The 144,179-nt window shown below is 33.9% G+C and overlaps 1 non-coding gene across 1 annotated transcript; it reads right to left on the bottom strand.

Moving 5' to 3' along the window:
- Positions 1 to 113,701: 113,701 nt before the first annotated feature.
- Positions 113,702 to 113,808, bottom strand: LOC139879243 (small nucleolar RNA R71). Its single transcript, XR_011770096.1, has one exon. It is a non-coding gene; the product is annotated as a small nucleolar RNA R71 (small nucleolar RNA).
- Positions 113,809 to 144,179: the final 30,371 nt, after the last annotated feature.

The raw sequence follows: 144,179 nt of genomic DNA, 5'->3' as shown, positions 1-144,179 counted from the left end.
ACAAGTTCAAGTAAGATCATCACTTGAAATAAGATTGTTATAGTTATAGAAATTGAACCAAAGTTTGAATATGATTATTACCTTGTATTAGAATGATAACCTACTGTAAGAAACAAAGATTTCTTGAGGTTGGATGATCACCTTACAAGATTGGAAGTGAGCTAGCAAACTTGAAAGTATTCTTGATTTTATGTAACTAGAACTTGTAGAATATATGAAGAACACTTAGAACTTGAAGATAGAACTTGAGAGAGATCAATTAGATGAAGAAAATTGAAGAATGAAATTGTTTGTAGGTGTTTTTGGTCGTTGGTGTATGGATTAGATATAAAGGATATGTAATTTTGTTTTCATGTAAATAAGTCATGAATGATTACTCATATTTTTGTAATTTTATGAGATATTTCATGCTAGTTGCCAAATGATGGTTCCCACATGTGTTAGGTGACTCAAATGGGCTGCTAAGAGCTGATCATTGGAGTGTATATACCAATAGTACATACATCTAAAAGCTGTGTATTGTACGAGTACGAATACGGGTGCATACGAGTAGAATTCTTGATGAAACTGAACGAGGATGTAATTGTAAGCATTTTTGTTAAGTAGAAGTATTTTGATAAGTGTATTGAAGTCTTTCAAAAGTGTATAAATACATATTAAAACACTACATGTATATACATTTTAACTGAGTCGTTAAGTCATCGTTAGTCGTTACATGTAAGTGTTGTTTTGAAACCTTTAGGTTAACGATCTTGTTAAATGTTGTTAACCCAATGTTTATAATATCAAATGAGATTTTTAATTATTATATTATCATGATATTATCATGTATGAATATCTCTTAATATGATATATATACATTAAATGTCTTTACAACGATAATCGTTACATATATGTCTCGTTTAAAAATCATTAAGTTAGTAGTCTTGTTTTTACATATGTAGTTCATTGTTAATATACTTAATGATATGTTTACTTATCATAGTATCATGTTAACTATATATATATCCATATATATGTCATCATATAGTTTTTACAAGTTTTAACGTTCGTGAATCACCGGTCAACTTGGGTGGTCAATTATCTATATGAAACATATTTCAATTAATCAAGTCTTAACAAGTTTGATTGCTTAACATGTTGGAAACATTTAATCATATAAATATTAATCTCAATTAATATATATAAACATGGAAAAGTTCGGGTCACTACAGTACCTACCCGTTAAATAAATTTCGTCCCGAAATTTTAAGCTGTTGAAGGTGTTGACGAATCTTCTGGAAATAGATGCGGGTATTTCTTCTTCATCTGATCTTCATGCTCCCAGGTGAACTCGGGTCCTCTACGAGCATTCCATTGAACCTTAACAATTGGTATCTTGTTTTGCTTAAGTCTTTTAACCTCACGATCCATTATTTCGAAGGGTTCTTCGATGAATTGAAGTTTTTCGTTGATTTGGATTTCATCTAACGGAATATTGAGATCTTCTTTAGCAAAACATTTCTTCAAATTCGAGACGTGGAAAGTGTTATGTACAGCCGCGAGTTGTTGAGGTAACTCAAGTCGGTAAGCTACTGGTCCGACACGATCAATAATCTTGAATGGTCCAATATACCTTGAATTTAATTTCCCTCGTTTACCAAATCGAACAACGCCTTTCCAAGGTGCAACTTTAAGCATGACCATCTCTCCAATTTCAAATTCTATATCTTTTCTTTTAATGTCAGCGTAGCTCTTTTGTCGACTTTGGGCGGTTTTCAACCGTTGTTGAATTTGGATGATCTTCTCGGTAGTTTCTTGTATAATCTCCGGACCCGTAATCTGTCTATCCCCCACTTCACTCCAATAAAACGGCGCCATTTCAATGCTTGAATGGTAGCTGTTGTTGTAGGAAAATTCTGCTAACGGTAGATGTAGATCCCAACTGTTTCTGAAATCAATAAAACATGCTCGTAGCATGTCTTCAAGTGTTTGTATCGTCCTTTCGCTCTGCCCATCAGTTTGTGGATGATAGGCAGTACTCATGTCTAGACGAGTTCCTAATGCTTGCTGTAATGTCTGCCAGAATCTTGAAATAAATCTGCCATCCCTATCAGAGATAATAGAGATTGGTATTCCATGTCTGGAGACGACTTCCTTCAAATACAGTCGTGCTAACTTCTCCATCTTGTCATCTTCTCTTATTGGCAGGAAGTGTGCTGATTTGGTGAGACGATCAACTATTACCCAAATAGTATCAAAACCACTTGCAGTCCTTCGCAATTTAGTGATGAAATCCATGGTAATGTTTTCCCATTTCCATTCCGGGATTTCGGGTTGTTGAAGTAGACCTGATGGTTTCTGATGCTCAGCTTTGACCTTAGAACACGTCAAACATTCTCCTACGTATTTAGCAACATCGGCTTTCATACCCGGCCACCAAAAATGTTTCTTGAGATCCTTGTACATCTTCCCCATTCCAGGATGTATTAAGTATCTGGTTTTATGAGCTTCTCTAAGTACCATTTCTCTCATATCTCCAAATTTTGGTACCCAAATCCTTTCTGCCCTATACCGGGTTCCGTCTTCCCGAATATTAAGATGCTTCTCCGATCCTTTGGGTATTTCATCCTTTAAATTTCCCTCTTTTAAAACTCCTTGTTGCGCCTCCTTTATTTGAGTAGTAAGGTTATTATGAATCATTATATTCATAGATTTTACTCGAATGGGTTCTCTGTCCTTCCTGCTCAAGGCATCGGCTACCACATTTGCCTTCCCCGGGTGGTAACGAATCTCAAAGTCGTAATCATTCAATAATTCAATCCACCTACGCTGCCTCATATTAAGTTGTTTCTGATTAAATATGTCTTGAAGACTTTTGTGGTCGGTATATATAATACTTTTGACCCCATATAAGTAGTGCCTCCAAGTCTTTAATGCAAAAACAACCGCACCTAATTCCAAATCATGCGTCGTATAATTTTGTTCGTGAATCTTCAATTGTCTAGACACATAAGCAATCACCTTCGTTCGTTTCATTAATACACAACCGAGACCTTGCTTTGATGCGTCACAATAAATCACAAAATCATCATTCCCTTCAGGCAATGACAATATAGGTGCCGTAGTTAGCTTTTTCTTCAATAACTGAAACGCTTTCTCTTGTTCATCATTCCATTCAAATTTCTTCCCTTTATGCGTTAATGCAGTCAAGGGTTTTGCTATTCTGGAAAAGTCTTGGATGAACCTTCTGTAGTAACCAGCTAGTCCTAAAAACTGGCGTATGTGTTTCGGAGTTTTCGGGGTTTCCCACTTTTCAACAGTTTCTATCTTTGCCGGATCCACCTTAATACCTTCTTTGTTCACTATGTGACCGAGGAATTGAACTTCTTCCAACCAAAATGCACACTTTGAAAACTTAGCGTACAATTCTTCCTTCCTCAATACTTCTAACACCATTCTCAAATGTTCACCGTGTTCTTGGTCATTCTTTGAGTAAATAAGTATGTCATCAATGAAAACAATGACAAACTTGTCAAGGTATGGTCCACACACTTGGTTCATAAGGTCCATGAACACAGCTGGTGCATTAGTTAAACCAAACGGCATGAACATAAACTCGTAATGACCGTAACGTGTTCTGAAAGCAGTCTTTGGAATATCATCTTCTTTCACCCGCATTTGATGATACCCGGAACGTAAGTCAATCTTTGAATAAACAGACGAGCCTTGTAGTTGATCAAATAAGTCGTCGATTCTCGGTAGTGGGTAGCGGTTCTTGATGGTAAGTTTGTTCAACTCTCGGTAGTCGATACACAACCTGAATGTACCATCTTTCTTCTTGACAAACAAAATAGGAGCTCCCCACGGTGATGTGCTTGGTCGAATGAAACCACGCTCTAAAAGTTCTTGTAATTGGCTTTGCAGTTCTTTCATCTCACTGGGTGCGAGTCTGTAAGGAGCACGAGCTATTGGTGCAGCTCCTGGTACAAGATCTATTTGAAATTCAACGGATCGATGTGGGGGTAACCCCGGTCATTCTTTCAGAAATACATCGGGAAATTCTTTTGCAATGGGAACATCATTGATGCTCTTTTCTTCAGTTTGTACTTTCTCGACGTGTGCTAGAACAGCATAGCAACCTTTTCTTATTAGTTTTTGTGCCTTCAAATTACTAATAAGATGTAGCTTCGTGTTGCCCTTTTCTCCGTACACCATTAAGGGTTTTCCTTTTTCTCGTATAATGCAAATTGCATTTTTGTAACAAACGATCTCTGCTTTCACTTCTTTCAACCAGTCCATACCGATTATCACATCAAAACTCCCTAACTCTACTGGTATCAAATCAATCTTAAATGTTTCGCTAACCAGTTTAATTTCTCGATTCCGACATATATTATCTGCTGAAATTAATTTACCATTTGCTAATTCGAGTAAAAATTTACTATCCAAAGGCGTCAATGGACAACTTAATTTATCACAAAAATCTCTACTCATATAGCTTCTATCCGCACCCGAATCAAATAAAACGTAAGCAGATTTATTGTCAATAAGAAACGTACCCGTAACAAGCTCCGGGTCTTCCTGTGCCTCTGCCGCATTAATATTGAAAACTCTTCCGCGGCCTTGTCCATTCGTGTTCTCCCGGTTCGGGCAATTTCTAATAATGTGGCCCGGTTTTCCACATTTATAACAAACTACATTGGCATAACTTGCTCCGACACTACTTGCTCCGCCATTACTCGTTCTGACACCATTTGTTCCTTTCGTTCTATTAACCCCTAGTCTGTAAACCTCACACTTCGCCGCGCTATGACCATTTCTTTTACACTTGTTGCAAAATTTGGTGCAGAACCCCGAGTGATACTTTTCACACCTTTGGCATAGCTGCTTCTGATTGTTGTTGTTGTTACGGTTATTATTGTTGTTTGGATGATTGTTGTAGTTGCTGTTGTTGTTGTTGTTGTTGTTGGGCCGTTTGTTGTAGTTGCGATTGATGTTGCGATTGTTGGGATAATTGTTGCGATTATTGTTGTAATTGCTGTTGTTGTTGTATTAGTGATTCTTGTCACCGTTTTCCTCCCACTTTCTTTTGACTTGCTTCACATTGGCCTCTTCAGCAGTCTGTTCTTTAATTCTTTCTTCAATCTGGTTCACTAGTTTGTGAGCCATTCTACATGCCTGTTGTATGGAGGCGGGCTCGTGTGAACTTATATCTTCTTGGATTCTTTCTGGTAATCCTTTCACAAACGCGTCGATCTTCTCTTCCTCATCTTCGAATGCTCCCGGACACAATAGGCACAATTCTGTGAATCGTCTTTCGTACGTGGTAATATCAAATCCTTGGGTTCGTAACCCTCTAAGTTCTGTCTTGAGCTTATTGACCTCGGCTCTGGGACGGTACTTCTCGTTCATCAAGTGCTTGAATGCTGACCACGGTAGTGCGTACGCATCGTCTTGTCCCACTTGCTCTAGATAGGTATTCCACCATGTTAACGCAGAACCTGTGAAGGTATGCGTAGCGTACTTCACTTTGTCCTCTTCAGTACACTTACTTATGGCAAACACCGATTCGACCTTCTAGGTCCACCATTTCAATCCGATCGGTCCTTCGGTTCCATCAATTTCCAAAGGTTTGCAAGCAGTGAATTCTTTGTAGGTGCATCCTACACGATTTCCTGTACTGCTAGATCCAAGGTTATTGTTGGTATGTAGCGCAGCCTGTACTGCAGCTATGTTTGAAGCTAGAAAAGTACGGAATTCCTCTTCATTCATATTCACGGTGTGTCGAGTAGTCGGTGCCATTTCCTTCAAAATAGTCAAATGGAACAAGTTAATCATACAGAATATTAAGAGTAGTTAATAGTATTTCGTAGCATAATATGAACTCATTTATAAAAGCTTTTTCTTCATATTAGCGTTTTATAAGTTTAAATTCGGGTAATACCTACCCGTTAAGTTCATACTTAGTAGCTAATATACAATTCAACGACTACAATTCTATATGAAAAACTGATTATAATAATATTTCGCGTTCAAACTTTTACACAATATTTTACAAACTTACAATACCGCTTATTTTACATATAGCATGAAATATAGCACACAATAAATTTGATACAAGATGGTTGTGAAGATAATTCTAGCTAGTACACAAGTCGTTCAGCAAAGGCAATAAAGACACGTAATTCATACGTCCAGAAACAAGTCATGCATTCTGGTTTTACTAGGATTACTTCCCATCCTTGGTCTTGTGGAACATAACCGTTATGGCCGTTGATAAGACAACTGTGACAACCCGAAAATTTCCAACCAAATTTAAACTTTAATCTTTATTTGTTTCCGACATGATAAGCAATATTTGTTAAGTTAAATTTCAAGAATTTTCAACTATGTTCATACATTCATTCAACCTCGACCAAGTTCCAACGATTCACGAACTATTAAACGAATATGATTATATATGTATATGTGTATATATATTATAAATTGACATGTAAACAAAATATTAGATTAAATACTTTATATGATTGTATCTGTTTCAAAATATTTATCAATGGAATTAGAAGATAAGATCAAATGATTGAATTATCAGATATATTGAATTACGATTACAAGTCTCTGTTGAAAGGCCCACGTTGATTTGAGAAATCTTTCCATTTTAACAATATTCGGAAAATGGTAAAGTGATTTATAAATAAGAACAAATTGTCAATCATTGAGAACTAGACAAAGGATAGTGAAAGATTGAATCTCATAAAGACTCGATTGATCTATTTAGTTTCAAACGTATAAAAACATTTTCAGTTTAAAAAGAACTTTATTATTAAAATGTATATAACTTTTATAAATATCTAGAACCACTTTTGACAACTCATTACTTAACTAGTATGATAAAGATAACAATATTTATATTTTATTTTATTAAATATATATAACGATTTAAATTAATATTATCTATATTTATACGCGTATTATACGTACATAGTTTTATACTTTTACTATACTTAAACTTTACCTTTACTTTATTTTTACTTTACTTTAACTTTAATAATTCACTTTAATAATTCATACTTTAATAATTTACTTTAATAATTCGTACTTTAATAATTCACTTTAATAATTCATACTTTAATAATTCACTTTAATAATTCATACTTTAATAATTCACTTTAATAATTCATACTTTAATAATTCACTTTAATAATTCAAAAATCTATTATAAATAGAATTCAATAGGTTTCATTATTTTATAGAAACTTGAAAATATTTTTCTCTAAACTCTCTCAATCGATTTACATATATATATTTACTCCGTATTATTTCAAGATATTATTAGTATACATAAAATATTACGACGGAGTGCTGTCCAAGTGATTTCGAAATTGTTTTTCGAGTAGGATAGGATTAAGGAAATTATGGGCCATAGCTATGGAGGTGATTGAGTATGGTTCATGGGTATGCTCGTGAGGTCAATATAGTGTTTATCATTTCCGTTGCGTCTACGTACCTTTCCTACAATATTGAATCTCAATATTGATACGTGAGTACTCATAATTTAACTTTTACATACTAATAGTGTATCCCTGACTAGTGCTCAAGTATTTAGGATTATGCATGCTTGTACTTTTGATATTGCCCTTAGACAGGTTAGGTTGAATCTTGAATTAGTTACACTTGCGGTTGAGATAAGGTATAAGATATGCATGTCCTTGGAAATCTAGCAAAAAATTAAGAACTTTTCCTTTAGATATCGAATGGTTTCAATGAAAGGATTAGAAGTTATAATCAATTGAATTTTCGATATTTTTATTAAAAATGATTATTATTATTATTGTCGTTTTTATCGTCGTTCTAGTTTTATCTTATTATTATCATTATTATTATCTTTATCAATAAAAGGGATTTATCATTAAAAATTGTTTTTTATTATTATTACTATCGTTATTATCGTTAAAGTTATAATTAGTATTATTATTATTATCCAATTATTATTATTATTATTATTATTATTATTATTATTATTATTATTATTATTATTATTATTATTATTATTATTATTATTATTATTATTATTAGTATTATTATTATTATTATTATTATTATTATTATTATTATTATCATTATTAATATATATATCATTATTTAAAAATGGTTATTGTTATTGTTATTATTATTATTACTATATTATCATTAAGATAATTATTAGTATTATCGTTAATAATGTTATAGTAACTATCATTATTAATATTAGTGTAATTAAAACAAATATTTGTAACACCTAATTATTTTGATTACTATTATTATCATTATTATGAATACGATATAAAAGACGATTAAAAGCTATTAAATGAAACGATTAGGAAATAATGAGTAAGAGTATCATGATGAAATTAAAATATTATAAGATATTGATTTAGATAAAATTATCGTTCTTATTATTTTTATCATTACTATTATTATTAAAAGTATCGTTAGTATTAAAACTATCATTTTAACAAAAATTATCATTTTAATAGAAATGTCATTGTTACTATAAAATATCATTATTATTATTATTATTTTAAATAGAATTATTATTTTAAAGATAATATTAAAAATTATCGTAAATATTAAAGTTATCATAATTAGAATTATCGTTTTATCATAATGTCATCCTTGTAATTATAAATATTGATATTTTTATAATAATAATTATTATTACAAAATAATACAACTTTTACTTACTATCATTATAGATATTATTTTATCAAATAAATATGTGATACAAACATATTTTACTACCTCTAATAACTGACTTTAATAATACCTATCATATTATCTTTATGATATTAAATGAACCCTATAAATTTTGTTACTTAATATATATAAAAGTATATTTTATTATATAAATTTAATATAAAATTTTATTTATTAATAAATAAATTATATTATTTACTCTAATAAATCTTTTAAAAATATTTAAAAATATAAAACGACGATATTTAAACTATATATTAATCATGTATAGATTTTTGGAAATTATTTTGAGTCAAATTTACTTTTGTTGACTTTTGCATATTAGTCTCGAGCATTAGGATTGTGGTACACTATGACTTGACCTAATTTGTTAGACAAATATTGACCAACACATAAATATATATAATTAATTTAGGTTCGTGAATCCGAGGCCAACCTTGCACTTGTTCAATGACGTTATATGTATTTTTACTATGAAATACAGTATGGTGAGTTTCATTTACCTTTTTACCCTTTATATTTTTGGGACTGAGAATACATGCGCTTTTATAAATGTTTGACGAAATAGACACAAGTAATTGAAACTACATTCTATGGTTGAATTATCGAAATCGAATATGCCCCTTTTTATTAAAGTCTGGTAATCTAAGAATTAGGGAACATACACCCTAATTGACGTGAATCCTAAAGATAGATCTATTGGGCCTAACAAACCCCATCCAAAGTACCGGATGCTTTAGTACTTCGAAATTTATATCATGTCCGAAGGAGGATCCCGGAATGATAGGGGATATTCTTATATGTATCTAGTTAATGTCGGTTACCAGGTGTTCACCATATGAATGATTATTTTTGTCTCTATGCATGGGACGTATATTTATGAGAACTGGAAATGAAATTCTTGTGGTCTATTAAAATGATGGAAATAAATGATTGTGATAAACTAATGAACTCACCAACCTTTTGGTTGACACTTTAAAGCATGTTTATTCTCAGGTGTTAAAGAAATCTTCCGCTGTGCATTTGCTCATTTTAAAGATATTACTTGGAGTCTTTCATAGCATATTTCGAAGAACATTGCATTCGAGTCATTGAGTTCATCAAAGATTATTATTAAATCAATTTATAGTTAGATAGTGGATATTATGAAATGGTATGCATGCCTGTCAATTTTCGATGTAAAGAAAGTTTGTCTTTTAAAAACGAATGCAATGTTTGTAAAATGTATCATATAGAGGTCAAATACCTCGCAATGTAATCAACTATTGTGAATCGTTTATAATGTATATGAACGGGTCCTTTCAGTTGGTATCAGAGCGGTGGTCTTAGCGAACCAGGTCTGCATTAGTGTGTCTAACTGATAAGTCGATAGGATGCATTAGTGAGTCTGGACTTCGACCGTGTCTGCATGTCAAAAGTTTTGCTTATCATTTTGTGTCGAAAATTAACTACTTATCATCCTCAGGAAATTATCTGCTTATCATTTTTAGTCTAAGACACGTCTTGCTGCATTGATTGCATGAATAGTGTATAGACAAAAATTCATATCTTAGCATATCTGCTAAATCATATCTTATCATATCTGTTACTTTAAACTTTGCGTGACATATCCCGCAAAATCCTCCGTAATCTACGAAATATTTTGATCTATATATATATATATATATATATATATATATATATATATATATATATATATATATATATATATATATATATATATATATATATATATATATATATATATATATATTCTATGTAATTAGAATACCATCCGTTAGCCAAAATCATTTCATATCGAAAAAAAAAATCCTTTATCCAATCGTACGAAATGGAATTCGTCATCAGTTCAAGTCACTCAGATTCCGAAATGGAATCCCATTCAAGCTCCGAAAGCAGTGTGACCGGAATAGATCAACCAATCAGTCATCACCTATTCTGGATGAATTGGGGATGGGTTCGTAGCCTCCTCAATCATTGGAGACAAGAAGAAGGTGATCCCTCTTGACGAAGAACCTGAAGCACTTACCGGCGAACCTGTCCGAAATACCATTTTCTCACTCATTTCCAGAGTGTCTCATCACGATTATATATTACATCAAATTTTAGATTTTATTTATCCGCTCGTCCGAACCGACAATCACCCCGGTGTAATAGAAGAAGTCAACGAGCTTCGCGCTCGGGTAGTGGCTTTGGAGAATATGGTGCAGAGATTACAAACGCCAGTAGCAGCATCAGCAGCATAACCAGTACCACCATCATCAACGCCAACAGTACCATTACCACCTCCAACCAAAACCGCGTCGTAAATGTCAACTTCACAATCTGTCCCACGAGCATCAACGTCATACGCACCATAGATACCAAGGAGTACCAACAACAATAACTGACGAAGTATTAATTCATAACTTCATTGGAGAAACATTCCGCGGCGATTATGTAATCTCTAAAGTCTTAGAGATTATCTAATCTAGCCCTAACCATAAATCAGTTAAGCGAACCAAAATGATAGAAGGAAGAGTAGAAACCCTGACAAAAATGGTGTGTGATTAACAAGCTAAACTTGCTTTACCAACAGCATCAACAGTACCATCAACGTTACCAGCATCGTCAGTACAGTCAACATCCGAATCAACAACACCGATAACATCACAAACTCCGTCAGTTCAAGAATCACTGTGGACATCATTACGAATCAATAACGTGTATATTGTATCAACGAGTTATGAAGAATTAACTCATTCCCTCTGAAGAAATTATATGTATATTATATATATACATATATATATATGTATGTATATATATATATATATATATATATATATATATATATATATAATTTGAAATAAATCTTTCCGTGCTAAGCTATTGTGTGTGAATCTTAACTACTCGGTTAATTCATATTACAAATATGCAACAATGTACGTCCTTCGGCCGCAACTTAACCAGCGTTAACTACAATCTCTGTCGCAATTCAACAAATTCCAATTCATAATAAATCAAGTATATATTTGATTTTACACTTTCATCATCGATGTACCCGAAACTTTTCAGATAACATCATTCGTAGTTTACGAAATTCACAAGAATTCCACGAACCGAACATCATACATCAACAAATAACGAAGTATTGATTCATAATTTCAATGTCATTAAAGAAATACTGCGTAAAAGTTATGTACTTTTTAAAGCCTTTAGGGATTATTCAATTCTAGTTTCAACCGTAAATCAAATGAGTTTAATTTAACATTAACTCATTAAATCTATGTTACATCTGAAGAAAATATACATATATATATTTTCATAAAGACTGTAATAAAATTCTTTTGTACAAAATATTAATTGTGAATTTTTTTTTAACGGGTAGGTAATACCCGAGAGATATATAAATTCACAATTAATATGTTACATTCTTCGAATCTGATTCAGCAAATCATCCATTATACTCCCTACTTTCACAACAATATACATTCTTTTATAGAAATCAAAACAACCATACTCATTCAAAATTTAATTACAAATTTTGATTTTGAAATCTCAAAATTCAACTTGAGATATGACCAAAATCATCACTCTTAGATCCTTACATCTTTCACAAGCTATATTTTGACTTCAAAACTGTGTTAGAACATCAAATGTATGTTAACGATTACAATATGTGTTCAAACCCTTCGAAAATTTTTGAAGACACTTCGAATGATGAGCAATCGAGATGATGATCCAACCACATGTTACCCACAGTTATATACCCGAAAAACTCTTGAAACCAAAGTAAAAGTTTAAACAACGTATCCGCGTCAGATTCTTTGGCATTTATTAGCAAAAATAACTTTGCGACTCCTATTCAAAGTAGCCAGTTTTGTCACAGCTCCAGCAAGTCAACTTCGACTTTTCAGTCAGATTAACCTTATTATAACCTTGAGATATACACCATCGTTACCAGGGAACCTTTTACATTCCACCACATTATTAGCAGATGTACCATCAACTTCATTACCCTTTGACTTTAGCCTCTCTAAAAAGTCATTATAATTATTCATTGAAACCCCATCATTTACTCATTCGCATCTTGTAATGAGAATTGCCATACGAATCATTGGGAATTAGCAATCAGTATTTTGAAATCTCGTAGCATGTCTATGCCAACAGTTATATGTGTATATATAACGTCTATCTTCTGGACTTAATTTGAATGTGAAGTTTCTAAAAAACACTCCGAACTACGAATTGGTTCTCCGAAAATGGAAAAATTGCTGATGAAGCAGCAAAAACTATAAACGACTTTAAACGGTAAAAGCTGGATGATAATGATGAAGTGTGCTGGCAAAGCGCAGAAAAAGAGAAGTTTTGGAACTGGAAAACGGATTGAGCAAAGTAGGAAGGAGGCTGTGGACAAATTACAAAGACTGAACCTGACTTCAAAGGATCCAAATGATTCAGTACCTGCTGAAGTCATTAATGAATACCTTGCTCCTGACTCTAAACCCCTGCGGACAATATTCTTCATCATCCTCTGATATTAGAAATTCTAAAATATCATCATATCTTTCATTATAAATATCCTTCATATTTTTGAAGTTATTTTCTTAATTTTTCTTATTTGAAATCATTTACCTCTTCGCGCTATCTGTATTACATCATAAAAGAAACTATTTTAGTTTCTAAATTCTGAAACATTCAAGTTTAAAATAGGAATATTTTGAAGTAGTGTTGGGAACTGAAGCATGAATTAGTATAATATAATGACACTTGATCAATGTAATTATATTACAGTAAGTCATGATGAGTTTCTAAATGGAACGTGATGATTAACAGATCATAACATCATCATGTGCCATGTTATACGACTCTTGTATTCTATTTAACCTCTAAAATATCAAGAAAATATTTCTTGATGATTCGGCCTTTTCCAAGGTATTCTAGTAATTTGACAAGTCAAGATCGTGCCATCACAATTTCCTTCCTAGAATATTAACAAAGTTCATTCTGAAATTCATATCTGTGAATTCTGGACCATTACAAGCGGTGCTTAATCGCAAGAAGAAGAAACGAAAGGACAAAACTCCGAAATAGAAATTGGGGTATAAATTGCAGCAAATAAAAGAGAGCATTGACTGTGAATGATAATGAATATAGAAGACAGAAGCAGAGACTTTGAAATATAAGGGAACATATAAAGCCCAACGACAAACCAGAAATTATAAACCATATATATCGATGCATATAGCAATATAAAGACACGGGAGAACTAGAAACACTATAAACCCAAGAGTATAGTAGAAGTAAATAGATTCTTCCAGCGGTAGATGAAAAAGAAGAATGACCGATATGAAAGTTAGAAGTATATCGAGAATCAGAACTGGATGGAGCATATTGATGAATACTTTAAAATATGAGTTGAAGGGGAAAGAATAGAAGGTGATGAAACATGACTAGGAACTTAGAAATCAACAGATTTAACTCACACAATGGCAGAATAAGTGAATCAAACCCTCTAGTGAATAGGTTAAGTTTTTTTGATTAATTTAGTTAAACCACAACTAAATCAAGTGTGATTAGATCAACACCTAGAGCTATTATTCACCACCTGGGTGATTTGGACTGAGAGAGAATCGAAGGAGCTCACTAGATCTGAGTGTGTGTAACAAATGAGAGGCTTAACCTAAAATGAAGAACATAAGACTTTATATACCCCTGCTGTTAACTCACCCATACGATTCATTCATCATACGTACGAGTTGGCTTCATCAGCCGTACGGGTGATCACTCACTCGTATCTTCTCATTTAGGTTGTAATTGTGACTTAGCTCAGCATTAACCGTGCATATGAGCCTGTCAGCTGTACTAGTGAGGCTTCACTCGTACGTCTGACTAAGTCTAACATAGTCAAACATCTAAATCTCGTTCCTGCAGTTCCTGTAACCACATACAAACACGGATAGGATAATAACGAGCAATCATGGTGGCCTGTAAACTGTTGTACCTACAATGGACGTGGGTAGATGTCTAGGGACTTGCATAAAATGCATCAACAGAAGGTGTGAGTTGTAAGGAAACGAAGGAGGTGAATTTATAAGAAAATCTTCGACAGAACAATTAAAATGGATGATCGCATTTAAAGCGGATCCTAATTCCCTTGATTACCGGAGAGTCAAATCTTATTAAGAAGATTTTCTTTAAATCCCTTGAAATCTGGGAATCAATCATATCTACGTCAAATGATAAGATGAATCTACACTTACTCATTTCACTCTTCTATGTTAGCTTCATTCGTACTCTTCATATAAATGGATTGTTTATCCAAATTATTCGCTGATGATAAAACTCTAATTTTCAGCCCGTATGCATCATGAAAACATACTTATTATCATTCACGACCTTTCCACTCAAATTTCGGGACGAAATTTCTTTAACGGGTAGGTACTGTGACAACCCGGAAATTTCCAACCAAATTTAAACTTTAATCTTTATATGTTTCCGACACGATAAGCAATATTTGTTAAGTTAAATTTCAAGAATTTTAAACTATGTTCATACATTCATTCAACCTCGACCAAGTTCCAACGATTCACGAACTATTAAACGAATATGATTATATATGTATATGTGTATATATATTATAACTTGAAACGTAAACAAAATATTAAATTAAATACTTTATATGATTGTATCTGTTTCAAAATATTTATCAATGGAATTAGAAGATAAGATCAAATGATTGAATTATCAGATATATTGAATTACGATTACAAGTCTCTGTTGAAAGGCCCACGTTGATTTGAGAAATCTTTCCATTTTAACAATATTCGGAAAATGGTAAAGTGATTTATAAATAAGAACAAATTGTCAATCATTGAGAACTAGACAAAGGATAGTGAAAGATTGAATCTCATAAAGACTCGATTGATCTATTTAGTTTCAAACGTATAAAAATGTTTTCAGTTTAAAAAGAACTTTATTATTAAAACGTATATAACTTTTATAAATATGTAGAACCACTTTTGACAACTCATTACTTAACTAGTATGATAAAGATAACGATATTTATATTTTATTTTATTAAATATATATAATGATTTAAATTAATATTATATATATTTATACGCATATTATACGTACATAGTTTTATACTTTTACTATACTTAAACTTTACCTTTACTTTATTTTTACTTTACTTTAACTTTAATAATTCACTTTAATAATTCATACTTTAATAATTTACTTTAATAATTCATACTTTAATAATTCACTTTAATAATTCATACTTTAATAATTCACTTTAATAATTCATACTTTAATAATTCACTTTAATAATTCAAAAATCTATTATAAATAGAATTCAATAGATTTCATTATTTCATAGAAACTTGAAAATATTTTTCTCTAAACTCTCTCAATCGATTTACATATATATATTTACTCCGTATTATTTCAAGATATTATTAGTATACATAAAATATTACGACGGAGTGCTGTCCAAGTAATTTCGAAATTGTTTTTCGAGTAGGATAGGATTAAGGAAATTATGGGTTATAGCTATGGAGGTGATTGAGTATGGTTCATGGGTATGCTCGTGAGGTCAATATAGTGTTTATCATTTCCGTTGCGTCTACGTACCTTTCCTACAATATTGAATCTCAATATTGATACGTGAGTACTCATAATTTAACTTTTACATACTAATAGTGTATCCCTGACTAGTGCTCGAGTATTTAGGATTATGCATGCTTGTACTTTTGATATTGCCCTTAGACAGGTTAGGTTGAATCTTGAATTAGTTACACTTGCGGTTGAGATAAGGTATAAGATATGCATGTCCTTGGAAATCTAGCAAAAAATTAAGAACTTTTCCTTTAGATATCGAATGGTTTCGATGAACGGATTAGAAGTTATAATCAATTGAATTTTCGATATTTTTATTAAAAATGATTATTATTATTATTGTCGTTTTTATCGTCGTTCTAGTTTTATCTTATTATTATCATTATTATTATCTTTATCAATAAAAGGGATTTATCATTAAAAATTGTTTTTTTATTATTACTATCGTTATTATCGTTAAAGTTATAATTAGTATTATTATTATTATCCAATTATTATTATTATTATTATTATTATTATTATTATTATTATTATTAGTATTATTATTATTATTATTATTATCATTATTAATATATATATCATTATTTAAAAATGGTTATTGTTATTGTTATTATTATTATTACTATATTATCATTAAGATAATTATTAGTATTATCGTTAATAATGTTATAGTAACTATCATTATTAATATTAGTGTAATTAAAACAAATATTTGTAACACCTAATTATTTTGATTACTATTATTATCATTATTATGAATACGATATAAAAGACGATTAAAAGCTATTAAATGAAACGATTAGGAAATAATGAGTAAGAGTATCATGATGAAATTAAAATATTATAAGATATTAATTTAGATAAAATTATCGTTCTTATTATTTTTATCATTACTATTATTATTAAAAGTATCGTTAGTATTAAAACTATCATTTTAACAAAAATTATCATTTTAATAGAAATGTCATTGTTACTATAAAATATCATTATTATTATTATTATTATTATTTTAAATAGAATTATTATTTTAAAGATAATATTAAAAATTATCGTAAATATTAAAGTTATCATAATTAGAATTATCGTTTTATCATAATGTCATCCTTGTAATTATAAATATTGATATTTTTATAATAATAATTATTATTACAAAATAATACAACTTTTACTTACTATCATTATAGATATTATTTTATCAAATAAATATGTGATACAAACATATTTTACTACCTCTAATAACTTACTTTAATAATACCTATCATATTATCTTTATGATATTAAATGAACCCTATAAATTTTATTACTTAATATATATAAAAGTATATTTTATTATATAAATTTAATATAAAATTTTATTTATTAATAAATAAATTATATTATTTACTCTAATAAATCTTTTAAAAATATTTAAAAATATAAAACGACGATATTTAAACTATATATTAATCATGTATAGATTTTTGGAAATTATTTTGAGTCAAATTTACTTTTGTTGACTTTTGCATATTAGTCTCGAGCATTAGGATTGTGGTACACTATGACTTGACCTAATTTGTTAGACAAATATTGACCAACACATAAATATATATAATTAATTTAGGTTCGTGAATCCGAGGCCAACCTTGCACTTGTTCAATGACGTTATATGTATTTTTACTACGAAATACAGTATGGTGAGTTTCATTTGCCTTTTTACCCTTTATATTTTTGAGACTGAGAATACATGCGCTTTTATAAATGTTTGACGAAATAGACACAAGTAATTGAAACTACATTCTATGGTTGAATTATCGAAATCGAATATGCCCCTTTTTATTAAAGTCTGGTAATCTAAGAATTAGGGAACAGACACCCTAATTGACGCGAATCCTAAAGATAGATCTATTGGGCCTAACAAACCCCATCCAAAGTACCGGATGCTTTAGTACTTCGAAATTTATATCATGTCCGAAGGAGGATCCCGGAATGATAGGGGATATTCTTATATGTATCTAGTTAATGTCGGTTACCAGGTGTTCACCATATGAATGATTATTTTTGTCTCTATGCATGGGACGTATATTTATGAGAACTAGAAATGAAATTCTTGTGGTCTATTAAAATGATGGAAATAAATGATTGTGATAAACTAATGAACTCACCAACCTTTTGGTTGACACTTTAAATCATGTTTATTCTCAGGTGTTAAAGAAATCTTCCGCTGTGCATTTGCTCATTTTAAAGATATTACTTGGAGTCTTTCATAGCATATTTCGAAGAACGTTGCATTCGAGTCATTGAGTTCATCAAAGATTATTATTAAATCAATTTATAGTTGGATAGTGGATATTATGAAATGGTATGCATGCCTGTCAATTTTCGATGTAAAGAAAGTTTGTCTTTTAAAAACGAATGCAATGTTTGTAAAATGTATCATATAGAGGTCAAATACCTCGCAATGTAATCAACTATTGTGAATCGTTTATAATGTATATGAACGGGTCCTTTCAACAGCGTGTTGTAACGTCGTCAAAGGGACGAGGGTTACGTAATGTCCAACAGTCCCGTAACAATCTAAAAACCTCATTTCTTACCCTAATTACCGACTCCGTCACTTGTGGGAATGTTTTGTTTAATAGTTGTAGCCCGATGTTCTTGTTCTCACTTTGGTGAGAAGCGAACATTACTAATCCGTAAGCATAACATGCTTCTTTATGTTGCATGTTAGCCGCTTTTTCTAAATCACGAAGTCCAATATTCGGATATATTGAGTCAAAATAATTTCTTAACCCATTGCGTATAATAGCATTTGGGTTCCCCACAATATATGCGTCAAAGTAAACACATCGTAACTTATGGATTTCCCAATGTGATATCCCCCATCTTTCGAACGAAAGCCTTTTATAAACCAAGGCATTCTTGAAACGTTCTTCGAATGTCTTACAAACTGATCTCGCCTTAAATAGTTGTGCAGAAGAATTCTGACCGACTCTAGACAAGATTTCATCAATCATGTCTCCGGGTAGGTCTCTTAAAATATTGGGTTGTCTATCCATTTTGTGTTTTTATACTGTAAAATAGACAAAAGTTAGATTCATAAAAAAAAAATACTTATTGATACAAGCAATTTTTACATATATCATAAAGCATAAGCACACTATATTACATATATTACACCACACGAATACAACTATCTTATTCCGACTCGCTTGTTTCTTCTTCTTCGGTTTTGGTTCGTTTTGCCAAGTTTCTAGGGATATATGATGTTCCCCTAATACGAGCCTTCGTTTTCCACATTGGTTTAGAAAAACCTGGTGGTTTAGAGGTTCTCGGGTCATTGTTACAACTTAAGGACTTCGGGGGTTGACGATACATATAAAGTTCATCGGGGTTGGAATTAGATTTCTCTATTTTTATGCCCTTTCCCTTATTATTTTCTTTTGCCTTTTTAAATTCAGTTGGGGTAATTTCTATAACATCATCGGAATTCTCGTCGGAATCCGATTCATCGGAGAATTGGTAATCCTCCCAATATTTTGCTTCCTTGGCGGAAACACCATTGACCATAATTAACCTTGGTCGGTTGGTTGAGGATTTTCTTTTACTTAACCGTTTTATTATTTCCCCCACCGGTTCTATTTCTTCATCCGGTTCCGATTCTTCTTCCGGTTCCGACTCTTCTTCCGGTTCCTCTTCGGGAACTTGTGAATCAGTCCACGAATCATTCCAATTTACATTTGACTCTTCATTATTATTAGGTGAGTCAATGGGACTTGTTCTAGAGGTAGACATCTATCACATAATATCAAACGCGTTAAGAGATTAATATATCACATAATATTCACATGTTAAAAATATATAGTTTCCAACAAAATTTGTTAAGCAATCATTTTTCAAGTAAACATGGTCGAAGTCCAGACTCACTAATGCATCCTAACAAACTCAATAAGACACACTAATACAAAATTCTGGTTCTCTAAGACCAACGCTCGGATACCAACTGAAATGTCCCGTTCTTATTGATTAAAAACGTTCCATATTAATTGATTTCGTTGCGAGGTTTTGACCTCTATATGAGATGTTTTTCAAAGACTGCATTCATTTTAAAACAAACCATAACCTTTATTTCATCAATAAAGGTTTAAAAAGCCTTATGTAGATTATCAAATAATGATAATCTAAAATATCCTGTTTACACACGACCATTACATAATGGTTTACAATACAAATATGTTACAACAAAATAAGTTTCTTGAATGCAGTTTTTACACAATATCATACAAGCATGGACTCCAAATCTCGTCCTTATTTAAGTATGCGACAGCGGAAGCTCTTAATAATCACCTGAGAATAAACATGCTTAAAACGTCAACAAAAATGTTGGTGAGTTATAGGTTTAACCTATATGTATCAAATCATAATAATAGACCACAAGATTTCATATTTCAATACACATCCCATACATAGAGATAAAAGTCAATTATATGGTGAACACCTGGTAACCGACATTAACAAGATGCATATATAAGAATATCCCCATCATTCCGGGACACCCTTCGGATATGATATAAATTTTGAAGTACTAAAGCATCCGGTACTTTGGATGGGGTTTGTTAGGCCCAATAGATCTATCTTTAGGATCGCGTCAATTAGGGTGTCTGTTCTCTAATTCTTAGATTACCAGACTTAATAAAAAGGGGCATATTCGATTTCAATAATTCAACCATAGAATGTAGTTTCACGTACTTGTGTCTATTTTGTAAATCATTTATAAAACCTGCATGTATTCTCATCCCAAAAATATTAGATTTTAAAAGTGGGACTATAACTCACTTTCACAGATTTTTACTTCGTCGGGAAGTAAGACTTGGCCACTGGTTGATTCACGAACCTATAACAATATATACATATATATCAAAGTATGTTCAAAATATATTTACAACACTTTTAATATATTTTGATGTTTTAAGTTTATTAAGTCAGCTGTCCTCGTTAGTAACCTACAACTAGTTGTCCACAGTTAGATGTACAGAAATAAATCGATAAATATTATCTTGAATCAATCCACGACCCAGTGTATACGTATCTCAGTATTGATCACAACTCAAACTATATATATTTTGGAATCAACCTCAACCCTGTATAGCTAACTCCAACATTCACATATAGAGTGTCTATGGTTGTTCCGAAATATATATAGATGTGTCGACATGATAGGTCGAAACATTGTATACGTGTCTATGGTATCTCAAGATTACATAATATACAATACAAGTTGATTAAGTTATGGTCGGAATAGATTTGTTACCAATTTTCACGTAGCTAAAATGAGAAAAATTATCCAATCTTGTTTTACCCATAACTTCTTCATTTTAAATCCGTTTTGAGTGAATCAAATTGCTATGGTTTCATATTGAACTCTATTTTATGAATCTAAACAGAAAAAGTATAGGTTTATAGTCGGAAAAATAAGTTACAAGTCGTTTTTGTAAAGGTAGTCATTTCAGTCGAAAGAACGACGTCTAGATGACCATTTTAGAAAACATACTTTCACTTTGAGTTTAACCATAATTTTTGGATATAGTTTCATGTTCATAATAAAAATCATTTTCTCAGAATAACAACTTTTAAATCAAAGTTTATCATAGTTTTTAATTAACTAACCCAAAACAGCCCGCGGTGTTACTACGACGGCGTAAATACGATTTTACGGTATTTTTCGTGTTTCCAGGTTTTAAATCATTAAGTTAGCATATCATATAGATATAGAAGATGTGTTTAGTTGATTTTAAAAGTCAAGTTAGAAGGATTAACTTTTGTTTGCGAACAAGTTTAGAATTAACTAAACTATGTTCTAGTGATTACAAGTTTAAACCTTCGAATAAGATAGCTTTATATGTATGAATCGAATGATGTTATGAACATCGTTACTACCTTAAGTTCCTTGGATAAACCTACTGGAAAAGAGGAAAATGGATCTAGCTTCAACGGATCCTTGGATGGCTCGAAGTTCTTGAAGCAGAATCATGACACGAAAACAAGTTCAAGTAAGATCATCACTTGAAATAAGATTGTTATAGTTATAGAAATTGAACCAAAGTTTGAATATGATTATTACCTTGTATTAGAATGATAACCTACTATAAGAAACAAAGATTTCTTGAGGTTGGATGATCACCTTACAAGATTGGAAGTGAGCTAGCAAACTTGAAAGTATTCTTGATTTTATGTAACTAGAACTTGTAGAATATATGAAGAACACTTAGAACTTGAAGATAGAACTTGAGAGAGATCAATTAGATGAAGAAAATTGAAGAATGAAATTGTTTGTAGGTGTTTTTGGTTGTTGGTGTATGGATTAGATATAAAGGATATGTAATTTTGTTTTCATGTAAATAAGTCATGAATGATTACTCAAATTTTTGTAATTTTATGAGATATTTCATGCTAGTTTTCAAATGATGGTTCCCACATGTGTTAGGTGACTCACATGGGCTGCTAAGAGCTGATCATTGGAGTGTATATACCAATAGTACATACATCTAAAAGCTGTGTCTTGTACGAGTACGAATACGGGTGCATACGAGTAGAATTGTTGATGAAACTGAACGAGGATGTAATTGTAAGCATTTTTGTTAAGTAGAAGTATTTTTATAAGTGTATTGAAGTCTTTAAAAAGTGTATAAATACATATTAATACACTACATGTATATACATTTTAACTGAGTCGTTAAGTCATCGTTAGTCGTTACATGTAAGTGTTGTTTTGAAACCTTTAGGTTAACGATCTTGTTAAATGTTGTTAACCCAATGTTTATAATATCAAATGAGATTTTAAATTATTATATTATCATGATATTATCATGTATGAATATCTCTTAATATGATATATATACACTAAATGTCTTTACAACGATAATCGTTACATATATGTCTCGTTTAAAAATCATTAAGTTAGTAGTCTTGTTTTTACATATGTAGTTCATTGTTAATATACTTAATGATATGTTTACTTATCATAGTGTCATGTTAACTATATATATATCCATATATATGTCATCATATAGTTTTTACAAGTTTTAACGTTCGTGAATCACCGGTCAACTTGGGTGGTCAATTGTCTATATGAAACATATTTCAATTAATCAAGTCTTAACAAGTTTGATTGCTTAACATGTTGGAAACATTTAATCATGTAAATATCAATCTCAATTAATATATATAAACATGGAAAAGTTCGGGTCACTACACACAGTACTTCGTTTTGGTGACTACACTTGGTACGGTGTAGTGAGATTTCATAATAAAGGGAATATGCGACGTTGTTTAAATGTTAAGTATGGTTACCAAGTGCTCAACCACTTAGAATGCTTTACATACACTTGCGAGTGTATTATGTTTATGATTATGAAATCTTGTGGTCTATTAACATATTGAAATGATTGTTATAATAAACCTATGAACTCACCAACCTTTTGGTTGACACTTTAAAGCATGTTTATTCTCAGGTACGAATTAAGTCTACCGCTGTGCATTTGCTCAATATAAGGACATTACTTGGAGCCGATCATCGCAATGGGACCAAATGTTGATGACTTCGTCCAGGTGGATTAGGACGGGTCCTTTCAGTTGGTATCAGAGCAGTGGTCGTAGCGAACCAGGTCTTACATTAGTGTGTCTAACTAGTAGTTGTTAGGATGCATTAATGAGTCTGGACTTCGACCGTGTCTACATGTCAAAAGTTTTGTTTATCATTTCTAGTCGGAAATCATATGCTTTTTATCCTTAGGAAATTACATGCTTATCATTCATAAGTCTAGACACGTTTTACTGCATTTACTGCATTGATAGTGTATAGACGAATTCTTATCTTAGCATATCTGTTATTGCGAACTTTGACTGATATCTTTTCAAAGATTCTCCGTAATTTATGGGATTTTGGTATTATATATATATATATTTAAATTATGTATTGAAGAGTACCAAATCTAACTCCTATAATCTATTCCATACCAAAAATTCATTTTCCCCATTATACAAGATGGATTCCGCATCTAGTTCGAATTCTTCAGATTCCAACAGTTATGTCAATATGGATTTCCATTCGGGCTCCGAAAGCAGCGTCACCGGAATGGATCAACCAATTTCTCATCATCTATTCTGGATGAATTGGGGATGGGTTCGTAATATACTAAATCACTGGAGACAAGAAGAAGGTGATCCATTCCATCCACCAAATTGCCCTCTTGGCGATGAACCTGAAGCACTTACCGGCGAACCTATTCGAAACACCATTTTCTCTCTCATTTCTAGAGTATCTCGTTACAATTATATACTATCTCATATTACAAATCTTGTTCATTCGCTTGCTCCAACCGCCAATCGTCCCGGTGTACAAGCAGAAGTTAACGAACTTCGCGCTCGCGTGATGGCTTTGGAGAACATGGTGCGAAGGTTGCAAACACCAGCAGCAGCACCAGCAGCATAATCAGCACCACCATCAATAACATCAACAATACCATTGAAATGTCCCGTTCTTATTGATTAAAAACGTTCCATATTAATTGATTTCGTTGCGAGGTTTTGACCTCTATATGAGACGTTTTTCAAAGACTGCATTCATTTTAAAACAAACCATAACCTTTATTTCATCAATAAAGGTTTAAAAAGCTTTATGTAGATTATCAAATAATGATAATCTAAAATATCCTGTTTACACACGACCATTACATAATGGTTTACAATACAAATATGTTACAACAAAATAAGTTTCTTGAATGCAGATTTTACACAATATCATACAAGCATGGACTCCAAATCTCGTCCTTATTTAAGTATGCGACAGCGGAAGCTCTTAATAATCACCTGAGAATAAACATGCTTAAAACGTCAACAAAAATGTTGGTGAGTTATAGGTTTAACCTATATATATCAAATCATAATAATAGACCACAAGATTTTATATTTCAATACACATCCCATACATAGAGATAAAAATCATTCATATGGTGAACACCTGGTAACCGAAATTAACAAGATGCATATATAAGAATATCCCCATCATTCCGGGACACCCTTCGGATATGATATAAATTTTGAAGTACTAAAGCATCCGGTACTTTGGATGGGGTTTGTTAGGCCCAATAGATCTATCTTTAGGATCGCGTCAATTAGGGTGTCTGTTCTCTAATTCTTAGATTACCAGACTTAATAAAAAGGGGCATATTCGATTTCAATAATTCAACCATAGAATGTAGTTTCACGTACTTGTGTCTATTTTGTAAATCATTTATAAAACCTGCATGTATTCTCATCCCAAAAATATTAGATTTTAAAAGTGGGACTATAACTCACTTTCACAGATTTTTACTTCGTCGGGAAGTAAGACTTGGCCACTGGTTGATTCACGAACCTATAACAATATATACATATATATCAAAGTATGTTCAAAATATATTTACAACACTTTTAATATATTTTGATGTTTTAAGTTTATTAAGTCAGCTGTCCTCGTTAGTAACCTACAACTAGTTGTCCACAGTTAGATGTACAGAAATAAATCGATAAATATTATCTTGAATCAATCCACGACCCAGTGTATACGTATCTCAGTATTGATCACAACTCAAACTATATATATTTTGGAATCAACCTCAACCCTGTATAGCTAACTCCAACATTCACATATAGAGTGTCTATGGTTGTTCCGAAATATATATAGATGTGTCGACATGATAGGTCGAAACATTGTATACGTGTCTATGGTATCTCAAGATTACATAATATACAATACAAGTTGATTAAGTTATGGTCGGAATAGATTTGTTACCAATTTTCACGTAGCTAAAATGAGAAAAATTATCCAATCTTGTTTTACCCATAACTTCTTCATTTTAAATCCGTTTTGAGTGAATCAAATTGCTATGGTTTCATATTGAACTCTATTTTATGAATCTAAACAGAAAAAGTATAGGTTTATATTCGGAAAAATAAGTTACAAGTCGTTTTTGTAAAGGTAGTCATTTCAGTCGAAAGAACGACGTCTAGATGACCATTTTAGAAAACATACTTCCACTTTGAGTTTAACCATAATTTTTGGATATAGTTTCATGTTCATAATAAAAATCATTTTCTCAGAATAACAACTTTTAAATCAAAGTTTATCATAGTTTTTAATTAACTAACCCAAAACAGCCCGCGGTGTTACTACGACGGCGTAAATCCAGTTTTACGGTGTTTTTCGTGTTTCCAGGTTTTAAATCATTAAGTTAGCATATCATATAGATATAGAACATGTGTTTAGTTGATTTTAAAAGTCAAGTTAGAAGGATTAACTTTTGTTTGCGAACAAGTTTAGAATTAACTAAACTATGTTCTAGTGATTACAAGTTTAAATCTTCGAATAAGATAGCTTTATATGTATGAATCGAATGATGTTATGAACATCATTACTACCTTAAGTTCCTTGGATAAACCTACTAGAAAAGAGAAAAATGGATCTAGCTTCAACGGATCCTTGGATGGCTCGAAGGTCTTGAAGCAGAATCATGACACGAAAACAAGTTCAAGTAAGATCATCACTTGAAATAAGATTGTTATAGTTATAGAAATTGAACCAAAGTTTGAATATGATTATTACCTTGTATTAGAATTATAACCTACTGTAAGAAACAAAGATTTCTTGAGGTTGGATGATCACCTTACAAGATTGGAAGTGAGCTAGCAAACTTGAAAGTATTCTTGATTTTATGTAACTAGAACTTGTAGAATTTATGAAGAACACTTAGAACTTGAAGATAGAACTTGAGAGAGATCAATTAGATGAAGAAAATTGAAGAATGAAAGTGTTTGTAGGTGTTTTTGGTCGTTGGTGCATGGATTAGATATAAAGGATATGTAATTTTGTTTTCATGTAAATAAGTCATGAATGATTACTCATATTTTTGTAATTTTATGAGATATTTCATGCTAGTTACCAAATGATGGTTCCCACATGTGATAGGTGACTCACATGGGCTACTAAGAGCTGATAATTGGAGTGTATATACCAATAGTACATACATCTAAAAGCTGTGTATTGTACGAGTACGAATACGGGTGCATACGAGTAGAATTGTTGATGAAACTGAACGAGGATGTAATTGTAAGCATTTTTGTTAAGTAGAAGTATTTTGATAAGTGTATTGAAGTCTTTCAAAAGTGTATAAATACATATTAAAACACTACATGTATATACATTTTAACTGAGTCGTTAAGTCATCGTTAGTCGTTACATGTAAGTGTTGTTTTGAAACCTTTAGCTTAACGATCTTGTTAAATGTTGTTAACCCAATGTTTATAATATCAAATGAGATTTTAAATTATTATATTATCATGATATTATCATGTATGAATATATCTTAATATGATATATATACATTAAATGTCTTTACAACGATAAAATCGTTACATATATGTCTCGTTTAAAAATCATTAAGTTAGTAGTCTTGTTTTTACATATGTAGTTCATTGTTAATATACTTAATGATATGTTTACTTATCATAGTATCATGTTAACTATATATATATATCCATATATATGTCATCATATAGTTTTTACAAGTTTTAACGTTCGTGAATCACCGGTCAACTTGGGTGGTCAATTGTCTATATGAAACATATTTCAATTAATCAATTCTTAACTAGTTTGATTGCTTAACATGTTGCAAACATTTAATCATGTAAATATCAATCTCAATTAATATATATAAATATGGAAAAGTTCGGGTCACTACAGTACCTACCCGTTAAATAAATTTCGTTCCGAAATTTTAAGCTGTTGAAGGTGTTGATGAATCTTCTGGAAATAGATGTGGGTATTTCTTCTTCATCTGATCTTCACGCTCCCAGGTGAACTCGGGTCCTCTACGAGCATTCCATTGAACCTTAACAATTGGTATCTTGTTTTGCTTCAGTCTTTTAACCTCACGATCCATTATTTCGACGGGTTCTTCGACGAATTGGAGTTTTTTGTTGATTTGGATTTCATCTAACGGAATAGTGAGATCTTCTTTAGCAAAACATTTCTTCAAATTCGAGACGTGGAAAGTGTTATGTACAGCCGCGAGTTGTTGAGGTAACTCAAGTCGGTAAGCTACTGGTCTGACACGATCAATAATCTTGAATGGTCCAATATACCTTGGATTTAATTTCCCTCGTTTACCAAATCGAACAACGCCTTTCCAATGTGCAACTTTAAGCATGACCATCTCTCCAATTTCAAATTCTATATCTTTTCTTTTAATGTCAGCGTAGCTCTTTTGTCGACTTTGGGCGGTTTTCAACCGTTGTTGAATTTGGATGATCTTCTCGGTAGTTTCTTGTATAATCTCCGGACCCGTAATCTGTCTATCCCCCACTTCACTCCAACAAATCGGAGACCTGCACTTTCTACCATAAAGTGCTTTAAACGGCGCCATCTCAATGCTTGAATGGTAGCTGTTGTTGTAGGAAAATTCTGCTAACGGTAGATGTTGATCCCAACTGTTTCTGAAATCAATAACACATGCTCGTAGCATGTCTTCAAGCATTTGTATCGTCCTTTCACTCTACCCATCAGTTTGTGGATGATAGGCAGTACTCATGTCTAGACGAGTTCCTAATGCTTGCTGTAATGTCTGCCAGAATCTTGAAATAAATCTGCCATCCCTATCAGAGATAATAGAGAATGGTATTCCATGTCTGGAGACGACTTCCTTCAAATACAGTCGTGCTAACTTCTCCATCTTGTCATCTTCTCTTATTGGCAGGAAGTGTGCTGATTTGGTGAGACGATCAACTATTACCCAAATAGTATCAAAACCACTTGTAGTCCTTGGCAATTTAGTGATGAAATCCATGGTAATGTTTTCCCATTTCCATTCCGGGATTTCGGGTTGTTGAAGTAGACTGGATGGTTTCTGATGCTCAGCTTTGACCTTAGAACACGTCAAACATTCTCCTACGTATTTAGCAACATCGGCTTTCATACCCGGCCACCAAAAATATTTCTTGAGATCCTTGTACATCTTCCCCGTTCCAGGATGTATTGAGTATCTGGTTTTATGAGCTTCTCTAAGTACCATTTCTCTCATATCTCCAAATTTTGGTACCCAAATCCTTTCAGCCCTATACCGGGTTCCGTCTTCCCGAATATTAAGATGCTTCTCCGATCCTTTGGGTATTTCATCCTTTAAATTTCCCTCTTTTAAAACTCCTTGTTGCGCCTCGTTTATTTGAGTAGTAAGGTTATTATGAATCATTATATTCATAGATTTTACTCGAATGGGTTCTCTGTCCTTCCTGCTCAAGGCATCGGCTACCACATTTGCCTTCCCTGGGTGGTAACGAATCTCAAAGTTGTAATCATTCAACAATTCAATCCACCTACGCTGCCTCATATTCAGTTGTTTCTGATTAAATATGTGTTGAAGACTTTTGTGGTTGGTATATATAATACTTTTGACCCCATATAAGTAGTGCCTCCAAGTCTTTAATGCAAAAACAACCGCGCCTAATTCCAAATCATGCATCGTATAATTTTGTTCGTGAATCTTCAATTGTCTAGACGCATAAGCAATCACCTTCGTTCGTTGCATTAATATACAACTGAAACCTTGCTTTGATGCGTCACAATAAATCACAAAATCATCATTCCCTTCAGGCAATGACAATATAGGTGCCGTAGTTAGCTTTTTCTTCAATAACTGAAACGCTTTCTCTTGTTCATCATTCCATTCAAATTTCTTCCCTTTATGCGTTAATGCAGTCAAGGGTTTTGCTATTCTGGAAAAGTCTTGGATGAACCTTCTGTAGTAACCAGCTAGTCCTAAAAACTGGCGTATGTGTTTCGGAGTTTTTGGGGTTTCCCACTTTTCAACAGTTTCTATCTTTGCCGGATCCACCTTAATACCTTCTTTGTTCACTATGTGACCGAGGAATTGAACTTCTTCCAACCAAAATGCACACTTTGAAAACTTAGCGTACAATTCTTCCTTCCTCAATACTTATAACACCTTTCTTAAATGTTCACCGTGTTCTTGGTCATTCTTTGAGTAAATAAGTATGTCATCAATGAAAATAATGACAAACTTGTCAAGGTATGGTCCACACACTCGGTTCATAAGGTCTATGAAAACAGCTGGTGCATTAGTTAAACCAAATGGCATGACCATAAACTCGTAATGAACGTAACGTGTTCTGAAAGCAGTCTTTGGAATATCATCTTCTTTCACCCGCATTTGATGATACCCGGAACGTAAGTCAATCTTTGAATAAACAGACGAGCCTTGTAGTTGATCAAATAAGTCGTCGATTCTCGGTAGTGGGTAGCAGTTCTTGATGGTAAGTTTGTTCAACTCTCAGTAGTCGATACACAACCTGAATGTACCATCTTTCTTCTTGACAAACAAAACAGGAGCTCCCCACGGTGATGTGCTTGGTCGAATGAAACCACGCTCTAAAAGTTCTTGTAATTGGCTTTGCAGTTCTTTCATCTCGCTGGGTGCGAGTCTGTAAGGAGCACGAGCTATTGGTGCAGCTCCTAGTACAAGATCTATTTGAAATTCAACGGATCGATGTGGGGGTAATCCCGGTAATTCTTTCGGAAATACATCGGGAAATTCTTTTACAATGGGAACATCATTGATGCTCTTTTCTTCGTACACCATTAAGGGTTTTCCTTTTTCTCATATAATGCGAATTGCATTTTTGTAACAAACGATCTCTGCTTTCACTTCTTACAACCAGTCCATACCGATTATCACATCAAAACTCCCTAACTCTACTGGTATCAAATCAATCTTAAATGTTTCGCTAACCATTTTAATTTCTCGATTCTGACATATATTATCTGCTGAAATTAATTTACCATTTGCTAATTCGAGTAAAAATTTACTATCCAAAGGCGTCAATGGACAACTTAATTTAGCACAAAAATCTCTACTCATATAGCTTCTATCCGCACCCGAATCAAATAAAACGTAAGCAGATTTATTGTCAATAAGAAACGTACCCGTAACAAGCTCCGGGTCTTCCTGTGCCTCTGCCGCATTAATATTGAAAACTCTTCCGCGGGCTTGTCCATTCGTGTTCTCCTGGTTCGGGCAATTTCTAATAATGTGGCCCGGTTTTCCACATTTATAACAAACTACATTGGCATAACTTGCTCCGACACTACTTGCTCTGCCATTACTCGTTCCGACACCATTTGTTCCTTTCGTTCTATTAACCCCTGGTCCGTAGACCTCACACTTCGCCGCGCTATGACCATTTCTTTTACACTTGTTGCAAAATTTGGTGCAGAACCCCGAGTGATACTTTTCACACCTTTGGCATAGCTGCTTCTGATTGTTGTTGTTGTTGCGGTTATTATTGTTGTTGGGATGATTGTTGTAGTTGCTGTTGTTGTTGTTGTTGTTGTTATTGTTGTTGTTGTTGTTGTTGGGCCGTTTGTTGTAGTTGCGATTGATGTTGCGATTGTTGGGATAATTGTTGCGATTATTGTTGTAATTGCTGTTGTTGTTGTATTGGTGATTCTTATCACCGTTTTCCTCCCACTTTCTTTTGACTTGATTCACATTGGCCTCTTCAGCAGTCTGTTCTTTAATTCTTTCTTCAATCTGGTTCACTAGTTTGTGAGCCATTCTACATGCCTGTTGTATGGAGGCGGGCTCGTGTGAACTTATATCTTCTTGGATTCTTTCCGGTAATCCTTTCACAAACGCGTCGATCTTCTCTTCCTCATCTTCGAATGCTCCCGGACACAATAGGCACAATTCTGTGAATCGTCTTTCGTACGTGGTAATATCAAATCCTTGGGTTCGTAACCCTCTAAGTTCTGTCTTGAGCTTATTGACCTCGGTTCTGGGACGGTACTTCTCGTTAATCAAGTGCTTGAATGCTGACCACGGTAGTGCGTATGCATCGTCTTGTCCCACTTGCTCTAGATAGGTATTCCACCATGTTAACGCAGAACCTGTGAAGGTATGCGTAGCGTACTTTACTTTGTCCTATTCAGTACACTTACTTATGGCAAACACCGATTCGACCTTCACGGTCCACCGTTTCAATCCAATCGGTCCTTCGGTTCCATCAAATTCCAAAGGTTTGCAGGCAGTGAATTCTTTGTAGGTGCATCCTACACGATTTCCTGTACTGCTAGATCCAAGGTTATTGTTGGTATGTAGCGCAGCCTGTACTGCGGCTATGTTTGAAGCTAGAAAAGTACGGAATTCCTCTTCATTCATATTCACGATGTGTCGAGTAGTCGGTGCCATTTCCTTCAAAATAGTCAAATGGAACAAGTTAATCATACAGAATATTAAGAGTAGTTAATAGTATTTCGTAGCATAATATGAACTTATTTATAAAAGCTTTTTCTTCATATTAGCGTTTTATAAGTTTAAATTCGGGTAGTACCTACCCGTTAAGTTCATACTTAGTAGCTAATATACAATTCAACTACTACAATTCTATATGAAAAACTGATTATAATAACATTTCGCGTTCAAACTTTTACACAATATTTTACAAACTTACAATACCGCTTATTTTACATATAGCATGAAATATAGCACACAATAAATTTGATACAAGATGGTTGTGAAGATAATTCTAGCTAGTACACAAGTCGTTCAGCAAAGGCAATAAAGACACGTAATTCATACGTCCAGAAACAAGTCATGCATTCTGGTTTTACTAGGATTACTTCCCATCCTTGGTCTTGTGGAACATAACCGTTACGGCCGTTGATAAGACAGCGTGTTTTAACGTCGTCAAAGGGACGAGGGTTACGTAATGTCCAACAGTCCCGTAACAATCTAAAAACCTCATTTCTTACCCCAATTACCGACTCCGTCACTTGTGGGAACGTTTTGTTTAATAGTTGTAGCCCGATGTTCTTGTTCTCACTTTGGTGAGAAGCAAACATTACTAATCCGTAAGCATAACATGCTTCTTTATTTTGCATGTTAGCCGCTTTTTCTAAATCACGAAGTCCAATATTCGGATATATTGAGTCAAAATAATTTCTTAACCCATTGCATAAAATAGCATTTGGGTTCCCCGCAATATATGCGTCAAAGTAAACACATCGTAACTTATGGATTTCCCAATGTGATATCCCCCATCTTTCGAACGAAAGCCTTTTATAAACCAAGGCATTCTTGGAACGTTCTTCGAATGTCTTACAAACTGATCTCGCCTTAAATAGTTGTGTCGAAGAAATCTGACCGACTCTAGACAAGATTTCATCAATCATGTCTCCGGGTAGGTCTCTTAAAATATTGGGCTGTCTATCCATTTTGTGTTTTTATACTGTAAAATAGACAAGAGTTAGATTCATAAAAAAATACATATTAATACAAGCACTTTTTTTTTACATATATCATAAAGCATAAGCACACTATATTACATATATTACACCACACGAATACAACTATCTTATTCCGACTCGCTTGTTTCTTCTTCTTCTTCGGTTTTGGTTCGTTTTGCTAAGTTTCTAGGATATATGATGTTCTCCTAATACGAGCTGTCGTTTTCCACATTGGTTTAGAAAAACCTGGTGGTTTAGAGGTTCCCGGGTCATTGTTACAACTTAAGGACTTCGGGGGTTGACGATACATATAAAGTTCATCGGGGTTGGAATTAGATTTCTCTATTTTTATGCCCTTTTCCTTATTATTTTATTTTGCCTTTTTAAATTCAGTTGGGGTAATTTCTATAACATCATCTGAATTCTCGTCGGAATCCGATTCATCGGAGAATTGGTAATCCTCCCAATATTTTGCTTCGTTGGCGGAAACACCATTGACCATAATTAACCTTGGTCGGTTGGTTGAGGATTTTCTTTTACTTAACCGTTTTATTATTTCCCCCACCGGTTCTATTTCTTCATCCGGTTCCGATTCTTCTTCCGGTTCCGATTCTTCTTCCGGTTCCGACTCTTCTTCCGGTTCCTCTTCGGGAACTTGTGAATCAGTCCACGAATCATTCCAATTTACATTTGACTCTTCATTATTATTAGGTGAGTCAATGGGACTTGTTCTAGAGGTAGACATCTATCACATAATATCAAACGCGTTAAGAGATTAATATATCACATAATATTCACATGTTAAAAATATATAGTTTCCAACAAAATTTGTTAAGCAATCATTTTTCAAGTAAACACGGTCGAAGTCCAGACTCACTAATGCATCCTAACAAACTCGATAAGACACACTAATGCAAAATTCTGGTTCTCTAAGACCAACGCTGTAGTGACCCGAACTTTTCCATGTTTATATATATTAATTGAGATTGATATTTACATGATTAAATGTTTCCAACATGTTAAGCAATCAAACTTGTTAAGACTTGATTAATTGAAATATGTTTCATATAGACAATTGACCACCCAAGTTGACCGGTGATTCACGAACGTTAAAACTTGTAAAAACTATATGATGACATATATATGGATATATATATAGTTAACATGATACTATGATAACTAAACATATCATTAAGTATATTAACAATGAACTACATATGTAAAAACAAGACTACTAACTTAATGATTTTTAAACGAGACATATATGTAACGATTATCGTTGTAAAGACATTTAATGTATATATATCATATTAAGAGATATTCATACATGATAATATCATGATAATATAATAATTTAAAATCTCATTTGATATTATAAACATTAGGTTAACAACATTTAACAAGATCGTTAACCTAAAGGTTTCAAAACAACACTTACATGTAACGACTAACGATGACTTAACGACTCAGTTAAAATGTATATACATGTAGTGTTTTAATATGTATTTATACACTTTTGAAAGACTTCAATACACTTATCAAAATACTTCTACTTAACAAAAATTCTTACAATTACATCCTCGTTCAGTTTCATCAACAATTCTACTCGTATGCACCCGTATTCGTACTCGTACAAAACACAGCTTTTAGATGTATGTACTATTGGTATATACACTCCAATGATCAGCTCTTAGCAGCCCATGTGAGTCACCTAACACATGTGGGAACCATCATTTGGCAACTAGCATGAAATATCTCATAAAATTACAAAAATATGAGTAATCATTCATGACTTATTTACATGAAAACAAAATTACATATCCTTTATATCTAATCCATACACCAACGACCAAAAACACCTACAAAAACTTTCATTCTTCAATTTTCTTCATCTAATTGATCTCTCTCAAGTTCTATCTTCAAGTTCTAAGTGTTCTTCATATATTCTACAAGTTCTAGTTACATAAAATCAAGAATACTTTCAAGTTTGCTAGCTCACTTCCAATCTTGTAAGGTGATCATCCAACTTCAAGAAATCTTTGTTTCTTACAGTAGGATATCATTCTAATACAAGGTAATAATCATATTCAAACTTTGGTTCAATTTCTATAACTATAACAATCTTATTTCAAGTGATGATCTTACTTGAACTTGTTTTCGTGTCATGATTTTGCTTCAAGAACTTCAAGCCATCCAAGGATCCGTTGAAGCTAGATCCATTTTTCTCTTTTCCAGTAGGTTTATCCAAGGAACTTAAGGTAGTAATTATGTTTATAACATCATTCGATTCATACATATAAAGCTATCTTATTCGAAGGTTTAAACTTGTAATCACTAGAACATAGTTTAGTTAATTCTAAACTTGTTCGCAAACAAAAGTTAATCCTTCTAACTTAACTTTTAAAATCAACTAAACACATGTTATATATCTATATGATATGCTAACTTAATGATTTAAAACCTGGAAACACGAAAAACACCGTAAAACCGGATTTACGCCGTCGTAGTAACACCGCGGGCTGTTTTGGGTTAGTTAATTAAAAACTATGATAAACTTTGATTTAAAAGTTGTTATTCTGAGAAAATGATTTTTATTATGAACATGAAACTATATCCAAAAACTATGGTTAAACTCAAAGTGGAAGTATGTTTTCTAAAATGGTCATCTAGACGTCGTTCTTTCGACTGAAATGACTACCTTTACAAAAACAACTTGTAACTTATTTTTCCGACTATAAACCTATACTTTTTCTGTATAGATTCATAAAATAGAGTTCAATATGAAACCATAGCAATTTGATTCACTCAAAACGGATTTAAAATGAAGAAGTTATGGGTAAAACAAGATTGGATAATTTTTCTCATTTTAGCTATGTGAAAATTGGTAACAAATCTATTCCAACCATAACTTAATCAACTTGTATTGTATATTATGTAATCTTGAGATACCATAGACACGTATACAATGTTTCGACCTATCATGTCGACACATCTATATATATTTCGGAACAACCATAGACACTCTATATGTGAATGTTGGAGTTAGCTATACAGGGTTGAGGTTGATTCCAAAATATATATAGTTTGAGTTGTGATCAATACTGAGATACGTATACACTGGGTCGTGGATTGATTCAAGATAATATTTATCGATTTGTTTCTGTACATCTAACTGTGGACAACTAGTTGTAGGTTACTAACGAGGACAGCTGACTTAATAAACTTAAAACATCAAAATATATTAAAAGTGTTGTAAATATATTTTGAACATACTTTGATATATATGTATATATTGGTATAGGTTCGTGAATCAACCAGTGGCCAAGTCTTACTTCCCGACGAAGTAAAAATCTGTGAAAGTGAGTTATAGTTCCACTTTTAAAATCTAATATTTTTGGGATGAGAATACATGCATGTTTTATAAATGATTTACAAAATAGACACAAGTACGTGAAACTACATTCTATGGTTGAATTATTGAAATCGAATATGCCCCTTTTTATTAAGTCTGGTAATCTAAGAATTAGGGAACAGACACCCTAATTGACGCGAATCCAAAAGATAGATCTATTGGGCCTAACAAACCCCATCCAAAGTACCGGATGCTTTAGTACTTCGAAATTTATATCATATCTGAAGGGTGTCCCGGAATGATGGGGATATTCTTATATATGCATATTGTTAATGTCGGTTACCAGGTGTTCACCACATGAATGATTTTTATCTCTATGTATGGGATGTGTATTGAAATATGAAATCTTGTGGTCTATTATTATGATTTGATATATATAGGTTAAACCTATAACTCACCAACATTTTTGTTGACGTTTTAAGCATGTTTATTCTCAGGTGATTATTAAGAGCTTCCGCTGTCGCATACTTAAATAAGGACGAGATTTGGAGTCCATGCTTGTATGATATTGTGTAAAAATTGCATTCAAGGAACTTATTTTGTTGTAACATATTTGTATTGTAAACCATTATGTAATGGTCGTGTGTAAACAGGATATTTTCGATTATCATTATTTGATAATCTACGTAAAGCTTTTTAAACCTTTATTGATGAAATAAAGGTTATGGTTTGTTTTAAAATGAATGCAGTCTTTGAAAAACGTCTCATATAGAGGTCAAAACCTCGCAACGAAATCAATTAATATGGAACGTTTTTAATCAATAAGAACGGGACATTTCAGTTGGTATCCGAGCGTTGGTCTTAGAGAACCAGAATTTTGCATTAGTGTGTCTTATCGAGTTTGTTAGGATGCATTAGTGAGTCTGGACTTCGACCGTGTTTACTTGAAAAATTATTGCTTAACAAATTTTGTTGGAAACTATATATTTTTAACATGTGAATATTATGTGATATATTAATCTCTTAACGCGTTTGATATTATATGATAGATGTCTACCTCTAGAACAAGTCCCATTGACTCACCTAATAATAATGAAGAGTCAAATGTAAATTGGAATGATTCGTGGACTGATTCACAAGTTCCCGAAGAGGAACCGGAAGAAGAGTCGGAACCGGAAGAAGAGTCGGAACCGGAAGAAGAATCGGAACCGGAAGAAGAATCGGAACCGGAAGAAGAATCGGAACCGGTGGGGGAAATAATAAAACGGTTAAGTAAAAGAAAATCCTCAACCAACCGACCAAGGTTAATTATGGTCAATGGTGTTTCCGCCAAGGAAGCAAAATATTGGGAGGATTACCAATTCTCCGATGAATCGGATTCCGACGAGAATTCCGGTGATGTTATAGAAATTACCCCAACTGAATTTAAAAAGGCAAAAGAAAATAATAAGGGAAAGGGCATAAAAATAGAGAAATCAAATTCCAACCCCGATGAACTTTATATGTATCGTCAACCCCCGAAGTCCTTAAGTTGTAACAATGACCCGGGAACCTCTATACCACCAGGTTTTTCTAAACCAATGTGGAAAACGACGGCTCGTATTAGGGGAACATCATATATCCCTAGAAACTTGGCAAAACGAACCAAAACCAAAAAAGAAGAAACAAGCGAGTCGGAATAAGATAGTTGTATTCGTGTGGTGTAATATATGTAATATAGTGTGCTTATGCTTTATGATATATGTAAAAATTGCTTGTATTAATAAGTATTTTTTTTATGAATCTAACTCTTGTCTATTTTACAGTATAAAAACACAAAATGGATAGACAACCCAATATTTTAAGAGACCTACCCGGAGACATGATTGATGAAATCTTGTCTAGAGTCGGTCAGAATTCTTCGGCACAGCTATTTAAGGCGAGATCAGTTTGTAAGACATTCGAAGAACGTTCCAAGAATTCCTTGGTTTATAAAAGGCTTTCGTTCGAAAGATGGGGGATATCACATTGGGAAATCCATAAGTTACGATGTGTTTACTTTGACGCATATATTGCGGGGAACCCAAATGCTATTTTACGCAATGGGTTAAGAAATTATTTTGACTCAATATATCCGAATATTGGACTTCGTGATTTAGAAAAAGCGGCTAACATGCAACATAAAGAAGCATGTTATGCTTAAGGATTAGTAATGTTCGCTTCTCACCAAAGTGAGAACAAGAACATCGGGCTACAACTATTAAACAAAACGTTCCCACAAGTGACGGAGTCGGTAATTGGGGTAAGAAATGAGGTTTTTAGATTGTTACGGGACTGTTGGACATTACGTAACCCTCGTCCCTTTGACGACGTTACAACACGCTGTCTTATCAACGGCCATAACGGTTATGTTCCACAAGACCAAGGATGAGAAGTAATCCTAGTAAAACCAGAATGCATGACTTGTTTCTGGATGTATGAATTACGTGTCTTTATTTCCTTTGCTGAACGACTTGTGTACTAGCTAGAATTATCTTCACAACCATCTTGTATCAAATTTATTGTGTGCTATATTTCATGCTATATGTAAAATAAGCGGTATTGTAAGTTTGTAAAATATTGTGTAAAAGTTTGAACGCGAAATGTTATTATAATCAGTTTTTCATATAGAATTGTAGTAGTTGAATTGTATATTAGCTACTAAGTATGAACTTAACGGGTAAGTACTACCCGAATTTAAACTTATAAAACACTAATATGAAGAAAAAGCTTTTATAAATGAGTTCATATTATGCTACGAAATACTATTAACTACTCTTAATATTCTGTATGATTAACTTGTTCCATTTGACTATTTTGAAGGAAATGGCACCGACTACTTGACACACCGTGAATATGAATGAAGAGGAATTCCGTACTTTTCTAGCTTCAAACATAGCCGCAGTACAGGCTGCGCTATATACCAACAATAACCTTGGATCTAGCAGTACAGGAAATCGTGTAGGATGCACCTACAAAGAATTCACTGCCTGCAAACCTTTGGAATTTGATGGAACCGAAGGGCCGATCGGATTGAAACGGTGGACCGAGAAGGTCGAATCGGTGTTTGCCATAAGTAAGTGTACTGAAGAGGACAAAGTGAAGTACGCTACGCATACGTTCACAGGTTCTGCGTTAACATGGTGGAATACCTATCTAGAGCAAGTGGGACAAGATGATGCGTACGCACTACCGTGGTCAGCATTCAAGCACTTGATGAACGAGAAGTACCGTCCCAGAACTGAGGTCAACAAGCTCAAGACAGAACTTAGAGGGTTACGAACCCAAGGATTTGATATTACCACGTACGAAAGACGATTCACAGAATTGTGCCTATAGTGTCCGGGAGCATTCGAAGATGAGGAAGAGAAGATCGACGCATTTGTGAAAGGATTACCGGAAAGAATCCAAGAAGATATAAGTTCACACGAGCCCGCCTCCATACAACAGGCATGTAGAATGGCTCACAAACTAGTGAACCAGATTGAAGAAAGAATTAAAGAACAGACTGCTGAAGAGGCCAATGTGAAGCAAGTCAAAAGAAAGTGGGAGGAAAACGGTGATAAGAATCACTAATACAACAACAACAGCAATTACAACAATAATCGCAACAATTATCCCAACAATCGCAACATCAATCGCAACTACAACAAACGGCCCAACAACAACAACAACAACAACAGCAACTACAACAATCATCCAAACAACAATAATAACCGCAACAACAACAACAATCAGAAGTAGCTATGCCAAAGGTGTGAAAAGTATCACTCGGGGTTCTGCACCAAATTTTGCACCAAGTGTAAAAGAAATGGTCATAGCGCGACGAAGTGTGAGGTCTACGGACTAGGGGTTAATAGAACGAAAGGGACAAATGGTGTCGGAACAAGTAATGGCGGAGCAAGTAGTGTCGGAGCAAGTTATGCCAATGTAGTTTGTTATAAATGTGGAAAACCGGGCCACATTATTAGAAATTGCCCGAACCAGGAGAACACGAATGGACAAGGCCGCAGAAGAGTTTTCAATATTAATGCGGCAGAGGCACAGGAAGACCCGGAGCTTGTTACGGGTACGTTTCTTATTGACAATAAATCTGCTTACGTTTTATTTGATTCGGGTGCGGATAGAAGCTATATGAGTAGAGATTTTTGTGCTAAATTAAGTTGTCCATTGACGCCTTTGGATAGTAAATTTTTACTCGAATTAGCAAATGGTAAATTAATTTCAGCAGATAATATATGTCGGAATCGAGAAATTAAACTGGTTAGCGAAACATTTAAGATTGATTTGATACCTGTAGAGTTAGGGAGTTTTGATGTGATAATCGGTATGGACTGGTTGAAAGAAGTGAAAGCAGAGATCGTTTGTTACAAAAATGCAATTCGCATTATACGAGAAAAAGGAAAACCCTTAATGGTGTACGAAGAAAAGGGCAACACGAAGCTACATCTTATTAGTAATTTGAACGCACAAAAACTAATAAGAAAAGGTTGCTATGCTGTTCTAGCACACGTCGAGAAAGTACAAACTGAAGAAAAGAGCATCAATGATGTTCCCATTGCAAAAGAATTTCCCGATGTATTTCCGAAAGAATTACCGGGATTCCCCCACATCGATCCGTTGAATTTCAAATAGATCTTGTACCAGGAGCTGCACCAATAGCTCGTGCTCCTTACGGACTCGCACCCAGCGAGATGAAAGAACTGCAAAGCCAATTACAAGAACTTTTAGAGCGTGGTTTCATTCGACTAAGCACATCACCGTGGGGAGCTCCTGTTTTGTTTGTCAAGAAGAAAGATGGTACATTCAGGTTGTTATCGACTACCGAGAGTTGAACAAACTTACCATCAAGAACCGCTACCCACTACCGAGAATCGACGACTTATTTGGTCAACTACAAGGCTCGTCTGTTTATTCAAAGATTGACTTACGTTCCGGGTATCATCAAATGCGGGTAAAAGAAGATGATATTCCAAAGACTGCTTTCAGAACGCGTTACGGTCATTACGAGTTTATGGTCATGCCGTTTGGTTTAACTAATGTACCAGCTGTGTTCATGGACCTTATAAACCGAGTGTGTGGGCCATATCTTGACAAGTTTGTCATTGTTTTCATCGATGACATACTTATTTACTCAAAGAATGATCAAGAGCACAAAGAACATTTGAGAAAAGTGCTAGAAGTATTGAAGAAAGAAAAACTGTACGCTAAGTTTTCAAAGTGTGCATTTTGGTTGGAAGAAGTTCAATTCCTCGGTCAGATAGTGAACAAAGAAGGTATTAAGGTGGATCCGGCAAAGATAGAAACTGTTGAAAAGTGGGAAACCCCAAAAACTCCGAAACACATACGCCAGTTTTTAGGACTAGCTGGTTACTACAGAAGGTTCATCCAAGACTTTTCCAGAATAGCAAAACCCTTGACTGCATTAACGCATAAAGGGAAGAAATTTGAATGGAATGATGAATAAGAGAAAGCGTTTCAGTTATTGAAGAAAAAGCTAACTACGGCACCTATATTGTCATTGCCTGAAGGGAATGATGATTTTGTGATTTATTGTGACGCATCAAAGCAAGGTCTCGGTTGTGTATTAATGCAACGGACGAAGGTGATTGCTTATGCGTCTAGACAATTGAAGATTCACGAGCAAAATTATACGACGCATGATTTGGAATTAGGGGCGGTTGTTTTTGCATTAAAGACTTGGAGGCACTACTTATATGGGGTCAAAAGTATTATATATACCGACCACAAAAGTCTTCAACACATATTTAATCAGAAACAACTGAATATGAGGCAGCGTAGGTGGATTGAATTGTTGAATGATTACGACTTTGAGATTCGTTACCACCTGGGGAAGGCAAATGTGGTAGCCGATTCCTTGAGCAGGAAGGACAGAGAACCCATTCGAGTAAAATCTATGAATATAATGATTCATAATAACCTTACTACTCAAATAAAGGAGGCGCAACAAGGAGTTTTAAAAGAGGGAAATTTAAAGGATGAAATACCCAAAGGATCGGAGAAGCATCTTAATATTTGGGAAGACGGAACCCGGTATAGGGCTGAAAGGATTTGGGTACCAAAATTTGGAGATATGAGAGAAATGGTACTTAGAGAAGCTCATAAAACCAGATACTCAATTCATCCTGGAATGGGGAAGATGTACAAGGATCTCAAGAAACATTTTTGGTGGCCGGGTATGAAAGCCGATGTTGCTAAATACATAGGAGAATGTTTGACGTGTTCTAAGGTCAAAGCTGAGCATCAGAAACCATCAGGTCTACTTCAACAACCCGAAATCTCGGAATGGAAATGGGAAAACATTACCATGGATTTCATCACTAAATTGCCAAGGACTGCAAGTGGTTATGATACTATTTGGGTAATAGTTAATCGTCTCACCAAATCAGCACACTTCCTGCCAATAAGAGAAGATGACAAGATGGAGAAGTTAGCACGACTGTATTTGAAGGAAGTCGTCTCCAGACATGGAATACCAATCTCTATTATCTCTGATAGGGATGGCAGATTTATTTCAAGATTCTGGCAGATATTACAGCAAGCATTGGGAACTCGTCTAGATATGAGTACTTCCTATCATCCACAAACTGATGGGCAAAGTGAAAGGACGATACAAACGCTTAAAGACATGCTACGAGCATGTGTTATTGATTTCGGAAACAGTTGGGATTGACATCTACCGTTAGCAGAATTTTAATACAACAACAGCTACCATTCAAGCATTGAGATGGCGCCGTTTGAAGCACTTTATGGTAGACAGTGCAGGTCTCCGATTTGTTGGAGTGAAGTGGGGGATAGACAGATTACGGGTCCGGAGATTATACAAGAAACTACCGAGAAGATCATCCAAATTCAACAACGGTTGAAAACCGCCCAAAGTCGACAAAAGAGCTACGCTGACATTAAAAGAAAATATATAGAATTTGAAATTGGAGAGATGGTCATGCTTAAAGTTGCACCTTGGAAAGGCGTTGTTCGATTTGGTAAACGAGGGAAATTAAATCCAAGGTATATTGGACCATTCAAGATTATTGATCGTGTCGGACCAGTAGCTTACCGACTTGAGTTACCTCAACAACTCGCGGTTGTACATAACACTTTCCTCGTCTTGAATTTGAAGAAATTTTTTGCTAAAGAAGATCTCACTATTTCGTTAGATGAAATCCAAATCAATGAAAAACTTCAATTCATCGAAGAACCCGTCGAAATAATGGATCTTGAGGTTAAAAGACTTAAGCAAAACAAGATACCAATTGTTAAGGTTCGGTGGAATGCTCGTAGAGGACCCGAGTTCACCTGGGAGTGTGAAGATCAGATGAAGAAGAAATACCCGCATCTATTTCCAGAAGATTCGTCAACACCTTCAACAGCTTAAAATTTCGGGACGAAATTTATTTAACGGGTAGGTACTGTAGTGACCCGAACTTTTTCATGTTTATATATATTAATTGAGATTGATATTTACATGATTAAATGTTTGCAACATGTTAAGCAATCAAACTTGTTAAGACTTGATTAATTGAAATATGTTTCATATAGACAATTGACCACCCAAGTTGACCGGTGATTCACGAACGTTAAAACTTGTAAAAATTATATGATGACATATATATGGATATATATATAGTTAACATGATACTATGATAAGTAAACATATCATTAAGTATATTAACAATGAACTACATATGTAAAAACAAGACTACTAACTTAATGATTTTTAAACGAGACATATATGTAACGATTATCGTTGTAAAGACATTTAATGTATATATATCATATTAAGAGATATTCATACATGATAATATCATGATAATATAATAATTTAAAATCTCATTTGATATTATAAACATTAGGTTAACAACATTTAACAAGATCGTTAACCTAAAGGTTTCAAAACAACACTTACATGTAACGACTAACGATGACTTAACGACTCAGTTAAAATGTATATACATGTAGTGTTTTAATATGTATTTATACACTTTTGAAAGACTTCAATACACTTATCAAAATACTTCTAATTAACAAAAATGCTTACAATTACATCCTCGTTCAGTTTCATCAACAATTCTACTCGTATGCACCCGTATTCGTACTCGTACAATACACAGCTTTTAGATGTATGTACTATTGGTATATACACTCCAATGATCAGCTCTTAGCAGCCCATGTGAGTCACCTAACACATGTGGGAACCATCATTTGGCAACTAGCATGAAATATCTCATAAAATTACAAAAATATGAGTAATCATTCATGACTTATTTACATGAAAACAAAATTACATATCCTTTATATCTAATCCATACACCAACGACCAAAAACACCTACAAACACTTTCATTCTTCAATTTTCTTCATCTAATTGATCTCTCTCAAGTTCTATCTTCAAGTTCTAAGTGTTCTTCATATATTCTACAAGTTCTAGTTACATAAAATCAAGAATACTTTCAAGTTTGCTAGCTCACTTCCAATCTTGTAAGGTGATCATCCAACCTCAAGAAATCTTTGTTTCTTACAGTAGGTTATCATTCTAATACAAGGTAATAATTATATTCAAAGATTTCTAGCTTCAACGGATCCTTGGATGGCTTGAAGTTCTTGAAGCAGAATCATGACACGAAAACAAGTTCAAGTAAGATCATCACTTGAAATAAGAAACAAAGTATTCTTGAATATGATTATTACCTTGTATTAGAATGATAACCTACTGTAAGAAACAAAGATTTCTCGATAAGACACACTAATGCAAAATTCTGGTTCTCTAAGATCTGCACTGTAGTGACCCGAACTTTTCCATGTTTATATATATTAATTGAGATTGATATTTACATGATTAAATGTTTCCAACATGTTAAGAAATCAAACTTGTTAAGACTTGATTAATTGAAATATGTTTCATATAGACAATTGACTACCCAAGTTGACCGGTGATTCACGAACGTTAAAACTTGTAAAAACTATATGATGACATATATATGGATATATATATAGTTAACATGATACTATGATAAGTAAACATATCATTAAGTATATTAACAATGAACTACATATGTAAAAACAAGACTACTAACTTAAGGATTTCGAAACGAGACATATATGTAACGATTATCGTTGTAACGACATTTAAATGTATATATATCATATTAAGATATATTAATATATCATAATATCATGATAATATAATAATTTAACATCTCATTAGATATAATAAACAATGGGTTAACAACATTAATTGAGATCGTTAACTTAAAGGTTTCAAAACAACACTTACATGTAACGACTAACGATGACTTAACGACTCAGTTAAAATGTATATACATGTGGTGTATTTAGATTTATTAAAATACTTTTGGAAGACTTCAAGACGTATATCAAAACACTCATACTTAACGAAAATGGTTACAGTTACTTTCCCATTCTTTTCTTTCATCAAGAATTCTAGTCGTATTCTTACCCGTATTATACACAGCTTCAAAACGTACTTACTATGGGTATATACCAATAGGAACTAGCATGGGATTCCACTCTTGATTATGTCATGTATGACTAATCAATTTTAACTTCTACCATGAGCTAGTCAACTAACTAGAACTCCTGTTAACCCCACTCACCACTCACCACTCACCAATTACCACTCATCATTCACTCCATTTCACTTCCAATTCTCTTTCTAATTCTCTCTCAACACACACACACTATTATGAACGTATTTTTCCAGTAGTTAATCATCATCTTCATCAAAAATCACTTCAAGAATCAAGCTATAATCATCATAGGAAGAACACTTCAAGAACACTTCAAAAATCCCTTCAAGTTTACTAATTTACTTCCAAGCTTTCTAATCCATTCCAAGTAATCATCTAAGATCAAGAAACCTTTGTTATATACAGTAGGTTATCTTTCTTATTCAAGGTAATATTCATATTCAAACTTTGATACAATTTCTATAACTATAAACTATCTTAATTCGAGTAAAAATCTTACTTGAACTTGTTTTTGTGTCATGATCCTACTTCAAGAACTTTCAAGCCATCCAAGATCCTTTGAAGCTAGATCATTTCTTGTCACTTCCAGTAGGTTTACCTACTAAACTTGAGGTGGTAATGATGTTCATAACATCATTCGATTCATATATATAAAACTATCTTATTCGAAGGTTTAAACTCGTAATCACTAGAACATAGTTTAGTTAATTCTAAACTTGTTCGCAAACAAAAGTTAATCCTTCTAACTTGACTTTTAAAATTAACTAAACACATGTTCTATATCTATATGATATGCTTACTTAATGATTTAAAACCTGGAAACAAGAAAAACACCGTAAAACTGGATTTACGCCGTCGTAGTAACACCGCGGGCTGTTTTGGGTTAGTTAATTAAAAACTATGATAAACTTTGATTTAAAAGTTGTTATTCTGAGAAAATGATTTTTATTATGAACATGAAACTATATACAAAAATTATGGTTAAACTCAAAGTGGAAGTATGTTTTCTAAAATGGTCATCTAGACGTCGTTCTTTCGACTGAAATGACTACCTTTACAAAAACGACTTGTAACTTATTTTTCCGACTATAAACCTATACTTTTTATGTTTAGATTCATAAAATAGAGTTCAATATGAAACCATAGCAATTTGATTCACTCAAAACGGATTTAAAATGAAGAAGTTATGGGTAAAACAAGATTGGATAATTTTTCTCATTTTAGCTACGTGAAAATTGGTAACAAATCTATTCCAACCATAACTTAATCAACTTGTATTGTATATTATGTAATCTTGAGATACCATAGACACGTATACAATGTTTCGACCTATCATGTCGACACATCTATATATATTTCGGAACAACCATAGACACTCTATATGTGAATGTTGGAGTTAGCTATACAGGGTTGAGGTTGATTCCAAAATATATATAGTTTGAGTTGTGATCAATACTGAGATACGTATACACTGGGTCGTGGATTGATTCAAGGTAATACTTATCAATTTATTTCTGTACATCTAACTGTGGACAACTAGTTGTAGGTTACTAACGAGGACAGCTGACTTAATAAACTTAAAACATCAAAATATATTAAAAGTGTTGTAAATATAGTTTGAACATACTTTAATATATATGTATATATTGTTATATGTTCGTGAATCAACAGTGGCCAAGTCTTACTTCTCGACGAAGTAAAAATCTGTGAAAGTGAGTTATAGTCCCACTTTTAAAATCTAATATTTTAGGATGAGAATACATGCAGGTTTTATAAATGATTTACAAAATAGACACAAGTACGTGAAACTACATTCTATGGTTGAATTATCGAAATCGAATATGCCTCTTTTTATTAAATCTGGTAATCTAAGAATTAGGGAACAGACACCCTAATTGACGCGAATCCTAAAGATAGATCTATTGGGCCTAACAAACCCCATCCAAAGTACCGGATGCTTTAGTACTTCGAAATTTATATCATATCCGAAGGGTGTCCCGAAATGATGGGGATATTCTTATATATGCATCTTGTTAATGTCAGTTACCAGGTGTTCACCATATGAATGATTTTTATCTCTATGTATGGGATGTGTATTGAAAAATGAAATCTTGTGGTCTATTGTTACGATTTGATATATATAGGTTAAACCTATAACTCACCAAGATTTCATATTTCAATACACATCCCATACATAGAGATAAAAATCATTCATATGGTGAACACCTGGTAACCGACATTAACAAGATGCATATATAAGAATATCCCCATCATTCCGGGACACACTTCGGATATGATATAAATTTTGAAGTACTAAAGCATCCGGTACTTTGGATGGGGTTTGTTAGGCCCAATAGATCTATCTTTAGGATTCGCGTCAATTAGGGTGTCTGTTCCCTAATTCTTAGATTACCAGACTTAATAAAAAGGGGCATATTCGATTTCGATAATTCAACCATAGAATGTAGTTTCACGTACTTGTGTCTATTTTGTAAATCATTTATAAAACCTGCATGTATTCTCATCCCAAAAATATTAGATTTTAAAAGTGGGACTATAACTCACTTTCACAGATTTTTACTTCGTCGAGAAGAAAGACTTGGCCACTGTTGATTCACGAACCTATAACAATATATACATATACATGTATATTAAAGTATGTTCAAAATATATTTACAACACTTTTAATATATTTTGATGTTTTAAGTTTATTAAGTCAGCTGTCCTCGTTAGTAACCTACAACTAGTTGTCCACAGTTAGATGTACAGAAATAAATCGATAAATATTATCTTGAATCAATCCATGACCCAGTGTATACGTATCTCAGTATTGATCACAACTCAAACTATATATATTTTGGAATCAACCTCAACCCTGTATAGCTAACTCCAACATTCACATATAGAGTGTCTATGGTTGTTCCGAAATATATATAGATGTGTCAACATGATAGGTCGAAACATTGTATACGTGTCTATGGTATCTCAAGATTACATAATATACAATACAAGTTGATTAAGTTATGGTTGGAATAGATTTGTTACCAATTTTCACGTAGCTAAAATGAGAAAAATTATCCAATCTTGTTTTACCCATAACTTCTTCATTTTAAATCCGTTTTGAGTGAATCAAATTGCTATGGTTTCATATTGAACTCTATTTTATGAATCTAAACAGAAAAATTATAGGTTTATAGTCGGAAAAATAAGTTACAAGTCGTTTTTGTAAAGGTAGTCATTTTAGTCGAAAGAACGACGTCTAGATGACCATTTTAGAAAACATACTTCCACTTTGAGTTTAACCATAATTTTTGGATATAGTTTCATGTTCATAATAAAAATCATTTTCTCAGAATAAAAACTTTTAAATCAAAGTTTATCATAGTTTTTAATTAACTAACCCAAAACAGCCCGCGGTGTTAATACGACGGCGTAAATCCAGTTTTACGGTGTTTTTCGTGTTTCCAGGTTTTAAATCATTAAGTTAGCATATCATATAGATATAGAACATGTGTTTAGTTGATTTTAAAAGTCAAGTTAGAAGGATTAACTTTTGTTTGCGAACAAGTTTAGAATTAACTAAACTATGTTCTAGTGATTACAAGTTTAAACCTTCGAATAAGATAGCTTTATATGTATGAATAGAATGATGTTATGAACATCATTACTACCTTAAGTTCCTTGGATAAACCTACTGGAAAAGAGAAAAATGGATCTAGCTTCAACGGATCCTTGGATGGCTCGAAGTTCTTGAAGCAGAATCATGACACGAAAACAAGTTCAAGTAAGATCATCACTTGAAATAAGATTGTTATAGTTATAGAAATTGAACCAAAGTTTGAATATGATTATTACCTTGTATTAGAATGATAACCTACTGTAAGAAACAAAGATTTCTTGAGGTTGGATGATCACCTTACAAGATTGGAAGTGATCTAGCAAACTTGAAAGTATTCTTGATTTTATGTAACTAGAACTTGTAGAATTTATGAAGAACACTTAGAACTTGAAGATAGAACTTGAGAGAGATTAATTAGATGAAGAAAATTGAAGAATGAAAGTGTTTGTAGGTGTTTTTGGTCGTTGGTGTATGGATTAGATATAAAGGATATGTAATTTTGTATTCATGTAAATAAGTCATGAATGATTACTCATATTTTTGTAATTTTATGAGATATTTCATGCTAGTTGCCAAATGATGGTTCCCACATGTGTTAGGTGACTCACATGGGCTGCTAAGAGCTGATCATTAGAGTGTATATACCAATAGTACATACATCTAAAAGCTGTGTATTGTACGAGTACGAATACGGGTGCATACGAGTAGAATTGTTGATGAAACTGAACGAGGATGTAATTGTAAGCATTTTTTGTTAAGTAGAAGTATTTTGATAAGTGTATTGAAGTCTTTCAAAAGTGTATAAATACATATTAAAACACTACATGTATATACATTTTAACTGAGTCGTTAAGTCATCGTTAGTCGTTACATGTAAGTGTTGTTTTGAAACCTTTAGGTTAACGATCTTGTTAAATGTTGTTAACCCAATGTTTATAATATCAAATGAGATTTTAAATTATTATATTATCATGATATTATCATGTATGAATATCTATTAATATGATATATATACATTAAATGTCTTTACAACGATAATCGTTACATATATGTCTCGTTTAAAAATCATTAAGTTAGTAGTCTTGTTTTTACATATGTAGTTCATTGTTAATATACTTAATGATATGTTTACTTATCATAGTATCATGTTAACTATATATATATCCATATATATATGTCATCATATAGTTTTTACAAGTTTTAACGTTCGTGAATCACCGGTCAACTTGGGTGGTCAATTGTCTATATGAAACATATTTCAATTAATCAAGTCTTAACAAGTTTGATTGATTAACATGTTGGAAACATTTAATCATGTAAATATCAATCTCAATTAATATATATAAACATGGAAAAGTTCGGGTCACTACAGTACCTACTCGTTAAATAAATTTCGTCCCGAAATTTTAAGCTGTTGAAGGTGTTGACGAATCTTCTAGAAATAGATGCGGGTATTTCTTCTTCATCTGATCTTCACGCTTCCAGGTGAACTCGGGTCCTCTACGAGCATTCCATTGAACCTTAACAATCGGTATCTTGTTTTGCTTAAGTCTTTTAACCTCACGATCCATTATTTCGATGGGTTCTTCGATGAATTGAAGTTTTTCGTTGATTTGGATTTCATCTAACGGAATAGTGAGATCTTTTTTAGCAAAACATTTCTTCAAATTCGAGACGTGGAAAGTGTTATGTACAGCCGCGAGTTGTTGAGGTAACTCAAGTCGGTAAGCTACTGGTCCGACACGATCAATAATCTTGAATGGTCCAATATACCTTGGATTTAATTTCCCTCGTTTACCAAATCGAACAACGCCTTTCCAAGGTGCAACTTTAAGCATGACCATCTCTCCAATTTCAAATTCTATATCTTTTCTTTTAATGTCAGCGTAGCTCTTTTGTCGACTTTGGGCGGTTTTCAACCGTTGTTGAATTTGGATGATCTTCTCGGTAGTTTCTTGTATAATCTCCGGACCCGTAATCTGTCTATCCCCCACTTCACTCCAACAAATCGGAGACCTGCACTTTCTACCATAAAGTGCTTCAAACGGCGCCATCTCAATGCTTGAATGGTAGCTGTTGTTGTAGGAAAATTCTGCTAACGGTAGATGTCGATCCCAACTATTTCCGAAATCAATAACACATGCTCGTAGCATGTCTTCAAGCGTTTGTATCGTCCTTTCGCTCTGCCCATCAGTTTGTGGATGATAGGCAGTACTCATGTCTAGACGAGTTCCTAATGCTTGCTGTAATGTCTGCCAGAATCTTGAAATAAATCTGCCATCCCTATCAGAGATAATAGAGATTGGTATTCCATGTCTGGAGACAAATTCCTTCAAATACAGTCGTGCTAACTTCTCCATCTTGTCATCTTCTCTTATTGGCAGGAAGTGTGCTGATTTGGTGAGACGATCAACTATCACCCAAATAGTATCAAAACCACTTGCAGTCCTTGGCAATTTAGTGATGAAATCCATGGTAATGTTTTCCCATTTCCATTCTGGGATTTCGGGTTTTTGAAGTAGACCTGATGGTTTCTGATGCTCAGCTTTGACCTTAGAACATGTCAAACATTCTCCTACGTATTTAGCAACATCGGCTTTCATACCCGGCCACCAAAAATGTTTCTTGAGATCCTTGTACATCTTCCCCGTTCTAGGATATATTGAGTATCTAGTTTTATGAGCTTCTCTAAGTACCATTTCTCTCATATCTCCAAATTTTGGTACCCAAATCCTTTCAGCCCTATACCGGGTTCCGTCTTCCCGAATATTAAGATGCTTCTCCGATCCCTTGGGTATTTCATCCTTTAAATTTCCCTCTTTTAAAACTCCTTGTTGCGCCTCCTTTATTTGAGTAGTAAGGTTATTATGAATCATTATATTCATAGATTTTACTCAAATGGGTTCTCTGTCCTTCCTGCTCAAGGAATCGGCTACCACATTTGCCTTTCCCGGGTGGTAACGAATCTCAAAGTCGTAATCATTCAACAATTCAATCCACCTACGCTGCCTCATATTCAGTTGTTTCTGATTAAATATGTGTTGAAGACTTTTGTGGTCGGTATATATAATACTTTTGACCCCATATAAGTAGTGCCTCCAAGTCTTTAATGCAAAAACAACCGCGCCTAATTCCAAATCATACTTCGTATAATTTTGTTCGTGAATCTTCAATTGTCTAGATGCATAAGCAATCACCTTCGTTCGTTGCATTAATACACAACCGAGACCTTGCTTTGATGCATCACAATAAATCACAAAATCATCATTCCCTTCAGGCAATGACAATATAGGTGCCGTAGTTAGCTTTTTCTTCAATAACTGAAACGCTTTCTCTTGTTCATCATTCCATTCAAATTTCTTCCCTTTATGCGTTAATGCAGTCAAGGGTTTTGCTATTCTGGAAAAGTCTTGGATGAACCTTCTGTAGTAACCAGCTAGTCCTAAAAACTGGCGTATGTGTTTCTGAGTTTTCGGGGTTTCCCACTTTTCAACAGTTTCTATCTTTGCCGGATCCACCTTAATACCTTCTTTGTTCACTATGTGACCGAGGAATTGAACTTCTTCCAACCAAAATGCACACTTTGAAAACTTAGCGTACAATTCTTCCTTCCTCAATACTTCTAACACCTTTCTCAAATGTTCACCGTGTTCTTGGTCATTCTTTGAGTAAATAAGTATGTCATCAATGAAAACAATGACAAACTTGTCAAGGTATGGTCCACACACTCGGTTCATAAGGTCCATGAACATAGCTGGTGCATTAGTTAAACCAAACGGCATGACCATAAACTCGTAATGACTGTAACGTGTTCTGAAAGCAGTCTTTGGAATATCATCTTCTTTCACCCACATTTGATGATACCCAGAACGTAAGTCAATCTTTGAATAAACAGACGAGCCTTGTAGTTGATCAAATAAGTCGTCGATTCTCGGTAGTGGGTAGCGGTTCTTGATGGTAAGTTTGTTCAACTCTCAGTAGTCGATACACAACCTGAATGTACCATCTTTCTTCTTGACAAACAAAACAGGAGCTCCCCACGGTGATGTGCTTGGTCGAATGAAACCACGCTCTAAAAGTTCTTGTAATTGGCTTTGCAGTTCTTTCATCTCGCTGGGTGCGAGTCTGTAAGGAGCACGAGCTATTGGTGCAGCTCCTGGTACAAGATCTATTTGAAATTCAACGGATCGATGTGGGGGTAATCCCGGTAATTCTTTCGGAAATACATCGGGAAATTCTTTTGCAATGGGAACATCATTGATGCTCTTTTCTTCAGTTTGTACTTTCTCGACGTGTGCTAGAACAGCATAGCAACCTTTTCTTATTAGTTTTTGTGCCTTCAAATTACTAATAAGATGTAGCTTCGTGTTGCCCTTTTCTCCGTACACCATTAAGGGTTTTCCTTTTTCTCGTATAATGCGAATTGCATTTTTGTAACAAACGATCTCTGCTTTCACTTCTTTCAACCAGTCCATACCGATTATCACATCAAAACTCCCTAACTCTACTGGTATCAAATCAATCTTAAATGTTTCGCTAACCAGTTTAATTTCTCGATTCCAACATATATTATCTGCTGAAATTAATTTACCATTTGCTAATTCGAGTAAAAATTTACTATCCAAAGGCGTCAATGGACAACTTAATTTAGCACAAAAATCTCTACTCATATAGCTTCTATCCGCACCCGAATCAAATAAAACGTAAGCAGATTTATTGTCAATAAGAAACGTACCCGTAACAAGCTCCGGGTCTTCCTGTGCCTCTGCCGCATTAATATTGAAAACTCTTCCGCGGACTTGTCCATTCGTGTTCTCCTGGTTCGGGCAATTTCTAATAATGTGGCCCGATTTTCCACATTTATAACAAACTACATTGGCATAACTTGCTCTGACACTACTTGCTCCGCCATTACTCGTTCCGACACCATTTGTTCCTTTCGTTCTATTAACCCCTGGTCCGTTGACCTCACACTTCACCGCGCTATGACCATTTCTTTTACACTTGTTGCAAAATTTGGTGCAGAACCCCGAGTGATACTTTTCACACCTTTGGCATAGCTGCTTCTGATTGTTGTTGTTGTTGCGGTTATTATTGTTGTTGGGATGATTGTTGTAGTTGCTGTTGTTGTTGTTGTTGTTTTTGTTGGGCCTTTTGTTGTAGTTGCGATTGATGTTGCGATTGTTGGGATAATTGTTGCGATTATTGTTGTAATTGCTGTTGTTGTTGTATTGGTGATTCTTATCACCGTTTTCCTCCCACTTTCTTTTGACTTGCTTCACATTGGCCTCTTCAGCAGTCTGTTCTTTAATTCTTTCTTCAATCTGGTTCACTAGTTTGTGAGCCATTCTACATGCCTGTTGTATGGAGGCGGGCTCATGTGAACTTATATCTTCTTGGATTCTTTCCGATAATCCTTTCACAAACGCGTCGATCTTCTCTTCCTCATCTTCGAATGCTCCCGGACACAATAGGCACAATTCTGTGAATCGCCTTTCGTACGTGGTAATATCAAATCCTTGGGTTCGTAACCCTCTAAGTTCTGTCCTGAGCTTATTGACCTCCGTTCTGGGACGGTACTTCTCGTTCATCAAGTGCTTGAATGCTGACCACGGTAGTGCGTACGCATCGTCTTGTCCCACTTGCTCTAGATAGGTATTCCACCATGTTAACGCATAACCTGTGAAGGTATGCGCAGCGTACTTTACTTTGTCCTCTTCAGTACACTTACTTATGGCAAACACCGATTCGACCTTCTCGGTCCACCGTTTCAATCCGATCGGTCCTTCGGTTCCATCAAATTCCAAAGGTTTGCAGGCAGTGAATTCTTTGTAGGTGCATCCTACACGATTTCCTGTACTGCTAGATCCAAGGTTATTGTTGGTATGTAGCGCAGCCTGTACTGCGGCTATGTTTGAAGCTAGAAAAGTACGGAATTCCTCTTCATTCATATTCACGGTGTGTCGAGTAGTCGGTGCCATTTCCTTTAAAATTGTCAAATGGAACAAGTTAATCATACAGAATATTAAGAGTAGTTAATAGTATTTCGTAGCATAATATGAACTCATTTATAAAAGCTTTTTCTTCATATTAGCGTTTTATAAGTTTAAATTCGGGTAGTACCTACCCGTTAAGTTCATACTTAGTAGCTAATATACAATTCAACTACTACAATTCTATATGAAAAACTGATTATAATAATATTTCGCGTTCAAACTTTTATACAATATTTTACAAACTTACAATACCGCTTATTTTACATAAAGCATGAAATATAGCACACAATAACTTTGATACAAGATAGTTGTGAAGATAATTCTAGCTAGTACACAAGTCGTTCAGCAAAGGCAAGAAAGACACGTAATTCATATGTCCAGAAACAAGTCATGCATTCTGGTTTTACTAGGACTACTTCCCATCCTTGGTCGTGTGGAACATAACCGTTATGGCCGTTGATAAGACAGCGTGTTGTAACGTCGTCAAAGGGACGAGGGTTACGTAATGTCCAACAGTCCCGTAACAATCTAAAAACCTCATTTCTTACCCCAATTACCGACTCCGTCACTTGTGGAAACGTTTTGTTTAATAGTTGTAGCCCGATGTTCTTGTTCTCACTTTGGTGAGAAGCAAACATTACTAATCCATAAGCATAACATGCTTCTTTATGTTGCATGTTAGCCGCTTTTTCTAAATCACGAAGTCCAATATTCGGATATATTGAGTCAAAATAATTTCTTAACCCATTGCGTAAAATAGCATTTGGGTTCCCCGCAATATATGCGTCAAAGTAAACACATCGTAACTTATGGATTTCCCAATGTGATATCCCCCATCTTTCGAACGAAAGCCTTTTATAAACCAAGGCATTCTTGGAACGTTCTTCGAATGTCTTACAAACTGATCTCGCCTTAAATAGTTGTGCCGAAGAATTCTAACCAACTCTAGACAAGATTTCATCAATCATGTCTCCGGGTAGGTCTCTTAAAATATTGGGTTGTCTATCCATTTTGTGTTTTTATACTGTAAAATAGACAAGAGTTAGATTCATAAAAAAGATACTTATTAATACAAGCAATTTTTACATATATCATAAAGCATAAGCACACTATATTACATATATTACACCACACGAATACAACTATCTTATTCAGACTCGCTTGTTTCTTCTTCTTCGGTTTTGGTTCGTTTTGCCAAGTTTCTAGGGATATATGATGTTCCCCTAATACGAGCCGTTATTTTCCACATTGGTTTAGAAAAACCTGGTGGTTTAGAGGTTCCCGGGTCATTGTTACAACTTAAGGACTTCGGGGGTTGACGATACATATAAAGTTCATCGGGGTTGGAATTAGATTTCTCTATTTTTATGCCCTTTCCCTTATTATTTTCTTTTGCCTTTTTAAATTCAGTTGGGGTAATTTCTATAACATCATCGGAATTCTCGTCGGAATCCGATTCATCGGAGAATTGATAATCCTCCCAATATTTTGCTTCCTTGGCGAAAACACCATTGACCATAATTAGCCTTGGTCGGTTGGTTGAGGATTTTCTTTTACTTAACCATTTTATTATTTCCCCCACCGGTTCTATTTCTTCATCCGGTTCCGATTCTTCTTCCGGTTCCGATTCTTCTTCCGGTTCCGACTCTTCTTCCGGTTCCTCTTCGGGAACTTGTGAATCAGTCAACGAATCATTCCAATTTACATTTGACTCTTCATTATTATTAGGTGAGTCAATGGGACTTGTTCTTGAGGTAGACATCTATCACATAATATCAAACGCGTTAAGAGATTAATATATCACATAATATTCACATGTTAAAAATATATAGTTTCCAACAAAATTTGTTAAGCAATCATTTTTCAAGTAAACACGGTCGAAGTCCAGACTCACTAATGCATCCTAACAAACTAGATAAGACACACTAATGCAAAATTCTGGTTCTCTAAGACCAACGCTCGGATACCAACTGAAATGTCCCGTTCTTATTAATTAAAAACGTTCCATATTAATTGATTTCGTTGCGAGGTTTTGACCTCTATATGAGACGTTTTTCAAAGACTGCATTCATTTTAAAACAAACCATAACCTTTATTTCATCAATAAAGGTTTAAAAAGCTTTACGTAGATTATCAAATAATGATAATCTAAAATATTCTGTTTACACACGACCATTACATAATGGTTTACAATACAAATATGTTACAACAAAATAAGTTTCTTGAATGCAGTTTTTACACAATATCATACAAGCATGGACTCCAAATCTCGTCCTTATTTAAGTATGCGACAGCGGAAGCTCTTAATAATCACCTGAGAATAAACATGCTTAAAACGTCAACAAAAATGTTGGTGAGTTATAGGTTTAACCTATATATATCAAATCATAATAATAGACCACAAGATTTCATATTTCAATACACATCCCATACATAGAGATAAAAATCATTCACATGGTGAACACCTGGTAACCGACATTAACAAGATGCATATATAAGAATATCCCCATCATTCCGGGACACCCTTCGGATATGATATAAATTTCGAAGTACTAAAGCATCCGGTACTTTGGATGGGGTTTGTTAGGCCCAATAGATCTATCTTTAGGATTCGCGTCAATTAGGGTGTCTGTTCCCTAATTCTTAGATTACCAGACTTAATAAAAAGGGGCATATTTGAAATGTCCCGTTCTTATTGATTAAAAACGTTCCATATTAATTGATTTCGTTGCGAGGTTTTGACCTCTATATGAGACGTTTTTCAAAGACTGCATTCATTTTAAAACAAACCATAACCTTTATTTCCTCAATAAAGGTTTAAAAAGCTTTACGTAGATTATCAAATAATGATAATCTAAAATATCCTGTTTACACACGACCATTACATAATGGTTTACAATAAAAATATGTTACAACAAAATAAGTTTCTTGAATGCAGTTTTTACACAATATCATACAAGCATGGACTCCAAATCTCGTCCTTATTTAAGTATGCGACAGCGGAAGCTCTTAATAATCACCTGAGAATAAACATGCTTAAAACGTCAACAAAAATGTTGGTGAGTTATAGGTTTAACCTATATATATCAAATCATAATAATAGACCACAAGATTTCATATTTCAACACACATCCCATACATAGAGATAAAAATCATTCATATGGTGAACACCTGGTAACCGACAATAACAAGATGCATATATAAGAATATCCCCATCATTCCGGGACACCCTTCGGATATGATATAAATTTCGAAGTACTAAAGCATCCGGTACTTTGGATGGGGTTTGTTAGGCCCAATAGATCTATCTTTAGGATTCGCGTCAATTAGGGTGTCTGTTCCCTAATTCTTAGATTACCAGACTTAATAAAAAGGGCATATTTGTAACGACCCGCACTTTTTCGATCATACTATACTTATAAGATTAATATTTACATAAATTAAACCTTGCCAACATGATAAGCAATCCAAATTGTCGAGACTTATATTTCCGAAAAGAGTTTTACACAACGTTTGACCGTCTAGTTTGACCGATGATATCACGAACTATACAATATATGATAATTATACGTTTGTGTATATAAATGTATATATACATATTTAACATGATTAATAAATGTTTTAATATCTCATTTTGTATTAATAACAACAAGTTATATGTGTATTTTGAAACTACTAACTTAAGTTTTCAAAACGATAACTATACGTAACGTTATTTGACATAAATACTTAAGACTTATAATGTTTATACATATATCGTATAAGTAATGTATTTAATCACTTTTAAGAACTTAAATACATAAAATCATATAAGTGTATTCACAAAAGATAGCTATATTTGAATCCTCATTCCATTTTTCACAAAATTTCTATACGTATACCTAGAGTATTTGTACTCGTATCTTACCAAGCTTCTATACGTATTTACTAATAGTAAATACACATCAAATCACCACCTAACCCACCCTTGTTACTGCCCTTAGAGCAAGGTAATTGGAATTTGGATGCATGCATGAATTATTATACAAAAATACAAGAGAAAACCTTGTCTTGTCTCCTCATGGCCACGTTTTTATGGCCTTTATATGTATCATCATCTTCATTCATTTTACTTCAACTTTCTAGCCAAAACACACACATACTTTGAAGCCTTAAAACCCTTAATCAATTCAGCAAAGTTTCCAAGAAGATCTAGCTTCAAAAACCATACTAAAACACCATAAGAAAACCATACAAAAACACTTCAAGAAAACCCTCCAAGAACACCAACTTACTTCCAATCTTTCATCCACTTCTATCACCCTTGTGATTCTAGCTTCTTACTTCTCTCTTACAGCAACTTCATCCAAGGAACTTGAGGTAGAATCTATGTTCATAACCTTATTCGATTCATATATATATAGCTATCTTATTTTGTGGTACAAAAGTTTAACAACAAGAACATAGTTTGAATGTTTTCAAACTTGTTTGCAAACTAAATAGATCCTTCTAACTTAACTTTTAAAATACTTCAAGACCTGTAATATAACTTATGTATATGCTAATTTAACAAGGTAAAACTTGGTTTTTCAAAGTATAAGTATTTTTAGAAAAATGGTCATTAAATGATTTTGTTGTAACAAAAATGTTTAACTTCATATGTTTCACTAATGTTTCACTTATGCCGTATGATTTTGAATACAAACCAAGGTATTTACAGTTCATAGTCTTAAAGAAGAACTCGATCCAAGAAGATGGCAATTTGAATCAACGAAAACGGATTTGTAACGAAGAAACTATGACCGAAACAAAATTGGTTATCCTAGATCATTTCAACTACGGGATCAATTGGAAAAAAATGATATAAATCACATATTTCTAAGATAACATGATATTTTATATATATGTACTTATAATTCAATTTTATATGGTTCAGGATCACCCGTAAACAACACGAGAAGATTAATCATAAGATCCCATGATTGTACGCAACACGTCATTTGACAACACCGGTACTTTATGTACGCAACACGTCATTTGACAACACCGGTACCATGGGTCAAGATTAATCTCGACCAACACATATACGATGGGGTTTTATTGATTTCGTTGGGGGTTTTATTTATTTCATTGCGGGTATATTAAACATCTAAAAATGAACCATTAAAATTGAATTACTAACATCGGACTGCTAACTACGGACTAAGGAATTATTCAAAGTATTAAAAGTATAACAAGTATATATTTATAACGTTTGTTTAAAAATGAAAACATATTGATATATTATATATGGATAGGTTCGTGATATCAACCGGAAGACCGAGTCAAATTATTTATATCATCAAGACAAGAGTGAGTATATAGTCCCACTTTTAAACTCTAAATATTTCGGGATGAGAATACATGTATTTTATGTTTTACGATATGGACACAAGTAACTGAAAAATATGTTCTACGTTGAGTTGTACCACTGGCATACTTCCCTGTAGCTTGGTAACTAATATTTACAGCGGTATTGTAAACGCGAATCCTGTTGATAGATCTATCGGGCCTGACAACCCCAACCGGACTGGACGACCAGTATTCAACGGTTGCACAGTACTTCGTTTTGTGACTACACTTGGTACGGTGTAGTAAGATTTCATATTAAAGGGAATATGCGACGTGAAAATGTTAAGTATGGTTATCAAGTGCTCAACCACTTAGAATACTTTTATTAAACTGTTTATATACGAAATCTTGTGGTCTATATATATATTGCTGCCGGCACTAAACCTATATCTCACCAACTTTATGTTGACCTTTTTAAAACATGTCTATTCTCAGGTGATTTCTAAAGCTTCCGCTGCATCATGTTGGATCTAACCAGGATCTTGCGTACGCATGTTTGTGTCAAAAATAAAACTGCATATCCGAGATGTTGTATTGTAAAATATGCTAGAAACCGTGTTGTTGTCATCATTTGTAAAGTTTGTAAGTCGAAGATTATCGCTAAACGTTAATCTTCTTTTTATTGTCTTAAGCTTGTAACAAAAATAATGGTTATGGTTTGTAATGTATAATATATGCAGTTTTCTTTCAAAAATGTCTCATATAGAGGTCAATACCTCGCAATGAAATCATACGTTATCTAACGCGTTCTTATGGTTAAGGACGGGTTATGACATGTGGTATCAGAGCGTTGGTCTTAGCGAACCAGGTTTGCATTAGTGTGTCTAACCGAGAAGTCGTTAGGATACATTAGTAAAGTCTGGACTTTGACCGGGTCTGATTTTAAAAAAAAAAAAAAAACCATTGCTTATCACTGTTGGTTAAAATTTATGTATAAATATTATGTAAGTACTAATGGGTTAGTTGTTGTGTGATAGATGTCGGGTTCGAAACTTATTATCACATTCAGCGACTCCGAATCAGAACCTTCAGATTGTGTTTCAGTCATTAACATATCCGATGACGAAAGTGGTATTTTTGGGGAAGACTCACAATTTCCGGATGAACCAACTATTGAAATATCGGAAAGTGAACCCGAAGAGGAAAGTGAACCCGAAGAAGAAAGTGAACCCGAGGAAGAAATACTAGAAATTACGAAAGAAAAATTCGATCAAGGAAAGAAACGAAAAGCGAATGAATTAGAAAATTCAAATCCCGAACTTAGTGAGAATGACGTGGCACCAATTCCACTCAACACTACCACCCCTATTCCCGCTATTCCTATTAGTGCTATCCCGGCGTCTAGTTCTTCGGCTCCTCAGCCAAAACGTAGGCAGACAGCTAGGATAAGCGTTAGGCCATTCATTGGAACTAAACGCCCTAGAAAATAGACCGAACGATGCACTGCCGTATTAAACCATGGAATCAAATAATGTTTTGTATAATATTATTAGTGTGGTTTGCTTAAAGTTTGATGTAAGATAAGCATATGTAAAATAGCGAAGTATGAAATGCAATAATTTTCCATGGTTAAGTATTATTTAGATTGTAGTAATTGGTTCTGTACTAAGCTATTAAGTATGAACATTAACGGGTAGGTACTACCCAAGATATAATTATAAAACGCTAATAAGAAGAAAAGGCTTTTATAATAATACCTGGTTCATATTATTAACAAGCTATAATGTACTATAAATACACACTACATCTATAATAATCCATGTGAATAATTATTTTTTTTCATTAGGAAATGGCGCGATTGAATCGAATGACGGAACAAGAACTCGAGGAACTCATCAATCAACGAGTGAACGATAGAATGTTATGGGTCGAAGCTGCAAGAGCTGCTGCAGTTAATCCAAATCCTCGTGTAGGATGCTCCTACAAGACGTTTCAAGCTTGCAAGCCATCATCATTCAGTGGAACGGAAGGACCGATCGGTTTAACCCGATGGATAGAAAAGATGGAGACGGTGTTTAAAATCAGTGGTTGTGATGAAAAAGACATGACCAAGTTTGCATCGTGCACTTTACAAGATAGTGCACTCACATGGTGGAAGAATTATGTGAAGGCGGTAGGAGGAGATGTAGCTTATGATACTCCATGGGAAGAATTCAAAACAATGATAATCACCGAGTATTGTCCAAGGAATGAGGTTATTAAGTTAGAAGATGAGTTACGAAGTTTGAAGGTGGTTGGTACTGAAATCACCAACTACAATCAGCGATTCATGGAATTGGTTTTACTATGTCCTGAATTGGTTCCAACCGAAGCACGGAAGATTGAAATGTACAAAGGTGGTTTGCCCAAAAAGGTCAAGGCAAACGTTACAGCATCGAAACCTAAGACAATTCATGAAGCTATAACCATGGCAAACGAGCTAATGGATCAGGTCATTTTGGACAAGAAAGCATTCAATACTGAGGTGAAGGTATTGGGGAATAAGAAAAAGTGGAATGGAGGTTATGATCGAGGTAACCAACAACAACCTTATAAGAAACAAGAAACCACGAAAGGTGCGGGTAGCGGTTCAGGCTTTGGTTACAAAGGACAAAGTCCTTTATGCAACCGTTGTCACAAACATCATTTTGGTTACTGTAGTGTGTTGTGCACTAAATGCAATAGACAGGGACATCTTGCTGAAGATTGTAAGGCTCTCGTTACAAATACAAATGGTAACAAGACTCCTGCCACCAACGCAAATAGAACTGCTTTGGCTAACATTACTTGTTTTGGGTGTGGAAAACAAGGTCATTATAAGAGCCAGTGCCCGAATCAGAATGGCGGACCTGCACGTGGAAGAGCGTTTGTTATTAATGCTAGAGAGGCACGAGAAGACCCGGAACTTGTTACGGGTACGTTTACCATTAATAACTTATCAGCATCTATTTTATTTGATACTGGCGCCGATAGAAGTTACGTGTGTATAAATTTTTACACTAAATTGAATTGTTCATCATTACCTCTAGATGTTAAGTACTTGATTGAGTTAGCTAATGGTAAGCTAATTAAAGCCGATAAAATTTGTCGTGATTGTGAAATAAATCTAGCCGGAGAAACGTTTAAAATCGACTTAATACCCGTAGAATTAGGAGGTTTTGATGTAATAGTCGGCATGGACTGGATGTCCAAAATAGGAGCGGAAGTTGTTTGTGCCAAGAAGGCAATTCGTATTCCTGGTAAGGATAAAATACCGGTGATGATTTATGGAGAGAAGGGTAATTCAAAGCTAAAACTCATTAGCTGTTTGAAAGCCAAGAAGTGTTTAGAAAAGGGATGTTACGCTATTTTAGCACATGTTAATAAAGTCGAAAAGAAAGAAAAGTGCATCAACGACGTGCCTGTGGCAAGAGATTTTCCTGAAGTTTTTCCGGAAGAATTGCCGGGATTACCTCCATTTAGATCGGTAGAATTTCAAATAGATTTAGTACCAGGAGCTGCACCAGTGGCTCGTGCTCCATATAGACTTGCACCGTCCGAATTAAAAGAACTTCAAAGTCAGTTAAAAGAATTATTGGACCGTGGATTCATACGACCAAGTACATCACCGTGGGGAGCTCCAATTTTGTTTGTCAAGAAGAAAGACGGATCTTTCCGAATGTGTATAGATTATCGTGAATTAAATAAGTTAACTATCAAGAATCGGTATCCACTACCGAGAATTGATGACTTATTTGATCAATTGCAAGGATCATGTGTTTATTCGAAAATCGACTTAAGATCGGGCTATCATCAACTACGCGTCAAAGAAGAGGATATTCCGAAAACTGCTTTTCGGACACGTTATGGTCATTACGAATTTTTGGTTATGCCGTTTGGATTGACGAATGCGCCAGCTGTATTCATGGACCTCATGAATCGAGTTTGTAGTCCGTATTTAGATAAGTTTGTTATCGTTTTCATTGATGATATTCTTATCTATTCCAAGAGTGAGCAAGAGCATGAAGAGCATTTAAGGTTGATACTGGAGTTGTTGAGAAAAGAACAACTTTATGCTAAATTTTCTAAGTGTGCTTTCTGGTTGAAAGAAGTGCAATTTCTTGGTCACGTTGTTAATAGCGAAGGAATTCAGGTTGATCCAGCAAAAACTGAAGCTATTGAAAAATGGGAGACTCCTAAGACACCAACACAGATACGCCAATTTTTGGGTTTAGCCGGTTATTATAGAAGGTTTATTCAAGATTTTTCCCGAATAGCTAAACCGTTGACAGCGTTAACGCAAAAAGGGAAGAAATATGAATGGACCTCGGAGCAGGAGAACGCATTTCAAATACTGAAGAAGAAGTTAACTACGGCGCCTATTTTATCGTTACCAGAAGGGAACGATGATTTTGAAATATATTGTGACGCTTCGCGACAAGGTTTTGGTTGTGTTCTTATGCAACGAAAGAAAGTAATTGCATTTGCATCCCGACAATTGAAGATTCACGAGCGGAATTATACGACGCATGATCTAGAATTGGGAGCAGTCGTGTTTGCATTGAAGATGTGGAGACACTACTTGTATGGGGTTAAATTCACTGTGTTTACTGATCATAAAAGCCTTCAACATATTTTTGATCAGAAACAATTGAACATGAGGCAACGTAGGTGGGTCGAGTTAATAAACGACTATGATTGTGAAATTCGTTATCATCCCGGGAAAGCGAATGTGGTGGCTGACGCACTAAGCAGAAAGGAACGAGAACCAATTCGAGTACGAGCGATGAACATAAAAATTCGCATGAATCTCAACTCACAAATCAAAGAAGTTCAACGAGAAGCACTTACTAAAGAAAATATAGGAAATGAAATAATGAAGAAGTATGCGAAGCAACTCGTTATGCGGGAAGATGGAATTCGATATTTTGCAAATCGTATTTGGGTACCGAAGTTGGGTGGATTAAGGAAGTTGATATTGAACGAGGCACATAAGACAAGATATTCGATACATCCTGGAGTTGGAAAGATGTACCAAGATCTTAAGACGCATTATTGGTGGCCTAATTTGAAGACAGACGTTGCAACATATGTTGGGGAATGTTTAACTTGTTCCAAAGTCAAAGCAGAACACCAGAAGCCGTCAGGGTTACTTCAACAACCAGAAATTCCAGAATGGAAATGGGACGGTATTACCATGGATTTCATCACAAAGTTACCAAAGACTGCCTGGGGATACGACACCATTTGGGTAATTGTTGATCGTCTTACCAAATCTGCACATTTCTTGCCTATAAAGGAAACAGATAGAATGGAGAAATTATTACGATTATATATAAAGGAAATAGTTTCAAGGCATGGAATACCTATTTCCATTATATCCGATCGTGATAGTAGATTTACTTCAAAATTTTGGCAATCACTACAGGAGGCACTAGGAACTCGGTTGGATATGAGTACCGCATATCATCCACAAACCGATGGACAGAGTGAAAGAACGATTCAGACTCTCGAAGACATGCTCAGGGCATGTGTGATCGATTTTGGAAACGGATGGGATAAATATCTACCGTTAGCAGAATTCTCGTATAATAATAGTTATCATGCGAGCATTGGAGCTGCGCCATTCGAAGCATTGTACGGAAGGAAGTGTAGATCTCCTATCTGTTGGAATGAAGTAGGAGATCGACATTTAACTGGTCCCGAGATCATACATGAAACGACCGAGAAGATAGTACAAATCAAGGAGAGATTGAAAACAGCCCGTAGTCGCCAAAAGAGCTACGCCGATGTTCGAAGGAAACCATTAGAGTTTCAGGTCGGGGACATGGTTATGCTAAAGGTGTCACCTTGGAAAGGTGTAATACGTTTCGGCAAAAGGGGTAAACTGAACCCAAGGTACGTAGGCCCGTTCAAGATCATCGAACGCATTGGACCGGTAGCTTATCGACTCGAGTTACCGCAACAACTCGCCGGAGTACATAATACCTTTCACGTCTCAAACCTTAAGAAGTGTCTTGCAAAGGAAGACCTCACCATTCCTCTTGAAGAAATTCATGTCGACGAGAAACTACAATTCGTCGAAGAACCAATCGAAATCATGGACCGTGAAGTTAAACAGCTCAAACAGAGTAATATACCGATTGTTAAGGTTCGTTGGAATGCTAGAAGAGGTCCCGAGTTTACTTGGGAACGCGAGGATCAGATGAAACGAAAGTATCCGCACTTGTTTCTCGATGACGCAAAATAGGTACAATTTTAAAATTTCGGGACGAAATTTATTTAACGGGGAGGTAATGTAACGACCCGCACTTTTTCGATCATACTATACTTATAAGATTAATATTTACATAAATTAAACCTTGCCAACATGATAAGCAATCTAAATTGTCGAGACTTATATTTCCGAAAAGAGTTTTACACAACGTTTGACCGTCTAGTTTGACCGATGATATCACGAACTATACAATATATGATAATTATACGTTTGTGTATATAAATGTATATATACATATTTAACATGATTAATAAATGTTTTAATATCTCATTTTGTATTAATAACAACAAGTTATATGTGTATTTTGAAACTACTAACTTAAGTTTTCAAAACGATAACTATACGTAACGTTATTTGACATAAATACTTAAGACTTATAATGTTTATACATATATCGTATAAGTAATGTATTTAATCACTTTTAAGAACTTAAATACATAAAATCATATAAGTGTATTCACAAAAGATAGCTATATTTGAATCCTCATTCCATTTTTCACAAAATTTCTATACGTATACCTAGAGTATTTGTACTCGTATCTTACCAAGCTTCTATACGTATTTACTAATAGTAAATACACATCAAATCACCACCTAACCCACCCTTGTTACTGCCCTTAGAGCAAGGTAATTGGAATTTGGATGCATGCATGAATTATTATACAAAAATACAAGAGAAAACCTTGTCTTGTCTCCTCATGGCCACGTTTTTATGGCCTTTATATGTATCATCATCTTCATTCATTTTACTTCAACTTTCTAGCCAAAACACACACATACTTTGAAGCCTTAAAACCCTTAATCAATTCAGCAAAGTTTCCAAGAAGATCTAGCTTCAAAAACCATACTAAAACACCATAAGAAAACCATACAAAAACACTTCAAGAAAACCCTCCAAGAACACCAACTTACTTCCAATCTTTCATCCACTTCTATCACCCTTGTGATTCTAGCTTCTTACTTCTCTCTTACAGCAACTTCATCCAAGGAACTTGAGGTAGAATCTATGTTCATAACCTTATTCGATTCATATATATATAGCTATCTTATTTTGTGGTACAAAAGTTTAACAACAAGAACATAGTTTGAATGTTTTCAAACTTGTTTGCAAACTAAATAGATCCTTCTAACTTAACTTTTAAAATACTTCAAGACCTGTAATATAACTTATGTATATGCTAATTTAACAAGGTAAAACTTGGTTTTTCAAAGTATAAGTATTTTTAGAAAAATGGTCATTAAATGATTTTGTTGTAACAAAAATGTTTAACTTCATATGTTTCACTAATGTTTCACTTATGCCGTATGATTTTGAATACAAACCAAGGTATTTACAGTTCATAGTCTTAAAGAAGAACTCGATCCAAGAAGATGGCAATTTGAATCAACGAAAACGGATTTGTAACGAAGAAACTATGACCGAAACAAAATTGGTTATCCTAGATCATTTCAACTACGGGATCAATTGGAAAAAAATGATATAAATCACATATTTCTAAGATAACATGATATTTTATATATATGTACTTATAATTCAATTTTATATGGTTCAGGATCACCCGTAAACAACACGAGAAGATTAATCATAAGATCCCATGATTGTACGCAACACGTCATTTGACAACACCGGTACTTTATGTACGCAACACGTCATTTGACAACACCGGTACCATGGGTCAAGATTAATCTCGACCAACACATATACGATGGGGTTTTATTGATTTCGTTGGGGGTTTTATTTATTTCATTGCGGGTATATTAAACATCTAAAAATGAACCATTAAAATTGAATTACTAACATCGGACTGCTAACTACGGACTAAGGAATTATTCAAAGTATTAAAAGTATAACAAGTATATATTTATAACGTTTGTTTAAAAATGAAAACATATTGATATATTATATATGGATAGGTTCGTGATATCAACCGGAAGACCGAGTCAAATTATTTATATCATCAAGACAAGAGTGAGTATATAGTCCCACTTTTAAACTCTAAATATTTCGGGATGAGAATACATGTATTTTATGTTTTACGATATGGACACAAGTAACTGAAAAATATGTTCTACGTTGAGTTGTACCACTGGCATACTTCCCTGTAGCTTGGTAACTAATATTTACAGCGGTATTGTAAACGCGAATCCTGTTGATAGATCTATCGGGCCTGACAACCCCAACCGGACTGGACGACCAGTATTCAACGGTTGCACAGTACTTCATTTTGTGACTACACTTGGTACGGTGTAGTAAGATTTCATATTAAAGGGAATATGCGACGTGAAAATGTTAAGTATGGTTATCAAGTGCTCAACCACTTAGAATACTTTTATTAAACTGTTTATATACGAAATCTTGTGGTCTATATATATATTGCTGCCGGCACTAAACCTATATCTCACCAACTTTATGTTGACCTTTTTAAAACATGTCTATTCTCAGGTGATTTCTAAAGCTTCCGCTGCATCATGTTGGATCTAACCAGGATCTTGCGTACGCATGTTTGTGTCAAAAATAAAACTGCATATCCGAGATGTTGTATTGTAAAATATGCTAGAAACCGTGTTGTTGTCATCATTTGTAAAGTTTGTAAGTCGAAGATTATCGCTAAACGTTAATCTTCTTTTTATTGTCTTAAGCTTGTAACAAAAATAATGGTTATGGTTTGTAATGTATAATATATGCAGTTTTCTTTCAAAAATGTCTCATATAGAGGTCAATACCTCGCAATGAAATCATACGTTATCTAACGCGTTCTTATGGTTAAGGACGGGTTATGACAATATTCGATTTCGATAATTCAACCATAGAATGTAGTTTCACGTACTCGTGTCTATTTTGTAAATCATTTATAAAACCTGCATGTATTCTCATCCCAAAAATATTAGATTTTAAAAGTGGGACTATAACTCACTTTCACAGATTTTTACTTCGTCGGGAAGTAAGACTTGGCCACTGGTTGATTCACGAACCTATAACAATATATACATATATATCAAAGTATGTTCAAAATATATTTACAACACTTTTAATATATTTTGATGTTTTAAGTTTATTAAGTCAGCTGTCCTCGTTAGTAACCTACAACTAGTTGTCCACAGTTAGATGTACAGAAATAAATTGATAAATATTATCTTGAATCAATCCACGACCCAGTGTATACGTATCTCAGTATTGATCACAACTCAAACTATATATATTTTGGAATCAACCTCAACCCTGTATAGCTAACTCCAACATTCACATATAGAGTGTCTATGGTTGTTCCGAAATATATATAGATGTGTCGACATGATAGGTCGAAACATTGTATACGTGTCTATGGTATCTCAAGATTACATAATATATAATACAAGTTGATTAAGTTATGGTTGGAATAGATTTGTTACCAATTTTCACGTAGCTAAAATGAGAAAAATTATCCAATCTTGTTTTACCCATAACTTCTTCATTTTAAATCCGTTTTGAGTGAATCAAATTGCTATGGTTTCATATTGAACTCTATTTTATGAATCTAAACAAAAAAAGTATAGGTTTCTAGTCGGAAAAATAAGTTACAAGTCGTTTTTGTAAAGGTAGTCATTTCAGTCGAAAGAACGACGTCTAGATGACCATTTTAGAAAACATACTTCCACTTTGAGTTTAACCATAATTTTTGGATATAGTTTCATGTTCATAATAAAAATCATTTTCTCAGAATAACAACTTTTAAATCAAAGTTTATCATAGTTTTTAATTAACTAACCCAAAACAGCCCGCGGTGTTACTACGACGGCGTAAATCCGGTTTTACGGTGTTTTTCGTGTTTCCAGGTTTTAAATCATTAAGTTAGCATATCATATAGATATAGAACATGTGTTTAGTTGATTTTAAAAGTCAAGTTAGAAGGATTAACTTTTGTTTGCGAACAAGTTTAGAATTAACTAAACTATGTTCTAGTGATTACAAGTTTAAACCTTCGAATAAGATAGCTTTATATGTATGAATCGAATGATGTTATGAACATCATTACTACCTTAAGTTCCTTGGATGAACCTACTGGAAAAGAAAAAAATGGATCTAGCTTCAATGGATCCTTGGATGGCTCAAAGTTCTTGAAGCAAAATCATGACACGAAAACAAGTTCAAGTAAGATCATCACTTGAAATAAGATTGTTATAGTTATAGAAATTGAACCAAAGTTTGAATATGATTATTACCTTGTATTAGAATGATAACCTACTGTAAGAAACAAAGATTTCTTGAGGTTGGATGATCACCTTACAAGATTGGAAGTGAGCTAGCAAACTTGAAAGTATTCTTGATTTTATGAAACTAGAACTTTTGGAATTTATGAAGAACACTTAGAACTTGAAGATAGAACTTGAGAGAGTTCAATTAGATGAAGAAAATTGAAGAATGAAAGTGTTTGTAGGTGTTTTTGGTCGTTGGTGTATGGATTAGATATAAAGGATATGTAATTTTGTTTTCATGTAAATAAGTCATGAATGATTACTCATATTTTTGTAATCTTATGAGATATTTCATGCTAGTTTGCAAATGATGGTTCCCACATGTGTTAGGTGACTCACATGGGCTGCTAAGAGCTGATCATTGGAGTGTATATACCAATAGTACATACATCTAAAAGCTGTGTATTGTACGAGTACGAATACGGGTGCATACGAGTAGAATTGTTGATGAAACTGAACGAGGATGTAATTGTAAGCATTTTTGTTAAGTAGAAGTATTTTGATAAGTGTATTGAAGTCTTTCAAAAGTGTATAAATACATATTAAAACACTACATGTATATACATTTTAACTGAGTCGTTAAGTCATCGTTAGTCGTTACATGTAAGTGTTGTTTTGAAACCTTTAGGTTAACGATCTTGTTAAATGTTGTTAACCCAATGTTTATAATATCAAATGAGATTTTAAATTATTATATTATCATGATATTATGATGTACGAATATCTCTTAATATGATATATATACATTAAATGTCGTTACAACGATAAACGTTACATATATGTCTCGTTTCAAAATCATTAAGTTAGTAGTCTTGTTTTTACATATGTAGTTCATTGTTAATATAATTAATGATATGTTTACTTATCATAATATCATGTTAACTATATATATAACCATATATATGTCATCATATAGTTTTTTTTTACAAGTTTTAACGCTCGTGAATCACCGGTCAACTTGGGTGGTCAATTGTCTATATGAAACATATTTCAATTAATCAAGTCTTAACAAGTTTGATTGCTTAACATGTTGGAAACATTTAATCATGTAAACATCAATCTCAATTAATATATATAAACATGGAAAAGTTCGGGTCACTACAGTACCTACCCGTTAAATAAATTTCGTCCCGAAATTTTAAGCTGTTGAAGGTGTTGACGAATCTTCTGGAAATAGATGCGGGTATTTCTTCTTCATCTGATCTTCACGCTCCCAGGTGAACTCGGGTCCTCTACGAGCATTCCATCGAACCTTAACAATTGGTATCTTGTTTTGCTTAAGTCTTTTAACCTCACGATCCATTATTTCGACGGGTTCTTCGATGAATTGAAGTTTTTCGTTGATTTGGATTTCATCTAACGGAATAGTGAGATCTTCTTTAGCAAAACATTTCTTCAAATTCGAGACGTGGAAAGTGTTATGTACAGCCGCGAGTTGTTGAGGTAACTCAAGTCGGTAAGCTACTGGTCCGACACGATCAATAATCTTGAATGGTCCAATATACCTTGGATTTAATTTCCCTCGTTTACCAAATCGAACAACGCCTTTCCAAGGTGCAACTTTAAGCATGACCATCTCTCCAATTTCAAATTCTATATCTTTTCTTTTAATGTCAGCGTAGCTCTTTTGTCGACTTTGGGCGGTTTTCAACCGTTGTTGAATTTGGATGATCTTCTCGGTAGTTTCTTGTATAATCTCCGGACCCGTAATCTGTCTATCCCCCACTTCACTACAACAAATTGGAGACCTGCACTTTCTACCATAAAGTGCTTCAAACGGCGCCATCTCAATGCTTGAATGGTAGCTGTTGTTGTAGGAAAATTCTGCTAACGGTAGATGTCGATCCCAACTGTTTCCGAAATCAATAACACATGCTCGTAGCATGTCTTCAAGCGTTTGTATCGTCCTTTCACTCTGCCCATCAGTTTGTGGATGATAGGCAGTACTCATGTCTAGACGAGTTCCTAATGCTTGCTGTAATGTCTGCCAGAATCTTGAAATAAATCTGCCATCCCTATCAGAGATAATAGAGATTGGTATTCCATGTCTGGAGATGACTTCCTTCAAATACAGTCGTGCTAACTTCTCCATCTTGTCATCTTCTCTTATTGGCAGGAAGTGTGCTGATTTGGTGAGACGATCAACTATTACCCAAATAGTATCAAAACCACTTGCAGTCCTTGGCAATTTAGTGATGAAATCCATGGTAATGTTTTCCCATTTCCATTCCGGGATTTCGGGTTGTTGAAGTAGACCTGATGGTTTCTGATGCTCAGCTTTGACCTTAGAACACGTCAAACATTCTCCTACGTATTTAGCAACATCGGCTTTCATACCCGGCCACCAAAAATGTTTCTTGAGATCCTTGTACATCTTCCCCATTCCAGGATGTATTGAGTATCTGGTTTTATGAGCTTCTCTAAGTACCATTTCTCTCATATCTCCAAATTTTGGTACCCAAATCCTTTCAGCCCTATACCGGGTTCCGTCTTCCCGAATATTAAGATGTTTCTCCGATCCTTTGGGTATTTCTTCCTTTAAATTTCCCTCTTTTAAAACTCCTTGTTGCGCCTCCTTTATTTGAGTAGTAAGGTTATTATGAATCATTATATTCATAGATTTTACTCGAATGGGTTCTCTGTCCTTCCTGCTCAAGGCATCGGCTACCACATTTGCCTTCCCCGGGTGGTAACGAATCTCAAAGTCGTAATCATTCAATAATTCAATCCACCTACGCTGCCTCATATTCAGTTGTTTCTGATTAAATATGTGTTGAAGACTTTTGTGGTCGGTATATATAATACTTTTGACCCCATATAAGTAGTGCCTCCAAGTCTTTAATGCAAAAACAACCGCGCCTAATTCCAAATCATGCGTCGTATAATTTTGTTCGTGAATCTTCAATTGTCTAGACGCATAAGCAATCACCTTCGTTCGTTGCATTAATACACAACCGAGACCTTGCTTTGATGCGTCACAATAAATCACAAAATCATCATTCCCTTCAGGCAATTACAATATAGGTGCCGTAGTTAGCTTTTTCTTCAATAACTGAAACGCTTTCTCTTGTTCATCATTCCATTCAAATTTCTTCCCTTTATGCGTTAATGCAGTCAAGGGTTTTGCTATTCTGGAAAAGTCTTGGATGAACCTTCTGTAGTAACCAGCTAGTCCTAAAAACTGGCGTATGTGTTTCGGAGTTTTCGGGGTTTCCCACTTTTCAACAGTTTCTATCTTTGCCGGATCCACCTTAATACCTTCTTTGTTCACTATGTGACCGAGGAATTGAACTTCTTCCAACCAAAATGCACACTTTGAAAACTTAGCGTACAATTCTTCCTTCCTCAATACTTCTAACACCTTTCTCAAATGTTCACCGTGTTCTTGGTCATTCTTTGAGTAAATAAGTATGTCATCAATGAAAACAATGACAAACTTGTCAAGGTATGGTCCACACACTCGGTTCATAAGGTCCATGAACACAGCTGGTGCATTAGTTAAACCAAACGGCATGACCATAAACTCGTAATGACCGTAACGTGTTCTGAAAGCAGTCTTTGGAATATCATCTTCTTTCACCCGCATTTGATGATACCCGGAACGTAAGTCAATCTTTGAATAAACAGACGAGCCTTGTAGTTGATCAAATAAGTCGTCGATTCTCGGTAGTGGGTAGCGGTTCTTGATGGTAAGTTTGTTCAACTCTCGGTAGTCGATACACAACCTGAATGTACCATCTTTCTTCTTGACAAACAAAACAGGAGCTCCCCACGGTGATGTGCTTGGTCGAATGAAACCACGCTCTAAAAGTTCTTGTAATTGGCTTTGCAGTTCTTTCATCTCGCTGGGTGCGAGTCTGTAAGGAGCACGAGCTATTGGTGCAGCTCCTGGTACAAGATCTATTTGAAATTCAACGGATCGATGTGGGGGTAATCCCGGTAATTCTTTCGGAAATACATCGGGAAATTCTTTTGCGATGGGAACATCATTGATGCTCTTTTCTTCAGTTTGTACTTTCTCGACGTGTGCTAGAACAGCATAGCAACCTTTTCTTATTAGTTTTTGTGCCTTCAAATTACTAATAAGATGTAGCTTCGTGTTGCCCTTTTCTCCGTACACCATTAAGGGTTTTCCTTTTTCTCGTATAATGCGAATTGCATTTTTGTAACAAACGATCTCTGCTTTCACTTCTTTCAACCAGTCCATACCGATTATCACATCAAAACTCCCTAACTCTACTGGTATCAAATCAATCTTAAATGTTTCGCTAACCAGTTTAATTTCTCGATTCCGACATATATTATCTGCTGAAATTAATTTACCATTTGCTAATTCGAGTAAAAATTTACTATCCAAAGGCGTCAATGGACAACTTAATTTAGCACAAAAATCTCTACTCATATAGCTTCTATCCGCACCCGAATCAAATAAAACGTAAGCAGATTTATTGTCAATAAGAAACGTACCCGTAACAAGCTCCGGGTCTTCCTGTGCCTCTGCCGCATTAATATTGAAAACTCTTCCGCGGCCTTGTCCATTCGTGTTCTCCTGGTTCGGGCAATTTCTAATAATGTGGCCTGGTTTTCCACATTTATAACAAACTACATTGGCATAACTTGCTCCGACACTACTTGCTCCGCCATTACTCGTTCCGACACCATTTGTTCCTTTCGTTCTATTAACCCCTGGTCCGTAGACCTCACACTTCGCCGCGCTATGACCATTTCTTTTACACTTGTTGCAAAATTTGGTGCAGAACCCCGAGTGATTCTTTTCACACCTTTGGCATAGCTGCTTCTGATTGTTGTTGTTGTTGCGGTTATTATTGTTGTTGGGATGATTGTTGTAGTTGCTGTTGTTGTTGTTGTTGTTGTTGTTGGGCCGTTTGTTGTAGTTGCGATTGATGTTGCGATTGTTGGGATAATTGTTGCGATTATTGTTGTAATTGCTGTTGTTGTTGTATTGGTGATTCTTATCACCGTTTTCCTCCCACTTTCTTTTGACTTGCTTCACATTGGCCTCTTCAGCAGTCTGTTCTTTAATTCTTTCTTCAATCTGGTTCACTAGTTTGTGAGCCATTCTACATGCCTGTTGTATGGAGGCGGGCTCGTGTGAACTTATATCTTCTTGGATTCTTTCCGGTAATCCTTTCACAAACGCGTCGATCTTCTCTTCCTCATCTTCGAATGCTCCCGGACACAATAGGCACAATTCTGTGAATCGTCTTTCGTACGTGGTAATATCAAATCCTTGGGTTCGTAACCCTCTAAGTTCTGTCTTGAGCTTATTGACCTCGGTTCTGGGACGGTACTTCTCGTTCATCAAGTGCTTGAATGCTGACCACGGTAGTGCGTACGCATCATCTTGTCCCACTTGCTCTAGATAGGTATTCCACCATGTTAACGCAGAACCTGTGAAGGTATGCGTAGCGTACTTCACTTTGTCCTCTTCAGTACACTTACTTATGGCAAACACCGATTCAACCTTCTCGGTCCACCGTTTCAATCCGATCGGTCCTTCGGTTCCATCAAATTCCAAAGGTTTGCAGGCAGTGAATTCTTTGTAGGTGCATCCTACACGATTTCCTGTACTGCTAGATCCAAGGTTATTGTTGGTATGTAGCGCAGCCTGTACTGCGGCTATGTTTGAAGCTAGAAAAGTACGGAATTCCTCTTCATTCATATTCACGGTGTGTCGAGTAGTCGGTGCCATTTCCTTCAAAATAGTTAAATGGAACAAGTTAATCATACAGAATATTAAGAGTAGTTAATAGTATTTCGTAGCATAATATGAACTCATTTATAAAAGCTTTTTCTTCATATTAGCGTTTTATAAGTTTAAATTCGGGTAGTACCTACCCGTTAAGTTCATACTTAGTAGCTAATATACAATTCAACTACTACAATTCTATATGAAAAACTGATTATAATAATATTTCGCGTTCAAACTTTTATACAATATTTTACAAACTTACAATACCGCTTATTTTACATAAAGCATGAAATATAGCACACAATAACTTTGATACAAGATAGTTGTGAAGATAATTCTAGCTAGTACACAAGTCGTTCAGCAAAGGTAATAAAGACACGTAATTCATACGTCCAGAAACAAGTCATGCATTCTGGTTTTACTAGGACTACTTCCCATCCTTGGTCTTGTGGAACATAACCGTTATGGCCGTTGATAAGACAGCGTGTTGTAACGTCATCAAAGGGACGAGGGTTACGTAATGTCCAACAGTCCCGTAATAATCTAAAAACCTCATTTCTTACCCCAATTACCGACTCCGTCACTTGTGGAAACGTTTTGTTTAATAGTTGTAGCCCGATGTTCTTGTTCTCACTTTGGTGAGAAGCGAACATTACTAATCCGTAAGCATAACATGCTTCTTTATGTTGCATGTTAGCCGCTTTTTCTAAATCACGAAGTCCAATATTCGGATATATTGAGTCAAAATAATTTCTTAACCCGTTGCGTAAAATAGCATTTGGGTTCCCCGCAATATATGCGTCAAAGTAAACACATCGTAACTTATGGGTTTCCCAATGTGATATCCCCCATCTTTCAAACGAAAGTCTCTTATAAACCAAGACATTCTTGGAACGTTCTTCGAATGTCTTACAAACTGATCTCGCCTTAAATAGTTGTGCCGAAGAATTCTGGCCGACTCTAGACAAGATTTCATCAATCATGTCTCCGGGTAGGTCTCTTAAAATATTGGGTTGTCTATCCATTTTGTGTTTTTAAACTGTAAAATAGACAAGAGTTAGATTCATAAAAAAAATACTTATTAATACAAGCAATTTTTACATATATCATAAAGCATAAGAACACTATATTCCATATATTACACCACACGAATACAACTATCTTATTCCGACTCGCTCGTTTCTTCTTCTTCGGTTTTGGTTCGTTTTGCCAAGTTTCTAGGGATATATGATGTTCCCCTAATACGAGCCGTCGTTGTCCACATTGGTTTAGAAAAACCTGGTGGTTTAGAGGTTCCCGGGTCATTGTTACAACTTAAGGACTTCGGGGGTTGACGATACATATAAAGTTCATCGGGGTTGGAATTAGATTTCTCTATTTTTATGCCCTTTCCCTTATTATTTTCTTTTGCCTTTTTAAATTCAGTTGGGGTAATTTCTATAACATCATCGGAATTCTCGTCGGAATCCGATTCATCGGAGAATTGGTAATCCTCCCAATATTTTGCTTCCTTGGCGGAAACACCATTGACCATAATTAACTTTGGTCGGTTGGTTGAGGATTTTCTTTTACTTAACCGTTTTATTATTTCCCCCACCGGTTCTATTTCTTCATCCGGTTCCGATTCTTCTTCCGGTTCCGATTCTTCTTCCGGTTCCGACTCTTCTTCCGGTTCCTCTTCGGGAACTTGTGAATCAGTCCACAAATCATTCCAATTTACATTTGACTCTTCATTATTATTAGGTGAGTCAATGGGACTTGTTCTAGAGGTAGACATCTATCACATAATATCAAACACGTTAAGAGATTAATATATCACATAATATTCATATGTTAAAAATATATAGTTTCCAACAAAAATGTTAAGCAATCATTTTTAAAGAAAACACGGTCGAAGTCCAGACTCACTAATGCATCCTAACAAACTCGATAAGACACACTAATGCAAATTTTCTGGTTCTCTAAGACCAACGCTCTGATACCAACTGAAATGTCCCGTTCTTATTGATTAAAAACGTTCCATATTAATTGATTTCGTTGCGAGGTTTTGACCTCTATATGAGACGTTTTTCAAAGACTGCATTCATTTTAAAACAAACCATAACCTTTATTTCCTCAATAAAGGTTTAAAAAGCTTTACGTAGATTATCAAATAATGATAATCTAAAATATCCTGTTTACACACGACCATTACATAATGGTTTACAATAAAAATATGTTACAACAAAATAAGTTTCTTGAATGCAGTTTTTACACAATATCATACAAGCATGGACTCCAAATCTCGTCCTTATTTAAGTATGCGACAGCGGAAGCTCTTAATAATCACCTGAGAATAAACATGCTTAAAACGTCAACAAAAATGTTGGTGAGTTATAGGTTTAACCTATATATATCAAATCATAATAATAGACCACAAGATTTCATATTTCAACACACATCCCATACATAGAGATAAAAATCATTCATATGGTGAACACCTGGTAACCGACAATAACAAGATGCATATATAAGAATATCCCCATCATTCCGGGACACCCTTCGGATATGATATAAATTTCGAAGTACTAAAGCATCCGGTACTTTGGATGGGGTTTGTTAGGCCCAATAGATCTATCTTTAGGATTCGCGTCAATTAGGGTGTCTGTTCCCTAATTCTTAGATTACCAGACTTAATAAAAAGGGCATATTCGATTTCGATAATTCAACCATAGAATGTAGTTTCACGTACTCGTGTCTATTTTGTAAATCATTTATAAAACCTGCATGTATTCTCATCCCAAAAATATTAGATTTTAAAAGTGGGACTATAACTCACTTTCACAGATTTTTACTTCGTCGGGAAGTAAGACTTGGCCACTGGTTGATTCACGAACCTATAACAATATATACATATATATCAAAGTATGTTCAAAATATATTTACAACACTTTTAATATATTTTGATGTTTTAAGTTTATTAAGTCAGCTGTCCTCGTTAGTAACCTACAACTAGTTGTCCACAGTTAGATGTACAGAAATAAATTGATAAATATTATCTTGAATCAATCCACGACCCAGTGTATACGTATCTCAGTATTGATCACAACTCAAACTATATATATTTTGGAATCAACCTCAACCCTGTATAGCTAACTCCAACATTCACATATAGAGTGTCTATGGTTGTTCCGAAATATATATAGATGTGTCGACATGATAGGTCGAAACATTGTATACGTGTCTATGGTATCTCAAGATTACATAATATATAATACAAGTTGATTAAGTTATGGTTGGAATAGATTTGTTACCAATTTTCACGTAGCTAAAATGAGAAAAATTATCCAATCTTGTTTTACCCATAACTTCTTCATTTTAAATCCGTTTTGAGTGAATCAAATTGCTATGGTTTCATATTGAACTCTATTTTATGAATCTAAACAAAAAAAGTATAGGTTTCTAGTCGGAAAAATAAGTTACAAGTCGTTTTTGTAAAGGTAGTCATTTCAGTCGAAAGAACGACGTCTAGATGACCATTTTAGAAAACATACTTCCACTTTGAGTTTAACCATAATTTTTGGATATAGTTTCATGTTCATAATAAAAATCATTTTCTCAGAATAACAACTTTTAAATCAAAGTTTATCATAGTTTTTAATTAACTAACCCAAAACAGCCCGCGGTGTTACTACGACGGCGTAAATCCGGTTTTACGGTGTTTTTCGTGTTTCCAGGTTTTAAATCATTAAGTTAGCATATCATATAGATATAGAACATGTGTTTAGTTGATTTTAAAAGTCAAGTTAGAAGGATTAACTTTTGTTTGCGAACAAGTTTAGAATTAACTAAACTATGTTCTAGTGATTACAAGTTTAAACCTTCGAATAAGATAGCTTTATATGTATGAATCGAATGATGTTATGAACATCATTACTACCTTAAGTTCCTTGGATGAACCTACTGGAAAAGAGAAAAATGGATCTAGCTTCAATGAATCCTTGGATGGCTCAAAGTTCTTGAAGCAAAATCATGACACGAAAATAAGTTCAAGTAAGATCATCACTTGAAATAAGATTGTTATAGTTATAGAAATTGAACCAAAGTTTGAATATGATTATTACCTTGTATTAGAATGATAACCTACTGTAAGAAACAAAGATTTCTTGAGGTTGGATGATCACCTTACAAGATTGGAAGTGAGCTAGCAAACTTGAAAGTATTCTTGATTTTATGAAACTAGAACTTTTGGAATTTATGAAGAACACTTAGAACTTGAAGATAGAACTTGAGAGAGTTCAATTAGATGAAGAAAATTGAAGAATGAAAGTGTTTGTAGGTGTTTTTGGTCGTTGGTGTATGGATTAGATATAAAGGATATGTAATTTTGTTTTCATGTAAATAAGTCATGAATGATTACTCATATTTTTGTAATCTTATGAGATATTTCATGCTAGTTGCCAAATGATGGTTCCCACATGTGTTAGGTGACTCACATGGGCTGCTAAGAGCTGATCATTGGAGTGTATATACCAATAGTACATACATCTAAAAGCTGTGTATTGTACGAGTACGAATACGGGTGCATACGAGTAGAATTGTTGATGAAACTGAACGAGGATGTAATTGTAAGCATTTTTGTTAAGTAGAAGTATTTTGATAAGTGTATTGAAGTCTTTCAAAAGTGTATAAATACATATTAAAACACTACATGTATATACATTTTAACTGAGTCGTTAAGTCATCGTTAGTCGTTACATGTAAGTGTTGTTTTGAAACCTTTAGGTTAACGATCTTGTTAAATGTTGTTAACCCAATGTTTATAATATCAAATGAGATTTTAAATTATTATATTATCATGATATTATGATGTACGAATATCTCTTAATATGATATATATACATTAAATGTCGTTACAACGATAAACGTTACATATATGTCTCGTTTCAAAATCATTAAGTTAGTAGTCTTGTTTTTACATATGTAGTTCATTGTTAATATAATTAATGATATGTTTACTTATCATAATATCATGTTAACTATATATATAACCATATATATGTCATCATATAGTTTTTTTTTACAAGTTTTAACGTTCGTGAATCACCGGTCAACTTGGGTGGTCAATTGTCTATATGAAACATATTTCAATTAATCAAGTCTTAACAAGTTTGATTGCTTAACATGTTGGAAACATTTAATCATGTAAACATCAATCTCAATTAATATATATAAACATGGAAAAGTTCGGGTCACTACAATATTCGATTTTGATAATTCAACCATAGAATGTAGTTTTACGTACTTGTGTCTATTTTGTAAATCATTTATAAAACCTGCATGTATTCTCATCCCAAAAATATTAGATTTTAAAAGTGAGACTATAACTCACTTTCACAGATTTTTACTTCGTCGAGAAGTAAGACTTGGCCACTGTTGATTCACGAACCTATAACAATATATACATGTATATTAAAGTATGTTCAAAATATATTTACAACACTTTTAATATATTTTGATGTTTTAAGTTTATTAAGTCAGCTGTCCTCGTTAGTAACCTACAACTAGTTGTCCACAGTTACAGAAATAAATCGATAAATATTATCTTGAATCAATCCACGACCCAGTGTATACGTATCTCAGTATTGATCACAACTCAAACTATATATATTTTGGAATCAACCTCAACCCTGTATAGCTAACTCCAACATTCACATATAGAGTGTCTATGGTTGTTCCGAAATATATATAGATGTGTCGACATGATAGGTCGAAACATTGTATACGTGTCTATGGTATCTCAAGATTACATAATATACAATACAAGTTGATTAAGTTATGGTTGGAATAGATTTGTTACCAATTTTCACGTAGCTAAAATGAGAAAAATTATCCAATCTTGTTTTACCCATAACTTCTTCATTTTAAATCCGTTTTGAGTGAATCAAATTGCTATGGTTTCATATTGAACTCTATTTTATGAATATAAATAGAAAAAGTATAGGTTTATAGTTGGAAAAATAAGTTACAAGTCATTTTTGTAAAGGTAGTCATTTCAGTCGAAAGAACGACGTCTAGATGACCATTTTAGAAAACATACTTCCACTTTGAGTTTAACCATAATTTTTGGATATAGTTTCATGTTCAAAATAAAAATCATTTTCTCAGAATAAAAACTTTTAAATCAAAGTTTATCATAGTTTTTAATTAACTAACCCAAAACAGCCCGCGGTGTTACTACGACGGCGTAAATCCAGTTTTACGGTGTTTTTCGTGTTTCCAGGTTTTAAATCATTAAGTTAGCATATCATATAGATATAGAACATGTGTTTAGTTGATTTTAAAAGTCAAGTTAGAAGGATTAACTTTTGTTTGCGAACAAGTTTAGAATTAACTAAACTATGTTCTAGTGATTACAAGTTTAAACCTTCGAATAAGATAGCTTTATATGTATGAATAGAATGATGTTATGAACATCATTACTACCTTAAGTTCCTTGGATAAACCTACTGGAAAAGAGAAAAATGGATCTAGCTTCAACGGATCCTTGGATGGCTCGAAGTTCTTGAAGCAGAATCATGACACGAAAACAAGTTCAAGTAAGATCATCACTTGAAATAAGATTGTTATAGTTATAGAAATTGAACCAAAGTTTGAATATGATTATTACCTTGTATTAGAATGATAACCTACTGTAAGAAACAAAGATTTCTTGAGGTTGGATGATCACCTTACAAGATTGGAAGTGAGCTAGCAAACTTGAAAGTATTCTTGATTTTATGTAACTAGAACTTGTAGAATTTATGAAGAACACTTAGAACTTGAAGATAGAACTTGAGAGAGATTAATTAGATGAAGAAAATTGAAGAATGAAAGTGTTTGTAGGTGTTTTTGGTCGTTGGTGTATGGATTAGATATAAAGGATATGTAATTTTGTATTCATGTAAATAAGTCATGAATGATTACTCATATTTTTGTAATTTTATGAGATATTTCATGCTAGTTGCCAAATGATGGTTCCCACATGTGTTAGGTGACTCACATGGGCTGCTAAGAGCTGATCATTAGAGTGTATATACCAATAGTACATACATCTAAAAGCTGTGTATTGTACGAGTACGAATACGGGTGCATACGAGTAGAATTGTTGATGAAACTGAACGAGGATGTAATTGTAAGCATTTTTTGTTAAGTAGAAGTATTTTGATAAGTGTATTGAAGTCTTTCAAAAGTGTATAAATACATATTAAAACACTACATGTATATACATTTTAACTGAGTTGTTAAGTCATCGTTAGTCGTTACATGTAAGTGTTGTTTTGAAACCTTTAGGTTAACGATCTTGTTAAATGTTGTTAACCCAATGTTTATAATATCAAATGAGATTTTAAATTATTATATTATCATGATATTATCATGTATGAATATCTATTAATATGATAAATATACATTAAATGTCTTTACAACGATAATCGTTACATATATGTCTCGTTTAAAAATCATTAAGTTAGTAGTCTTGTTTTTACATATGTAGTTCATTGTTAATATACTTAATGATATGTTTACTTATCATAGTATCATGTTAACTATATATATATATCCATATATATGTCGTCATATAGTTTTTACAAGTTTTAACGTTCGTGAATCACCGGTCAACTTGGGTGGTCAATTGTCTATATGAAACATATTTCAATTAATCAAGTCTTAACAAGTTTGATTGATTAACATGTTGGAAACATTTAATCATGTAAATATCAATCTCAATTAATATATATAAACATGGAAAAGTTCGGGTCACTACACAAGAACACGGTGAACATTTGAGAAAGGTGTTAGAAGTATTGAGGAAGGAAGAATTGTACGCTAAATTTTCAAAGTGTGCATTTTGGTTGGAAGAAGTTCAATTCCTCGGTCACATAGTGAACAAAAAAGGTATTAAGGTGGATCCGGCAAAGATAGAAACTGTTGAAAAGTGGGAAACCCCGAAAACTCTGAAACACATACGCCAGTTTTTAGGACTAGCTGGTTACTACAGAAGGTTCATCCAAGACTTTTCCAGAATAGCAAAACCCTTGACTGCATTAACGTATAAAGGGAAGAAATTTGAATGGAAGGATGAACAAGAGAAAGCGTTTCAGTTATTGAAGAAAAAGCTAACTACGGCACCTATATTGTCATTGCCTGAAGGGAATGATGATTTTGTGATTTATTGTGACGCATCAAAGCAAGGTCTCGGTTGTGTATTAATGCAACGAACGAAGGTGATTGCTTATGCGTCTAGATAATTGAAGATTCACGAGCAAAATTATACGACGCATGATTTGGAATTAGGCGCGGTTGTTTTTGCATTAAAGACTTGGAGGCACTACTTATATAGGGTCAAAAGTATTATATATACCGACCACAAAAGTCTTCAACACATATTTAATCAGAAACAACTGAATATGAGGCAGCGTAGGTGGATTGAATTATTGAATGATTACGACTTTGAGATTCGTTACCACCCGGGGAAGGCAAATGTGATAGCCGATGCCTTGAGCAGGAAGGACAGAGAACCCATTCGAGGAAAATCTATGAATATAATGATTCATAATAACCTTACTACTCAAATAAAGGAGGCGCAACAAGGAGTTTTAAAAGAAGGAAATTTAAAGGATGAAATACCCAAAGGATCGGAGCAGCATCTTAATATTCGGGAAGACGGAACCCGGTATAGGGCTGAAAGGATTTGGGTACCAAAATTTGGAGATATGAGAGAAATGGTACTTAGAGAAGCTCATAAAACCATATACTCAATATATCCTGGAACGGGGAAGATGTACAAGGATCTCAAGAAACATTTTTGTTGGCCGGGTATGAAAGCCGATGTTGCTAAATACGTAGGAGAATGTTTGACGTGTTCTAATGTCAAAGCTAAGCATCAGAAACCATCAGGTCTACTTCAACAACCCGAAATCCCAGAATGGAAATGGGAAAACATTACCATGGATTTCATCACTAAATTGCCAAGGACTGCAAGTGGTTTTGATACTATTTGGGTAATAGTTGATCGTCTCACCAAATCAGCACACTTCCTGCCAATAAGAGAAGATGACAAGATGGAGAAGTTAGCACGACTGTATTTGAAGGAATTCGTCTCCAGACATGGAATACCAATCTCTATTATCTCTGATAGGGATGGCAGATTTATTTCAAGATTTTGGCAGACATTACAGCAAGCATTAGGAACTCGTCTAGACATGAGTACTGCCTATCATCCATAAACTGATGGGCAGAGCGAAAGGACGATACAAACGCTTGAAGACATGCTACGAGCATGTGTTATTGATTTCGGAAACAGTTGGGATCGACATCTACCGTTAGCAGAATTTTCCTACAACAACAGCTACCATTCAAGCATTGAGATGGCGCCGTTTGAAGCACTTTATGGTAGAAAGTGCAGGTCTCCGATTTGTTGGAGTGAAGTGGGGGATAGACAGATTACGGGTCCGGAGATTATACAAGAAACTACCGAGAAGATCATCCAAATTCAACAACTGTTGAAAACCGCCCAAAGTCGACAAAAGAGCTACACTGACATTAAAAGAAAAGATATAGAATTTGAAATTGGAGAGATGGTCATGCTTAAAGTTGCACCTTGGAAAGGCGTTGTTCGATTTGGTAAACGAGGGAAATTAAATCCAAGGTATATTGGATCATTCAAGATTATTGATCGTGTCGGACCAGTAGCTTACCGACTTGAGTTACCTCAACAACTCGCGGCTGTACATAACACTTTTCACGTCTCGAATTTGAAGAAATGTTTTGCTAAAGAAGATCTCACTATTCCGTAAGATGAAATCCAAATCAACAAAAAACTCCAATTCATCGAAGAACCCGTCGAAATAATGGATCGTGAGGTTAAAAGACTTAAGCAAAACAAGATACCAATTGTTAAGGTTTGATGGAATGCTCGTAGAGGACCCGAGTTCACCTGGGAGCGTGAAGATCAGATGAAGAAGAAATACCCGCATTATTTCCAGAAGATTCGTCAACACCTTCAACAGCTTAAAATTTCGGGACGAAATTTATTTAACGGGTAGGTACTGTAGTGACCCGAACTTTTCCATGTTTATATATATTAATTGAGATTGATATTTACATGATTAAATGTTTCCAACATGTTAACCAATCAAACTTGTTAAGACATGATTAATTGAAATATGTTTTATATAGACAATTGACCACCCAAGTTGACCGGCGATTCACGAACGTTAAAACTTGTAAAAACGACATGACGATATATATATGGTTATACATATGGTTAACATGAGATTATGATAAGTAAGTATCTCCATAAGTATATTAACAATGAGTTATATACATATAAACAAGACTACTAACTTAAGGATTTCGAAAAGAGACATATATGTAACGATTATCGTTGTAACGACATTTAAATGTATATATATCATATTAAGATATATTAATATATCATAATATCATGATAATATAATAATTTAACATCTCATTAGATATAATAAACAATGGGTTAACAACATTAATTGAGATCGTTAACTTAAATGTTTCAAAACAACACTTACATGTAACGACTAACGATGACTTAACGACTCAGTTAAAATGTATATACATGTGGTGTATTTAGATGTATTAAAATACTTTTGGAAGACTTCAAGACATATATCAAAACACTCATACTTAACAAAAATGGTTACAGTTACTTTCCCATTCTTTTCTTTCATCAAGAATTCTAGTCGTATTCTTACCCGTATTATACACAGCTTCAAAACGTACTTACTATGGGTATATACCAATAGGAACTAGCATGGGATTCCACTCTTGATTATGTCATGTATGACTAATCAATTTTAACTTCTACCATGAGCTAGTCAACTAACTAGAACTCCTTTTAACCCCACTCACCACTCACCAATTATCACTCATCATTCACTCCACTTCACTTCCAATTCTCTTTCTAATTCTCTCTCAACACACACACATTATTATAAACGTATTTTTCCAGTAGTTTATCATCATCTTCATCAAAAATCACTTCAAGAATCAAGCTATAATCATCATAGGAAGAACACTTCAAGAACACTTCAAAAATCCCTTCAAGTTTACTAATTTACTTCCAAGCTTTCTAATCCATTCCAAGTAATCATCTAAGATCAAGAAACCTTTGTTATATACAGTAGGTTATCTTTCTTATTCAAGGTAATATTCATATTCAAACTTTGATTCAATTTCTATAACTATAAACTATCTTAATTCGAGTAAAAATCTTACTTGAACTTGTTTTTGTGTCATGATCCTACTTCAAGAACTTTCAAGCCATCCAAGATCCTTTGAAGCTAGATCATTTCTTGTCACTTTCATTTGGTTTACCTACTAAACTTGAGGTAGTAATAGATGTTCATAACATCATTCGATTCATATATATAAAACTATCTTATTCGAAGGTTTAAACTCGTAATCACTAGAACATAGTTTAGTTAATTCTAAACTTGTTCGCAAAAAAAAGTTAATCCTTCTAACTTGACTTTTAAAATTAACTAAACACATGTTCTATATCTATATGATATGCTAACTTAATGATTTAAAACCTGGAAACACGAAAAACACAGTAAAACCGGATTTACGCCGTCGTAGTAACACCGCGGGCTGTTTTGGGTTAGTTAATTAAAAACTATGATAAACTTTGATTTAAAAGTTGTTATTCTGAGAAAATGATTTTTATTATGAACATGAAACTATATCCAAAAATTATGGTTAAACTCAAAGTGGAAGTATGTTTTCTAAAATGGTCATCTAGACGTCGTTCTTTCGACTGAAATGACTACCTTTACAAAAACGACTTGTAACTTATTTTTCCGACTATAAACCTATACTTTTTCTGTTTAGATTCATAAAATAGAGTTCAATATGAAACCATAGCAATTTGATTCACTCAAAACGGATTTAAAATGAAGAAGTTATGGGTAAAACAAGATTGGATAATTTTTCTCATTTTAGCTACGTGAAAATTGGTAACAAATCTATTCCAACCATAACTTAATCAACTTATATTGTATATTATGTAATCTTGAGATACCATAGACACGTATACAATGTTTCGACCTATCATGTCGACACATCTATATATATTTCGGAACAACCATAGACACTCTATATGTGAATGTTGGAGTTAGCTATACAGGATTGAGGTTGATTCCAAAATATATATAGTTTGAGTTGTGATCAATACTGAGATACGTATACACTGGGTCGTGGATTGATTCAAGATAATATTTATCGATTTATTTCTATACATCTAACTGTGGACAACTAGTTGTAGGTTACTAACGAGGACAGCTGACTTAATAAACTTAAAACATCAAAATATATTAAAAGTGTTGTAAATATAGTTTGAACATACTTTAATATATATGTATATATTGTTATAGGTTCGTGAATCAACAGTGGCCAAGTCTTACTTCTTGACGAAGTAAAAATCTGTGAAAGTGAGTTATAGTCCGACTTTTAAAATCTAATATTTTGGGATGAGAATACATGCAGGTTTTATAAATGATTTACAAAATAGACACAAGTACGTGAAACTACATTCTATGGTTGAATTATCGAAATCGAATATGCCCCTTTTTATTAAGTCTGGTAATCTAAGAATTAGGGAACAGACACCTTAATTGACGTAAATCCTAAAGATAGATCTATTGGGCCTAACAAACCCCATCCAAAGTACCGGATGCTTTAGTACTTCGAAATTTATATCATATCCGAAGGGTGTCCCGGAATGATGGGGATATTCTTATATATGCATCTTGTTAATATCGGTTACCAGGGGTTCACCATATGAATGATTTTTATCTCTATGTATGGGATATGTATTGAAATATGAAATCTTGTGGTCTATTGTTACGATTTGATATATATAGGTTAAACCTATAACTCACCAACATTTTTGTTGACGTTTAAAGCATGTTTATTCTCAGGTGAATATTAAGAGCTTCCGCTGTTGCATACTAAAATAAGGACAAGATTTGGAGTCCATGTTTGTATGATATTGTGTAAAAACTGCATTCAAGAAACTGATTTCGATGTACATATTTGTATTGTAAACCATTATGTAATGGTCGTGTGTAAACAGGATATTTTAGATTATCATTATTTGATAATCTACGTAAAGCTTTTTAAACCTTTATTTATGATATAAAGGTTATGGTTTGTTTTAAAAATGAATGCAGTCTTTCAAAAACGTCTCATATAGAGGTCAAAACCTCGCAACGAAATCAATTAATATGGAACGTTTTTAATCAATAAGAACGTGACATTTCATGCACCACCAGCACCACCAGCACCACCTGCACCAGCAGCACCACCTGCACCAGCAGCACCGCCTGCTCTGCCAGCCCCTCCCTCTGTCGAGGAACTGGCGAGGGAGGTGGAGATCCTCCGTGCTCGGGTAACTGAGCTCGAGGAGCAGATGTCCCATGTGCTGGACATCCTTTACCCACCGTCACCATAGAGCTTTGTAGTAGGTTTCATTTTGTAATCTTGTTTGTAGCTCCATGTTTTCCTTATATAATGTACGAACTTATGCGAATGTATGCAACTCTTTATTAATTAATGGAACTTTGCGTTGTTTAATCCTTGCATAGTGTTCTATCTACATTACTGTATGTTGGTTTTGCGGTATTATTACCTGGTTGCGTTACTATATTGGCATGCATTGTGTTGTTTCTCTGTTTACTATATACGGTATTATTGTATGTTGTATGCTGGATTTTGACTTAAGTCAAAATTTCTGTTTCGAAGGGCAATGGCAAACACACGAACAACACCCACGGTAGCTCAAATCGAAGAGATGATTAATGAACGAGTCACCGCAGCCTTGGCGGAAATGAACCCTCAACCTGAACCACCGCTGGTTATCCAACCCGTTCGAAACGGGTGCACCTACAAGGAATTCCAGAGCTGTAAACCACATAACTTCAGCGGAACTGAGGGGCATGTTGGTCTCACAAGATGGTTTGAAAAGCTTGAATCAGTATTCCGAGTCAGCAACTGTTCCGAGTCTAACAAAACCAAATTTGCTTCCTGCACGCTATCTGATGGCGCCCTCACATGGTGGAACACCATGGCTCAGGCACAAGTTATTGATGAGGCGTATGCTACGCCATGGGAGGAGTTCAAAGCGGCTATGATTGATGAGTATTGTTCGAGAACCGAGATACAAAAGATGCAAATGGAGTTTATGCAATTGAAAGCTATTGGCAACGATCTCGATGGTTACAATTGGAGGTTTCTCGAGTTAGCTCTTATGTGTCCTACCATGGTCACCCCGGAATTCAAGCATATGGAGAGATACTTTTGGGGACTCCCTAAGTCCATCAAGGGTAATGTCACCTCGTCCAAGCCACTGAATGTTCCCGAAGCAATGCGCATGGCGCATACACTCATGAATCAGATTCTAATCGATGAACCTGAGAAGTCCAAGTCTGAAGTGGGTGGTAGTGACAAGCGCAAGTGGGATAATAACAAGGGAAGAATCTACGATCAAACCCCTGCCAAGAGGCACAACAACGGTGGAAACCCCAACCCCGGCAGAAGTTCAAACTCGAACTACAAGGGCACTCTACCGCAGTGCAACAGGTGTTACAAACACCACACTGGGTACTGTAATGCGGTCTGTGAAAATGCAACAGGATCGGACATGTTGGTAAGAACTGCAATATTCCCGTCCCAGCAGCAAGGACAAACCCAAATGGGCCAAGGAAATGCTATGAGTGTGGACAGCAGGGCCACTTTAGGAATGATTGCCTCAATAAGAAGAAGGACGGCGGACCACCTCGTGGTAGAGCTTTTAATGTTAATGCAAGGGATGCACGTGAGAACCCCGACTTGGTGACATGTATATTCACTATCAACAATCTTTTAGCTTCTGTCCTATTTGATACCGGTGCCGATAGAAGTTATGTATGTAGACACTTTTGGGATAAGATAAATTGGTCATTAGTTCCTTTAAAAGAAAGTATGCTTGTCGAGGTAGCCAACGGTAAACTTGAAAAGGTTGACCAAATTGGCCGAGGAGCTATTATTAACATAGCTGGCGTGGATTTCGAAATTGACTTGATACCCATCAAATTGGGAAGCTTTGACGTGATTGTCGGCATGGACTGGTTGACTAAAGTAAGGGCCGATGTTATCTGTGGAGATAAATCTCTTCGTATACCACAAGGAGATGGTGAGCCACTGGTTATATACGGAGAGAGATGTAGTTCGAAACTGAACCTCATTAGTTGTATGAAAGCGCAGAAGATTATGAAGAAAGGACGACTTGCTGTTTTAGCACACGTGAAGGCTTTAGAATCAGAGGAGAAGAGTGTGAATGATGTGCGAATCGTGAATGAATTCCCTGACGTCTTTCCAGAAGAGTTACCTGGATTACCGCCACCGAGAGCCGTGGAATTCCAGATCGATCTAGTGCCAGGAGCTGCACCCGTAGCTCGTGCGCCTTATCGTCTGGCACCTTCAGAACTGCAAGAATTGCAGAGTCAACTACGGGAATTGCTCGACCGAGGGTTTATCCAACCGAGCTCGTCGCCTTGAGGCGCACCTGTTTTATTCGTGAAGAAGAAGGACAGATCTTTCCGCATGTGTATCGACTATCGCGAACTCAACAAATTGACGATCAAGAATCGATATCCTCTTCCCCGAATTGACGATCGTTTTGACCAACTACAAGGATCGAGCATGTACTCAAAGATCGATTTGCGATCCGGTTATCACCAGTTGAGGGTGAAGGAGATTGATTTGATGAAGACTGCGTTTAGAACCCGCTATGGTCATTATGAGTTTCTCGTGATGCCATTCGGTTTAACCAACGCACCCGTTGTATTCATGGACCTCATGAATCGTGTCTGCAAGCCACACCTGGATAAGTTCGTTATCATTGTAATGACCCGGAAATTTTCGACCAAATTTAAACCTTAATCTTTATATGTTTCCGACACGATAAGCAAAATCTGTAATGTTGAGTCTAGAAGTTTGAAATCTATATTCGGATAATTAGTTACCTTTTGACCAAACCTTTTCTATCAGGTTTCAAACAGTAAATGAGTGAAATAATTAAATATATTTAATCTAAAAATTTGGGATTTTTTTTAGGAACACTTTCATACGTCATCTGTTTAGCAATGGATACGATATAGCACTCCGTGAAGTAAAAATATCTAAGATATTTCACTCTTTTTATTTTATGCACGTTTAATTCATTTACATAATAATTATTATTATATTATTTAGATTACTGTATATGAATTATTATTACTGTGCATATTGAAATATCTAAGATTACTGTTTTGATTAGTTGTCATTCTTTTTAATATATATACATACACAAGCATCCTGAGTTTATAGGAATTCAATACAATGTTCACCATCATCTAGATAATCTGCTCGTTCTCAGTTCCAACCAAAACAACCACTTCTTGTTCTTCTTTAAACAATTCATCACCACCACTTTCACCCTCGACCATGATTATTATCAAAACACTACCATTTATGTTCAAAACCCATTTGTTATACTTCTTACATTTCTTGTTTGGCCAAGAACCACTTTGACTCATCACCTCTTGCCACCACCGTGAGCCACCCATGAACCGCCATGATCGTCTCTCTCTCTCTCTCTACAATTCCTCTTTGTGACAACCAAGAACCACCATACGAGAACCATCATAAACCCATAATCACTATCATCTTTGATGAAACCTACATCACCACCGTTACCACTTCATGACCATCTCTACCTCTCTCTTATATCTCTCATCTCTATTCTCATCTTCTTGAACGTGAACCTAAACTCAACACCACACTCTCACTCTCATCTATCCTTCTCTCTCATTCTTCTCTCTCCTAATTTGAAACCACCACCACCGAGACTCATACACAACCATTGATAAAACACCAACCATAACCACAGTAAACTATCATCATCAATCATAACCTTCATTTAACCATTCTTGGGTTGTCGTTTGTTTCTGTTGCCCAAGACCCAAAACAACCTAACACCCACAATAACCATCACTAAATCACTACCCACGTTCGAACGTTCATATATGATCTCCAATTAGATAGCCAACAAATACCCATGTACTCCATTTGTCTGACTTATTCTCTCAAACCACTGTAACCACGATTTACCTGCTGAGTGTGCTTCTATTTACTGTAGAAAACCGTGAACCAAACTTCACACAAACCGCCACCAAAGTTTCCATAAATATTATTGTTTTTCTTCTATTCGAAAACCCACTTTCAATCCGTCTGATACTAATCACCACCTTCACCTTCTCCACCTTGAATCTACCATCGATCTACAACACCACACCATTTATTCTCCTTCTTGTTTATGTCTTTCGAATCCCACTTCAAGACCACAATACAACCACCATCATTCTTGCAACAACTCCTATATATTTTTTTTCCTTCTTTTTTTCGAAAACCCAAAAGAATGATGATGAACCATAAAGAAACGATGAAGAGGGAAGAAGCAGGAGTAATGAATGATGATGATGATGATACATTTTTGTTTCCTGTCTCCTCTTTCCTTAATGACAAGAACCCACACTCCATTAAAGTGCTACAGTTTCATTAAAGAAAAGATGATGATATTGATAGGTCGTGGCTGCTTGTGTTGATTTTAATCGAACCCCACAGAAACAATAACCAGACAACCCCACAATCCATCAATGGGGCTACTAGGTCGTTTTTTTTATTTGATGGGAGCTGGACAGATATCTCAACGGGCTTCGTATATCTAATAGGGAATTTATCAAACTAGGAAATTATAAGTGGGCTTCGAATTCAATCAGGCCTTAATTTAATTTGGTTTTACTTTTGGGGTTTCACGTATCAACATACTAAAACAATTAAGGGTGAAGTAAACTCATAAAAGTAACAGACGGATCATTGGTTGAGTGTGCGTGGAGTGATCGAGAGGTCCTAGGTTCGAAACTAAACCTAGGCGAATGGATATATATAATTTTTTTTTAAGGCTGAGCTCTTGTGATTGCTGGAGCATGTTGGACTAGTAAAACTGTTAAACGGGCCGTGAATGGATTAGTGAGGATTGTTGGGTTGCCATGATAGTTGGGCCTAGATTCGAATTATAATTAAATGATGTGAGTTAACCTTAGTGAAATTATATTGGATGAATGGTTTGGGTGTTTGTTAGTTTTATCAGGGGGTTGCGAGTTTGAGCCCGAACTCAGGCATTTATTTTTGGAAAAGCTTTTAAGGTAGTATTATATCTTTTATTATTATTATTATTATTATTATTATTATTATTATCATTATTATTATTATTATCATTAAAACTATCATTTTTAAAATTATTATTAATAACAAAAGCATTTTAAGAAAAATTATCATTTTCATTATTATTAAAAGTATTATTATCAATACAAATTATTTTGGTATTAGTATAATTATTATTTTTACAAACAACAGATATTTATATAGAGACATACTTATTACATAAAGTATACTAGTATTGCATAAAACTACGTTTTAACTAATATTATTGATATAACCTTAACCCAGTACCTAATAAGTATCCTAATGTACTATCAGTATAAATAAAACTATATATAGGTATATAAATCCTAATACATAACAAAATATATAAACTTAATTGATTTATAAGGTGTTAATATATATACTTGTTATAGGTTCGTGAATCCGAGGCCAACCTTATACTTATTAAATGGTGTTATATGTATTTTTACTACAAAATACATTAGGTGAGTATATAGATCCCTTTTAAACTTTACATATTTTTGGGCTGAGAATACATGCACTGTTTTTATAAATGATTTACGTTATGGACACAAGTGATCAAAAATATAAATTCTACGTTGAGTTGTACCATGGCATATCTCTTTATACTTGGTAGCTAATATTTACGTGAGGAGCGTAAACGCGAATCCTGTTGATAGATCTATCGGGCCTGACAACCCCAACCGGGCTGGACGACCAGTTTTCAACGGTTGCACAGTACTTCGTTTCTGTATACTACATTTGGTACGGTGTAGCGATTATTTAAGGATATGCTGCGATGATTTAAATGTTAAGTATGGTTACCAAGTGCTCAACGTCTTTTCATACACGAGGAGTGTATTATGTATAAACATGAAATCTTGTGGTCCATAGTTATAACGCTGCTAGTATCAAACCTATATATCTCACCAACTTTATGTTGACATTTTAAAGCATGTTATTCTCAGGTACGATTTAAGTCTTCCGCTGTGCATTAACTCATACTAAAGACATTACTTGGAGTCGATCATTGCAATGGAACCAAATGTTGAAGACTTCGTCCAGGAGGATAAGGTCGAGGTCTTTACAGGTGGTATCAGAGCGGTGGTCTTAGTGAACCAGGTCTTGCATTAGTGTGTCTAACTAGCAGCTGTTAGGATACATTAACGAGTCTGGACTTCGACCGTGCCTGCATGTCAAAAGTTTTGCTTATCATTTCTAGTCGTAAATTATTTGCATATCATCCTTAGGGAATTGCCTGCTTATCATTCATAACTCTAGACACGTCTTACTGCATTTAGTGCATCGATAGTGTATAGACAAAATTCATATCTTAGCATATCTGTTACTTTGGACTTTAGTTGACATCTTTTCAAAGATTCTCCGTAATTTACGGGATTTTGGCATTATATATACATATGTAAAGTATGTATAGAAGAGTACCAAATCTAACTTCTATAATCTATTTCATACCAAAAATTCATTTTTCCGATTATACAAGATGGATTCCGCATCTAGTTCGAATTCCACAGATTATGACAGCTATGCCGATATGGATTTTCATTCAAGCTCCGAAGGCAGCATCACCGGAATGGATCAACCAATCTCCCATCATCTATTCTGGATGAATTGGGGGTGGGTTCGTAATATACTAAGTCACTGGAGACATGAAGAGGGTGATCCCTTCCATCCACCAAATTGCCCTCTTGGCGATGAACCTGAAGCACTTACCGGCGAACCTGTTCGAGAAACCATTTTCTCTCTCATTTCTAGAGTATCTCGTCACGATTATATACTATCCCATATTTCAGATCTTGTTCATTCGCTCACTCCAACCACCAATCATCCCGGTGTACTAGCAGAAGTTAACGAACTTCGCGCTCGCGTGACGGCTTTGGAGAATATGGTGCGAAGGTTACAAACACCAGCAGCAGCACCAGCAGCATAATCCGTACCACCATCATCAACACCGACAGTACCCATGTCACCCTCAACCACAACCGCGTCATAAACCTCAACATCACAATTTGTACCTCGGATATCAACATCACACACCTCAATATCACTATCTGTACTTCGAGTATGATCTTCGTTTTACATATCATTCTATATCGATTATCTTCGCTTTACTTATCGTTCTATCTCATTTATCTTCGTTCAACATGGTAATCATGTAATCTTAAATGTTTTAGAGATCATGTAATCAAGTATTAACGATAAATCAAAAAAATTTAATATCTTATTGACTCATTAGATCCATGATTACATCTGAAGAAAATATATATACAAGTATATTTTCATAAAGATTGTAATTAAAAAAAAAAAAATTCTTTCGTACAAACTGTTAATGATGAAAATATTTTAACGGGTAGGTAGTACCCGAGGAATATTTAGATCTCACATTAATAAGTTACAGTGTATATTCTTCGAATCTGATTCAACGGTCATTTGCTATTCTACTTACAACCACCGATATTCGTATCTGTTCACCACCGAATAACCATTTTTATTCAAATTTCATATTTGGATTTTTATCTATCAGAATCCAACAAGTGGCATAATGAAGAAAATATTGGACAAAATAAAAAGTGTTAGAAACAAACAAATTAATTATGAGAAATTCTGTTAGGAATCCACGCTAACTGTTCCTAGTTAACTGTTCCCAGCTAACTGTTAATTCCGTATTACATTTTATCGCAATTTAATTTATTGTCATTTAAGTTCTGTTATTTATTTTACGCACTTTAAATAACGGGACACGTATACAAGGTTTCGACCTATCATATCGACCCATCTATATATATATTTCGGAACAACCATAGACACTCTATATGTAAATGTTGGAGTTGGCTATACAGGGTTGAGGTTGATTTCAAAATATATATATGGTTTGAGTTGTGATCAATACGGAGACCGGTACACGGGTCACGATACGTAATAATTAATTCAAATATTATATATTAAATTATATATGAATATATTGGACTAGTGGACAACTGGACTATTGGACTGCTAACTGTGGACAATTAAAATGAATTAAAATATTGATTATAACATATGAAACTAAACAATTCTTCAAGTTTGCCACTTGATTTCATCCTAAACCTCATTTGTATCTCGACGTTTACAATCCGCGTACAAACCTATCAGGATTCTTGAAAATACCTCAATCGAGAAGTTGAACCGACCGCACTTCATCTACAGAAGAAAAGATCTATACACATGAAAAACTCTTGAACCCAAAGTCATAGTTTAACACGTACTGCGACAAATTCTTTAGCATTTATTAGCAAAAACAACCTTACGATTCCTTTTCAAAGTAGTCAATTTTGTCACAGCTTCAGCAGAACAACTTCGACCTTTCATTCGAATAAGTCTTATTATAACTTTGATATATACGATTGGTTTTCCTCATCGTTACCGGGGAACCTTTCATACTCCGCCATGTTATCATCAGCATTTAATCATCTAAAAACACAATTCGCCCAAAAACACCTCGGATTGATAATCGACGATTCAGATATGACTGCATTAAATGCAGAGGAAACAGTAAAATTTTAGATGGCCTAAATGGCCAAAAAGTTTGATGATAAAGGAGGGAATGTTAGGAACGCTCGATAGAAAATTCAGTGCTGAAAAATGGATTGAGCTAACCGTGAAAGAAACAAAGAACAAATACAAGGAATGAACCTGCCTTCAAATAATGCAAATGATTCAGTGTCTGTTGAAACCGTCAGTATGAACCCTACTCCTTATTCTAAACTTTTTCAGATGATATTATTCATCATCTTATCTTAGATATTATAAGATATCTTCATATTTTCCGCTATACATATTCTCCATATTTCTAAAGATATTTTCACAACTATTCCTATCTGCAATCATCTATCTCCCCGTAATATTTGCGTTACAACATAAAAGAAACTGTGTTAGTTTCTAAATTCTGAAATCTTCAAGTTTAAAATATGAATGTTTTGAAGCAGTGTTGGGAACTAATGCGTGAATTAGTATAATATAATGAAACTTGATCAACTTCATTATATTACAGTAAGTCATGTTGCGTTTCTAATGGAATGTGATGATTCACAGTACCATCATCATGTGCCATGTTACACGGCTCTTACATTCTAATCTCTAAACATATCAAGAAAATATTTTTCTTGATGACTCGGTCTTTTTCAGGATATTCTGGTAATTTAACAAATCAAAATCGTGTTATTACTATTTATTTCTAAGAACATTAGCTATGTTCATTCCGAATCTCATACCTACGAATTCTGAACCATTACTCGCTTGACTCGAAGTCGGGAAGGGAAAACGAAAGCATGAAGTTGCCAAAAATAATGAAGGATATAAAACCCAACAACCGCCCAGAATTTACAAACCATGTATATCGATGCAGATAGCAATATAAAGACACGGGAGATCTAGAAACACTATGAACACAAGAGTATAGTAGAAGTAATTAGATTCTTCCGGTGGTAGATGAAAGAGAAGGATGACAGACGTGAAAATTAAGAGTAAATCAAGGATCAGAATGGGATGGAGCATATTGGCAAATGTCTTAAAGTAGGAATTAAGGAGAAAGAGTAGAAGATGTGGGATACGGAAATAAGGAAACGAAGGGGGTATATTTATAGTGAAATATCCGACAAAGAAATCGAAACAGATTTGCCGCATTAAATCAAGAAGATCCTGATCGCCGAAGAACCAAATCTTATTACGTAAGATTTTCTTTAAATCCCTTAAAATCCGAAAATCAATTATATCCACGTCATCGGTTAAAATGATTCCATATTTACTCATTTCACTCTTTTGTGATAGCTTCACTCGTGCGCTTCATATGATCGAATCGTTTTATCTATATCTCCCAATAATGATAAAACTCTGTTATTACCTCATATTCGTCATAAAAACATTCTTATTGTTATCTATGACGACCTCTACCAAATTTCGGGGACGAAATTTCTTTAACGGGTAGGTACTGTAATGACCCGGAAATTTTCGACCAAATTTAAACCTTAATCTTTATATGTTTCCGACACGATAAGCAAAATCTGTAATGTTGAGTCTAGAAGTTTGAAATCTATATTCGGATAATTAGTTACCTTTTGACCAAACCTTTTCTATCAGGTTTCAAACAGTAAATGAGTGAAATAATTAAATATATTTAATCTAAAAATTTGGGATTTTTTTTAGGAACACTTTCATACGTCATCTGTTTAGCAATGGATACGATATAGCACTCCGTGAAGTAAAAATATCTAAGATATTTCACTCTTTTTATTTTATGCACGTTTAATTCATTTACATAATAATTATTATTATATTATTTAGATTACTGTATATGAATTATTATTACTGTGCATATTGAAATATCTAAGATTACTGTTTTGATTAGTTGTCATTCTTTTTAATATATATACATACACAAGCATCCTGAGTTTATAGGAATTCAATACAATGTTCACCATCATCTAGATAATCTGCTCGTTCTCAGTTCCAACCAAAACAACCACTTCTTGTTCTTCTTTAAACAATTCATCACCACCACTTTCACCCTCGACCATGATTATTATCAAAACACCACCATTTATGTTCAAAACCCATTTGTTATACTTCTTACATTTCTTGTTTGGCCAAGAACCACTTTGACTCATCACCTCTTGCCACCACCGTGAGCCACCCATGAACCGCCATGATCGTCTCTCTCTCTCTCTCTACAATTCCTCTTTGTGACAACCAAGAACCACCATACGAGAACCATCATAAACCCATAATCACTATCATCTTTGATGAAACCTACATCACCACCGTTACCACTTCATGACCATCTCTACCTCTCTCTTATATCTCTCATCTCTATTCTCATCTTCTTGAACGTGAACCTAAACTCAACACCACACTCTCACTCTCATCTATCCTTCTCTCTCATTCTTCTCTCTCCTAATTTGAAACCACCACCACCGAGACTCATACACAACCATTGATAAAACACCAACCATAACCACAGTAAACTATCATCATCAATCATAACCTTCATTTAACCATTCTTGGGTTGTCGTTTGTTTCTGTTGCCCAAGACCCAAAACAACCTAACACCCACAATAACCATCACTAAATCACTACCCACGTTCGAACGTTCATATATGATCTCCAATTAGATAGCCAACAAATACCCATGTACTCCATTTGTCTGACTTATTCTCTCAAACCACTGTAACCACGATTTACCTGCTGAGTGTGCTTCTATTTACTGTAGAAAACCGTGAACCAAACTTCACACAAACCGCCACTAAAGTTTCCATAAATATTATTGTTTTTCTTCTATTCGAAAACCCACTTTCAATCCGTCTGATACTAATCACCACCTTCACCTTCTCCACCTTGAATCTACCATCGATCTACAACACCACACCATTTATTCTCCTTCTTGTTTATGACTTTCGAATCCCACTTCAAGACCACAATACAACCACCATCATTCTTGCAACAACTCCTATATTTTTTTTTTCCTTCTTTTTTTCAAAAACCCAAAAGAATGATGATGAACCATAAAGAAACGATGAAGAGGGAAGAAGCAGGAGTAATGAATGATGATGATGATACATTTTTGTTTCCTGTCTCCTCTTTCCTTAATGACAAGAACCCACACTCCATTAAAGTGCTACAGTTTCATTAAAGAAAAGATGATGATATTGATAGGTCGTGGCTGCTTGTGTTGATTTTAATCGAACCCCACAGAAACAATAACCAGACAACCCCACAATCCATCAATGGGGCTACTAGGTCGTTTTTTTTATTTGATGGGAGCTGGACAGATATCTCAACGGGCTTCGTATATCTAATAGGGAATTTATCAAACTAGGAAATTATAAGTGGGCTTCGAATTCAATCAGGCCTTAATTTAATTTGGTTTTACTTTTGGGGTTTCACGTATCAACATACTAAAACAATTAAGGGTGAAGTAAACTCATAAAAGTAACAGACGGATCATTGGTTGAGTGTGCGTGGAGTGATCGAGAGGTCCTAGGTTCGAAACTAAACCTAGGCGAATGGATATATATAATTTTTTTTTAAGGCTGAGCTCTTGTGATTGCTGGAGCATGTTGGACTAGTAAAACTGTTAAACGGGCCGTGAATGGATTAGTGAGGATTGTTGGGTTGCCATGATAGTTGGGCCTAGATTCGAATTATAATTAAATGATGTGAGTTAACCTTAGTGAAATTATATTGGATGAATGGTTTGGGTGTTTGTTAGTTTTATCAGGGGGTTGCGAGTTTGAGCCCGGACTCAGGCATTTATTTTTGGAAAAGCTTTTAAGGTAGTATTATATCTTTTATTATTATTATTATTATTATTATTATTATTATCATTATTATTATTATTATCATTAAAACTATCATTTTTAAAATTATTATTAATAACAAAAGCATTTTAAGAAAAATTATCATTTTCATTATTATTAAAAGTATTATTATCAATACAAATTATTTTGGTATTAGTATAATTATTATTTTTACAAACAACAGATATTTATATAGAGACATACTTATTACATAAAGTATACTAGTATTGCATAAAACTACGTTTTAACTAATATTATTGATATAACCTTAACCCAGTACCTAATAAGTATCCTAATGTACTATCAGTATAAATAAAACTATATATAGGTATATAAATCCTAATACATAACAAAATATATAAACTTAATTGATTTATAAGGTGTTAATATATATACTTGTTATAGGTTCGTGAATCCGAGGCCAACCTTATACTTATTAAATGGTGTTATATGTATTTTTACTACAAAATACATTAGGTGAGTATATAGATCCCTTTTAAACTTTACATATTTTTGGGCTGAGAATACATGCACTGTTTTTATAAATGATTTATGTTATGGACACAAGTGATCAAAAATATAAATTCTACGTTGAGTTGTACCATGGCATATCTCTTTATACTTGGTAGCTAATATTTACGTGAGGAGCGTAAACGCGAATCCTGTTGATAGATCTATCGGGCCTGACAACCCCAACCGGGCTGGACGACCAGTTTTCAACGGTTGCACAGTACTTCATTTCTGTATACTACATTTGGTACGGTGTAGCGATTATTTAAGGATATGCTGCGATGATTTAAATGTTAAGTATGGTTACCAAGTGCTCAACGTCTTTTCATACACGAGGAGTGTATTATGTATAAACATGAAATCTTGTGGTCCATAGTTATAACGCTGCTAGTATCAAACCTATATATCTCACCAACTTTATGTTGACATTTTAAAGCATGTTATTCTCAGGTACGATTTAAGTCTTCCGCTGTGCATTAACTCATACTAAAGACATTACTTGGAGTCGATCATTGCAATGGAACCAAATGTTGAAGACTTCGTCCAGGAGGATAAGGTCGAGGTCTTTACAATCATCTTCATAGATGATATCCTCATCTACTCCAAGAGCAAAGAAGAACATGAGCAACATCTTCGGTTAGTGCTCGAACTCTTGAGACAAGAGCAATTTAATGCCAAATTCTCCAAGTGTGAATTTTGGTTGAAGGAAGTCCAATTTCTGGGTCATATTGTGAGTGATCAAGGTATCAAAGTTGATCCCGCCAAGATTAAGGCTATCAGCAGGTGGGAAACCCCCACTACTCCGACTCACATCCGCCAATTTCTAGGTCTTGCCGGTTATTACCGAAGGTTCATTGAAGGTTTCTCTTTGATTTCGCGTCCTTTGACTACGTTAACTCATAAAGGGAAGAAGTTTGTTTGGGAAAAAGAACAAGAAGCAGCATTTCAAACCCTGAAGCAGAAGTTAACCACCGCACCTATCTTATCTCTTCCCGAAGGCAGTGACGACTTCGTTGTGTACTGCGATGCTTCGAGGAATGGTTTTGGTTGTGTGTTGATGCAAAGAACGAAGGTCATTGCTTATGCATCTCGTCAACTGAAGGTCCACGAGCGAAACTACACTACTCACGATCTCGAACTTGGAGCCGTTGTCTTCGCATTAAAGCTGTGGAGACACTATCTCTATGGAACAAAGAGTACTATCTTTACCGATCACAAGAGTCTCCAACACATCTTCGATCAGAAGCAACTTAACATGAGACAACGTCGATGGATTGAGATGCTAAACGACTACGATTGTGAACTTCGCTACCATCCGGGCAAGGCCAATGTTGTAGCTGACGCATTAAGTCAAAAGGAGAGGACGGTACCTCTTCGCTTTCGGGCTCTGAACATCACCATCCATTCGAACCTCCACAGTCAAATCCGGGTAGCCCAAGAAGAGGCTCTCAAGGAGGAAAACATATCTCGTGAATACCTGAACATTCTCATCTCTAAATTCGAGGTTAAGGAGTATGGACTCCGATGTTATGCCGGAAGAATTTGGGTACCTCGTTACGGAGATCTACGGAACCTTATACTTGATGAAGCCCACAAGTCGAGATATTTGATTCATCCAGGAGCCAGAAAAATGTACCATGATCTTAAGGAACAATATTGGTGGCCAAATCTTAAGAAGGATGTTGCAACTTATGTTAGAAGGTGTTTGACTTGCTCGAAGGTTAAGGCTGAACATCAGAGGCCATCTAAATTACTCCAACAACCAGAAATCCCACAATGGAAATGGGAATCAATTACGATGGATTTCATCACAAAGCTACCAAAAACGGTGGGCGGATACGATACAATCTGGGTTATCGTTGACCGTCTTACCAAATCTGCTCATTTCCTAGCGATGAAAGAAACTGACACAATGGAGAAACTTTCTCAACTGTACATCAAAGAGGTTGTAACTCATCATGGTGTACCTCTATCAATTATCTCAGATCGTAATCCCCGTTTTGCTTCCAGATTCTGGCGTTCTTTGCAAGAAGCCTTGGGAACTCGTCTCGACATGAGCACCGCGTATCACCCTCAGACCGACGGTCAGAGCGAACGAACGATTCAGACTTTAGAAGACATGTTGCGTGCCTGTGTTATTGACTTTGGAAAGTCTTGGGAAAGGCATCTGCCGCTAGCTGAATTCTCTTACAACAACAGTTATCATTCGAGTATTAAAGCCACGCCTTTTGAAGCGTTGTATGGTCGCAAGTGCCGATCTCCTATTTGTTGGGCCGAGTTAGGCGAAGTGCAAATCACCGGACCCGAGATAGTCCATGAAATGACGGAGAAGATTTCTCAGACTCAGGCGAGACTTAAGACAGCCCGCGATCGTCAAAAGAGTTATGCTGATCTTAAACGTAAAGACTTCGAATTCAACGTAGGTGACCGAGTAATGTTGAAGGTCGCACCTTGGAAAGGTGTAATTCATTTTGGGAAGCGCGAAAAGTCGAACCCGCGATATATTGGTCCTTTTGAAATTTTGGAACGTGTTGGACCCGTTGCTTACCGTTTGGATCTTCCGACTCAGTTGAGTGCTGTTCATCCTACCTTCCATGTATCAAATTTGAAGAAATGTCTTGCTCCATCGGAACTTATCATACCATTGGAAGAACTTATGATTGATGACAAACTCTACTTCGTGGAAGAACCGGTAGAAATTATGGACCGTGAGGTCAAAACCTTGAAACGTAATAAGATTCCAATTGTCCGAGTTCGATGGAATGCCAAGCGTGGACCTGAGTTTACCTGGGAACGAGAGGATCAAATGAAGCAGAAGTATCCTCACCTTTTTCCGACTCCATCACCATCAGCTTAAATGTCGGGACAAAATTTCCAATAACAGGTGGGTAATGTAACGACCCGACTTTTTCGACTTGCTTTTGTGCATTGTATTTTAGCGAAACTGCGTATTTGTGCGTACTGTGTTACTCTATTACTCCGGAACCTTGGCACACATGTTTTATATTCATATATACTTAAAAACATGCCTTGGTGTATGTGGAATGCTTAACTTGTCCATTGAATGCTTTATAACCGTTAGTGTTACTTGCCGTTATGATTAAATCGCGGACTGCGCGCACGTTTGACTTTTATCGGAACCGAAACTTTTGGACTGCGAAATATTAATTATTATTTTCTAATAATAATTACCTGGGCCTTTTGATGCTTAATTTTATTTATTTAATTGCTAAAGCCCAATAGTTAGTCTTGTTGGACTTTCTACCTTGTTGAGCTCAAGCCCACCCTACTCTAGCTAGTGACCCAATTAATTAGCCCAAGTATTATTACTAGTGGCCCATAAAAATAAATAAATAAATAATTAATTAATTATGAGTCATACTAGCATAATGGATAAGGATTATCTAATTGTCACATGAGATTCTAGCAAAAGGACACACTTTAGACAACCACTAACCAAAAAGCAACATGGTGTCTCCCCCTCCCCTCCTCAAAATTTCGGCCAAAATGGCCTTGCCATGCCATCAATCCAAGTGATACTCAATTGCTTATAAATACTAGCCTAATCCCATTCATTTAACACTTTCACACACACTTGTTCTTTCTTTCTTTCCTTTCTAAGTAATACTTGTAAGTTTTCTTTCTTCTTCCTTTTTCTTTTCAAATTCATGATCATCATCATCATTTTATGGAGATCAAAGTTCCTTCTAGCTTTGATCTTACTTATATCTTGTTGATTCAAGCATGAATCTTTCAAGAACATGGAAGATTCAAGCTTTCTAGCTTGAATCTTCATATCTTTTGTAGTTCTACTTCTTTTATACTTTAATCTTTCTATTTTATGATAAAGATTCAAACTTTTGTTTGAAATCTTCATGCATCTTCAAGATCCAAGCTTTATGCTTCAAGATCTTCAAGAACAGTCAAGATGCAAGCTTTCTAGCTTGAATCTTCATATCTTTTTGTTATATCTAAGTTCTTTTTGCTTTGATCATGTTGTTTTGTGAAAAAGATTCAAACTTGTGTTTGTTATCTTCATATATCTTAAAGATCCAAGCTTTATGCTTCAAGATCTTCAAGAACACTTAAAGGTTTAAGCTTTCTATCTTTGCAACCTTGTAACTTGTGTGAAATGGATCCAAGCTCTCTAGCTTAGGGTTCCATCACCTCATTTGACTTAGATTGTGCTATTACTTGTTGAATTAATGTAAAGTTTGTAACTTTAGTTGTTATTGTTAATTGAAATTGTGTTAATACTAAGAATATGATGTAACCTTGGTTCATCATCCATCTAAGACTCATGAATGAGTTGTGTTCTTACTTGGTCTTAACATATTGTGTATTTATGGTGAATCTTGGTTAAAAGTGATGCTAAACCATCAACGAGTTGTACACTTGAAGCTACAAGCATCAAGGATGAGAACCGTGATGAGCATCAAGCACCAAGAACCCCACCGGAGCACATAACCCACTGATTTTTGTATCTGATCAGACCACCTGAGCTACTAGAAAGTTGATTTTCAGTTAGTTCGGTCCGAGTAGATGATTTTCTGTTTAGGCCTCCTCTTAATCCGAGTTACGGTTTAGGATTTATGGCCCTCCGAGAGTCACTACACCCTATTAACGTTGTGCTGAAATTTCTGACCTACTCGCATTTAAACCGTCACCACGGTCAAACGAAGACGAGTTAGGTTCTGAAAATTGGTCAGCTGTTAGGGGACTCATATACAGAGCCGTAGCCACCGACCATGCATCTTTTCGATGATGATGACACTTAAACTTATTTTATGCACTATTAGAATTTATAAAGACAACCTACTGACCTTGTAACCTTGATTTTGGTTGACGACCTTTCGGACCGACTTACTACTTGCGTACTTTCATTACCGACTTTACCGCTTTTATCACTGTGAGTTATAGCATCCCTTTTTACCACTTTTACTATTTTTAGGACTGAGAATACATGCGCTTTTACGTTTTACATGTTAGGCACGAGTACTTAAACTTTGTATGTATATGGGTTATATAACGGCATAAACATTCCCTTTAGCACGGTAACGTTTAGTCATTGGTCTTTGAACCGGTGAACGCGAATCTTAGATATGGATCCATAGGGTTTGACATCCCCACTCGGGCTAGTCACGCTAGCATTTAAGGGGTGTTTAATACTTCGTGAACATAAGCACTCGCCAAGTGTACTTTCAGGGGGTTATAAATGTTAAGTCTAGTTACCGGGTACCCACGGTTATGCATATACTTTTCATACTGTTTTGATACGCTGTTGCAGCACTGAAATCTCGTGGCTTATCTTACGTTACTATTACAACTTAAACTATAGCTCACCAACATTCGTGTTGACTTTTTAAGCCTGTATTTCTCAGGTGCCTAGAGGTTTCTTGCTTCCGCTGTTACACTTGCTGTCATGCTGTTTTTGAATTGCTGTTATGGACCTACTGTACTAGTTATCCGCTGCATTGCTAGAGATGTCTCAAATTATGAAACTTATGTTTTGCATTCATAAACTTATGTTATTTTGGAACGATGGTTTGTAATAAGTCTTATGACATATTATCTTTGTAAAACGTTATCTTTTTAATGAATGCATGATAATGCTAAAAACGAACATATATTTCATAGCATTATTCCCCAAGAAAGACAAGCTTTTAGTTGCAATTGTTCTATTTACAAGTGATATTCGTTTAAATATTAAAAGGTGAAGACAAAATACAGATTCGACGAATTGAAGACGCAAATGACCAAAAAGCTCAAAAGTACAAAATACAATCAAAGAGGTTCCAATTATTGATAAGAAACGTCTCGAAATTACAAGAGTACAAGATTCAAAACGCAAAGTACAAGATATTAAATTGTACGCAAGGACGTTCGAAAATTCGGAACCGGGACCAGAGTCAACTCTCAACGCTCGACGCAACGGACTAAAAATTTCAAGTTAACTATGTATATAAATATAATATAATATATAATTAATTATATAAATTATATATATATTATATATATATAATAAACCGTCGGTAAACAAAGAGCCAAAATGGAGTGAGCTGTAATTACAAACTCCGCGACTCGCGGAGTTTGAAGAGCAAAAAGGGCGCGAGTCGCGGAGCTCACCTGGACTCAATTCCCTATAAAAGCAAACGCAGTTTGATCACAAAAACCATATAATATATCAATCTCTCTATATCTATACGTTATATTTATATTTATAATTTATATTTTAATTTTAATTTTAATTTTAATCCTAATAATAAGGGTATGTTAGCGAATGTTGTAAGGGTGTAAGTCAAAATTCTGTCCGTGTAACGCTACGCTATTTTTAATCATTGTAAGTTATGTTCAACCTTTTTAATTTAATGTCTCGTAGCTAAGTTATTATTATGCTTATTTAAAACGAAGTAATCATGATGTTGGGCTAATTACTAAAATTGGGTAATTGGGCTTTGTACCATAATTGGGGTTTGGATAAAATAACGACACTTGTGGAAATTAGACTATGGGCTATTAATGGGTTTTATATTAACTAAACAATACCTTGTTAATTTAATATACAAACTTATAATTCGACGTATTTATATATAACCACATACGCTTGACTGGGTACGGTGGGCGGGATATCTATAAATACCAATAATTATTCATTTTACCGGACACGGAACTGGATTAATAGTTAATAGACTTGTTGAAACAGTGGTGAATTACATTCAAGGGTAATTGGTGTAATTGTTAACAAAGTAGTAAAACCTTGGTTTACACGCAGTCGATAACCTGGTGTATTCATTAAACAAAGTATTAAAACCTTGTTACAATTCGAATCCCCAATTAGTTGGAATATTTGACTTCGGGAATAAGAATAATTTGACGAAGGCTTTCGCTCTTTATATTTATGACTGATGGACTATTATGGACAAATCCGTATGGACATATTAAATAATCCAGGACAAAGAACAATTAACCCATGGGCATAAAACTAAAACCAACACGTCAAACATCATGATTACGGAAGTTTAAATAAGCATAATTCTTTTATTTCATATTTAATTTCCTTTATTTTATATTTAATTGCACTTCTAATTATCGCACTTTTATTGTTATCGTATTTAATTGCACTTCTAATTATCGCACTTTTATTGTTATCGTATTTAATTGCACTTTTTAATTATCGCAAGTTTATTTTATCGCACTTTTATTATTCGCAATTTCATTATCGTTATTTACTTTACGCTTTAAATTAAGTCTTTTATTTATTTAAAATTTTACATTTGGTTTTAACTGCGACTAAAGTTTTAAAATCGACAAACCGGTCATTAAACGGTAAAAAAAACCCCTTTATAATAATAATATTACTTATATATATATTTGTATTTTTATAAAAGTAAACTAATATAGTGTTAAGCTTTGTTTAAAGATTTTCCCTATGGAACGAACCGGACTTACTAAAAACTATACTACTGTATGATTAGGTACACTGCCTATAAATGTTGTAGCAAGGTTTAAGTATATCCATTCTATAAATAAATAAATATCTTGTGTAAAATTATATCGTATTTAATAGTATTTCCTTCTAAAATTTAATAGTATTTTATACCCCTTAGCTTTAACTATCAAGTATTTTTGGCGCCGCTGCCGGGGAAATTAAACACCGAAAGCGCAACGATAAATATTAAAAAAAAAAAGGATTTTCATTTTTAGTTTACTTTTAAAAAAAAAAAATACACTTTTGTAAAAATACGTGTTAATTATTCGAAAACATAAAAAGAAAACAAAAATATAAATATTTTTAAGAGTTTATTAAATATTTAAGTTTTATAAAGTTTCTTTATTTTTATTTTATAAAAATATAAGTTTTATTTAAATATTTTGTGTTTATTTAGAACATAAAATCAAAAACCGAAAAAAAAAATTAATAAATATATAAATTTAGTTTTAAGATTTTTATTATAAAGTATTTCTATTTTTATTTTAGTTTTTAAAACATAAGTTTTTATTTAGTTTTTATAAATATTTTATTTAAATATTTAAACAGAAAATATAAAAAAAAAAGTAAAACGAAACCTGTCGAAACCAGCCTGTCATCTGAATTTTCATATCCCGCGACTCGCGGAGTTTGAAGAAGAAAATACCGCGTCTCGCGGAGCCGTCTGACACGGGCACACAACAACCCTAATTTGGCATTTATTACGGAGTTTTAATTATTATTATTATTAATTAATTAGTATTTAGGGTTAATTAATTTATTATTTAGTTTAAGATTTAATTAATTTGTAATAATTATTTTTAATTAGTTTTATTTATATATATAAAAGTAGTAGTTTTATAAAATAAATAATATAAAAATAATATTTTTATACTTTTTACAACTTTTTGTATATCTTTATATTTTGTCCCTTTTTAATTGTTTTAGCGTAATATTTGTATTTTTCGCTCGTATTTAGTTTTAAGATATAGTTTTTGCCATAGTTATTTTTTTTTACTTCTAGATTTTTAGGCTTTGCCGTAAAATCCCTTAAGTGCCTTTTCTTTAGACTAAGATTTAGGTACTTTAGAATTTTGCGACGCCTTTTTAAGTTTTAGTTTCTTTTTAAGATATTGCCATTTGGGATATAGTTTTTCTTGTAAGCTTTAATATTTTTAGACACCTTTTACCTATGTATCAATTATCATTCCAATTAGTAATCTCAATTTGCGATTATAATTTTAAGTTAGTGATAGTAATAAGGTTGGGTTAGTCGAGTGTTTTTAAGTTCTATAAGTCATTTCTTTTTATTTCTTATTTACCTACGCCTTTTATTTTTCAACCCTTTTCTTTTTCTTTTTCGACGCGCTCTTTTTCTTTCTTATTTCTCGTCATTCTAGTTTTTAGGACATAGATTTTTATTCTACTTCTTATCTAAATTTCTTAAAATTACGAAAATTTATTTTAAGTGGTTAAATTGATAGACATCAAAATTTTCTGGTTCGTAGTAATAGTTGGATTTGTACGTGGACCGGGTTATTGGAGCCAAACAGTCCTCAATTATATTGAGACCAAACGAATCCTGCCCCTCTGCTGCATCTTTTGGCTATTCGAAACGTGGGCAAAATCAGAAAAGTCTATTGATTGGATAACTTATATAATTTTTCTTTCCTTTTAAAAACTAATAGGATATTCAGTGAATGCACCGAGCAAGACGTTCACCACCTTTTGTACGTTCACCACCTGTAACTAGATCAAGACATTTAGCAAATATTACCGCCGTTGATTTTTCTTTAGAATCGTCATCCAGTAGACCAAGTACTCCAGTTCAAATTTCCGATAATCCATTTTTTGAACCCGACCTCACAATTGAGAATCCGGAGAATATTCAGGGACGATTCATAGATCCTGAACCACTAAACTTTCCTCCGGAACCACCAATCATTCAAACAGAGATTGTTGAGGAACGAACCATTAAATCAGAATCCTCTAGTGATTCCGATTCAACAAATTCAATTATGGAGAATCTAGAACCTTTAAGTATGGAAGACCGAATGAGAGCTAAACGCACTGGCCAAGGTCATGCAATTACTCATCCAGACATTAATGCACCAGATTATGAAATCAAAGGACAAATTCTACACATGGTGACTAATCAATGCCAATTTAGTGGTGCACCGAAGGAAGATCCAAATGAACATCTTCGTACCTTTAATAGGATCTGCACACTATTTAAAATAAGAGAAGTGGAGGATGAACAGATATATCTCATGTTATTTCCCTGGACTTTAAAGGGAGAAGCCAAAGATTGGTTGGAATCGTTACCTGAAGGGGCGATTGATACATGGGACGTTTTAGTTGAAAAATTTCTTAAACAATTCTTTCCTGCATCTAAAGCCGTAAGACTTCAAGGAGAAATTGTTACGTTTACACAGAAACCGAATGAAACTCTATATGAGGCATGGACAAGATTTGGAAAGTTATTAAGAGGATGTCCGCAACATGGTTTAGATACCTGTCAAATAGTACAAATATTCTACCAAGGATGCGACATCACTACAAGAAAAGACATCGATATAGCAGCTGGTGGTTCTATTATGAAGAAAACCGAAACTGATGCTTATAAAATTATTGATAACACTGCTTCCCACTCACATGAGTTGCACCAAGAAAAAGATATCGTTAGATCATCTAAAGCAGCTAAAGCCGATTCTAGCCATGACTTAGATTCCATTTCCGCAAAGATAGATGATGTGGAGAGACGAATGGAAAAGATGACTAAGGATATTCACTCAATACGAATTAGTTGTGAGCAGTGTGGAGGACCACATTTGACAAAAGATTGTCTCAGTATTGAATTAACAATGGAACAAAGAGAAAATATTTCATACATAAACCAAAGGCCTAGAAATAATTATCAGAATAATTATCAACCGCCAAGACCGATCTACAATCAAAACCAGAATTATAACCGAAATATTCCATACAACAACCAACAAGGTCCTAGCAATCAACAAGTATCCAATAATACTTACAATCAACAAAGACCTAATTTTCAAAACAAACCACCACAAACCGATGATAAAAAGCCGAATTTAGAAGATATGACGACAAAGCTAGTTGAAACTCAAACGCAGTTTTTCACATCTCAAAAACAAACCAATGAACAAAATGCTCAAGCATTTAGAAATCAACAAGCTTCTAATTCAAAACCTGGAACAAGAAGTAAGTAACCTAGCAAGATTAATAGGTGAAAGAAAACCGGGAAGTTTACCTAGTGATACAAATGCTAACCCCCGGAATGAAACAGCTAAAGCCATTACCACAAGAAGTGGTACAACACTTAAACCACCTGAAATACTTGTAACTTCTGATGAAGCTATTCCTACTCCACAAGAACCACAACCTGATCAAGATAAGGAAAAAGAACCGGTAGTTGAGAAGGTTAATGAAGATAACACAGTTAAAGCTAAACCTTATGTTAAACCATACCAACCACCACTTCCTTACCCGAGTAAAATGAAGAAAGAGAAACTTGAAGCCGAGCAATCCAAATTCTTGGATATGTTTAAACAGATAAATGTAAATCTTCCTTTCATTGATGTGATTTCAGGAATGCCTAGATATGCTAAATTCTTGAAAGATCTAATCTCAAATAGAAAGAAAATGGAAGAACTCTCGGCTGTTACTATGAATGCTAATTGTTCAGCAGTGCTGTTGAATAAGATACCAGAAAAACTATCTGATCCAGGAAGTTTCACAATTCCATGTTTTCTGGGTAGTCTTAGTTCAATAGAAGCATTGGTAGACTTAGGTGCTAGTATTAATTTAATGCCGTATTCACTATACGCTAAACTAGACCTTGGAGAATTGAAACCAACCAGAATAAGCATACAACTAGCCGATCGATCAATAAAATATCCTAGAGGGATAATGGAGAACATGCTAGTTAAAGTTGGTACTTTAGTATTTCCAGTAGATTTTATTGTTCTGGACATGGAAGAAGATTCTCAAGTTCCTCTCATATTAGGAAGACCATTCTTAAACACGGCTAAAGCAATGATAGACGTGTTCGGTAAGAAACTGACCCTAAGTATAGAGGATGAGAGTGTTACCTTTTTAGTTGATAGAGCAATGCAACAACCACAATCTACAGATGATACATGTTATTATATTCAAACTATAGATGCACATGCAGAATTATTAGAAGAATTTCCAGAATTACAAGGAATAAGAGAATGTTCTTTAGGAGAAGGAACAGAACAAATTGATGAAGCTGAAATGTTAGCTACACTTATAGCTAATGGATATGAACCAACAACAGAAGAAATTCAAATGCTAAAAGAAGAAGACAGATATCGATATAAATCATCAATAGAAGAACCACCGAAATTAGAGTTAAAGCCACTTCCAAACCATTTGGAATACGCTTATTTACATGGTGAATCTGAATTACCTGTAATAATATTGTCTTCTCTTACTGAAAATGAGAAATCACAACTCATTTTTGTGTTGAAAGCTCATAAACCAGCCATTGCATGGAAGATTCATGATATTAAAGGAATAAGTCCTTCGTATTGCACACATAAAATCCTTATGGAAGAAGGTCATAAAACGTATGTGCAATGCCAACGAAGACTAAATCCTAATATGCAAGATGTAGTTAAAAAAGAAATTATTAAACTACTAGATGCAGGTTTAATATATCCAATTTCTGATAGTCCATGGGTAAGCCCAGTTCAATGCGTGCCTAAGAAGGGTGGCATGACTGTCATTTCAAATGAGAAAAATGAGCTTATTCCTACAAGGACTGTAACAGGATGGCGTGTGTGTATTGATTATAGAAAATTAAATGACGCCACCAGAAAAGATCACTTTCCCTTACCTTTCATTGATCAAATGTTGGAAAGATTAGCCGGAAATAGTTACTATTATTTTCTTGATGGATTTTCCAGATATTTTCAAATTCCAATAGCACCCGAAGATCAAGAGAAAACCACATTCACGTGCCCTTATGGTACTTTTGCTTACAAACGCATGCCATTTGGACTTTGCAATGCCCCTGCAACCTTTCAAAGGTGCATGATGGCGATTTTTCACGACATGATAGAAGAATGCATGGAAGTTTTCATGGATGACTTTTCAGTCTTCGGTGATACATTTGAATCATGTCTAGCTAATCTTGAACGAATACTGATTAGATGCGAACAATCAAATCTAGTTCTTAATTGGAAGAAATGCCATTTTATGGTTAAAGAAGGCATCGTTTTTGGTCATAAAATTTCAAAAGAAGGAATTGAAGTGGATAGAGCTAAAGTAGATGTAATTGCTAAACTTCCACATCCCACCAATGTTAGAGGAGTTAGGAGTTTTCTAGGGCATGCCGGTTTTTACCGACGTTTCATAAAAGATTTTTCTAAAATTGCTACTCATATGAATAAACTCCTAGAAAAGGATGCTCCATTCATCTTTTCAGATGAATGTATCAAATCTTTTAATATTCTTAAAGAGAAACTCACTAATGCGCCGATAATGATAACACCAAATTGGAATCTACCATTTGAACTAATGTGCGATGCAAGTGATTTTGCAATGGGAACCCTTTTAGGACAAAGGATTGAAAAACGATTTCAACCTATATATTATGCTAGTAAGACGTTAAATGGAGCACAAACGAATTACACAACTACTGAAAAAGAACTCCTTGCTATTGTCTTTGCTTTTAACAAATTTCGTTCATATCTCGTTCTAGCAAAAACGGTGGTCTATACCGACCATTCTGCTCTTAGATACCTATTTTCGAAACAAGATGCCAAAACAAGATTAATCCGTTAGATCTTACTCTTACAAGAGTTTGATATTGAAATCCGAGATAAAAGAGGAGCAGAAAATCTCGCCGCTGATCATCTTTCTCGTCTTGAAAATCCCGAATTAGAAGTTTGAAAGGACCCGCTTATATACATTATAAACGATTCACAATAGTTGATTACATTGCGAGGTATTTGACCTCTATATGATACATTTTACAAACATTGCATTCGTTTTTAAAAGACAAACTTTCTTTACATCGAAAATTGACAGGCATGCATACCATTTCATAATATCCACTATCCAACAATAAATTGATTTAATAATAATATTTGATGAACTCAATGACTCGAATGCAACGTTCTTTGAAATATGCTATGAAAGACTCCAAGTAATATCTTTAAAATGAGCAAATGCACAGCGGAAGATTTCTTTAACACCTGAGAATAAACATGCTTTAAAGTGTCAACCAAAAGGTTGGTGAGTTCATTAGTTTATCATAATCATTTATTTCCATCATTTTATTAGACCACAAGAATTTCATTTCCAGTTCTCATAAATATACGTCCCATGCATAGAGACAAAAATAATCATTCATATGGTGAACACCTGGTAACCGACATTAACTAGATACATATAAGAATATCCCCTATCATTCCGGGATCCTCCTTCGGACATGATATAAATTTCAAAGTACTAAAGCATCCGGTACTTTGGATGGGGTTCGTTAGGCCCAATAGATCTATCTTTAGGATTCGCGTCAATTAGGGTGTCTGTTCCCTAATTCTTAGATTACCAGACTTAATAAAAAGGGGCGTATTCGATTTCGATAATTCAACCATAGAATGTAGTTTCAATTACTTGTGTCTATTTCGTAAAACAGTTATAAAAACAGCGCATGTATTCTCAGTCCCAAAAATGTATATTGCGAAAGCATTTAAAAAGGGAGCAAATGAAACTCACCATACTGTATTTCGTAGTAAAAATACATATAACGTCATTGAACAAGTGCAAGGTTGGACTCGGATTCACGAACCTAAATTAATTATATATATTTATGTGTTGGTCAATATTTGTCTAACAAATTAGGTCAAGTCATAGTGTACCACAATCCTAATGCTCGAGACTAATATGCAAAAGTCAACAAAAGTAAATTTGACTCAAAATAATTTCCAAAAATCTATGCATGATTAATATATAGTTTAAATATCGTCGTTTTATATTTTTAAATATTTTTAAAATATTTATTAGAGTAAATAATATAATTTATTTATTAATAAATAAAATTTTATATTAAATTTATATAATAAAATATACTTTTATATATATTAAGCAATAAAATTTATAGGGTTCATTTAATATCATAAAGATAATATGATAGGTATTATTAAAGTAAGTTATTACACGTAGTAAAATATGTTTGTATCACATATTTATTTGATAAAATAATATCTATAATGATAGTAAGTAAAAGTTGTATTATTTTGTAATAATAATTATTATTATAAAAATATCAATATTTATAATTACTAAGATGACATTATGATAAAACGATAATTCTAATTATAATAACTTTAATATTTACGATAATTTTTAATATTATCTTTAAAATAATAATTCTATTTAAAATAATAATAATAATGATATTTTATAGTAACAATGACATTTCTATTAAAATGATAATTTTTGTTATAATGATAGTTTTAATACTAACGATACTTTTAATAATGATAGTAATGATAAAAATAATAAGAACGATAATTTTATCTAAATCAATATCTTATAATATTTTAATTTCATCATGATACTCTTATTCATTATTTCCTAATCGTTTCGTTTAATAGTTTTTAATCGTCTTTTATATCGTGTTCATAATAATGATAATAATAGTAATCAAAATAATTAGGTGTTACAAATATTTGTTTTAATTATACTAATATTAATAATGATAGTTACTATAACATTATTAACGATAATACTAATAATTATCTTAATGATAATATAGTAATAATAATAATAACAATAACAATAACCATTTTTAATTAATGATATATATATATTAATAATGATAATAATAATACTAATAATAATAATAATAATAATAATAATAATAATAATAATAATAATACTAATTATAACTTTAACGATAATAACGATAGTAATAATAAAAAAAATAACAATTTTTAATGATAAATTCCTTTTATTGATAAAGATAATAATAATGATAATAATAAGATAAAACTAGAACGACGATAAAAATGACGATAATAATAATCATTTTTAATAAAAATATCGAAAATTCAATTGATTATAACTTCTAATCCGTTCATCGAAACGATTCGATATCTAAAGGAAAAGTTCTTAATTTTTCGCTAGCTTTCCAAGGACATGCATATCTTATACCTTATCTCAACCGCATGTGTAACTAATTCAAGATTCAACGTAACCTGTCTAAGGGCAATATCAAAAGTACAAGCATGCATAATCCTAAATACTCGAGCACTAGTCAGGGATACACTATTAGTATGTAAAAGTTCAATTATGAGTACTCACGTATCAATATTGAGATTCAATATTGCAGGAAAGGTACGTAGACGCAACGGAAATGATAAACACTATATTGGCCTCACGAGCATACCCATGAACCATACTCAATCACCTCCATAGCTATAACCCATAATTTCCTTAATCCTATCCTATTAGAAAAACAATTTCAAAATCACTCGGACAGCACTCCGTCGTAATATTTTATGTATACTAATAATATCTTGAAATAATACGGAGTAAATATATATATGTAAATCGATTGAGAGAGTTTAGAGAAAAATATTTTCAAGTTTCTATGAAATAATGAAACCTATTGAATTCTATTTATAATAGATTTTTGAATTATTAAAGTGAATTATTAAAGTATGAATTATATAAGTGAATTATTAAATTATGAATTATTAAAGTGAATTATTAAAGTATGAATTATTAAAGTGAATTATTAAAGTTAAAGTAAAGTAAAAATAAAGTAAAGGTAAATTTTAAGTATAGTAAAAGTATAAAACTATGTACGTATAATACGCATATAAATATATATAATATTAATTTAAATCGTTATATATATTTAATAAAATAAAATATAAATATCGTTATCTTTATCATACTAGTTAAGTAATGAGTTGTCAAAAGTGGTTCTAGATATTTATAAAAGTTATATACGTTTTAATAATAAAGTTCTTTTTAAACTGAAAACGTTTTTGTACGTTTGAAACTAAATAGATCAATCGAGTCTTTATGAGATTCAATCTTCCACTATCCTTTGTCTAGTTCTCAATGATTGACAATTTGTTCTTATTTATAAATTACTTTACCATTTTCCGAATATTGTTAAAATGGAAAGATTTCTCAAATCAACGTGGGCCTTTCAACAGAGACTTGTAATCATAATTCAATATATCTGATAATTTAATCATTTGATCTTATCTTCTAATTCCATTGATAAACATTTTGAAACAGATACAATCATATAAAGTATTTAATCTAATATTTTGTTTACGTTTCAAGTTATAATATATATACACATATACATATATAATCATATTCGTTTAATGGTTCGTAAATCGTTGGAACTTGGTCGAGGTTGAATAAATGTATGAACATAGTTTAAAATTCTTGAAATTTAACTTAAAAAATATTGCTTATCGTGTCGGAAACATATAAAGATTAAAGTTTAAATTTGATTGGAAATTTCTGGTGTCGGAAACATATAAAGATTAAAGTTTAAATTTGGTTGGAAATTTCCGGGCTGTCACAGTACCTACCCGTTAAAGAAATTTCGTCCCGAAATTTGAGTGGAAAGGTCGTGAATGATAATAAGTATGTTTTCATGATGCATACGGGCTGAAAATTAGAGTTTTATCATCAGCGAATAATTTGGATAAACAATCTATTTATATGAAGAGTACGAATGAAGCTAACATAGAAGAGTGAAATGAGTAAGTGTAGATTCATCTTATCATTTGACGTAGATATGATTGATTGCCAGATTTCAAGGGATTTGAAGAAAATCCTCTTAATAAGATTTGACTCTCCGGTAATCAAGGGAATTATGATCCGCTTTAAATGCGATCGTCCATTTTAATTGTTCTGTTGGAGATTTTCTTATAAATTCACCTCATTCGTTTCCTTACAACTCACACCTTCTGTTGATGCATTTTATGCAAGTCCCTAGACATCTACCCACGTCCATTGCAGGTACAACAGTTTACAGGCCATCATGATTGCTCGTTATTATCCTATCCGTGTTTGTATGTGGTTACATGAACTGCAGGAACGAGATTTAGATGTTTGACTATGTTAGACTTAGTCAGACGTACGAGTGAAGCCTTACTAGTACGGCTGACAGGCTCATACGCACGGTTGATGCTGAGCTAAGTCACAATTACAACCTAAATGAGAAGACACGAGTGAGTGATCACCCGTACGGTTGATGAAGCCAACTCGTACGTGTGATGAATGAATCGTATGGGTGAGTCAACAGCAGGGGTATATAAAGTCTTATGTTCTTCATTTTAGGTTAAGCCTCTCATTTATTACACACACTCAGGTCTAGTGAGCTCCTCCGATTCTCTCTCAGTCCAAATCACCCAGGTTGTGAATAATAGCTCTAGGTATTGATCTAATCACACTTGATTTAGTTGTGGTTTGACTAAATTAATCAAAAAAAACTTAACCTATTCACTAGAGGGTTTGATTCACTTATTCCGCCATTGTGTGAGTTAAATCTATTGATTTCTAAGTTCCTAGTCATGTTTCATCACCTTCTATTCTTTCCCCCTCAACTCATATTTTAAAGTATTCATCAATATGCTCCATCCAGTTCTGATTCTCGATATACTTCTAACTTTCATATCGGTCATTCTTCTTTTTCATCTACCGCCGGAAGAATCTATTTACTTCTACTATACTCTTGGGTTTATAGTGTTTCTAGTTCTCTCGTGTCTTTATATTGCTATATGCATCGATATATATGGTTTATAATTTCTGGTTTGTCATTGGGCTTTATATGTTCCCTTATATTTCAAAGTCTCTGCTTCTATCTTCTATAATCATTTTTATATGTTCCCTTATATTTCAAAGTCTCTGCTTCTATCTTCTATAATCATTATCATTCACAGTTAATGCTCTCTTTTATTTGCTGCAATTTATACCCCAATTTCTATTTCGGAGTTTTGTCCTTTCGTTTCTTCTTCTTGCGATTAAGCACCGCTTGTAATGGTCCAGAATTCACAAATATGAATTTCGGAATGAACATTGTTAATGTTCTAGGAAGGAAATTGTGATGGCACGATCTTGACTTGTCAAATTACTAGAATACCTTGGAAAAGGCCGAATCATCAAGAAATATTTTTCTGATATTTTAGAGGTTAAATAGAATACAAGAGTCGTATAACATGGCACATGATGATTGTTATGATCTGTGAATCATCACGTTCCATTTAGAAACTCAGCATGACTTACTGTAATATAATCACATTGATCAAGTGTCATTATATTATACTAATTCATGCTTCAGTTCCCAACACTACTTCAAAATATTCCTATTTTAAACTTGAATGTTTCAGAATTTAGAAACTAAAATAGTTTCTTTTATGATGTAATACAGATAGCGCGAAGAGATAAATGATTTCAAATAAAAAAAATTAAGAAAATATCTTCAGAAATATGGAGGATATTTATAATGAAAGATATGATGATATTTTAGAATTTCTAATATCAGAGGATGATGAAGAATATTGTCCGCAGGGGTTTAGAGTCAGGAGCAAGGTATTCATTAATGACTTCAGCAGGCACTGAATCATTTAGATCTTTTGAAGTCAGGTTCAGTCTTTGTAATTTGTCCACAGCCTCCTTCCTACTTTGCTCAATCCGTTTTCCAGTTCCAAAACTTCTCTTTTTCTGCGCTTTGCCAGCACACTTCATCATTATCATCCAGCTTTTACCGTTTAAAGTCGTTTATAGTTTTTGCTGCTTCATCAGCATTTTTTCCATTTTCGGAGAACCAATTCGTAGTTCGGAGTGTTTTTCAGAAACTTCACATTCAAATTAAGTCCAGAAGATAGACGTTATATATACACATATAACTGTTGGCGTAGACATGCTGCGAGATTTCAAAATACTGATTGCTAATTCCCAATGATTCGTATGGCAATTCTCATTACAAGATGCGAATGAGTAAATGATGGGGTTTCAATGAATAATTATAATGACTTTTTGGAGAGGCTAAAGTCAAAGGGTAATGAAGTTGTTGGTACATTTGCTAATAATGTGGTGGAATGTAAAAGATTCCCTTGTAACGATGGTGTATATCTCAAGGTTATAATAAGGTTAGTCTGACTGAAAAGTCAAAGTTGACTTGCTGAAGCTGTGACAAAACTGGCTACTTTGAATAGGAGTCGCAAAGTTATTTTTGCTAATAAATGCCAAAGAATCTGACGAGGATACATTGTTTAAACTTTTACTTTGGTTTCAAGAGTTTTTCGGGTACATAACTGTGGGTAACATGTGGTTGGATCATCATCTCGATTGCTCATCATTCGAAGTGTCTTCAGAAATTTTCGAAGGGTTTGAACACAGATTGTAATCGTTAACATACATTTGATATTCTAACACAGTTTTGAAGTCAAAATATAGCTTGTGAAAGATGTAAGGATCTAAGAGTGATGATTTTGGTCATATCTCAAGTTGAATTTTGAGATTTCAAAACCAGAATATGTAATTAAATTTTGAATGAGTATGGTTGTTTTGATTTCTATAAAAGAATGTATATTGTTGTGAAAGTAGGGAGTATAATGGATGATTTGCTGAATCAGATTCGAAGAATGTAACATATTAATTGTGAATTTATATATCTCTCGGGTGTTACCTACCCGTTAAAAAATTTTCACAATTAATATTTTGTACAAAAAAATTTTATTACAGTCTTTATGAAAATATATATATGTATATTTTCTTCAGATGTAACATAGATTTAATGAGTTAATGTTAAATTAAACTCATTTGATTTACGGTTGAAACTAGAATTGAATATTCCCTAAAGGCTTTAAAAAGTACATAACTTTTACGCAGTATTTCTTTAATGACATTGAAATTATGAATCAATACTTCATTATTTGTTGATGTATGATGTTCGGTTCGTGGAATTCTTGTGAATTTCGCAAAGTACGAATGATGTTATCTGAAAAGTTTCGGGTACATCGATGATGAAAGTGTAAAATCAAATATATACTTGATTTATTATGAATTGGAATTTGTTGAATTGCGACAGAGATTGTAGTTAACGCTGGTTAAGTTGCGGCCGAAGGACGTACATTATTGCATATTTGTAATATGAATTAACCGAGTAGTTAAGATTCACACACAATAGCTTAGCACGGAAAGATTTATTTCAAAATATATATATATATATATATATATAATATACATGTAATTTCTTCAGAGGGAATGAGTTAATTCTTCATAACTCGTTGATACAATATACACGTTATTGATTCATAATGATGTCCACAGTGATTCTTGAACTGACGGAGTTTGTGATGTTATCGGTGTTGTTGATTCGGATGTTGACTGTACTGACGATGCTGGTAACGCTGACGGTACTGTTGATGATGTTGGTAAAGCAAGTTTAGCTTGTTAATCACACACCATTTTTGTCAGGGTTTCTACTCTTCCTTCTATCATTTTGGTTCGCTTAACTGATTTATGGTTAGGGCTAGATTAGATAATCTCTAAGACTTTAGAGATTACATAATCGCCGCGGAATGTTTCTCCAATGAAGTTATGAATTAATACTTCTTCAGTTATTGTTGTTGGTACTCCTTGGTATCTATGATGCGTATGACGTTGATGCTCGTGGGACAGATTGTGAAGTTGAGGTTTACGACGCGGTTGTGGTTGGAGGTGGTAATGGTACTATTGGCGTTGATGATAGTGGTACTGGTTATGCTGCTGATGCTGCTGCTGGTGTTTGTAATCTCTGCACCATATTCTCCAAAGCCACTATCCGAGCGCGAAGCTCGTTGACTTCTTCTATTACACCGGGGTGATTTTCGGTTCAGACGAGCGGATAAATAAAATCTAAAATTTGATGTAATATATAATCGTGACGAGATACTCTGGAAATGAGCGAGAAAATGGTGTTTCGGACAGGTTCGCCGGTAAGTGCTTCAGGTTCTTCATCAAGAGGGCAAGGTGGTGGATGGAAGGGATCACCTTCTTCTTGTCTCCAATGATTGAAGAGGCTACGAACCCATTCCTAATTCATCCAGAATAGGTGATAACTGATTGGTTGATCTATTCCGGTCACACTGCTTTCGGAGCTTGAATGGGATTCCATTTCGGAATCTGAGTGACTTGAACTGATGACGAATTCCATTTCGTACGATTGGATAAAGGATTTTTTTTTTCCGATATGAAATGATTTTGGCTAACGGATGGTATTCTAATTACATAGAATATATATATATATATATATATATATATATATATATATATATATATATATATATATATATATATATATATATATATATATATATATATATATATATATAGATCAAAAGATTTCATAGATTACGGAGGACTTTGCGGGATATGTCAGGCAAAGTTTAAAGTAGCAGATACGATAAGATATGATTTAGCAGATATGCTAAGATATGAATTTTTGTCTATACACTATTCATGCAATCAATGCAGCAAGACGTGTCTTAGACTAAAAATGATAAGCAGGTAATTTCCTGAGGATGATAAGTAGTTAATTTTTGACACAAAATGATAAGCAAAACTTTTGACATGCAGACACGGTCGAAGTCCAGACTCCCTAATGCATCCTATCGACTTATCAGTTAGACACACTAATGCAGACCTGGTTCGCTAAGACCACCGCTCTGATACCATCTGAAAGGATCCGTTTATATACATTATAAACGATTCACAATAGTTGATTACATTGCGAGGTATTTGACCTCTATATGATACATTTTACAAACATTGCATTCATTTTTAAAAGACAAACTTTCTTTACATCGAAAATTGACGGGCATGCATACCATTTCATAATATCCACTATCCAACTATAAATTGATTTAATAATAATCTTTGATGAACTCAATGACTCGAATGCAACGTTCTTCGAAATATGCTATGAAAGACTCCAAGTAATATCTTTAAAATGAGCAAATGCACAGCGAAAGATTTCTTTAACACCTGAGAATAAACATGCTTTAAAGTGTCAACCAAAAGGTTGGTGAGTTCATTAGTTTATCATAATCATTTATTTCCATCATTTTAATAGACCACAAGAATTTCATTTCCAGTTCTCATAAATATACGTCCCATGCATAGAGACAAAAATAATCATTCATATGGTGAACACCTGGTAACCGACATTAACTAGATACATATAAGAATATCCCCTATCATTCCGGGATCCTCCTTCGGACATGATATAAATTTCGAAGTACTAAAGCATCCGGTACTTTGGATGGGGTTCGTTAGGCCCAATAGATCTATCTTTAGGATTCGCGTCAATTAGGGTGTCTGTTCCCTAATTCTTAGATTACCAGACTTAATAAAAAGGGGCATATTCGATTTCGATAATTCAACCATAGAATGTAGTTTCAATTACTTGTGTCTATTTCGTAAAACAGTTATAAAAACAGCGCATGTATTCTCAGTCCCAAAAATATATATTGCGAAAGCATTTAAAAAGGGAGCAAATGAAACTCACCATACTGTATTTCGTAGTAAAAATACATATAACGTCATTGAACAAGTGCAAGGTTGGCCTCGGATTCACGAACCTAAATTAATTATATATATTTATGTGTTGGTTAATATTTGTCTAACAAATTAGGTCAAGTCATAGTGTACCACAATCCTAATGCTCGAGACTAATATGCAAAAGTCAACAAAAGTAAATTTGACTCAAAATAATTTCCAAAAATCTATGCATGATTAATATATAGTTTAAATATTGTCGTTTTATATTTTTAAATATTTTTAAAAGATTTATTTGAGTAAATAATATAATTTATTTATTAATAAATAAAATTTTATATTAAATTTATATAATAAAATATACTTTTATATATATTAAGTAATAAAATTTATAGGGTTCATTTAATATCATAAAGATAATATGATAGGTATTATTAAAGTAAGTTATTACATGTAGTAAAATATGTTTGTATCACATATTTATTTGATAAAATAATATCTATAATGATAGTAAGTAAAAGTTGTATTATTTTGTAATAATAATTATTATTATAAAAATATCAATATTTATAATTACTAAGATGACATTATGATAAAACGATAATTCTAATTATAATAACTTTAATATTTACGATAATTTTAATATTATCTTTAAAATAATAATTCTATTTAAAATAATAATAATAATGATATTTTATAGTAACAATGACATTTCTATTAAAATGATAATTTTTGTTATAATGATAGTTTTAATACTAACGATACTTTTAATAATAATAGTAATGATAAAAATAATAAGAACGATAATTTTATCTAAATCAATATCTTATAATATTTTAATTTAATCATGATACTCTTATTCATTATTTCCTAATCGTTTCGTTTAATAGCTTTTAATCGTCTTTTATATCATGTTCATAATAATGATAATAATAGTAATCAAAATAATTAGGTGTTACAAATATTTGTTTTAATTATACTAATATTAATAATGATAGTTACTATAACATTATTAACGATAATACTAATAATTATCTTAATGATAATATAGTAATAATAATAATAACAATAACAATAACCATTTTTAAATAATGATATATATATTAATAATGATAATAATAATAATAATACTAATAATAATAATAATAATAATAATAATAATAATAATTGGATAATAATAATAATACTAATTATAACTTTAACGATAATAACGATAGTAATAATAAAAAAAAATAACAATTTTTAATGATAAATTCCTTTTATTGATAAAGATAATAATAATGATAATAATAAGATAAAACTAGAACGACGATAAAAACGACGATAATAATAATCATTTTTAATAAAAATAACGAAAATTCAATTGATTATAACTTCTAATCCGTTCATCGAAACCATCCGATATCTAAAGGAAAAGTTCTTAATTTTTCGCTAGCTTTCCAAGGACATGCATATCTTATACCTTATCTCAACCGCAAGTGTAACTAATTCAAGATTCAACGTAACCTGTCTAAGGGCAATATCAAAAGTACAAGCATGCATAATCCTAAATACTCGAGCACTAGTCAGGGATACACTATTAGTATGTAAAAGTTAAATTATGAGTACTCACGTATCAATATTGAGATTCAATATTGCAGGAAAGGTACGTAGACGCAACGGAAATGATAAACACTATATTGACCTCACGAGCATACCCATGAACCATACTCAATCACCTCCATAGCTATAACCCATAATTTCCTTAATCCTATCCTACTCGAAAAACAATTTCAAAATCACTCGGACAGCACTCCGTCGTAATATTTTATGTATACTAATAATATCTTGAAATAATACGGAGTAAATATATATATGTAAATCGATTGAGAGAGTTTAGAGAAAAATATTTTCAAGTTTCTATGAAATAATGAAACCTATTTAATTCTATTTATAATAGATTTTTGAATTATTAAAGTGAATTATTAAAGTATGAATTATTAAAGTGAATTATTAAAGTATGAATTATTAAAGTGAATTATTAAAGTATGAATTATTAAAGTGAATTATTAAAGTATGAATTATTAAAGTGAATTATTAAAGTATGAATTATTAAAGTGAATTATTAAAGTTAAAGTAAAGTAAAAATAAAGTAAAGGTAAAGTTTAAGTATAGTAAAAGTATAAAACTATGTACATATAATACGCGTATAAATATATATAATATTAATTTAAATCGTTATATATATTTAATAAAATAAAATATAAATATCGTTATCTTTATCATACTAGTTAAGTAATGAGTTGTCAAAAGTGGTTCTAGATATTTATAAAAGTTATATACGTTTTAATAATAAAGTTCTTTTTAAATTGAAAACGTTTTTGTACGTTTGAAACTAAATAGATCAATCGAGTCTTTATGAGATTCAATCTTCTACTATCCTTTGTCTAGTTCTCAATGATTGACAATTTGTTCTTATTTATAAATTACTTTACCATTTTCCGAATATTGTTAAAATGGAAAGATTTCTCAAATCAACGTGGGCCTTTCAACAGAGACTTGTAATCATAATTCAATATATCTGATAATTTAATCATTTGATCTTATCTTCTAATTCCATTGATAAACATTTTGAAACAGATACAATCATATAAAGTATTTAATCTAATATTTTATTTACGTTTCAAGTTATAATATATATACACATATACTTATATAATCATATTCGTTTAATGGTTCGTGAATCGTTAGAACTTGGTCGAGGTTGAATGAATGTATGAACATAGTTTAAAATTCTTGAAATTTAACTTAAAAATATTGCTTATCGTGTCGGAAACATATAAAGATTAAAGTTTAAATTTGATTGGAAATTTCCGGTGTCGGAAACATATAAAGATTAAAGTTTAAATTTGGTTGGAAATTTCCGGGTTGTCACAAAGTTCTAAATGAATCGGCCATACAAGACAACTTTCCTGATGAATATCTATTGAAGATAGATTATAATGAAATCCCATGGTTTGCAGACTATGCAAATTATTTAGTATGTGGATTCCTTGAAAAAGGATTATCATACCAAAAACGAAAGAAATTCTTCAGTGATATAAAACACTATTTTTGGGAAGATCCACATCTGTTTAAAAGTTGTCCCGATGGAATAATACGCCGATGTGTATTCGGAGATGAAGCTAGTAAAATTTTAAACCATTGTCACACAGGACCAACAGGAGGGCATTATGGGCCTCAACTAACAGCAAGGAAAGTTTACGATGCTGGATTCTATTGGCCTACAATTTACAAAAACGCACACCTTCTTTGCAAATCCTGTGATGCTTGTCAAAGGGCCGGAAAAATAAGTCAACGTGATGAAATGCCACAAAATGTCATTCAAGTATGTGAAGTATTTGACATTTGGGGTATTGACTTTATGGGTCCATTTCCAAAATCTCATAATAATCTATATATTCTCGTAGCCATTGATTATGTATCTAAATGGGCGGAAGCACAAGGTCTCCCAACTAACGATGCACGAGTTGTAGTCAACTTTTTAAAACGTCTTTTTGCAAGGTTTGGAACACCGAAAGCTTTAATAAGTGATCGGGGTACTCATTTCTATAATAATCAACTTGAGAAAGTTCTTAAAAGATATGGAGTAACTCATAAAATTTCCACCGCATATCATCCACAAACAAGTGGACAAGTTGAAAATACCAACCGATCTTTAAAATGTATTCTAGAGAAAACCGTAGGATCAAATCCGAAGGAATGGTCCATTAAATTGGAGGATGCACTCTGGGCTTTTAGAACAGCCTACAAAACTCCAATTGGAACCACACCTTTTAGACTTGTTTATGGAAAAGCATGTCATCTTCCAGTAGAAATTGAACACAAAGCATTTTGGGCTTTGAAGACATGTAATCTTGATTTACATGAAGCTGGACGTCTACGATTAAGTCAACTAAACGAATTAGAAGAATTAAGACATGAAGCATACGAAAATTCGTTAATCTATAAAGAAAGAACAAAGAAATGGCATGATAAAAGAATCAGAAGTTCAAAAGAATTTAAAGAAGGAGACAGAGTTCTTCTTTTCAACTCACGATTCAAGCTATTTCCTGGAAAATTGAAATCAAGATGGTCTGGACCATTCATAGTCAAAAGAGTTTTCCCATACGGAACGATAGAATTAATAAATTCAAATGGAATTGAATTTAAAGTTAATGGTCACAGAGTTAAACATTACATACATGGTCCGATGGAAGTTGACAATGAAGTTAATCATAATTTCACCACCCAAGAAAACCTTCAAAATGAAAACATAAATATGTTATCAACAACATATGAAAAATCAAAATTAGAATATAAGGAGGATTCAAATTTGAGTGATGAAGAAGAATTCTTATACAAACCTCCCATTCCAAGAAACGAAGAAAAATGTGAATAAGAAATTCAAATAGAAGTGAAAGAACCAAGGAAAGAACACCCGAAAAAGGTTTACAAACCAACTCGACTTACTAAAGTAGGAGACCCGGGTGAATTTATCATTTCTTGCTTACTTAATGATGGTGCTGTATATAATGGACTCGCAGATTTAGGAGCAAGTGCAAATATTATGCCTCTTTCCTTATACAAAAGATTAGGCATGGGTAAATTAAAACCAACCAAAATAGGTGTTCAATCATTTGACCAAACCATTAAACACCCGGTTGGAATAGCAAATAATTTACTTGTTAACGTGGGAAGTTTGACCTTTGTTGCAAACTTCATAGTGATTAATATGGAGGAAAACCTTGATATCCCTCTAATTCTAGGTCGCCCATTTTTAGCAACCACCAAGGCATTCATTGATGTAAGAGAAGGTAGAATGACACTTAGGGATGGTGATACATCGATCACCTTTGTGAACCGAAAGTTTAGATCTCCACAAATCAAAACTGTTAGACCAATAAAAACGCATAAGTGTGGGGAAGATGAAGAAATACTTAATGATGATCCAATCACAAAGAATGCCGTTGATGATACGAAATTAGATGAACCCATTTTTAACAGTTCAACGAAGAAACTTTATAAACGGATTCACGATGCTAAGATTAAAGGAAACTTTAAGTTATATAACCGATTAATATCCAATTTATCGTCAAAAGAAAAGGCAATGTTAGTTGAATTTGTGAAAGTTACGGAGGAAATCAACAATTGGATTGAAGTAAAAGTCAAAGATATACAAGTTGTTGATGATTCAATTGAAAATAATGTTAATCACAATTTCAACTAAGTATAGGGGGTTTATGTATTTCTGTTAGAGTTAGATTTTCTGTTTTCGTGTAGTTCTCGAAAATGGAACTCGAATGGTCTTTCCCTAGCAGACCCTAAAGAACTAGTCTTCTCCCCCCATTCTGAATTTTTATTTTTTTTAGGTTTTTATGAAATGAAGACTGCCTGTGAACTAAACCATGGTCTAATGCTACACGCTTTGATCACTAAACGTAATAATGACACACTTCCGAGTGAAATAGTATCAGTAATCAGAGAAAGATTGGACGGAGTAAGAAAAGAATCCAGATGCGAAGATAATAAGTTACAATTTGGTAAAGGAAAATCAAAATCCGCAGCAAAAAGAAGAGCAAGACACCTAGAAAGATGTCACAAATGCGGAAAATGGTCACATGGAGGTAAATGTTCAAATAATTAAACCTATTCAAATACCGAATTTGTTACTTTATGCAGAGACGGACCGTTCATATGTTTAGAAGAAAAAACACTGAATGCTCGAGGTTACGCCTATGTAGCCATGGAAAACCAATTAAACCGACTATCTTATGAATGGGATAGATCATATAACTAAGAATACTATCTCACAGGTAAGTCTGTACAGTTTTTTTTGTTTTTATTTTTATTTTTAACCTTTTGATAATAAACGCTAATTTGTTCGCTATAAAGTATTAAATTGGTATTAAATAAAATTAGGTTTGGCGACCGAAATTATTGATATCATTCAAAAATTTATTACATCACTGCGAAATTTAATGTTTATTCTTAAGGTATAAATATCTTTAATCAATCAACACAAAATATTTCAAAAATTCGTCATGAGTTAAATTAGGTCATGGAACCGAAATTACTTTACCGAAAAGAGGGGCGCATATTTTTGATAATATTTGATTGATTAAAGTGGGATAAAAGCCAAAAAGATTTTTAATTTTATTTTTACCATGTTTTTAAAATTAATATATAAATCTTAAATTAATATTGTAAACTTTGTAAAATCAATATATTTAAAATTGTAAATATTTGAAAAATTAATATAAGTTTGGTGTGAATTTATAATATGAATTTTTAAATTAAGTTTGGTGTGAATTTTTAATTTTTAAAATATGAATTTTATTTTTATGCATTTTAAATTTTAAGTTTGGTGTGAAATTTTAATATTAATTTTGAATTTTATATTTAAGTTGTGTGAATTTAAAAACAAAAATTTACTTTATCTCATTAAGTTAAAAATATGATTTTTAAAATTTATCGTAAGTTGAAGACTAGGTCTTTGAACCGAAATTGCTTTACCCGAGGGAGGGACGAGAACTTTTATTATCATTATTTTTAATCTTATTGAATTAAAGTATGCCAAAAACATTAAAAAAAACCTAAAAATCTTAGCTTTTAAAACAATCGCTACAAAAAGACAAATTTTAAAATTTTGTCAAAGGACGGACTAGGACATCGATCCGAAACGACCTCGTCCTAAATAACAAGGGAAACAAAATTTTAAAATTAATTACTTAATTGTTTTAATTAGTATAAGATGTTAAAAAAAAAATACAAACTCCGCGACTCGCGGAGTTTGAAGGGTAAAACACCGCGACTCGCGGAGGGACCAAAATACAAAAAAAAAAAAACGCAAAAACTGATCAGTTGAACATCCCCACACCACAAATACTGCGAAAAAAACCCGAAAAAACACTCCCAAATTCACAATTTTTCACAGTTAATCATCAAATCTTTTACTAAAATCATGTTAAAAAGGATGCTATCAAGGAATTACTCAAGAAAAACGGTAAATTTCTACACCTAAACACCATTTAATCCGAAAATTAGTGTTCTTGAGCAATTTTATACCCAATTTGATTTTGATGCTTTTTAGTGTAATTATGCTTAAATTGTTTATGTATTATGCTTGTATAACCTAGATTGATGCTATTTAACATGATTAGAAGCCTTAAACTTCAAATTTTGAGTAATCTAGGGTTTGTGTTCTTGAGCAAATTTGGGGCTTTTTGATATAAACAGGTTATGGCCGATTTTTGTCATGAATTGTTGCTAAATTAAGTAGTGTAATATGTTTAGGTAGTTAAATGATCCAAACTTTGAGCCTAAGCATGATTTTGAGAATTAAAGTGGACTTTTTCAAGTCTAAAATTCATGAACTTGATTTTTGAGAGATAATGCCATTTGAAACTTGTTTAATTGCTAGTAATGATTATTTTGACATGTTATTTGAGTTGAATGCTTATGAACTTGGCGAACATTTTCGTATATGCTTATTTGAAAAAGTGTAGATTTGATAAAAATATGAAAATGAGCTTAAGTTTGATGTAAATTGATCATGTCATTGTAATTATTTTGATTGATGATTTTGCTGACACTAATGCATATTTGGATGCACAAAAATTGTGTTTGATGTGTTTTGCAGACTAAAAGGGGTGAATCTTCATCCCAAGCTCGCAATGCTCCTGCTGAGAATGCGGAACAACAGGAGGTGGATAACTACTACAAACAAGATATACCTCATCCAGTCATGACATTTTCTGATATGCACTTGGAAGATTTGCACCCGAACCTGAGATTTGACAGACTTTGGATAGATTATCCAAAATACCAAAGGGGTTTGCATACTCTTCATTCTAAAGTTGTTGAAGTACCTAGGGTCATAGAATGGGGACCATTAGAAGCTGTAGAATTGGTCGGGCCAATTAGGGAATTACTTGCACAGAGGTATGGTAATTCTACTTTTAACGATTGGGTACTGTTATTCAACATGCGTAGACCTGTATATAAAGTATGGTGTGAAGAATTGTTGTGTAGTATAGAATTAAATGATCGGGTAGCTAGTTTAACCGATCGATCTTTTATTACATTTTTGTTAGGAGGTTCGATACGCCACATGTCTTTACTAGACATGGCTCAGGCTTTACGTATATATACGCCTGAGGAGTTAGCATCTGTCGATTGTAGAGGGTTGATACTAAATGGTAGAAAGATAGACGAAAATTTTGATACGCATGGTGTATGGAGTCAAATGACTAGCCATCACTGATTTAAAGGGGGAAATTACTCTTATTTGGATATAGATAGAGCAGAGTTAAGAGTAATTCATAGGTTTTTAGCTAATTCGATTACACAAAGAGGTAAGAATAAGGAAAAGATAAATGAACAGGATTTGTTTTACCATATGTGTATTCGAGACCCACAAAGCGCTGTAAGTATACCTTATTGTGTGGGTTATTATTTATCAGCTATGGTTAGGGGGATGAGACCACATAGCATAATAGGAGGTGGTATATTTATTACTTTGATTACTGAATATCTCGGTGTGGATATAAGTCGGGGGGGATTACTAATCGAAGAACCAGAACCCCGAGATACAATAGGTTTAAATGTATACCATGGTGCGAAAGTTTTGAAGAGGCGAAATAACACCGCAGTACAATAAAATGTCCCGTTCTTATTGATTAAAAACGTTCCATATTAATTGATTTCGTTGCGAGGTTTTGACCTCTATATGAGACGTTTTTCAAAGACTGCATTCATTTTAAAACAAACCATAACCTTTATTTCATCAATAAAGGTTTAAAGAGCTTTACGTAGATTATCAAATAATGATAATCTAAAATATCCTGTTTACACACGACCATTACATAATGGTTTACAATACAAATATGTTACAACAAAATAAGTTTCTTGAATGCAGTTTTTACACAATATCATACAAGCATGGACTCCAAATCTCGTCCTTATTTAAGTATGCGACAGCGGAAGCTCTTAATAATCACCTGAGAATAAACATGCTTAAAACGTCAACAAAAATGTTGGTGAGTTATAGGTTTAACCTATATATATCAAATCATAATAATAATAGACCACAAGATTTCATATTTCAATACACATCCCATACATAGAGATAAAAATCATTCATATGGTGAACACCTGGTAACCGACATTAACAAGATGCATATATAAGAATATCCCCATCATTCCGGGACACCCTTCGGATATGATATAAATTTCGAAGTACTAAAGCATCCGGTACTTTGGATGGGGTTTGTTAGGCCCAATAGATCTATCTTTAGGATTCGCGTCAATTAGGGTGTCTGTTCCCTAATTCTTAGATTACCAGACTTAATAAAAAGGGGCATATTCGATTTCGATAATTCAACCATAGAATGTAGTTTCACGTACTTGTGTCTATTTTGTAAATCATTTATAAAACCTGCATGTATTCTCATCCCAAAAATATTAGATTTTAAAAGTGGGACTATAACTCACTTTCACAGATTTTTACTTCGTCGGGAAGTAAGACTTGGCCACTGGTTGATTCACGAACCTATAACAATATATACATATATATCAAAGTATGTTCAAAATATATTTACAACACTTTTAATATATTTTGATGTTTTAAGTTTATTAAGTCAGCTGTCCTCGTTAGTAACCTACAACTAGTTGTCCAGAGTTAGATGTACTGAAATAAATCGATAAATATTATCTTGAATCAATCCACGACCCAGTGTATACGTATCTCAGTATTGATCACAACTCAAACTATATATATTTTGGAATCAACCTCAACCCTGTATAGCTAACTCCAACATTCACATATAGAGTGTCTATGGTTGTTCTGAAATATATATAGATGTGTCGACATGATAGGTCGAAACATTGTATACGTGTCTATGGTATCTCAAGATTACATAATATACAATACAAGTTGATTAAGTTATGGTTGGAATAGATTTGTTACCAATTTTCACGTAGCTAAAATGAGAAAAATTATCCAATCTTGTTTTACCCATAACTTCTTCATTTTAAATCCGTTTTGAGTGAATCAAATTGCTATGGTTTCATATTGAACTCTATTTTATGAATCTAAATAGAAAAAGTATAGGTTTATAGTTGTAAAAATAAGTTACAAGTCGTTTTTGTAAAGGTAGTCATTTCAGTCGAAAGAACGACGTCTAGATGACCATTTTAGAAAACATACTTCCACTTTGAGTTTAACCATAATTTTTGGATATAGTTTCATGTTCATAATAAAAATAATTTTCTCAGAATAACAACTTTTAAATCAAAGTTTATCATAGTTTTTAATTAACTAACCCAAAACAGCCCGCGGTGTTACTACGACGGCGTAAATCCGGTTTTACGGTGTTTTTCGTGTTTCCAGGTTTTAAATCATTAAGTTAGCATATCATATAGATATAGAACATGTGTTTAGTTGATTTTAAAATTCAAGTTAGAAGGATTAACTTTTGTTTGCGAACAAGTTTAGAATTAACTAAACTATGTTCTAGTGATTACAAGTTTAAACCTTCGAATAAGATAGCTTTATATGTATGAATCGAATGATGTTATGAACATCATTACTACCTTAAGTTCCTTGGATAAACCTACTGGAAAAGAGAAAAATGGATCTAGCTTCAACGGATCCTTGGATGGCTCAAAGTTCTTGAAGCAGAATCATGACACGAAAACAAGTTCAAGTAAGATCATCACTTGAAATAAGATTGTTATAGTTATAGAAATTGAATCAAAGTTTGAATATTATTATTACCTTGTATTAGAATGATAACCTACTATAAGAAATAAAGATTTCTTGAGGTTGGATGATCACCTTACAAGATTGGAAGTGAGCTAGCAAACTTGAAAGTATTCTTGATTTTATGTAACTAGAACTTGTAAAATATATGAAGAACACTTAGAACTTGAAGATAGAACTTGAGAGAGATCAATTAGATGAAGAAAATTGAAGAATGAAAGTGTTTGTAGGTGTTTTTGGTCGTTGGTGTATGGATTAGATATAAAGGATATGTAATTTTGTTTTCATGTAAATAAGTCATGAATGATTACTCATATTTTTGTAATTTTATGAGATATTTCATGCTAGTTGCCAAATGATGGTTCCCACATGTGTTAGGTGACTCAAATGGGCTGCTAAGAGCTGATCATTGGAGTGTATATACCAATAGTACATACATCTAAAAGCTGTGTATTGTACGAGTACGAATACGGGTGCATACGAGTAGAATTGTTGATGAAACTGAACGAGGATGTAATTGTAAGCATTTTTGTTAAGTAGAAGTATTTTGATAAGTGTATTGAAGTCTTCCAAAAGTGTATAAATACATATTAAAACACTACATGTATATACATTTTAACTGATTCGTTAAGTCATCGTTAGTCGTTACATGTAAGTGTTGTTTTGAAACCTTTAGGTTAACGATCTTGTTAAATGTTGTTAACCCAATGTTTATAATATCAAATGAGATTTTAAATTATTATATTATCATGATATTATCATGATATTATCATGATATTATCATGTATGAATATCTCTTAATATGATATATATATACATTAAACGTCTTTACAACGATAATCGTTACATATATGTCTCGTTTAAAAATCATTAAGTTAGTAGTCTTGTTTTTACATATGTAGTTCATTGTTAATATACTTAATGATATGTTTACTTATCATATTATCATGTTAACTATATATATATCCATATATATGTCATCATATAGTTTTTACAAGTTTTAACGTTCGTGAATCACCGGTCAACTTGGGAGGTCAATTGTCTATATGAAACATATTTCAATTAATCAAGTCTTAACAAGTTTGATTGCTTAACATGTTGGAAACATTTAATCATGTAAATATCAATCTCAATTAATATATATAAACATGGAAAAGTTCGGGTCACTACAGTACCTACCCGTTAAATAAATTTCGTCCCGAAATTTTAAGCTGTTGAAGGTGTTGACGAATCTTCTGGAAATAGATGCGGGTATTTCTTCTTCATCTGATCTTCACGCTCCCAGGTGAACTCGGGTCCCCTACGAGCATTCCATCGAACCTTAACAATTGGTATCTTGTTTTGCTTAAGTCTTTTAACCTCACGATCCATTATTTCGACGGGTTCTTCGATGAATTGAAGTTTTTCGTTGATTTGGATTTCATCTAACGGAATAGTGAGATCTTCTTTAGCAAAACATTTCTTCAAATTCGAGACGTGGAAAGTGTTATGTACAGCCGCGAGTTGTTAAGGTAACTCTAGTCGGTAAGCTACTGGTCCGACACGATCAATAATCTTGAATGGTCCAATATACCTTGGATTTAATTTCCCTCGTTTACCAAATCGAACAACGCCTTTCCAAAGTGCAACTTTAAGCATGACCATCTCTCCAATTTCAAATTCTATATCTTTTCTTTTAATGTCAGCGTAGCTCTTTTGTCGACTTTGGGCAGTTTTCAACCGTTGTTGAATTTGGATGATCTTCTCGGTAGTTTCTTGTATAATCTCCGGACCCGTAATCTGTCTATCCCCCACTTCACTCCAACAAATCGGAGACCTGCACTTTCTACCAAAAAGTGCTTCAAACGGCGCCATCTCAATGCTTGAATGGTAGCTGTTGTTGTAGGAAAATTCTGCTAACGGTAGATGTCGATCCCAACTGTTTCCGAAATCAATAACACATGCTCGTAGCATGTCTTCAAGCGTTTGTATCGTCCTTTCGCTCTGCCCATCAGTTTGTGGATGATAGGCAGTACTCATGTCTAGACGAGTTCCTAATGCTTGCTGTAATGTCTGCCAGAATCTTGAAATAAATCTGCCATCCCTATCAGAGATAATAGAGATTGGTATTCCATGTCTGGAGAAGACTTCCTTCAAATACAGTCGTGCTAACTTCTCCATCTTGTCATCTTCTCTTATTGGCAGGAAGTGTGCTGATTTGGTGAGACGATCAACTATTACCCAAATAGTATCAAAACCACTTGCAGTCCTTGGCAATTTAGTGATGAAATCCATGGTAATGTTTTCCCATTTCCATTCTGGGATTTCGGGTTGTTGAAGTAGACCTGATGGTTTCTGATGCTCAGCTTTGACCTTAGAACACGTCAAACATTCTCCTACGTATTTAGCAACATCGGCTTTCATACCCGGCCACCAAAAATGTTTCTTGAGATCCTTGTACATCTTCCCCGTTCCAGGATGTATTGAGTATCTGGTTTTATGAGCTTCTCTAAGTACCATTTCTCTCATATCTCCAAATTTTGGTACCCAAATCCTTTCAGCCCTATACCGGGTTCCGTCTTCCCGAATATTAAGATGCTTCTCCGATCCTTTGGGTATTTCATCCTTTAAATTTCCCTCTTTTAAAACTCCTTGTTGCGCCTCCTTTATTTGAGTAGTAAGGTTATTATGAATCATTATATTCATAGATTTTACTCGAATGGGTTCTCTGTCCTTCCTGCTCAAGGCATCGGCTACCACATTTGCCTTCCCCGGGTGGTAACGAATCTCAAAGTTGTAATCATTCAACAATTCAATCCACCTACGCTGCCTCATATTCAGTTGTTTCTGATTAAATATGTGTTGAAGACTTTTGTGGTCGGTATATATAATACTTTTGACCCCATATAAGTAGTGCCTCCAAGTCTTTAATGCAAAAACAACCGCGCCTAATTCCAAATCATGCGTCGTATAATTTTGTTCGTGAATCTTCAATTGTCTAGACGCATAAGCAATCACCTTCGTTCGTTGCATTAATACACAACCGAGACCTTGCTTTGATGCATCACAATAAATCACAAAATCATCATTCCCTTCAGGCAATGACAATATAGGTGCCGTAGTTAGCTTTTTCATCAATAACTGAAACGCTTTCTCTTGTTCATCATTCCATTCAAATTTCTTCCCTTTATGCGTTAATGCAGTCAAGGGTTTTGCTATTCTGGAAAAGTCTTGGATGAACCTTCTGTAGTAACCAGCTAGTCCTAAAAACTGGCGTATGTGTTTCGGAGTTTTCGGGGTTTCCCACTTTTCAACAGTTTCTATCTTTGCCGGATCCACCTTAATACCTTCTTTGTTCACTATGTGACCGAGGAATTGAACTTCTTCCAACCAAAATGCACACTTTGAAAACTTAGCGTACAATTCTTCCTTCCTCAATACTTCTAACACCTTTCTCAAATGTTCACCGTGTTCTTGGTCATTCTTTGAGTAAATAAGTATGTCATCAATGAAAACAATGACAAACTTGTCAAGGTATGGTCCACACGCTCGGTTCATAAGGTCCATGAACACAGCTGGTGCATTAGTTAAACCAAACGGCATGACCATAAACTCGTAATGACTGTAACGTGTTCTGAAAGCAGTCTTTGGAATATCATCTTCTTTCACCCGCATTTGATGATACCCGGAACGTAAGTCAATCTTTGAATAAACAGACGAGCCTTGTAGTTGATCAAATAAGTCATCGATTCTCGGTAGTGGGTAGCGGTTCTTGATGGTAAGTTTGTTCAACTCTCGGTAGTCGATACACAACCTGAATGTACCATCTTTCTTCTTGACAAACAAAACAGGAGCTCCCCACGGTGATGTGCTTGGTCGAATGAAACCACGCTCTAAAAGTTCTTGTAATTAGCTTTGTAGTTCTTTCATCTCGCTGGGTGCGAGTCTGTAAGGAGCACGAGCTATTGGTGCAGCTCCTGGTACAAGATCTATTTGAAATTCAACGGATCGATGTGGGGGTAATCCCGGTAATTCTTTCGGAAATACATCGGGAAATTCTTTTGCAATGGGAACATCATTGATGCTCTTTTCTTCAGTTTGTACTTTCTCGACGTGTGCTAGAACAGCATAGCAACCTTTTCTTATTAGTTTTTGTGCCTTCAAATTACTAATAAGATGTAGCTTCGTGTTGCCCTTTTCTCCGTACACCATTAAGGGTTTTCCTTTTTCTCGTATAATGCGAATTGCATTTTTGTAACAAACGATCTCTGCTTTCACTTCTTTCAACCAGTCCATACCGATTATCACATCAAAACTCCCTAACTCTACTGGTATCAAATCAATCTTAAATGTTTCGCTAACCAGTTTAATTTCTCGATTCTGACATATATTATCTGCTGAAATTAATTTACCATTTGCTAATTCGAGTAAAAATTTACTATCCAAAGGCGTCAATGGACAACTTAATTTAGCACAAAAATCTCTACTCATATAGCTTCTATCCGCACCCGAATCAAATAAAACGTAAGCAGATTTATTGTCAATAAGAAACGTACCCGTAACAAGCTCCGGGTCTTCCTGTGCCTCTGTCGCATTAATATTGAAAACTCTTCCGCGGCCTTGTCCATTCGTGTTCTCCTGGTTCGGGCAATTTCTAATAATGTGGCCCGGTTTTCCACATTTATAACAAACTACATTGGCATAACTTGCTCCGACACTACTTGCTCCGCCATTACTCGTTCCGACACCATTTGTTCCTTTCGTTCTATTAACCCCTGGTCCGTACACCTCACACTTCGCCGCGCTATGACCATTTCTTTTACACTTGTTGCAAAATTTGGTGCAGAACCCCGAGTGATACTTTTCACACCTTTGGCATAGCTGCTTCTGATTGTTGTTGTTGTTGTGGTTATTATTGTTGTTAAGATGATTGTTGTGGTTGCTGTTGTTCTTGTTGTTGTTGTTGTTGTTGTTGTTGTTGTTGTTGGGCCGTTTGTTGTAGTTGCGATTGTTAGGATAGTTGTTGCGATTATTGTTATAATTGCTGTTGTTGTTGTATTGGTGATTCTTATCACCGTTTTCCTCCCACTTTCTTTTGACTTGCTTCACATTGGCCTCTTCAGCAGTCTGTTCTTTAATTCTTTCTTCAATCTGGTTCACTAGTTTGTGAGCCATTCTACATGCCTGTTGTATAGAGGCGGGCTCGTGTGAACTTATATCTTCTTGGATTCTTTCCGGTAATCCTTTCACAAATGCGTCGATCTTCTCTTCCTCATCTTCGAATGCTCCCGGACACAATAGGCACAATTCTGTGAATCGTCTTTCGTACGTGGTAATATCAAATCCTTGGGTTCGTAACCCTCTAAGTTCTGTCTTGAGCTTATTGACCTCAGTTCTGGGACGGTACTTCTCGTTCATCAAGTGCTTGAATGCTGACCACGGTAGTGCGTACGCATCGTCTTGTCCCACTTGCTCTAGATAGGTATTCCACCATGTTAACGCAGAACCTGTGAAGGTATGCGTAGCGTACTTCACTTTGTCCTCTTCAGTACACTTACTTATGGCAAACACCGATTCGACCTTCTCGGTCCACCGTTTCAATCCGATCGGTCCTTCGGTTCCATCAAATTCCAAAGGTTTGCAGGCAGTGAATTCTTTGTAGGTGCATCCTACACGATTTCCTGTACTGCTAGATCCAAGGTTATTGTTGGTATGTAGCGCAGCCTGTACTGCGGCTATGTTTGAAGCTAGAAAAGTACGGAATTCCTCTTCATTCATATTCACGGTGTGTCAAGTAGTCGGTGCCATTTCCTTCAAAATAGTCAAATGGAACAAGTTAATCATACAGAATATTAAGAGTAGTTAATAGTATTTCGTAGCATAATATGAACTCATTTATAAAAGCTTTTTCTTCATATTAGCGTTTTATAAGTTTAAATTCGGGTAGTACCTACCCGTTAAGTTCATACTTAGTAGCTAATATACAATTCAACTACTACAATTCTGTATGAAAAACTGATTATAATAATATTTCGCGTTCAAACTTTTACACAATATTTTACAAACTTACAATACCGCTTATTTTACATATAGCATGAAATATAGCACACAATAAATTTGATACAAGATGGTTGTGAATATAATTCTAGCTAGTACACAAGTCGTTCAGCAAAGGCAATAAAGACACGTAATTCATACGTCCAGAAACAAGTCATGCATTCTGGTTTTACTAGGATTACTTCCCATCCTTGGTCTTGTGGAACATAACCGTTATGGCCGGTGATAAGACAGCGTGTTGTAACGTCGTCAAAGGGACGAGGGTTACGTAATGTCCAACAGTCCCGTAACAATCTAAAAACCTCATTTCTTACCCCAATTACCGACTCCGTCACTTGTGGGAACGTTTTGTTTAATAGTTGTAGCCCGATGTTCTTGTTCTCACTTTGGTGAGAAGCGAACATTACTAATCCGTAAGCATAACATGCTTCTTTATGTTGCATGTTAGCCGCTTTTTCTAAATCACGAAGTCCAATATTCGGATATAT

Source organism: Rutidosis leptorrhynchoides, chromosome 11 (assembly GCF_046630445.1).
Source record: "Rutidosis leptorrhynchoides isolate AG116_Rl617_1_P2 chromosome 11, CSIRO_AGI_Rlap_v1, whole genome shotgun sequence".
NCBI lineage: Eukaryota > Viridiplantae > Streptophyta > Magnoliopsida > Asterales > Asteraceae > Rutidosis > Rutidosis leptorrhynchoides.
Note: the sequence above shows the minus strand (reverse complement) of the source record. Positions and strands in the feature narration are given on the sequence as shown.